The 126174-nt window shown below is 42.1% G+C and overlaps 4 protein-coding genes across 10 annotated transcripts; all 4 read right to left on the bottom strand.

Annotated features, from left to right (window-relative positions):
* Positions 1 to 8754: 8754 nt before the first annotated feature.
* LOC119164233 (uncharacterized) lies at positions 8755 to 39243 on the bottom strand. 4 transcript variants are annotated; one of them, XM_075871261.1, is made up of 10 exons: positions 39049 to 39243; positions 36390 to 36449; positions 34789 to 34857; positions 31034 to 31096; positions 21271 to 21333; positions 19629 to 19697; positions 17714 to 17776; positions 16121 to 16189; positions 10203 to 10249; positions 8755 to 8902 (listed from the first exon to the last, which is right to left on the bottom strand). In XM_075871261.1, the coding sequence occupies exons 1-9, from the start codon at positions 39110 to 39112 to the stop codon at positions 10230 to 10232; spliced, it is 540 nt and encodes a 179-aa protein (XP_075727376.1). In that variant the 5' UTR covers positions 39113 to 39243; the 3' UTR covers positions 8755 to 8902; positions 10203 to 10229. The 4 variants fall into 4 exon arrangements, with proteins under 4 accessions (XP_075727376.1, XP_075727377.1, XP_037272279.2 ...); XM_075871262.1 differs by lacking the exon at positions 19629 to 19697 and having other exon boundaries at positions 39049 to 39241; XM_037416382.2 differs by lacking the exon at positions 31034 to 31096 and having other exon boundaries at positions 39049 to 39238.
* A 6959-nt stretch (positions 39244 to 46202) lies between these two features.
* On the bottom strand, positions 46203 to 74609 carry LOC142768414 (uncharacterized). 3 transcript variants are annotated; one of them, XM_075870384.1, is made up of 11 exons: positions 74421 to 74609; positions 73449 to 73514; positions 72141 to 72236; positions 71383 to 71460; positions 67073 to 67159; positions 62201 to 62275; positions 61795 to 61866; positions 59845 to 59931; positions 59339 to 59416; positions 52598 to 52675; positions 46203 to 46331 (listed from the first exon to the last, which is right to left on the bottom strand). In XM_075870384.1, exons 1-11 carry the CDS (start codon positions 74485 to 74487, stop codon positions 46315 to 46317), a joined length of 801 nt encoding a protein of 266 aa, XP_075726499.1. In that variant the 5' UTR covers positions 74488 to 74609; the 3' UTR covers positions 46203 to 46314. The 3 variants fall into 3 exon arrangements, with proteins under 3 accessions (XP_075726499.1, XP_075726501.1, XP_075726500.1); XM_075870386.1 differs by having other exon boundaries at positions 62201 to 62260; XM_075870385.1 differs by having other exon boundaries at positions 71383 to 71454.
* A 2561-nt stretch (positions 74610 to 77170) lies between these two features.
* Positions 77171 to 87107, bottom strand: LOC142768412 (uncharacterized). Of its 2 annotated transcripts, XM_075870382.1 has the most exons (5): positions 86937 to 87107; positions 85404 to 85472; positions 83660 to 83746; positions 80899 to 80973; positions 77171 to 77328 (listed from the first exon to the last, which is right to left on the bottom strand). In XM_075870382.1, exons 1-5 carry the CDS (start codon positions 86998 to 87000, stop codon positions 77303 to 77305), a joined length of 321 nt encoding a protein of 106 aa, XP_075726497.1. In that variant the 5' UTR covers positions 87001 to 87107; the 3' UTR covers positions 77171 to 77302. The 2 variants fall into 2 exon arrangements, with proteins under 2 accessions (XP_075726497.1, XP_075726498.1); XM_075870383.1 differs by lacking the exon at positions 83660 to 83746.
* A 6200-nt stretch (positions 87108 to 93307) lies between these two features.
* Positions 93308 to 100508, bottom strand: LOC119165732 (uncharacterized). Its single transcript, XM_037417816.2, has 5 exons — positions 100309 to 100508; positions 99493 to 99561; positions 96152 to 96244; positions 95863 to 95949; positions 93308 to 93507 (listed from the first exon to the last, which is right to left on the bottom strand). The coding sequence occupies exons 1-5, from the start codon at positions 100373 to 100375 to the stop codon at positions 93407 to 93409; spliced, it is 417 nt and encodes a 138-aa protein (XP_037273713.2). The 5' UTR covers positions 100376 to 100508; the 3' UTR covers positions 93308 to 93406.
* Between the last annotated feature and the right edge of the window lie 25666 nt (positions 100509 to 126174).

Raw genomic sequence — 126174 nt, 5'->3', positions numbered from 1 at the left:
AGTGCCACAAATATGAGATGCTGAAACACAGGAAAATACATTGCACTGCTTACAGCATTAGCATTTGTAGTGATGCTCTTGTCTCTCTTATGAATCTCTGCTGCTCGTGGGAAAAACATACCACGATGTTGTTCTCACTAGCTCACATTGGCACACATACATCGCCTTGCAATTGATTTTGACATACAAAGCGTGCACTTCAAAGTTTTTTTTGTGACTGAGGTATTTACCGAAGCTTAAGAGGACCGGCAACCATTTTTTCTTCCAAAGAGTTTCTTGAGGCGTGAGAGAAAGATCTCCCTTCTTATTGTATGACCCCTAAGGTAGTCTCATAGTTAAGATGTTCGATGCTCGGCTCCTGACCTGCAGATCGCGCGATCAAATCTCAGCCGCACCAGCCGCATTTTTTGTGGAAGCGAAAATGCTTGAGGCCCATGTACTTTGATTCAGGTGGGTGCTAAAGAAGTCTAGGGATTTGAAATTTGGGAGCCTGCCATTACGACGTTTTTCATCATCATATTGATGCAAGGTAGGCTGGCAACTATAGTGGCGAGCCTCTGAGGAGGATAACGAAGTATTTCTGTGGGCGCATGCTCTGGTGTTCGCGCTTTTAGCCTTTGGTACCTAAAGTTAACGCCCTGTATTGCGACTGTGTCCCTGTGTCCTTGTGACCATTTCTGGTGGCAGTGCGGGGTATAGTAGATTATACGTTCACCAGACAGCACCCCTGACGCAAGCCCATCGAGTAGCTCAGCCGAGCTAACCCCTGTGCACGTACGTTCTAGTCGTCATCTCCAGGTACTCGAGCCACCGCATGGTTTGCTGTTTGAACATCAGAGGACTATGAACCAAACACCCCCTAACGTCACCACCCAGCACCAGCGCACCTGGTTGCCAACTAACCGAAGACGCCAAAGACAATTCACGGAGCCGCTCTTGAAGATGCCGACGACTGGCTCGAACATTTCGACCAGGTCACCGTCATCAACGATTGGACCCTAGAGCGTGAGCTACGCTATGTGTACTGCTTTCTCGGCGACTCCACGAAAACGTGGTTTAAGAACCACGAAGCGACGCTTAGGTCATGGCATGAGTTTCACCGGCAATTCTTCAAAGCCTTTGCCGAGAGGGCAGCCAAAAGACAGTGGATCATGCTAAAGAGGCAAGGGCTAAAGGTCCTGACGAAGGTTGACGACCTACATAGAGCACATAGATCAGCTTTTCAGGCGTGCAGAGCCCTCTCTGACTGAGTTAAAGAAAGTTAGCCACTTATTGTGGGGTGTTAAACAAGCGATTTCTGTCGGCCTAATTCGAAACTCGCCTGCAACACTTGCGGAGTTCCTTGAGGAAGCCACTGCAATGGAGAGGGTTCTTCAACAGCGTGTCAGGCACTCTAACCGTAGTGTACATCCAAGTGAGGTCACTTCTGTCACTCTCGGCATTGCCATCAGTGCGTTGTGCGAGCTCATTAGAGCTCTCATCAAAAAGGAGCTACAAAAGATGCAGGTGACTGCTTCGCCTGTAGAGCAGCTCTCCGCTGCAGATATCGTACGCGCCAAGCTACGGCAAGCCGTTCACGCTCCCCGATAGTCCCTGGTGCCAAAACAGCGGCAATGCGTCGAAATGAGCTACGCAGAAACAGTGTGACGTCCTTCATCGTGCAATTTACCCAGCATGTTTTACCCATGTGAGTGACACGCTCAGCAAATGGAGGTAGGCTTCCGTCCTCGCAGACTGCTGTTGATCGCCGAAGCACGACCAAGGAATAGTGACATCTGGCGTACACCCGATCACCGACCCCTTTGTTTCCACTGCGGGGAAGCCGGACACATCTACCGAACATGTCCATACCGCCGTGTGGGTCTCCACGGATTTTCGCCTAATGCTCATCGTCCATGACCTGGCGAGCGACCACTGGAAATAGAGCTTCATCTCGAATCCTCGCAATATAAAACACCGGTCGCACGAGGTCCGCACGTCGTCGCCTGCTCGCTACAGGTCACCGAGCCCTGCCTATTCACGTGGTGCTCCGAGGCGCCGCTCACCCAGTCCTGCAAGTCGGGCAAACTGAGTTCAGCGACGTCCGGAGGTGAGGCGTCTGACACTGACTCTACGAAAGATCCTCCGCTACGACGACAGCGACAGCAGAAAAAGATGTACAGACGCAGTCAAACGTGGTACGAAGAGTGTTAACATCAACGTTTGCGGTAACTGTGGATTACGAAGGAGTAAAGGCGCTAATTGGCACTTTCGCTTTGAACATGGGTCTTGCCTGCAGGCTGAAGAAGGTTTCTACCCAGTGGGCTGGCTCCCAGATACGTACGGCAGGAGGTCATATCGTCCCACTCCGGTGGGACGATTCACAGCGCGAGTCAATATTCATGGATTTACGTATCTCGGAGATATTGTAATACTGCCGAGTTGTTCGAGGGACCTGATTCTCGGACTGGACTTTCTGCACGATAATCGAGCTATGATTGACTTGCAAGAGTCGCAGGTGACCTTTTCCACGGCACACGTTTTAGCACGCAACTCTCACGACAGTTACGTCAATAATTTGAAAATTGTCGACGATGACGTCACGTTATCGCCGAAGAGTGGCGTGTTAACCTTGGTAACCTGCGACGTTTTTGATGAATTCAGCGACTATGGAAGTATAGCAGAGGCAAATATCCCGCCGCTGCTAAAACGAAACATCTTCATAGCTAGCCCGAGGCCTTGTTCTATTAGAGAATAAACACTCTAGAGTTCGGCTGACCAATTTCAGCAATGAGTTTCACCACAACCCGTAAAGCACTAATGTCATTTTCCTCAGCAAAATCGCCCACTTTTCCGATGTCGGCACATTAGATACGACTTCACCAGATGCAAAAGCTTGTGCTGACCTGGGAAGCCGCATTCACTTTAATCCAGACTTGCCAGATTCATGCAAAGAGCGGCTTCTAAGCCTTGTGACGGAATTCTTGGACTGCTTCTCCACAGTGATTCTCCACAGTGATTCCTCGTACTCTGCCTACTACCGCTGTTTTGTCCAAGAATTTCCGAAAATTGCGGGACCTCTCACAAGACTGACAAGGTCAAACGTGCCCTTCGTATGGACGGAAGAACAACACAAGAAAAAGTGTTCGTAAAACTACGCAATCGACAACAGACAGCTCCAGTGCTGGCACATTTTGACGACACTACCGACACTGAGATTCACATAGACGCCAGTAACGTTGGAATTGTAGCTATTCTAGTTAAATTGCAGGACGGCGCAGAGCATGTGATCGCTTACGCGAGCCACTGTCTCACAAAAGCAGAGCCTAACTACTCTACCACCGAAAAAGAGTGCCTAGCAGTCATTCGGGCCATTAGCAAGTTGCGACCCAACCTATACGGTCGGGCATTTCGAGCGGTCAGTGACCACCATTCGCTCTGTTGGCTTGCGATTTTACGGGATGCATCAGGCCGCCTCGCCCGCTACAGCCTCAGCCTTCAAGATTGTGACACAACGGTGGTATACCGATCAGGACATAAGCACACAGATGCCGACTGCCTGTCTCGTGCTCCTATTTTCCCGACGCCATCCGACACTGAACAAGATTTACCATTTCTTGGCAATGTCGATGTGGTGCGGATGGCTTAATTTCAAGGTGAGGACACTGAACTACTTCCTGTCATCCGGCATCTTCGAAGAGAAGACATTATGATACCACGCCCACTCTCACAAGTATTGACATCGTATTGCCTGCGGAACAATGTTCTCTGCAAGAGAAATCTTGAGAGCTGCAAGGAAACTTTTCTCCTCGCCATTCCAATGGCACTGCGTGGGGCTTTTGGCACCGAAAGTAAACGCCCTGTTTTGTGCCTGCGTGCCTGTGTCCTTGTGACAATATGGTGGTTGCGACACCTTTTTTACTTGTTTTTCACGTCTCAACGACAGGCGGACAGATTTCGTTCCGAAGACAGACTCTCGTGTTCACCTCAAACTTCTCAGCCAGAGCTCGTCGAAACAGACAGGAAAGGCAGTGTCAAGTGTTGAAGGTAAAATTTGTACGAACTCATGTGGCCGTACTCGGTAGAACTCCTGGCATAGATAGAGTCCAACCAGTTATACAACTGCTACAGTTTCTACACAGATTTCATTTGTAGTAAAGTCCCAGATATTGTTCGTTTAGTTTCTGTCAGGTGAATGGTATTTCATGTCTTCTTTACAACTGTGTGGTGAAATGAATGAAAAATTTTATATATATATATATATATATATATATATATATATATATATATATATATATATATATATATATATATATATATATATATATATATATATATATATATATATATGTCCTTTGGCGCAACCATGCTTGGGGGATGGAGAGGAAGGGCGGATGGCTTAAGTAGCTTTACATTGTGTATTTTTATGTTGTGATGTTGGGCACGTTGATGGCCATGTTGACAACTTGCCCTTATTACCATACTAGACGCCGCCAAGAGTCAAACGCCTGATGCTCATGAGGGGTAGCTGTGTAGCTATCAGGCATTGTTCGACTGTCTTCAGCACCGGCAGATGGTCTGGCTTTGTAGGGTAACTGTACCCATGCGTTACACTCCTTGCCAGAACATTTCAGCTACCAAAGTGTCCTAACACGTGGAGCATACGCGGTGCTCACTGCAGTCAGTCAGCGTGGTGCCGATGACATGGCACTCTCGTTGGAGCATTTTCGTAGCGTTGGCACGGGACTGGTTGTGGCGAATGGAGATGATGGTGATGAGGTTGTTGTCCAACCACAATTGGTCGTATACCTTACAGCTGTGGCTGAACGAGCAATCGGGGAGGTCGCGCTTGAAGCGCCCAGCCGCAGTGGTCTAGTGGCTAAAGTACACTGCTGCTGATCTTCAGGTCGCAAGATCAAATCCTGGCTGCGGCGGCTGCATTTTTCATGGAGGCGAAAATGCTCTTGGCCCATGAGTTCAAATTTGGGTGCACGTTAAGGAACCCAAGGTGGCCGAAATTTCTAAGACCCTCCACTACGGAGTCCCTCATAATCACATGGCGGTTTGGGACGTTAAACCTCACATATGAAACAATCAGTCTGTGCTCAAAGCGCACATCAGCGCCACCAACAACAGGTTGGTGGCGCCGACTCTTGACTACTGCTTCCCGCTCCGATTCTAGGTTCTCCTGCCACCACTTGCTTGCCGCCGCTCCTTCGCTCGCTCTCACTAGGGAATCCACTTGTCGACTAGCCCGCTTTTGCTTCGGCTCTGCGAGCCCTCGCCGCTACCGCCACCTCTGGATCAATGATTGTGCTGGCTTCGGATTGCTGCCGACGCTCGCGTATTTCATCAGTTTTGCGAATTCTCATTGCGGTGTCTTGGCGGTGGGCCCATATTGCAGTTGTGAGCTTTCCACACCGCTGTCTTCGCTACACTACCCACACGCAATACGTAAGGTTGGTGACTAGATGGGCCGGATGGTTCGTAGGGTAGTCATTATAAAAAAATGGGGGGGGGGGGAGCGGACTACGATGGAAAGACGCCTGGTGGTGGGCTAACGCATTTGCCATTAGTCTAATTTTATATTTGGTTCCCTATCTACGCTTACGCATACGCGATGAGCGTACCTTGAATTTACTTCTGTGCAAGGTCTACAAGAGAGAACTCGACCTCGCCATAACAACGTCGAACCAGCGTATACTTTATCTCGTGATGACCAACACGTTTATGGAGTTACGAGAAGCTCATCTTACTAGTACTTGTGCCTGAGAAAAACACCGGCGGGGAGCCGCCGTCTGGCCTGCTTACATGCATACCTCGTAACGCAGGCGGAAGAACTGGTCCGCATCCCAGAAGCTCCACGCTTTGCGCTCAGGGTGTGAGCCCTCCCGAACAACATAACGAGAGACATCCATGATGGTCACCGCACGGGAGGAGGCTATTCTAACCTATATGGTCATAAGCCAACTATCTTTTTTACGAATGTTGCCAGTCTGCACCAAGGGTACACGGCAGCCGCCATCCACCGAAACACTAATTGTTCAAGGCCTTACTTTCTGTGCCGAAACATCACATTTGTGGGGAGATTGCCATTTCACTGGCCGCAGCAGATCTAAAGTCCTGAGTAACTATCACTAACTCCAGGGGCGCCTGCTGAAATGTTGAGGAAGGGTATATTCTATACCATGCCTAAACAATTCTTCATTTTTGCGATTACACCACGTATTCGAACTTTGGTACCATCGCGTGGGCTCCGGCTCGTGAGGGTCCTGAGGGAAATGAGACACCCGATGCTGCCGCCCGCGTGATTATTCATTGGTCATCACCTTATCTGCAGCCAGCTTCAGAACCCGATTCCAATCCGGCGCTCACCTTTATAGAGATCACATCTCTTTATCAATCTTTCCATGGTCTCAATCTTCGCCTTTGTAAAGGCCTCCCAATGGTGAACGAGCGCTGGCTTCTTTGCCTGTTCACCAATACTGTACTGTGTCCAGCTTTACTGAAGTATTTAGGTTCGGCCTTCTCGGGCACGTGTCCGCGCTGTTCTGAGGAGTCCTGTGACACCTATCACAAGGTTCGGGCCTGCCCCTTAAATTATACTTACCCACCCCACCCCACTTTCACCCGAAAGGACTTGTAAGGTGTCCTGGCCAGCTGCTCCGACCTTCAAGCAGAACAGGCATCGGTGGCTAGATCCCAGGCCGTTGCTCTAGCTGCAAGGATACCGGAGTAGAAATACATACTATGGTTTGTGAAGGGCGGACTCTTCAGATTCACCCCATCCATATCTCTCACTGTTAATACCATATTAAATGCTTTCCACCACCAAGGTGTTCATGATGAGTAGCTGCGAAAAGATGTGCACTCACTGAGCACCCGGCGATGAGAAAGAAAGTGTGCCAAAAGCGTTCGTGCTTGCCTTGATAACTAGCGAATACGGTGTGTCGAGGCACTTCCCCAAGACAGAGGAGCTTCGCCAGTAAATAATAAAGGTGATGCTCACTTTCGCAGAGGTATGGAAGTAGCCGCTTAGGCTGTTATCAGACCCCGTGTGTAGCTTTAAGTGCACTTAGTGGTACGAAAGAAGAGAGTGCCTGCGTGGGTAGGTAGAAAATAAACATTATCGATGACCGCAAAAATTCATCACCACGCTATCATAGGAGGACCACTGGCCGCTCTCACATCGGGACGGGAAATCCGAGTCTCATCGACATGTCATGCAGTCACAGCTCATTTGATTTTCAGGCCCTCAAGGAACGCTTATAGCGTGTGAAAAAGCGCCGGAATTCTGCTGGTACTACCAAGGCGTGGATTCTGAAACTCTTTGCAGCATTGTTTCGTAAGGCGATAAGCTGAGATAGTGAGGACATTTCATTCGATGATTACCTGGAAGCATTTTACAGGGCCCCATTAAAAAAAATGGCAGCATATCCTCGGAGTGAAGGAAGGAGAGTGGGGCGAAGCATTCGTCCGTCCATTCGTTTTTGCTTCAGTCCGTCCATGCGTCCGTCTGTGTTACCGTACATGCGTCCATCCGTCCGTCCGTGCATACGTCTGTTCGTGCGTCTGTCCCTGCCTTCGTCTATGCATCCGCCCCTGCATCCATCCATGCATCCATCCATGAATCTGTCTGTGTGTCTGTTCGTCCATCTATTCAACACTCCAAGTACCACCATCTCGCATCTTTTCATCATATATTCCCCATATGGAAGCACCACCATCCAGCGGACATTCCAAGGACTAAACGAGAAGTGGCACACGCACACTTTCTTACGGCTTGCGCTTCGGGTCTACTTCCGACCTTTAACCACCTCGAGTTCATGGTATATACTAGTTCACTGTATTCATGGCACTGCGGCCCAACGCTCGCTAAACTTTTCTAAAACCAAGGAGGTTACGCCCAGCGAGTATACCGTAGCAACCTTTTCTTGTCAGATAGTGCTCAATGTACATGCCAATGGCTGCTAATGGGAAATGAGAGACAGGAGAATTCGGCCTTCACTTTCTTACTGCTTTCGCTTCGTATCTACTTCCCACCTTTAACCACCTCCAGTTCTTGGTATATACTAGTTCATTGTATTTATCGCACTACGGCTCAACGCTCACTAAACCTTTCTAAAACTAAGGAAGTTACACCCAGCGAGTGTAACGTAGCAACCCTTTCTTGTCAGACAGTGCTCAATGTACATGCCAATGGCTGCTAATAGGGAACTAAAAGCGGAATGCTCCTGTCTCTCATTCCCCCTTAGCAGCCGTTGGCATGTACATTAAGCATTATCTTTCATTGTTTAACAACGCACAGAAGAAATCCCACACCGGCACCGCCTTGGAGGTCAAAGTGTTATACTTTTTACACACTACAACGGCTACGAGGGACGAACGGTTGCGGATATAAGGAGTTTTGTCCCTAAAACACCTGCACACTTCATTATTTCAGTCATGTCTTGTGCCGCGGTAGGCCGAAGCCTTTGAGATGAGGATCTCGTGAATCAAACACGAGCGCATCTCGGGAAAGCGTGGGCAGGTGTGTTAGCAAAGTGGTTCAGAAGAGGCACTTGATCTCTATCTAGCCACTCCAGCGCTATCCCCCCGCCCCTCCTTCCGTGGTGGAACACTTCGTACCACCCATGAAGTCTGGCCTGCGGCCACACGTGCAAGAAATCCTGAATTGGATGTGCTATCATTCCTGCATTTGTTTATAAAGCCTTAGGAGCTGTTCAGAAACACAATACATTATTCAAATATAATGTCGGCGTCATTTCTGTCATATTCTTTTAAATATTGGCAATTTTATTATGGAACATCTTTTTTCATCACAAAGCTCAAACGTGTGGTGGACACACGCTTTATTGTTCCGAGATTAGCCGAGGGTGAAGCAGGTGACTGAGTTTTGAAGAGCCCTCTGGTATAGCAAAATCTGCAAAAGTAAAAATTACTGAGTTATTGTAACTATTGTAACATTTTGCACATAAATAACAAATTTCAAAATAATTTTGCTCAATTTTGTTTCATTTCCTTGAACTGGTGTAAGTCATGCTTGTATTTTTTCTCTCCATTTTATGGATAGAAAAAACAAATCATAATACTTAGGTAAATAAAAATTAATAAGGCTTATTCAACAAAAAATACTGAGATATCGTTTTCGTACACCTTCCCGATAGATATTATCAGGAAGGCCGAGTAATCTTTTGAAAATTGATCATTGATACTATATCTCATCTTCCATTGCGATGGCACTTCATCCAATTCAGTAGATCAATATAAATATGCCTGACCTAGAAAAAGGGTAAATGTTTGTTCTCTCTTGGCTATAAATTGCAATGAGCACATGGAGCCGCCATATTGACTGGCCCTGTAGAAAATAAGCTGTCTATCAACTGTTTCATTGACTGCCATAAATTTACAATCAAATATCACCTTGCCAGCCGCAAGTATATTGCCTTGAAAGAAAAGAACTGGCAAGCACGCGTTTCCATCAAGAAACCACAGGAAATCATATATGAATTTCTATGCGAGAAAGCTTCTAACTTGTCAAAAAGTTTCTCCTGGCCCGGGAATCAATACCGGATCAACAACTTTCTGGGTGCTCACAGTACCAGTCTAGGTAACTACAAAGTGTGCAATCAGCAGCGCGAGGGCGAAATTTTCGTCAACTCGAAACACATGGAAAGATCTTATTTCAACTCAGTTTTGCGGAATCCTTCAAGGTGGCCCAAAGGCATATACCTAGGGTACGATATTCATAATATGACTAATTTTTCAGCCACTAGTAAGCTTTTTTGAAACATTTGTATTTTCTTGTGGCTTCGAGCTGCAAATATTAATTATTCTTTTTGTAACCATTTGCCCATCTTGCAGGATTCTATAAAACTGACGTGCAATACGTCCATTTATTTATATAGCATTACTGATAACAGATCGGCCATTGTGTCATTAAAGCTTTACTTTGTGCTGCTAATGTTCAGACCTAATTGTATATATGTTTAACAAACAATGAGAGCGATTACTGCGTACAGTAAAACCAGTCCTAATTTGGAAAAACGAATATACCTTTTTCCTATAATAGGCTATAGTGCACATGGAGGAAAATGTAAGGTCGGGAATAATAAGGTCCAGGAGAACGCTAAGACAATCGAGGTAGCTTTCATGGAAGCCAGTGTAGGCGTTATATAAATCAAGAAAGTTTTTGTTATAAAAATATGCTAAAAAGTACGAACCTTTTTTCTCTTCTACTCATTCTTCTTCTACTCTTCTTCTTCTTCGTCTACACAAGTAATTCGGTTATCAAGCCATCGCCAGATGGGGGACATGTTAAAAAGACAATTTCAATTACTGGCAATCAAAAAATGATCCAGCTTCTAATAAAGACTTGGTAGCTAGCTTACTGCAAGTCGTTAAATGTTAGGTGAAGATCACTATGCTAGCCTACTAAATTAACGCACAATGAAAAAATGATTCGATATTGCAAGGCGTAATTAGCTAGGTTTATATAATGTGCAGAATAACTCGCCTTCGGTAATCACCCATAGTGGTAAATACATGATCACAAGTATCTTACTGTGGTTTGCACTGTGGAAAAGTGATGACTTGATCTGCATAAAATCCTGAGTAGATGGGAAGGTAATCATTCCTGAAGCTGGCATTGTACCAATTTTTTTTCTGGATTCCTATTGTATTTAACCTGAGGTACCTACTTCCTCATGTTCGTTAGGTCAGTGTATGAACACATTGCATTTAAAATGCGTGTGCGTATGCAAGTGCATACAAGAAAAACTTTCCATTCCGCTGCGACATCGCTAAAACAAGTTGGTCTCATGGTAAGAGTTTCAGAGAGAGTGATGGCCCTATTTTAGAAATATTATGAATGTAGGTGTAGGTGCAGAATTTTAAAATTATCTGGATCAATACTTTTACACTGTTTTAAATTTCGTGAGCAGTTCAGGAGCACTCGGCTTTTCTAAATTTAAATTATTTCTGGCTATTCTCATTGACTCAGCGATTGGAACGAAAGGTGGATTGGTACCCGAAATGCCTTAAATCGTGGAGGCAAACGTTCATCTTGGCGCTTTAAAAAGCATCACTTCTTCCGCAGTGGTGTTCCAGTGGTTAGGGTGCTCAGCTGCTGACTCAAGTTTCTGAGATATAATTCTGGCAGTGGCAGTCAGATGTCGATTGAGGTAAACAGCTAAAGGCCCACGTACGTAGATATAGGCGAACGTTAAAGAATTCAAGATTGTCAAAAATTATGGAGCCCTACACTACAGCGTTCAAAATCATATCATGATTTTGCGCCTATAACAAAGAAGCATCGCTGCGTTAGCTCGACAGTATTGCCCACACTAATTGTGCACTTCTTGTTGCTTTACACGCTGACGATCAGCAGTTTCATACACTCCTTAGTAACCAAAGCTGTGCGTCACCCCCGTTTCACCTCAATGCTGCGAGTTCAAAATGCAGATCTTGCGATGTCTTTATTTCTTCGTGACGCAGAGCTATAGAAAGCTTCACATGATGCATTATCATGCACTTTTTGATGTTCTAGCTACTTACAGAAACTGTTTTGCAGGCAATGTTTCGGTCTCCAAGTCATTGGGCGCGCTTTCAGTTCATTTAGCGAAGACCACTCTGTCTCGTATAGAGAGCAAATATTTCCTACACTACCACATAGAATCTTTCTGCTTTTATTGTAACTCGGACATTTCGCCACGCCTTCCATAGTGGCACCATTAAGGCAAATTTTGTTAATTTCAGTCACTGATTAAGGTTCACTCATATCTGCGACTAGGATTGATTGGGAGAGAATTTGCGACTGGTGACGGCAAAGAGATTCAAGACGAACAATGTTTACACTGCATTCGACCCGTCAACACATAGAATTCACGTCTACTCACAGTGATCATTCACCACAAAAAAAAAAAAAACGGGCGCTTTATTTTGCTCATATGATTGTTTCAAGAGTTTGCCACTGCATTCTTGCGACTCCAAAAGTGATTGAGCCAAAGCAGTTGGTTTGCGACCATTGGGGCTCTTTGCGACCTATCGTTTTGTGACCAAACTGGTCGCGTGACTGGTGCTAGTCGCAGGGGTTAAAAAGCCTTTAGACAACATTGAGCCACGCCATTGGCGTGAGGGGGAGTGAGAAAGCACGAAGCGAGAAAAGGAAATTCCACCTTCTCAATAAATGGCTGCACACAAAACCCGGAGCCTGGGTTGGGAGCTTCTATCTTACGGGTACCTAATTAAAGTGGGTACGCGGCGGCTATGGGAATCAAACCCATTAAGTTCCACAACAACCTTCTACAGCGACGCGCACTGGCAAGTTTCCCCATTGTCTCCCACACCAGAAATTCTCTATTGAAAAGTAGAAAGCATATGCATCAGGACAAATACTGTGGACTGGGCGAGTTGGTGCAGGATAAAATAATATTGTTTTGGGGCAGCTCAGTTTGAGCGTGAAGGAAAGATACTATGCAGTCAAGAAGGAAAAAAATAGACGACAGTGTGAGTGGGAGCGCTCACACTGCCGTCTGTTTTTTTTTTTTTCTTGACTCTATAATATCTTTCCTTCACGCTCAAACTGAGCTGCCCCAAAGCAATAGCATCAGGAGAAAAACGCTGGTTTTTCCCGGAGGGCTTAGTTACAGCTCCTGTATAGAGCACGATGTGCAGCGTGGTTCAGCTAACTTGCACCAAGTTACGATAGTTGTGGCGCGAAAACAGAACGACGACAAAGAGAAAAGAAGGACTTCTTGCCTCTTTGCGTCTTTCTTGTTTCTTCGTCGTCGTACTACTCTCGCGCTAGAACTACGGATAGATTTGTGGGGTTTGACGTCCCAAAACCACCATATGATTATGAGAGACGCCGTAGTGGAGGGCTCCGGAGATTTCGACCACCTGGGGTTCTTTAACGTGCACCCATATCTGAGCACACGGGCCTACAACAATTCCGCCTCCATCGGAAATGCAGCCGCCGCAGCCGGGATCCGAACCCGCGACCTGCGGGTCAGTAGCCGAGTACCTTAGCCACCAGACCACCGCGGCGTGGCGCACCAGAATGTCATACCGACTAGCCAAAACTGCCACACTTTTAAGTTGCACCTAGTATTTAAAAAAGAACACATTCGCTCTGCATGTCCAATTAGTGTAGTATTGTTCTGAAGGATACTGTGCATGCTACAACATATTCCACCTTATTAACCAGGCTAATCATAATGACACCTTCCTCAAATTGTACAAATTATTTAAGCGAAAATATTCAACGAAATAGGGGTCGAAGCAGTTCTCCTAAAATGTCGGAATATTATAATAATGCTAAGACAACAGTGAACACGGTAACATGGGTAATGAACAAGAGCAAATATATACCATTAAAAAATTCACGCAAACAACACATATTGCTCAAAAAAGTTGTAGCTTTTGTTCATAAAGGACAAAATATTTCATGTGTGTTAACATAGCTGTGTTGTTTATTTTTTATTATCTTTTTTAGAGTACGCTGAACCAAAAAGTAGCACGGTGCAAAATATTTTAAAACACACTGTATGGTCTGTTATTTGCAATTCTAAGTATTGATCATATAATAGAAATAATATATTCTTGTAATTCTGAAGCACAAGAGGTCTCGAAACTAGATTCGCAATTTCAAGGCACAAAGTCACACAAACGAAAGAATCTGAGCTCGCCTTGAGGCTCGGAAGCTGTTGAACTCTGCTTGCCAGCAACTCCTTCCATAGCACGTGTGATAAATCTGTCCATCGCTCGTCAACGCTTGTAAGTCCACGCTAAAAATGTTAAGCTCATATCCTGGGGTTGCTTTGGACAACAGACTACCAAGGCGGAAAACTCAGCATCATTTCTCAGGCACATTATTACAGTGACTCAAGACACTCAACCGAGTTGTCTCTGGTCATAATGCTGAGTGACCAAATGACCAGCCGGGTTCTTCACCAACTGCCACTAATTCGTTCATCGGAGACCCAGTATGCACGACTAGTGCTTCCAAACCCGAAGGGACTCCACTTGTATTTTGAAGTTTTAGGCAAGCTTCAAAAATGGAAATCGTAAATAAAGCCCGGTTCCTAACACTGTGTCTTCTGGCATCCGAAGTTTACAAGCCTAATTTCGACTATTAAGGGAGTCGTTCGCTGGAAAAGCCCTAACTACAAGACTGCATCAAGCACAGACCTAATCTCTCAAAGCACCATGGCTAAATACTCTGGATATTCTCGGTGTTAAAAGCTCGAAAGAAGGTAACCAAGAGATCCGGCTTTGCTGCTTCAAAGCCTTATTGGTGACTAGAGTATACCTGAGCTGCAATCCAAGCGCTGGATATCCTTACCAAAGCGCGCTGTCTGGTGCTCGAGGCATATTTGATTTCATATATAGGCACTACTCAACAATCAACCACATTCATACTATCACTCAGGTAATAGAGAAATGCTCAGAGTATAACCAACCACTATACATAGCCTTCATAGATTACGAGAAGGCGTTTGACTCAGTAAAAATATCAGCAGTCATGCAGACATTGCGGAATCAGAGTGTTGAAGAAGCATATATGAACATCCTGGAAGAAATATACAGGGGATCAACAGCTACATTAGTGCCTAATAAAGAGAGCAACAAAATACCAATCAAGAAGGGTGTAATGCAGGGGGAGACAATCTCCCCAATGCTATTTACCGCGTGCTTACAGGAGGCTTTCAGAGGCCTAGAACAGTAACACTTAGACATAACAGTTAATGGGGAGTACCTTAGTAACCTGCACTTCACCGATGACATTGCATTACTGTGTAACTCAGGAAACAATTGCAACTCATAATTACGAAGTTAGACAAGAAGAGCAGAAAATTAGGTCGTAAATTATTATGCTAAAATTGAAAGTAGTGTACAACAACCTCGGAAGAGAACAGCGTTTTGATATAGGTAATAGTGCACTTGAAGTTGTAAAAGACTATGTCTACTTAGGAAAGGTAATAACCGCGGAGCCGAACCACGTGACTGAAGTAACTAGAAGAATAAGAATGGGGTGGAGCACATTTGGCAAGCACTCTCAAATCATGACAGGTAGATATCCACTATCCCTCAAGAGGAAGGTATATAACAGCTCCATTTTGCCGGTATTTAGGTGCAAAGCAGAAACCTGGAGACTTACAGAAAGGATTCAGCTTAAATTGAGGATGACGCAGTGAGCGATGGAAAGCAAAATGGTAAGTGTAACCTTAAGAGACAAAAAGAGAGCAGAGTGGATTAAGGAACAAACCGGAGTTAAGGATATCATAGCTAAAATCGAGAAGAGGAAATAAACAATGGCCGGATATGTAGCACGTAGATAGGTTAACCACTGGTCATTAGGGGAACTAACTGGGTTTTTAGGGAAGGCGAGCGAGTTAGTGGGAAACCGAAGGTTAGGTGGGCAAACGAGATTAAGAAGTTTGCGGGTAAAAATTGGCACCAGTAAGCACAGGACCGAGTTTACTTGTGGAACACGGGAGAGATCTTTGTCTTGCAATGGACGTAGTCAGGCTGATGATGATGATTATGATGATGATGATGATGATGGCTGGATGGTCTGGCCGCTACGATTACCCTGCGTTCTCAATTTTAAAGACCGTGGCTATTCCTGCTGATCTGTCAAAGCTGAAGAATGAGCCCATAACAAGCTGCATTCTCGTGGTCTCTCAGTCGGCAGCAAAGATGTGCGCAGGGTTCGCTATCAAGAGAAGGAAGGCAATCGAAGGTTAATCGAAGTGCCCCCCTTGTTATTGCGTCAAATTATGGGGCCCTTTCTTTTTCATCTTTTGTTATAGCCTGATTCAGTTTCACATGCTAAACTCCCTTATCCAACGAATTTTACAATCTCTGGTTTTACAAGCTTCAAGCAAAAATTAACAAAAAGCCAAAAATCATTTTGAACCAACATGTTGCAAGCATTGGGCATTAAGGTAGCTAGTTTCAGACACTCCCTCTTTTAAGATAAAAAGAATTTCGAACGCACATGGCTTTGCCACGCAGGAAAGTACATAAAAAGCTTTTATGTATACTTTTAAGTGCTTTCTCATAGCAGATAGTAATCATGTATAAATACCCTTTCACTTAATATAAATGTTTTAAGCAGACGCAATGATGTTCAAACCTGAAAGAGCAGAATCTGGCCCAACGCCGGTCGCACCACGTTGGAAGAGCCTGCTGATGAGTCCATTATCTGGTAGTGAAGATTTGCAAATGCGAGCAAAATCACTTCAAATAACAAAACCACCCCTGCTCTGTTTCATTTCAATGAGCCAGTACTACTTTTGTTAAAGCTCCAGCTTAACCATCCAAATAAACTTTTCGCTTTGCGAGAACGTGATAATGGGCTTGAAGGGGGTTACAATCCGTGCGGGTTTTGTTGTGTGCTACAAGTTTCAACATGCATGAATTGGCAACTTCATTAACTTGAACGCGCTGTCACCATTTAATGCTAAATTTTGAGAGCACTTATATACAATTTTAATCTTACAAAACGTACCTAATCCTTGTCGTTTAAACTTTTTTCGGTGGGAACAAAACTTATGTGTAATAAACCTGAGACACCACTTCTATTTTTATGTTACATGTTATGACGCTGGTCAATTTCTTCGTGTAGCAACCTTATTACTATTGCAGTTGTTTTGAAGTGCGGCTTTCAGAATTAGTCTGAAATTCAACACATATTGTACAGCATCATCATGAATTGAGTTTTTTGTCATTCATTTTTCATTAACGGTTAAACAAGCCCTGGTAATCTAGTACTTGATGAATAGAGAGCACTGTGAGAAATTGCAGGCATCGATGTCTGACGCGTTGCGCGTGCTTCCTTCATATTATAAACTTTTCATATATGCAATATTAAGAATACGAAATACATGAGGTATATGAATTGATCTGGGTACATCTAAAAAGTAAGTATAATTTATATTATTGTTTACTGGAGTCATTCCTGAAGAAATCCGGACAAACATAATCAGTTTGCCTGCGCTAACCAACCAAAAAATAGGCTGTTAAAAGCAACTCAGGTGTGTTGCTGTTAATAGGTTGGTTCTCACACTAGAACAAATTATATGACATCCAAGCACAGTTGCAAGTGATATATTTAGGTACGTGAATATATATGTGCGATTTACCGCTTCTAAAGTTTCTCACACCATGGTAAATTAATTTAAAAATTCATGTTTCATCATTAAGGTGAAGCAGGGAATGCGATACCACAAATTACAATATTACACGATGTAAAACCAGCATCCTAAATTCTTTAGCGTTCGACTTGGTGCTACTCAACAATAAAAGCTGCCTTTATTAAATGTGGTCACTGCAATAATGGAAGCTGTCTTCATGATGGTTATTGTTTCCACGCAGACAGTGACGGTATTGCAGCCCGTTCAATAGTATGAGCCGTCTGCTAATGAATTTTAAGCCAAGGCGCGCGCGACCACGGGCATTCAATCAAAGTACGCACTCGCATCCGGAGCCCTCTATCTGTGCTTGCTCTCTTTCATGTGTCTATCGTGCAGTAATAGTTTCCTCCCCACCTGAGCCGCCATCATTGTGAACATTCACACGCTTTCACTCATACGCATACCAGAATACGCGTGGGGTGATGTTATCGCAACGTGGGCTTAAGGCAAACCCCATGGCAACGCCGACAACTACAGCAAACAAGAAATAAATTCACCCTATATTTGATATTAGAGTGAAAATCACTACTAACCAGCACCACCTCCTTGCTTCGATTCACCGAGGCGACTCACCAAAGCATTGATGAATGGCTCACCTAAAAATGAGCAATGACAAAACAAAAAAAAATGCACAAAGCTGCACGGAAAATCCACAGATAAGTTGCAGCGTTTGTTCTGGGTGGTCAAAATATTTCATTTTTGTTGACATAAATATGCTGTTTCATTTTCGACCAGCTTTTTCAGTGTACGTCGAATCAAAAAGTTATCTTTGTACAAGATATTTTAAACACCCTGGTAAAGTTCATGGAAGCGGCTACTTCTCTGTTAGGTCAACCTATGGGGCGGATTTTGTGCCCTTCCCTCGTATGTGACTAGGGCCTCTGCCCCCTCAAGTTTCGCCTGTGGTCGACAGTGCAAGAAATCGCTCCAGAGATTTCCACTACTCATTTGCCAGCGATCGCTTGCATGAATCAAATACGCTACCAAAGAGGAATCAAAATACCATTGCAGTAGATACTTTAACTTGTTAATGAGATTTATGTGAGAGAAAACGAACGTACAGCCAACGAAGCACGCCTAAAACAATCGACAACCTAAACAGCTTGTTAATCGTCACCATCATCAACCTGACAACTCCCACTGCAGGGCAAAGGCCTCTCTTATGATCTGCCAGTCAGCCTGGTATTGTACTTTCTGCTTCCACGTTATACATGCGAACGTTTTAATCTCATCCGCCTACCTAACTTTCTGTCTCTCTGGCATCTCTCATAATCATAAATGGTGGTTTTAGGGACGTTAGACCCCCCATATCAATCAACTTTCTATCTCCCCTTCGTGTGTTTATTTTCTCTGGGGATTTAGTCAGTCTCCGTTAATCACCAGTGGTTACCCTGTCGACGCTTTACGAGCTCGGCCCATGTCCTGTTAAAGAGTAACTGCCTAAAGATATAATTCCATACCGTGTTCTCTCTTCATGCAATTCGCCACACCACCCTTGTGTTAAAAGAAGACTCAATATTGTGGAGTCAACTGTGCTGTATAGATTAAAAACACGACCAACCTACATACCTGCATGGTTGTTAAAAGTAAAGGGTGCTTCTTTCCCGTGTGCGATGAAGTTGGGACAGGCATTACTGCATTTCATCGTGAAACACTTTTTTTGTCAAAGGGAGAGACTAATGGGTATATGAACAACCATGGTCTTCCCCAATGATCCTGTGAAGACATTTTGTTTTTGGCTGGTGTACCGATGATTCGCAAAGAAGTGGCTGCCATCATTTTATGTTTTTTAAGACCGAGATGTTAATGACCAATCATGAGAGATACTACATGCAGAGGGTCGCTCAGGTGGAGCAATAAACGGCCAAGTATGCCAGGCTAACCCTGCCCGTGACAACATCAGCAGCACCACCAACACTACTAATCAAGTACTCAGAATCTTGTTTTCATGACTGAAATATTGTACTGTAGCTAAAAGTTTATAGCATACAGTTGTTGACGAGGAGTTGATGCTTTCTTGAGTTAGACAATTAGGGTAACAGTCACTCCACATCTCCTTAAGAAAAACTGAATACAATGTTTGCCTAAAAGCCATCAATGAAAGCTACTTTACGTACTTCATAGCCTGATTTATTTTGGCAAACCAAGCTCCAATATTCAACCAACCTAACAATGTGTGGTTTTACACATTTCAGGCGGAAACTTACAAAAACGTAGAGAGCTTTTGAAACCAACATGTTTAAGCCACTTGGCAATAATGTAGCTAGTTTAAGTCACTCTCTTTTATAAGAGGAAAAATATCGAACACACGGGACTTTCTCAAGTAGGAAAGTGCACAAAAAACTTATATATATTTTTTCCAGCGCTGCCTTATAGCAGATAGTATTATTGTATAAATACCCTTTCACTTAATATAAATGTTTTGAGCATACGCAATGCTGTTCTTACCTGAAAGATCAGAATTGGGCCTATTCCCGTTCGCACCACGTCCCACTAGCTTGTTCAAAAGTTCACGACCTGGTAGTCAACGTTCACGAATGCAAGCAAAATCATGCTAAGCAATGAAACCAGCTCTGCTGTATTTCATTCCACTAAGCCAGTACTCATTTCCGGCAGCTCCAGTCTAACCATCGAGATAAACTGCATCACTTCGCAAAAATGTGATAATGATCTTGAAGCAGGTGATGCTCCGGTCGTGTTTTATTGTGCGCTACAAGTTCCAACATCTATCAATTCGCAACTTCTTTATATTGAACGCGCTGTCGCAAGTAACGTTTTTCAATTTTCATGAGCAGCTCTGTACTATTTCAATATTAAAAGACGTACCCAATGATTTTCGATTAAACTTTTTCCTTTAAAGAGAACAAAGTTTCTGTGTAGTAAACCTGAGACGCCGCTTCTATTTCAAATTACCTGTTATGACGCTGGTCAAGTTCTTGATGTGGGACCTAATAAATACTACCTCAAGTGCTTTGAAGTGCAGCATTCAGAATTAGTACAAACTCCGACACATATTGCGGAGTGTCATGAAGACTTGAGTTTTCTTTTCCTTAATTTCTTATGAACGGTTAAACAAGCGCTGGAAATCTAGGGCTTGATGAATGGAGAGCACTGCGAGAAATTTTCCGCATCGAATTCCGGCGTGCTTTGCATGCTTCCCTCGTAATATAAATTTTTGATACACGCAATATGTAGAATAAGAATTGTATTAGCCATATGAATTTATCTCAGTGCATTTAAAGAAGGAGCATAATTTGGTATTGTTATTCATAAGTCAATTTTGAAGAAATTCGGACAAACGCAGTCAGCCTGCCTGCACTAACAAACAGAAAAAAAAAGACAGTTAGAAGGGCCTGAAAGATGTTGCTGGTTCTGCGTAGGCTCTCGCACTAGATGAAACTATATACCATGTTAGCGTAGTCGCAAGTGATATATTTAGGTTTGCAAATCTACATGCGCAATTCACCGTACATCAAAAATGTTACAATGTGTGAAATAAACTTAAAATTACCTGTTTCGTCATTAGGGTGAAGCAGTGAGTGCGATACAACTAATTATAGTACTAAGGAATGTAAAACTAGCATCATCATTTCTTTAGCCTCCGACGTTGAGTGAATCAACAAAAAAGCTGCCCTAATTAAATGAGGTCACTGCAGCAATCGAAGATTTCTTTATGATGGTTATCGTTTCCATGCAAAAATGGGTGAGAACGCAGCTCGTTCAATAATATGAGCCATTTCTTAATGACTATCAAGACAAGGCGCGCGCGACCATGGCCTGGGAAGCAGACCGGCGAATCAACTCGTCCACGACGTCAGCTACAAACAGCTGGCTACGGTTGCTGATGTAGGCGATCGCAGTACGCACTCGCATCCGGAGCATAATACCAAGCTGTTTTCTTTCATTCGTCTTATCTGAAGTAGTAGTTTTCCCTTCATTTGAGTCGCTATCATTGTGGGCCATCGCACGCTTTCACTTGCACACCTTACAAATACCCAAGAGGTGATGTTATCGCAATTTCGGCTTTATAGCAAATGACAAGAAGAAAATTCACCATATACCTGCTATCACAATAAAAATCACTACTAACCAGCGCCTTCTCCTGGCTGAGATTCACTGAGTCGTCTCAGAAAGGCACTGACGAATGGCCCACCTAGAAATAAGCAATGACAAAAACACACAAAGCGTTTTTTTCTTGTCATAGTAACAATTAAATCAGAACCAGTATTTTCAAGAAATATCAACAAGACTTTACCTTTTTCATTAGGGTGTATTTGTTGGTTTTCTTAAAATATAGAGACAAGAATTCTTATTGTGATTCACTTTTCTCACCTTAAGAACGTCGATTGCCACCCAATTAAAAAAAACTGATCCATCAATTTAATATGATGGACCCTTAAGATTATAATTATCATGCCAGCCATTTGAAAAAGACAAAAATGCTTCATGTCATGCAAAGATTCTTGCTTGAAAAAAATTCACTGAAGACTGGCAGGTTCGAATAATTTTAGCGGACTGAATTCATAAGCAAGGCACTGTGTGTCAGTAGTGTAACTGCTTAATTACGTGTCATTTGCCTTCCTGGCGTCTTTCACGCAGTGAATGCCAAGTTTCATAGATGGAAAGTGAAACTATAAAAATGTCAAGAAGATCGAAGTGAAGCTTCAGCTCAAATCACGCACTATTGCAAGAGGTATCGCGTCATGTTTTAATATGGTCAATCTCCAAAACTCTAACCACGAGATTGTTGAACCTGTTTTCTGCAGGGCAATATTCATTAGGTTCATGCCTTATATTCTTCTCTGCAGAAGAATCAGCACTGTGCTCCATTTTTTTTTCTGTTGCTATCTTAGTGATGCGAATCTCTAGACATAAATCTACATGAAGTACACATGTTACTATTTTCCACAAGTACATTCGGCACTTTCAATCGAGCGAGCGGCGGGATGTGGCTTTGTTTGGTGTGGCAACGAGCAGTGTGAAAACTGTCTAGGCACAGCTTACAGAACTAATTTTCAGACGTGTTAGGAGTATCTTTGTGCAATCTTATTCAAAGAATATACAACCTCGGAGATTCATTGTCCAGCCACTTACCGATTGCACGCAATCAAATCGCACGGCGTCGTGTAACAATAGAAATAAACACCAAGCCTGCGCAAAAAGCGCAGCACAGTCACAGCAATAACTAGAAGAGTGGCCTTTCAGTGTCTGTTCTAAACACTTAATCATTAACCACTGCAAGCATACTTGCTGGGTACCCACTATAGCATTATTATAATATTTCAATAATATTCTAAATTTGCAGACAAATCCCAAGCTTCGGCGTAGCTTAGTGGTAGAATACAGGGCTGTCACGCAGCGGACACGGATTCGAGCCCCAAAGTGTCTTTGGTACAAGCTTTTCTTTCTTAATTCGTGCGAAGTGGTTACGGACACTGCTGGCGGCGAACAACTATGGTACCGCACGTGTCCCGAGTTGGAATAGCAGATTTCGCTGTAAAGAGAAAGATAGCAGTAAGAAGAGAGAGAGGGATAAAGATGCAAGGAAAGGCAGGAAGGTTAACCAGACGCACATCCGGTTTGCTACCCTGCACTGGGGAAGGGATAAAGGGGAGAAAAGAGGTTGCAGAAAGATGAGAAGGTACACACAATCACGAGCACACTCGGGGAGCACACACAGTCTACAGGCGGTCGCTCAGGTTTGTTGACTTGAGGTAAAGTAGCAGTGCTTTAGTTGCTTTCTGCGCAACTGAGGCAGATGCCCAAGGTCCTAGTATCTTCTGCACACAAAATGGTCCGGGGTCAAGTCGATTCAAAACCATCCGGAGCTGGCATCGCTGTGTGTCGTAGCAAGCGCAGCTGCACAGGACGTGTTCAATGGTCTCTTCAGCTCCGCAGTAGTCGCATGTAGGAGTGTCTGCCATACCAATGCGAAAGGAGTACACCTTTGTAAATGCAACACCCAACCAAAGGCGGCATAACAGTGTCGCATCGGAGCGGGAAAGTTGTGATGGTAGCTTTAGCTTGAGCGAAGGATCCAGTTCATAAAATTGACACCTTTAAAGCTGGTAGACGACCAGAACGTGCGTGTGAGATCTCGAGCCAGCAGGTAAAGTTGTCTTGCTGCATCATTCCTTGATAGAGGAATCAGGACTACACGGGTTTCTTCATGGGCTGAGCGGGCTGCATCGTCGGCTAATTGATTTCCGGTAATACCGATATGTCCAGGCAGCCATTGATATATAATATCATGCCCTCGTGCTAGAGCTTCATGATGGCAATGTCTTATTTCTTGTACCAGTTGATCATGACTCCTCCTACGCATAGCAGAATGCAAACCCTGAAGCGCTGCCTTCGAATCACAGAATATGACCTATTTTCCTGGACGTTCTTGAACGAGATATTGTAAAGCAGCCCTTATAGCAGCAAGCTCTGATGCCGTAGATGTAGTCATATGCGACAACTTAAACTTGATTGTCATTTCTGCAGCCGGAATTACAGCGGCACCTGATGAGCTGCTGGATGAGACGGACCAATCAGTGTATATCTGCGTTCGGTCTAAGTACAACTCATGTAATAATAGCAGTGTTGCTTGCTTCAATGCTACTCTGGAGTGACTGCTTTTCTTTTTGATTCCCGGAATTTCTAGACGTACTTGCGGCTGGTCGAGGCACCACAAAGGACAAGCCGTTCTCGCAGCTGGCGTATATCCTGATGGAATGCTGTTTAGGTGCTTGGCTATGACGTCTGAAAACGTAGCACGTGGTCTTCTGGAAGGTAGAAGGGCCAAGTGGTGGTCGGGGACACGGCTAGCATGTCGAATGTGCGCTCTGAGGCAATCCACAACTATATATGCACTGACCGGATGGTCTTTGGCAAGCATGATTGTGGCATGAGTAGAAGCGCATCGGGGCAGTCCTAGGCAGATACGTAGTGCCTGACCCTGCAAACTCTCCAATGAATGAGTATTCGATTTGCAAGTGTTAGTCAGTACCGGCAAGCTGTAGCGCAATAGACCCAGAAATAGGGCCCTGTACAGCTGTAGCATGGAGGCCACAGAAGTTCCCCATGCTTTACCGCACAAGAATTTCATGATATGCACAATAGATAGCAGTCTCTTCTTCAAGTACGCACAATGTGGGCTCCACGAAAGACTTCTGTCGATTATTGTACCCAGGAAACGATGCGTCCGTGCATATTTGACACTCTGCCCGTTGATGTAAACAGGGTATGGCGTCATTGGTTTGCGTGTAAACGCCATCAACGCGCACTTCACAGTTGATATATTTAGGCCTTGTTTCTGAAGGTAGGTTGTTGTGAGGGTTGTTGCCCGCTGTATTCGTGCACGCACCTGAGGGCGAGTAACTGCAGCACTCCAGAGGCAAATATCTTCGGCGTATGTGGATAGGCACACCGACTTTGGCAGAACCTTCACCAGACCAATGACGGCCACATTGAACAATTTGGGGCTTAAAACACCTCCCTGAGGTAGTCCGCAGTAGGTGTAATGTTGGGCAGTTGTACCCTCATATGTTTGTACAAAGAAACCCCTGCCAGTTATATAATCTTTTATTCATTGAAACATTCGTCCACCAATGCCCATTGCTGCGAGAGAAGTGAGGATGGCATCGTGAGGTACATTATCATATGCACCCTTCACGTCAAGAAAGAGTGCCAGTGATATGCGCTTGCGACTTTTTTCTTGTTGAACAAATGTCGATAAGTCAAGGACACAGTCAATGGAGGAGCGGCCCCGACGAAAGCCTGCCATGCAAGAAGGGTATTTGGTGTATCGTTCCAAGTACCACTCGAGACGAAATAAAACCATTCTTTCCATCACTTTTCCGAGGCAGCTTGCGAGGGCAATAGGGCGATACGCTGTCAAGTCCAATGGTGATTTTTCCGATTTCAAAAGTGGTATTAATCGACTTATTTTCCATTCTCAGGGAACACTGCCGCTGAGCCAGGAGTTGTTGAAGCATGTTAAAAGTTCTTTTCTGGCTTTTCGTCCAAGGTGTCCCAACGCACTATAAGTAATACCATCAGGACCTGGCGATGACACGCGCTTAGAAGCGACTAACGGACCTTCCAGTTCTTCCATGGTGAACGGAATGTCCATTTCTGGTAATCGCGTCTCAGGAACGATCATGGCGTCGATGCTCTCGTTCATAATATTCCCGGCAACTCTCGTGCAAAATTCTTCAGCCACCTCGAGTTCTGTTTTTCCATGATGGAGAGCCAAAGCTTTAAAGGGGTGCCGTTGTTGTAGAGAGGAACGAAGACCACGAACTGTTCTCCAGATATCTGACAGCGGTTTATGAGGGCCTAGAGATTCGCAGAATGTTTTCCAGCGTTCGCTCTCCAGTTCGTAAATGCGTCGTTGAATCTTTTTCTGAAGCCGCCTTGCTTCCCTCAGATCGTAAATTGATCTTGTGCGTCTGTATCGTCGTTCAGCACGCCTTCGTATAGCTCGTAATTTTTCCAGTTCGATGTCAAACTGTGTTTCTTTAGACGAAAATGGTAGTTTACATTTGGACGCTTGCATAGCTTCTACTATGGTATTTTCCAGGCTGCAGGCGAGGCCTTCTTGGCAAGCGTTCTCAACACGCGATGCAAACATTGACCAGTCAGTGCCAATTGCAACACCGGGAGAGAAATTTTTTATGATACCATCGATCGTCACGTAGGTGGGTATCTAATCACTCCCATGAGTCTCAATATCGCAAAACCACTTAACTTTGTGAGAGAAGCACCGTGACACCAATGTCAGGTCAAGGCAACTGCCATACGTGAGACCCCGCAGATATGTGGGGGTACCATCGTTCATGATGAAAAGGTCGTAATCGGAAGCGAATGTAACAATGTTCCGGCCCCTGGCATTCATCCTAGTGCTCCCCCAAAGCATGTTATGGGCGTTGAAGTCACCGGTGATGATCCAAGGCCCATAGGTTCTCATTAGGATGTCTTTTAATCTGTCGCAGTCAAATCGCGATGACGGAGATATATATCCACCAATAAGCGTGAACGAAACTGCATTCTTTTTCACACGAAGACACACGTACTGATTGTCGTCATTTGAACTTATTGGGTGCGAAAGATAAGTCAAGCCTGTGTGAATTTAAACAATTACTTTGCTTCGTTCTTCGCAAGCGGCTGAACAAAAAGCTTCATAACCGGACAATCTATAAGGCGTTGATACGTTTGGTTCACACATGACAAGTATAGGGAATTGATTGGCCCGAACAAATTGGCAAAAGTCCGAGATACGGGACTTCATGCCTCTGGCATTCCACTGAAAAATCGACGCACTTTTAACTTCAGTGCGGAAGATGAGATTTTGTTGAGCCATTGTGCTTATGCGAAGTTAGCAAGAACTGGATTCAGTGCATCCAGTATTTGAAGTGCACTCTTAGCAGACGGAGATTGTATGCTGCTCAGTAGTGTGCGAATCATGGCAATTAATGATTGCACGATTGCAGCTACTTGCCTGTCTTGGTTAGAAAGATCTCGAACCGGGACGATTGCAGTCACTTGCCTGTCTTGGTTGGAAAGATCTCGAACCGAGAGCGCGGACTGGCCGTCATGAAGCTCCTTCGGTTCGCTTGATGCTGCTTCCCTTTGAAGTGCAGGCCACTCTGTCGCAGTTAAGGTATGCTCACTGGCTTTGTCCTTTACAGCCTTTCCCACGGCACGTGGCCTCGGAGGCAAAGGAGGTGGTACTGATGAGGGATCACGCAAACGTGTCGAGGAGGTAGCGGGCGTCTTCGAAGACCGACGTCGACGTGAACGACGTCTTCTGACTTTAGCTGCGGCTTCTCGATGAGATGAGTGATCGCGCACCATCTCCTTCAAGATGGCAATTTCCTTCTGAATCCGCAGGCAGTCCTTCGATGTGGCTTCATGGGATCCATTGCAATTAGAGCATTTCTTGACAGTTGCGACGCACCTATCCGCTTCATGGTGCTCGGCGCAGTGGTGGCATACCACCGAATTCTCGCAGACGCTGCTCACATGTCCAAAGTTTCATGCATTTACGGCACTGAAGAGGCTTTGGAATGAAAGGCCGCACAGCATGTCTGAAGTACCCCACCTTCACATTAGAGGGAAGTGATGTGCTCTTAAACGCAATCTTCACACAGCGAGACTTGCCTAGCCGGGTAACATCAACAATTAGAGTATCAGTTGTTGACTTGACAAGAAGTTGTAAGTCCTTATTGGAAATAGCGACATCAATGTCGTAGATCACGCCGGTTACTACATCACATCATAAGGGAACATGAGAGCGCACCTGGTTGCCGTCCAAGTCAGTTACACTGCGCAGAACGCCCAACGCAGTTGCGTGCAAAACGTCCACAGCCAGTATATTCTTTCTGGCGTTCACTCTTATGTCCGTGATCTCATTTGGCACGAGCGTTTCCAGAGACCTCGACACAGACTGTCTGTTAAGGCGTTTCATGCTGACGGTAGGAAGTGCAGGCAGAAACAGGATGGTATAAGTGTTCGATTTTGGCGCTTCACTTACAGTTTGAATAGTTGAGGATGAGGATGTCCTCATGTTCCTTCTCTTCGCCTTGCGGCTCAGCACAGGTTGGAAACTGTCATCTGAGAAGTCCTCACTGCTGAGATAGTAAGCATGAGTATCTTCACTGTCGCTGTCGCTCGCTTGTCCCATCCGCTTCCTGGAGGCGGCCGCCGCTGACGCCGCTGGTGCCGGCAGGCGCCCGGGGTGGTCTACATCCATCCCCTCCAAGGGAGCAGCGAAAACTGATCAACAGACTTAAATTACAACTGAAATACGCCGGAGTTAGCAGAAGTAGCTCCTATTCAAAACCTAGCAGTAAGAAAGAGTGGCATTATTTCATTAGGGAGCATGGTAGGGTAAACCCTCCCAAAAATCAAATTTGCAATTGGGACACCAAGAAATCCACTGTACTCTGATGAACAAACCTGTGGAACGCCGACGTTGAGCGGCTGCTCCAATAGGTTTAAATGCCGTGCAAAAGAATGCAGTGCGCCCTCTGGTTTAAGCAGTATGCGCACGTAGAACTTCGTTATAAACTTCCTCGAAGTGGCTCCCGCGCTATTAGGCATAACTTATGGCGCGGATTTTGAGCCCTTCCCCTCGTAGGTGACTAGGGGTCGCCCCCCCCCCCTCTTCTGCCTCCCTCAAGCGCCCGCCTGCGGTCAGCAGTGCGAGATATTGCTCCAGAGACTCCCACTACTGATTTGCCAGCAGTCATTTGCATCACTGATATATACTACCAAAAAGGCATCAAGCTAGCATTGCAGTGGATGTTTAACACGTTGATGTGAAAGGAAACGAACTTAGAGCCAACAAAACACTTCTAAAACAACTGACAATCTACAATAACCTGTTAATTGTCATCATCATCATTATCAGTCTGACAACGCCCACTGCAGATCAAAGGCCTCTCCCAAGATCTGGCAATCAACCCGGTCTTGTGTTTCGTGCTGCCATGTTACACCTGCGAACTTTTCAATGTCATCTTCCCACCCACCTTTCTGCCTCAACTTCGTGCGCTTGCCTTTTCTGGGATTGCATTCAGCCACCCATAATCACCAGTCATTATCCTGCCTACGCTCTACGAGCCCGGTCCACGTCCTGTAAGTCAGCAGCTGTTAAAAGACAATACTGCATGCCATTTCCTCCCTTCATCAAATTCACCACATCACCCTTTTGTTGACGGAGGTCTCAGTCTCGCGGAGACAACGGTGCAGTATATTGTAAAAACACAATCAGCCTACATACCTTCATGGTTGTTTAAAGTAAAAAGAGAGTACCATTTCCCGTCGCACACTGAGTGCGATGAAGTTGGGGCACGTATCCCTACATTTATAGAGTAAGCACATTTGCTGTCAAAGAGAGAGGCTCATAGGTCATTATGAAACACTGGGCTTTCCCAATGATCCTGCGAAGACATGCTGTTTCCGACTGGAGCACCGATGATTCGCAAGAAAGTGACTCTCTTTATTCTGGGTTTTCTTAGACAGAGATGTTAAAGTGGCGAATCATGAGAGACTCTACATGCATAGTGCCACTCAGGTGGAGCAATACCCTGCCAAGTATGCCAGGCTAATCCTGCCTGTAACAACATTATCCCCACCACCGCAACTACTAATCAAGTACTCCGAATCTGATTTTAATAAATGAAATATTTTACTGTTGCTAAAATTTTAACAGAACATAAGGTTTTTGACAAGCTGCTGACTGTTTTATTGAGTTCGACAATTAGCATATTATTCCCTCCAAAGCTTACAAGGAACTGAATATTTTGTTGAGTTTCACGCAAATAATGAAAGCTACTTTGTGTACTTTATAGGCTAATTTAGTTTTGGAGGCTGAATTACATTATCCAGCTACTCTGACAATCTCTATTTTTATACGTTGCAAGCGAAAATTCACACAAACTTGCAGAGCTTTTGAAAACAACGCGTTTTAAGCACTGTTCAATAATGAAGCTAGTTCAATCACCCTCTTTTTATAATAGGAAGACTTTCGAACGCACAGAACTTTGCCATGCAAGAAGGCACGTAGAAAACTATTATAGATGTTTCCCTGTGTTGTCTCTTAGCATATAGTAATTAGGTATAAATACCCTATTACTCAATATAAATTTTTTGAGCAGACGCGATTCTGTTTTTACCTGGAAAACCAGAACTGGGCTCACCATCAGTCACACCACGTCCAAAGAGCCTGCTGAGAATTCTACCACCTAGTAGTCAACAATCACAAATACGAGCAAAATCACTCTAAGCAACGAAACTCCCCTTGCTCTGTATCATTTTAATGAACCATTACTTATGCCCTGCAGCTCCAGTCTATACATTCAGATAAACTGTATAGGTTTCAGAGAACTTCATGACGGGCTCGAAGGGGGTGACGCTCCATTCGTGTTTTATTGTACGCTACAAGCTTTAACATGTATCAATTTGCAACTAAAGTACTTTGAAAGTGATGTCACAAGTTTCAAATTCAATGAGCACCTATGTACAATTTCAATATTATAAAACGTGCTCAATAATTTTCACTCGCACTTTTTCCTTTTGGTGTGAACAAGCTTTCGTGTAATAAACCTGAAACACCTCTTCTATTTTCATGTTACCTGTTTTAACGTTGGCCACGTTCTTAGTGTAGACAAGCCTATTACTATTTGAGCTGTTCTGAAGCGCAGATGTCAGAATGAGCCCAAAATTTAACACATATTGCAGCGCGTAATATATTATATATTTAGGTTTGCGAATCTACATGCGCGAATTACTGTGACAAATTACTGTCTCATTGTGTGAAATAAATTTTAACGTTTTTGTTTTGTCATTAGGATGAAGCAGTTATTGCGATACAACAAATGAGAACATTACACGATGTAAACCAGCACCCTAAATCTTTTAGCGTCCGACTTGGTGTGATTCAACAAAAAGGCTGAATTAATTAAATGAGGTTATTGCAGCGATTGAAGATTTCTTGATGATGGTTACTGTGGCGGGGTGAGAACGCAGCCCGTTCAATAATATGAGCTGTCTGTTAATGACTACCAAGACAAGGCACGCGCAACCACGGCCATTTGATCGAAGTACGCACTCGCAAGCGGGGCCTCCTATATGAGCCTGTTTTCTTTCATTTGTCTATTGTGAAGCAATAGTTTCCTCTTCGTTTCAGCCGCTATCGTTGTGGGCCTTCGCATGCTTTCACTTGATCACATTACAAAATACGCGTGACGTGAGGTTATCGCAACTTCGGCTTGATGACAAATTTAAAAACAACGCCGACAACAACGGCACACAAGAAATAAGTTCACCACATATGTGCTATTCCGATAAAAATCACTACTAACCAGCGCCTCCTCCTGGCTGAGATTCACTGAGTTGACTCTGAAAAGCACTGAATAATCGCCCGCCTAGAAATAAGCAATTGCAGAAACAAAGAATTCATTTTTTCGTGTCGTGGTAACACCTAAATCAGCACCACTATTATCTAGAGATATCAACAAGACTTTTCATTTTTTATTGGTATTTAATTGTTGGTTTTCTTAAAATATTGGTATAGCGATGGTTCTAATTGTCTTTCGCACTTCTCGTTTTGAGAACTACGTCACTTGGCACCCGTTTAAAAAAACTGCATCCTCATTTCGTCATCGTGGGCAATGAATGTGATCAATATCACACCGTTTGAAAATGACAAAGGTGTTGCAGGTCAGGCAAAGATTCTTGCTTAAAAAAATACATTGAAGACTGACATGTTTCAAATAATTTTAACATACTGAATTCATAAGCAAGGCAGTATGCGTCAATAGTGTACCTACTTAATCACGTGTAATTAGTCTTTCTGGCGTCTTTCACGCCGTGAATGACAAATTTCATAGACAGAAAGTGAAACAACAAAAATCTCATGAAAAAGTAGAGCTTCAGATTTAGTCTCTACGCTATATTGCAAGAAGTATCGCGTTGTCTTTCATTCTGGTCAATCTTGAATACTCAGATGCCAAGATCGGGGAATCTGTGCTCTGCAGGCCAATATTTATTCGGTTCATGTTTCACATTCTTCTCTCGAGAAGAAATTGCATTCTGCTACATATTTTTCTCTTGCTACTACATAATGTGAATTTGTAGACGTAAATGAATATGAAGTACATGTTAATATTTACCACGAGTACCTTCGGCACTCTTAATTGTGCGTGCTACGGGATATTACTTTGGTTGCTCTTGCAACGCACAGTGCGAAGGCTATCTAGGCACTGCTTACAGAACCAGTTTTGAGACGCGTGCACAGTGTCGTTGTGTGATCTTATTGAAAGCACACTTAGTCTCGGAGATTCATTGTCCAGATTCTTACCGGTTTTACGTAATCAGGCTATACGGCGTCGTGTAGCAACTAAAAAAAACGCCAGGCCTGTGCGGAAGGCGCAGCACAGTCCGAGCGAAAGCTTGAAGAGCGACTTTTTAGAGCATTTGCTAAACACTCATTGGGTAACTGCTGCAAGCCCACTTGCTGAGTACCCATCATCATCATTATCATCATCATTATCATCATCATCACCAGTCTGACCACGTCCACTGCAAGCAAAGGCCTCTCCCATGTTCCGCCAGTCGACTCGATCCTGTGCTTGCTGCTGCCACTTTACACCCGCAAACTTCTTAATCACATCTACCCACCTAACTTTTTGTCTCCCCCTAAGCCACTTGCCTTCTTTGGGAATCCGGTCAGTTATCCTAATGGCTTCGTTCTCTCAGGCCTGCGAAAAACTAACTCATTTGGTGACTTACACAAAAATTCTACAGCACTACAGACTAGACCCTCTCCGCTATCCTACAGCTCACAAAAACCTCCCTCGACATGATGTTGTCCTGTGGTGCAAGCTTCAGACAGGTGTCTTTCCCAACCCCTGGCTTCATAGCAAGGTATACCCACAACTCGTGATACCAAACTGTAAATACTGTTTAAAATCGGCCACGCTAATAATACACGTGGCATGGCCGTGCCCACAGTACGCTGACGCTTCTTACACAGAAGATACTTTGGAGTCCCTTCTGCAGACCACTGACTCGACACAGCAACGCCGGGTAATCTCACGTGCATTGGAGGCCGCGCTGTTCCAAGGGATCCCCGCTGACTTCCTATAAGCAGCGTAACCAACCTCTCGGCCGGTCCCCTCTTTTGGGAGTAATAACGTTTTGATCATCATCATCATCCTGGCTACGTGCTACATGCCCGGCTTATATCAATTTCCTCTCCTTGATTTCAACTATGATATTCTTAGCTCCGGTTTGTTCCCTGATCCACTCTTCTCTCTGCTTGTCTCCTAATGTTACACCTATCATTTTCCTTTTTAGCGCTCGCTACGCGTCCTCAAATTAATCTGGACTCTCTTTAAAAGTCTCCATGTTTCAGCTCCATAGCATAGTACCGGCAAGATGCAGCTGTTATATACCTTTCTCTTGAGGAATAGTGGCAATCTACCAGTCATGATTTGATAGTGATGCCAAGTGTGCTACACCCCATTCTTAATTGCCTAGCTACTTCAATCTCGTGGTTCGGCACCGCGGGTATTGCCTGTCCTAAGTAGACATTGGCTTTTAACCCTTCTAATGCACTATTACCTATCTTGAAGGGCTGTTCTCTTCCGTAGTTGTTGTACGTTATTTTCGTTTTCTGTAGATTAACTTCAAGACCTACCTTTCTGTTCTTCTTCTCTAACTTCATAATCATGAGTTACAATTTGTCGAAAGACGCCAGGAAGACTAATTATACGTGATTAAGAAGGTGCACTACTGACACATTCTGCCTTACTTATGAATTTAGTATGCTCAAATTATTTGAAACATGTCAGTCTTCAATGTATTTTTTTTCAAGCAAGAATATTTGCGTGACTTGCAACGCCTTTGTCAATTTCAACTGCCATGGCGGAAAGCTCAGCATCACTTTTCAGACACATTATCACAGTGACTTCAGAAACTCGACCAAGTTTTCTATCCTTGTAATGCTGAGTGACTGAATGACCAGCCGGGTTCTGCGCCAACTGCCATTATTTCGTTCATCAGAGACCCAGTATGAACAATTAGTGCTTCCAAACCCGAAAGATCTCTACTTGTATTTGGGAGTTCCACGCAAGCTTGAAAAAGGGAAATCGATTATGAACCCGGTTTCTACCAATGCGAATTCTGGCGTCCAAAGTTTACAAGCCTTACTTCGACAATTAAGCGAGTCGTTCACTGGAAAAGCCCTATTTACAAGACTCTGCATCAATCACAGACCTAATCTATCAAGGTACTCTGGCTATGTACTTGAGCTCGAAAGAAGGTAACCAAGAGATCCAGCTTGGCTGCTTCAAAGCTTTATTTGCGACTAGAGTATACCTGAGCTGCAATCCAAGCACCGGGTATCCTTACCGAAGTGCGCTGTCTGGTGCTCGAAGACCTTCCCTATCTTCTTGTATATATATGGCAGTGCCGCATTAATCGACAATAAAGGTGTGTGGCGGCATCTTTGATTTCACATATAGGCACTGGATAGTCTGGCCGCTAGGATTACCCTGTGTTCTCAATTATAAAGACCGTGGCTATTCCTGCTGATCTCTCAAATCTGAAGAATGAGCCTATAACAAGCTGCATTTTCTTGGTATCTCAGTCAGCAGCAAAGATGTGCGCGGGGTACACCATCAAGGGGAGGGAGGCAGTCAAAGGTTTATCGAAGCGCCCCCGTCGCTATCACGCCAATTTATGAGGCGGATTTGAGGCCCTGTCTCTTTGATCTATTCTTATAGCCTGATTTAGTTTCGCATGCTAAACTCTACTATCCAACCAACCTTACAAAATCTGGTTTTACACATTTCAAGCAAAAATTCCCAAAAACCTGAAGAGCTTTTAAAACCAAGATATTTCAAGCAATGGACAATAGGTAGCTACTTTTAGTCACTTACTTTTTTAAGGTAAAAAGAATTTTAAACGCACGTGAGTTTGCCACGCAGGAAAGCACATAAACAGCTTTTATAGATCTTTTCCAGTGGTGTCTCATAGCAGATAGCAATTATGTATAGATAGATACATTTTCACTCAATATACATGTTATGAGCAGGCGCACTGATGTTCTTACCTGAAGGACCAGAACTTGGCCCAACACCGCTCGGACCACGTTTGATGAACCTGCTGATAGGTCCATCATCTGGTAGTCGACATTCAGAAATGAGAGCAAAATCACTGTTATAACCACCCCTGCTTTGTTTCATTTCAATAAACCAGTACTTACTTCCTGCAGCCCCAGTCTAAGCATTCAGATAAACTGTATCACTTTGCAAGAATGTGATAATGAGCTTGAAGAAGGTGACACTTTATCCGTGTTTTATTGTGCGCTACAAGTTTCAACAAGTACCAATTTGCAACTACATTATCTTGAACGTGCTTTCTCAAGTAAGTGCTAAATTTCATGAGCGTCTGTGTACCTACGTATCTAATGATGAGCACCTATGGAACATACCTAATGTTTGCCACTCACACTTTCTTTTTTGGTGTGAACAAAACTTCTGTGTCATAAACCAGGGAAATCGCTTTTAGCTTTATGTCACCTGTTGTGACGCTGGTCACGTTCTTGGTGTGGACACACTTATTACTAATCCAACTGTTTTAAAGTGCAGCTTTCAGAATTAGTACGCAGTTCGACGCATATTGCAAAGCGTAATCAAGAGTTGAGTTTTTTTTTGTCATTCATTTCTTATAAACAGTTCAACAAGCACTGTTAAGATAGCGCTTGATAAATAGAGAGGACTGCGAGAAATTTCATGCAATAATTTTCGACACGTTTCACGTGCTGCCGTCATAGTATTTTCTTTTTTTGCGTAGGCGATATGAACGAAATGAAGTAAGCCACATGAACTGATGTGAGTGCATTCGAATAGCAAGTATGATTAGATACCATTGTTTATTGCAGTCATTCATGATGCCATTCAGACAAGAACTATTAGTTTTCCTGCGCTAACCAACAGAAAAATAGGCTGTTAGAAGCACCTTATATGTTCTGCTTTTTCTACGGTGGTTCTCGCACAAGAAAAATCATATAACATCCTAGCCTAGTCACAAATGATAGTCAGAATACGAATATACGTGCGCAACTTACCAGACCTAAAACTTGTCACATTGTGTGAAATAAATTCAAAAGCCCTTGTTTCGTCATTAGAGCGAAGCAGTGAATGCGTTACAGCCCATTATAGCTTTACACGGTGTAAAACCAGCGTCCTAAATCACTTAGCGTTCGACTTGGTGTGACTCAATAGAAACCCTGCCTTAATTAAATGCGGTCACTGCCACGACCTAAGCTGCATTCATGATGGTTATAGTTTGAATGCAAAAAGTGATGAGAACGCAGCCGGTTCGATAATATGAGCCGTCTACTAATAATTTTCAAGACAAGGTGCGCGCAACAATGGCAGTTGAATCACAGTACGCACTCACATCTTGAGCCCCCTATCCGTGCCTGTTTTCTTTCATGTGTGTATCGTGCAGTAGTAGTTTCTCCTCCACTATAGCTGCTATCATTGTGGGCCTTCGCACGTCTTTTACTCGCACACATCACAAAATACGCTGGGTTGATGTTATCGTAACTTTGGCTTTCCGGCAAATCTCATGGCAACGCCGACAACAATGGAAAACAAGAAATAAATTCACCATATATCAGCCATTAAAATAAAAATCACTACTAACCAGTGTCGCCTTCTTGCTGAGATTCACCGAAGTAATTCATCAAAGCATCGAACGGCCCACCTAAAAATAAGCAATGGTAACACGAAAATCAGCACCAATTTTTTCTAGAAATATTAACAAGACTTTTTATTTTCTATAAGTGTCTAACTGTTGGTTTTTTTTAAATATATAGGTACAGGAATTGTCCTTATTGTGATTCACACTTCTCTCCTTGAGGATGTTGACTGGCGCCCTGTTAAAAAAACTAATCCCTTATTTTGTCATGATGCACACTGTAAATTAGGAATATCATGCCGGCTGTTTCATAAAGAACCGTACGCTTGAAGTTCAAATTCTTGCTTGGAAAAAACATTGAAGGCTGCCATATTTCCAATAATTTTAAAGTATTGATTTCATAAGCCAGGCAGTATGCCTCAGCGGCGTACCTACTTAACTACGTCTAATTTGCTTTCTTGGCTTCTTTCACGCAGTGAATGCCAAGTTTTATAGACAGGAAATGAAAGTACGTGTAATTTGCTTTTTTTGCTTCTTGCACGCAGTGAATGCCAAGTTTTAAAGACAGGAAGTGAAACAATAAAAATATAATTAATAAGTACAGCTTCAGCTTTAGTCTCCAAGCTATAGTGCAAGAGGTATCACGTCGTGTTTTACTGGTAGATATCCAATACTCTAATCCTGAGATTTGTGAATCTGTGTTCTGCCGGCCGATATTTAATAGGTTCATGCCTTATATTCTTCTCTTGAGAAGAAATTGCATTGTGTTTTTTTTTTCTTGCTACCACATCGGTGTAAATTTGTAGGCATAAATTAACAGGAAGTACATGTTATTCTTTTCAACGAGTACGTTCAGCCCTCTTGATTGTGCGAGCTACGCGATATTACTTTGGTTGTTCTTGCAACGCGCAGTGCGAAGGCTGTCTAGGCACAGCTCACAGAGCCAGTTTTCAGACGCGTGCTGAGTGTCTTTGCGCAATCTCATTGAAAGCATACTTAGCCTCTGAGATTCATTGTCCAGATGCTTACTGGTTTTACGTAATTCGGTCGCTCGGTGTTATTTGGCAAATAAAAAAAAGAATATAGCAGGAACATGGAAACGCGCATGTGAATACTACCGGAGAAGTCGCTGTAAAGAACTGTATCCCGTTGAAACTGTTAGCACAGTGAATGTAACTGGATGGTATAGCAAATGGCAGCTGGATAAACAGCTGCACACGATCGACACCCGCAACGTACATAACAATACATAACGTTCCAAATCGTTAAACGCCAATCACGTCACCACTACTTGTGGCAATGCGTTCTCGCAAGGGCAATGTGCTTGCGTACATTGTAATATTTCCGATGTATGCAATCATCACATCACTGTCGCATAGGGTACTGCAGTGCTTCTTTCAGCTAAAATAGTGAAAGCTTCATGAACTACTCTCAAGAGTGTGGCGTGCTTCTTAAAACTGCAAAGGAAGAAATTTCTATGCAAATACTTCTTACTTATAAGCTTTTTACGTTCTCAAGATTGAAGTGGTTGCAGCGTTATTTAGACACTTAACTCAAGATCATGAAGTAGAAATCGCCAGTAAATTATTGGAAGAAATAAATTGTAGGTATTTCACAGCATTCGCTAGCATAATTCAAGTCTCATTCTCTATAACATAAATACAATTTAGTGTATAATCTTTACTGGCAAACATCAACTACTATGTAGATGGAAATAATTTTTTTTGCGCAATAAACCCTATTTTCATATTTTGTCAATTCCTAGTCAACAGAACTGACCTTTTTGGAAACATAGGCGTATCTTTCACTAATTATATCACAGACGTCATCAATGTCTTCTATATTCACAAAAATGTGAAATTGTAAAGTGTCAGACACATTCTCCTAAATAATTAACATGTATTTTAACTAATTAAAAACTTCTGAGCATTCATTATGTGGGAAAAACCAGTAAAAAAGAGTCTTCAGAACTTTTTTGCCCTTCAAAGCATTTCCAGGTTCTTACAAAAAAGAAAGCAAGTCTTGTGACAACTCTTGCTTTGTATATATATATATATATATATATATATATATATATATATATATATATATATATATATATATATATATATATATATATATATATATATATATATATATATATATATATATATATTCTTCAACTTTTCAAATACTCGCCGTAGATTCTTATAATAGGTATAAGCATTGGAAATTTTTGTTTAGAGTTTCTCTTCTTTTTTCAGTAAATTATAGAAAGGCTTTCACAGCATTTCTGAACGAATGCCTTGTAACTCTTCAATACTTTCTCCCTCGGCTCTGCAGGCACAGCGTTCTTTTCCGTGGAATATATTGAGGGGCTAGTTTTTATGGATATATTGCGTGTATAGAAACGACCAAAATTGGACTGAAATAAAGCAATGTCAGTCTAGAGCACTTCAACACCCCTTTGTCTCTAATTAGCACTGTGATAACCAAGATACAGTTGTTTATTTATTATAAAATGTGAATAGTTTTGCTCGAGTACTAGCAGAGAAGCTTACTTTTTGCACACATCCACGCACAGTACAATCTGAGCTGAAGCCTCGCATTCTTCTAGTGCAGACAATGTTATAGAAAGGCGCTTGCAGTAGAAGAGGGAATGATAATTAATGTGTATGACACTTACCGTAGGCAACATTCATGAGCAGAAGGAAGGTTAGGCATAATTGTAACAGAACGATTGCCTTCATTGTTGCTGGTTCGTTTCTAAGCAGTTTAACGTGATGGCTAGTAGCTTTGACTCTCTCACAGAAAACTAATTCCCGGTACCAAGTCTGCGTACCTTCTTTAAGGTATTGAGTACCCGAAGCTTACGAATTTTATACGCAGGGTCTCCGGCTTTCTCATGGGAATCCTGTACGTGGTACACAACCGCAGGATGAAAACAATGCAGGCGTGTCATCTATAAGTGTCACATATGGCATCTCAATGCAACAAAGTTGTGTACGAAAACAAATGGTATATATTTGGATCTAAACAGAAACAAAGAAATGCCATACGATAATCTGCCAGTAGAAAAAACAAACATGTTTGCCTGTCACTCGTAGCGGTGCAATCCAGACTTCTTTTTTTAGGCTATGTTGCGATTTGAAAGCAAAACTACGGTGATAAAGGCTTCATGATCTTGGTCAGCAGATTACAGCTCGTCAAACGGTGGCGCAGTTTTTTTTTTATTTTCAAATAATGTGCCTATCGTTGGCTACAACCTGAGAATAAATACAACCTAAGTACGCAGCTGTCAATGACGAACCCGTAAAAATTTCCTCAGATGTCATATTCAATTGCATTTGAGACGTGCTTTAGACTCAGTTGGACTCAAACTGGCGAAAAATTTCCGGGGCCGAGCTCACTCGTACTCACACCCGCGAAAGCAATCTTCGACTAGACTGAGTTGGACGCAGACTCAAAAAATTATTACTCACCCGGACTCACTCATACTCACGACTTGATAAGAGTCTCAATGAGCCCGAGTGAGTACACTCATAAGTGTATTTGCCGACCTATGTTTTTATAACGATTACATATTATGATGTGTAAAAGATTATTACTAACCTCGAAATTGTTGACTTCCGGGCCCAGAACAGAGTCTTCCAAGCCTCTCCTTTCAAAAGGAAAGAGTCCTAAAAGAATACCGTGGCCGAGATACTGGCGTCATTGAAGCAACTACTCACAAAAAGTCAGTTTCAGAGCAGGAATGTGGCAATTAGTGCTAATATTACAGAGTACACTCTCAACAAAATACGGCTAGGTCTCCTTGCACTCGCACATGAACATGCGGTGGGCGACATGATGTTGCTGTCCTTTGACCATCCGTAATAATTGTTCCTGCAATCGCCAAAACATATGTGTTTGGCTCGAGCCCAGTGTTACACTGTTGTTCGAATGAAAGCTGATTCCCTTTGCAAACGTGGTAATTTACAATGTACAGTATATGTATAAATATTTGCACGAATATGATCCCCATCTCCTCACAATGACTTAAACACCTCTTATCTCCTGAGTTACAGACTTGTTGTCGTACAGTACTCGAATATCAACAATGATGAAAAGCTATTGAGTGGATCATGCACATTTCAAAAAGTGTGTCCTTCGTAATAAATATTTCAGTTTTACAATACAAAGCAATATTGGTCAGCTGTTACTCATACATAATCGATACAAACCTGGACGCTATCTGCTCGCCAAACCAGGATCAGAGAAACCAACGCCCGTAGTTATTCTTCGTCTCAGTGAATCGAGAAACCTTCCACCTAACAATGCATATTGAAACGATGTCTCAGAAAACAATGGACCGATTTTTCACGAAAAGTCCATTTCAAGGCAAAAATGTAGCACTGAAAGCACTGAGTGTGATAAGAAAAGATTAAAATTAAAAGGAAGTAAGGCTAGGCCTACTTTCACTCGCACATAAACATGCGGCGGGCGACATGATGTTGCTGTCCTTGGTTATCATACATCATGTCAAGGTGATCGCGATGGTGCGCTTTGAGCATCCGTATTAATTCTTCTTGCAATGCAAAGAGCATACATGTTTGCCTCAAGCCTTGTCTTACAGTGTTGGTAGAATGAAAGTTGATTCCCTTTGCAAACTACGTCGTCATTTGCAAAGTACGGTGAGTGATTTCGGGTGATCATATTTGTGCTAATTGCACGAATGTGATCCCCGTATCTTCACTAAGACTCAAAGACCTCTTATGTCCTGAAGCTACAGCATTATTGCCGTAAAGTAGTCCAGTATTACCAAATGCTGAAAAGCCATTTATTGTAGCATGCACCTGTACAAAGTGTGCGTCTTGCAAAATAAATGTTTCATTTTCTCTATAAAAAGTAATATTAGTTGACTGCCACTTGTACATAATTGATACAAACCTGGAAGTTGTCTGACTGCATAATCAAGATCATAGAGGCCAACGCTGGTATCCGTTCCTCGTCTCAGTGAATCCAGAAACCTTCCACCAAACAATATACATCAGAAAAGATTCGTTGAAAGACACATCGCTTGCAAGTTACGTAATGAGTCCTGCACATACTTGTTGACCGAAAAAAATTGAATGAGCAATCGATTCTATCACACAGTAAGAAAAGTTTATAAAATGCCAGGTACCTTCAATATCGATGTTATGTGACATCTGTGGAGGGAAGGTGATTGTGTGGTATCACACTTTCGTGTCATTAGAAAGCAGATATATGAGACTCAATATTTAAGGTTCCCAGAAAAATATTGACGCATGTCTTGCACAGAAATGACAGTTTGGAGAGAAAGTACACCTATATTTATTGTAACACTTCCCTAGGTTTGACTCGCCAAAGTCGCCCCTTAAAGGGGCCGTGATCATCGTCTCCGGGTCCAAATAAATTTCTGTAGTTATTCTGCTTGCCGCCCCGCCACGGTGGTCTAGTGGCTAATGTACTCCGCTGCTGACCCGCAGGTCGCGAGATTGAATCCCGACTGCGGCGGCTGCGTTTCCGATGTAGGCGAAAATGTTGTAGGCCAGTGTGCTCAGATTTGCGTGCACGTTAAAAACCCCAGGTGGTCGAAATTTCTGGAGCCCTCCACTACGGCGTCTTTCATAATCATATGGTGGTTTTGGGACGTTAAACTCCACATATTAAAACGTTACACTCCACATTTCACTGGGACGTTAAACTCCACATTTCAGCCTTTGACTAAGGAATTCCACCGCAATGTGCGCAAGTTTTTTTTGTACCAAAACCACGGATGCAAAGCGTATCTAATCTGCCGGTCACATATGTGCAACCTCTACCTCACCATATCAGATTTACGTGAGGTGGTTCTAGTAATACAGTCACGAGAGAAACATCCTTCATAAGCTCTGTTTGGTCTCATCCTAAAACCTTGCCTAGTGGAACCGTCCATGCTTTCCTCTTCATTGGACCAAGGTCCATCGATGAATCCACCTCCTATTTATTGGCCTGTTCAAATTGCTATTAACTTTGAAAACGTATGCTTATTTTCATTCAAGAGTGTGCAAATTGTTTATTGGAGGGAAGCAGGGCAGAGTGGTTCAAAAGTAATTATTTTTGATGTAGTGTATAAGAAAGCATCAGCCCCACTCAAAAATATGTGGCCTAACAGCGCCAACACTATTACTGGTAGTTTGCAGCCCCGTCATGGTGGTCTAGTGGCTAAGGTACTCGGCTGCTGATTCGCAAGTCGTGGGATAGAATCCCGGCTGTGGCGGCTACAACTCTAATGGCGGCGGAAATGTTGTAGGCCCGTGTGCCCAGATTTGAGTGCACGTTAAAGAACCCCGGGTGGACGAAATTTCCGGAGCCCTCCACTACGGCATTTAAATCATATGGGAGGTTTAAGACGTTAAAGCTCACATATCAATTAGTACTGGTAGTTTGCACGCAACAGTCTGAGACTTTATGCTCCCACATACCTTTTGAAAATATTATGACGATGTTTTCAATTGATTGTGAATATATTATTTTGTGAAAAGCGTGAACTAGGTGTTAGATATGTCACCACAACTTTTTTAAGTATTCGCTCGGACAGTTTGTTTTGATACTGGCTTAACAACTCTACGACCTGTGTCTACCTAGGAAAACGACCTCTACGTTGTACAAATGCTCGGCATCCTGAAAAATACGCCCCCTCTTCCCCGAAAGAAATCGTGAGGAAGTGCGAATCAATTGCGTAGCGTTTATAACGGTGGTTCGCACTTAAGAATTCAGAGTTAGAAGAATATTGTTTTCTTTTTTTTTACATCGTGCTTCCCATGACGCCATCCGCCGCACGTGGTATTTTCCTGTCGCGAAAAACACGATAATCTTTTCCAGCTGTTGTAGCTAGCATGCTCAGTCAAAAAATACTACGAAGTGAATAAAATGAACAGCGTTCTCGGCTCGGCGTCGGAGTTTCCCAGCGGCGTCTCGAGCACACACTTCCGGATGTTCTTCAGAGGCACCCAGCCAGCGAACGGTTGAGAGTGAGGCGCGAGCTGACGGGAGAGTGGGGCGCTAGGAGGAGAGAGGGTAAAGAGCGAGATAAAGAGCGGAAAAGCACTGTACCTACTCTCCTACACTCTCTCGCACCACATGCTTCGGTTTCTAGGGGCAGAGATAAGTGCTCACGCCCACACCTGTTGCTATGGGAGAGAGAGTGAGAGTGGAGAGATAACACCTGCCCGCGCGCGGACACCGCCGCGGACGCCGCAAAATAGCTTAAGAAATGCATTCGTATTAAGATCATGCTCGACTGCCACAATCGATCAGGAATATTTGTTTGCTACTAGCATTTCTCAATTACTTTCATGTCTGCGAGCCCTATTTTTTTGTTTTATAAGATCAATTGTTTGTGTAATAATCAAATTCAAGTGTTATTTTGAGATAGTGACCAGTAACTAGCAAACAATACACGAGAAAAATACATGCTTTGCAAAAGTTTACTAGCTTTTACAGCGAATACACTAATGCCTGAAATGTCGAAAAAAGAAGACTATGTTTTCGTTCGACCAATCAGGTTTAAGCTGTTCAGCCGCGCCAATTTTACTCTCCGTGCATGTCCATGTGAACCAACGCAACTCCTATTTATCAGATTTAAACCCTTTCACCAACGTTTGTGCGCCTGTTGTCTATGATCAAAAAAAGAGACGGAAAAGGCGGATTGTAGATTCTTGCTTTCAAGATGCATCACACGAGCAATTTCAGCTACGTTTTATTATCAGTGAATAAGCAGAGACCTGCTTTGACTATTAATTACTTAGCGTTTGATGAAGGTACAGAAGTTATGCTTCACACAATTTTTTATATTCATCGGTTAACAAGGAAATGAGCGAAATTATTGTTAGGCGACTTGCATAGGCATAAACCATAAGCAGTAAGTAGGTTACGTCAGGGAAGCACTTTTTATTGCTTATACCAGGAACTTGCCAAAAAATTACGATAATGATGTCGAACACAACAAGGCTCTTCACTTCTTTTTTTAACCTTCTGTTTCTACGAGCTCAGGTCGAGCAGTGTCAGGCAAACACGACAGTGTCTTTTCGAAAGCAAACCTATCCGCCTGTCTCCCAGATGTCAAAAGCATGTCCAGCCACCTGTATGAAGATGCTCTCGGTGGAGTGTTTGTATCACACGTAGAGGCCCTTCTTCAAGGTTTCTTGTCATCATGCCGTACAAGACTACCTACGAAAGACCAGACAATGTGGTCGTTGTTCAGTGCGGTCCGCACTCACGTCTTCTGAATAAGCAGAAGCCTTAAAGCTACAAAAAGGTGTAAAACAGAAAAAAAAGAGGTCAGGCAACAGATTGTGTATAAAGCAACGAAACAAAAACATGTTGAGTTCTCGAACTCAACGATTTCTTTGTTGACGAGCGGTTATGCTTTGCTGACAATTTCGCAAACTTACAAATTTTATATTTGGCATTGAGGGTCATTTGGTTTTGAGTTCTCTTCAAATTTGCCTCTCGCTGTCAAACAACGTAACGTGATGCTAACCTTAAATAATGGGATAAAAACTCTATAGAAGGCTTAGAAGTGTGGCGGTTTCGGCTAGTTGGTATGACATGACGATAGTTATAACACGAGAACAGAACGACGACAACAGGACAAGAAGGAGACGAGCGCATAGAAGACGTTGGTGACGAGCCTGGTGACGAGACCATGACAGTTTTTTCGCCAACAAGGAAGTTCTTTTCTGAGTTTTTCGTTCACCTTTCCAGCTTTGGGCAAGAAGCAGTGTATGAGAAGTTTTCATTCGTAGTTACTACTAACTGCCGTTGAAAATCGGCTCCAAAATGAGTGGCACCAAGATTGGATGAGAAAATGCAGGAACAAACATTGCACTGCTTCCAATACTACAGCATACCTACTGACGCAGCTCCTATTTATCTCATGGTTCTATGCTGCTCGCGGGGAAGACATACCATAATTTTTTTTTCACTAACTCACATTGGCACGCATGGAATTGCCTTGCAAGTAATTTTCACTTACAAAATGTGGGCCACACTTAACTACGTATATACCCGCTTTCTGAAATTCATCACGCTGTGAATGCAAAGCTTCAAACACAGGAAGCGAAAGAAAGAAAAATAATGTGAAAAAAGTACAGCGTCAGCCTCAATTTTTCACGCAATATTGCAACAGGTATCACGCCGTGTGTCATTCTCATCAATCTGCAATACTCTAACCCCAACATGGGTCAATCTATTTTTTGGAGGCCAACATTCAATACGTTCATGCTTTATATTCTTCTCTTCGGCAGAATTTGCATTGTGCAATATTTTTTTTTCTCATCAGACGCGGACATACCACAGCTTCGTAACCTATAGCCACTACTCCGACATTTTAGAACTTTATCCGGACTGCCACAATCGCAGTGATTTGAACCACATGCTCTTGAGGTACCCCTCTAAAAAAAGTTACAAGAGATGCCGTAGTGGAGGGCTCCGGAAATTTTGACCACGTGGGGTTCTTTGACATGCACCCATATCTAAGCACACGGGCCTATAGCATTTCCGCCTCTATCGAAAATGTAGCCACCCCGCCGAGATTCGATGCCACGACCTGCGGGTCAGCAGCCGAGTATCTTAGCCACTAGACCACCACGGTGGGGCGAATTGTGACTTTTTACTTCCTGGTAATTTTTTTGGCAGATGTTTCATTTCATAAAACTCTATACAACCAGACATTAGCTCAATGTAGCTAGTACTTCTGGAAGCACAAAAATTATTGTGAGGGTGTACAGTACTTCTGAATAAGACTGTGCATTGAGTGTTTTTCCAATGATGTTTCGTTTAAAAAACAGCATGTACAAATTCGCTTTTATTTAACGTTATCATCGGCTCTCTTTGAAGCTTGTGAGACCGTCGGTGATAGCGTAGTTGATCACACTCGAAGAAGCGAGCCGAGCTGTCTTGGTCTTCAGCGTATTTCAAAGCCTGGAAAATGAGAGTTCATTATTAGGCTTAAGCAATTGCTTCACCAGTTTGGTATGTTTTCAGGCAATACGCAGCAATTTTTTAGATCATTGTATTAGTTCGTATCCTAGTCTAGCTTTTATTTCACAAAAGTAACTCTGTAGTAATCTAATCATTTTTATTTTCAAGCGTAACCACTGCGCCCCTGGGACAACTATTTTAAAACGCACATTCCGCGCACAGTTCATCGGATATTTGAAAATCGATTCTTTATGTTGTACGAAAAAATACTTATAGGCTCATGGATATTCCTGACTCTTCAGGACTGTGAGACTCCCAGCCGCAGGTCTTAATTTGCGGAAATTTTAAGTCAAATTTCACCCGCTTGCATAATTTGAGAGCTAATGCCCATTGCCTACGCTGAGACACAAGAACTACTGAAATTTATTGATATGTTCATTGTTTGTACAGAGCGTCTTTGTTAAAAACTACAAATACAAAAACCGGTAATCCGTACTCCCACCTTGATCCCACGTATCAAGCCAGCAAGTATTTCTGCTCCTACATACATGCATCGAAAACAAAAGTCGTTGACAACCACCAACCAACCTTCAAGTAATGGGCCAATTCAGGCTTTGCTGTAATAGTGCTCATATGTGGATGTTTATTTTTGCGACTACGCTAAAGTGTGAAAATAAAGAAAATTTGTTTTCTGATTGCCGCTATGTAAGACTTCCTAAATAGTAACTATCATTTATGTAAATGTATGTAACTCATTTGTTGAGTAGATGACACTATATTAGAACCAATTTGCCAGCAAAAGCAGCGACAGCAACAAAATGCGCAGCTGAAACGTTACTAGTTTTTTTCAACAAAAAAGAAAGTGCATACCACCTAAATATCACAGCTAGGGTCTCCAGTGCAAATAAAGGATGACGTTAAGCTTTGCTCTCTGGTACTCTTAAGATGATCGTAAAAAGCTAATGTTCTACGCATCAAATTGACCTGACCTGGTCGTATCACGCTAATACGTTTTCAAATAATTACTAGTTGGGAATTTCGTATCATACGGTTTACAGATGCCCTAAGATACAAATGCTCATAAGCACATTACATATGCTCTAGGCATACACCGATGTCAATGTAACATGCCCGCTGGAAACCTCCAGACACTTTAAAAGGTTTGCTATTTTAGTCAGGTGGCAAATATTTTCCCACATAATTTTGCCAGCTTTCATGAAAGATTGAGCTGACATGCCATTTACTAGGCGCTGAAAATTCCTTGCGTCATAAGGCGTACAGACAGTGTGACTTCGCGTGACATCAAAATGGCACCATAAAACATGTAATGAAAGTCTTACCGACAAAAAAAATACACAAGCTTGCATTCGCAAAAACTACATAACAGCGGAGCTGGTCGATATAAGTACGAGGCTTTATCGCCTAAAGCTTGGTCATATCGCGAACACTACGCTTGAAACTTAGTTTAAAGTAGGTCGAAGTTTTCTGCTTTTTTTAGCTATTGTATCTGTGACTGCAACAGCCAAACAGCTATAGATGCAAAGCTGCACATAAATAGCAGGTACACCCGCTCTTTTTGTTCATGTCAGCGCCTTTTTTGTTCAAGTAGGGTGGATAGAGTTGCCGCCATTCATCTCATTACCGCTCTACACAGCACCAAGTCTCGCAATAGGCAGCGTCTTTTTACGGGTAAGATTCTCTCTTGAATGACTCATGGCTATAAGCTGCCTCAGAGAGAACGGGCATGGCTCTTTTGTAACAATATCAAGGGCATTCACATATTAAGCGTGTCTATATAAGGCATCTAGTGACCAATACAGTTCGCAATTTTTTTTATGTGTCAGTTGCTTCAACGTGGCTCCTGCGCAGCCGTTGTTATATGGCACATGCGCGGATTAGTATGATGTGACATTAGCTGTTGTGTAGATAAACTCGGCTGGTTCCGTTGCCCAGCATGATTTGGCAGCGCTTTCCTCGTTGTTACGGCTTCAGGGCTTGCAGGGCGTGGCATGTGGGCCCAGAAGCGAGCGCGGTAGCGAGGGGAAGAGAGGTCAGGTGGCGCCCAGCTGTGGCGCTGGGGGTTACTAGGTAACGGCACAGCTAAGTTTCTTGCGGGGAACAACCGCTTTTCTGTCGTAGTTAACAGAGATATCTCTCATACAAGCACCGGTGGCTTTTATTATTACTTTTCTAGGAAAGATCGATTATTGAGTGCAAACTTCGAAAAAAAGTTTAGTTCACCCGAAAACGGTTAATCACTAACTTACACACGAAACACGCCGCCGAAAGGGTGTTTAGGTCCGTCAGAATTGAGCATAAAAGAGTGGCGTTTGGCGTTTATTTAGTAACCGAGAGATGGGCTTCGAAGACATCCACTCACCACGTGGCATATTGAATTACGGTTATTTGGCTTCATTAGAGACGATTTTACGCAGTTGGTTTGTTTAATTAAAACTAGATGGCGTCACCGTGGTCATCCTTTACCATGGACGTCTCAATGCGGTGGCCTTTGGCAGTGCTGCTTGATATGACTTCATGCTAGACTCGTTGTCTGCTCAATACAGTTTATAAATACACACCACAGATAACTGTGGCGCAAGTGTCTGTGAGAGATGCAAGGCAGGGCGCTTCAGCAAGCATAAAAATAATGAGTAATACTCAGATTTGTTAAATCTTTCTTATTTCGGCTCCATTTGGCTGCGCGTTGCCTCAATACACTTTGCCACTTAACGATGTTCCGCAAAGATTCAGCAGTTACCCTCCACCATCTTTACCTTTTTAGGCTCACCAATTCAAATCAGCTGACGCAGTTCACAACGGCACATTTTTTTATTTGAAAACAAATCCAAAACACAACAATGAACAGTGCCACAGGTGCGTTCAAAGCGCACAAGCATGAATACTAGACAAATCAATGTACTACGTTCCCATGGTGGCTGAACGGTTGCAGCAGCTGAGTTTCCTACAGTTAATCAAAAAACTATATGCGTCCCGGTAGCGTCGACGCGCACTCGAGCGAAAACAAGCAGATGGCAGGGGCGTAAAAGTAAACAAGGCGGCACCTTGGGGTGAACTTTCCTTCTACTTCGAACTTATCACGTCGTCTTCCTGCACTGTGCTGGTTGTAAGTTGAAAACCTATGAATTTATTCACTTTACTTTTACGTCTTGAAGCTTCTAGAGCATTGTATTCATTGGTATTTGACAGTGTTCTCAATATTCCTCCTCAAGATCTCGAAGACAAGGCGAAGCAATATATCTAAATAGACTTACTTAGAGTAATAAAGAGAGAACGTACGTGATTCTTTGTAGCCTGCGTGATATCAGAAGAAGCGATAGTGGATTTCGCCATTACTTATTGCAGTGAAGACAGTGCACCAGTAGCAAGAGTCGGTTCATATTAAAGCGGGTGGTCACATCTGCGGGAGTCTTGCCATGATGCCTTTAAAGAGCCTAAATAATTGCTGTAGTGAAAAATAATGGCCGGGATTGGAGCAGTACCTACCGTACAATGGAGGCTGTGACTGTCATGTTACTAGGGGCATGATGAGCTATTAACACTAGGGAATACAAACAGCAAAGTCTATTGCACACTAGTTACAGCTCTTCAGGTGAGTACACCTGTCCAGTGTAACAAAATTACTTTAGTGGCACGTACAAACAATAAAACATGGACACGTTGTATCCTACAGCACTGCAATATTCTCACATATCGCGAATTAAATGAAAAAAAAACACGGAGAAAATTAAACCTAGAAAGTGTAAAGTATGGAAGTACGTAAAGTATGTAAAGTATTTAAAGTACGTTTCTGAAGAAACGCAAATTTTTTTTATCTTTCACAGTGACTTTTAAAATAGCCGTAGAAGAAATTCAGTATTTCCATTCCTGACCCCGCAAAACCATGTATGCCACCTTTTGATAAAGGCTTCTTCGCCCTGAGTTTCCTTCTGTTCAGCAAGATACCGAACCATGTTCAATCTAATCTTCTGAAACGCTGTGCAGACTGACAGTCGTTGTGGTCGTCGGTGTGCTTCGGTTAAACAACGCCGACACCACCAAACGAACGTCGTGACGTAGAGTACGAGTTGTTCAAATAAGCCCCTTTTGCGCTGTCTCCTCGAAATAACTGACACTCTGAATTCACGCCTCACGACGTGCCACACACCTTCGGTCGCTACATATTCAAGCACCGTACGAGAAATTGTGCCACTTTGCCACAGTTAAGGTTGTGATCATTGGGTACTACATCCCACTGTGTCAATCTCTGAGGAGTTGGCAACCTTTTGATAAAGGCTTCTTCGCCCTGAGTTTCCTTCTGTTCAGCAAGATACCGAACCATGTTCAATCTAATCTTCTGAAACGCTGTGCAGACTGACAGTCGTTGTGGTCGTCGGTGTGCTTCGGCTAAACAACGCCGACACCACCAAACGAACGTCGTGACGTAGAGTACGAGTTGTTCAAATAAGCCCCTTTTGCGCTGTCCCCTCGAAATAACTGACACTCTGAATTCACGCCTCACGACGTGCCACACACCTTCGGTCGCTACATATTCAAGCACCGTACGAGAAATTGTGCCACTTTGCCACAGTTAAGGTTGTGATCATTGGGTACTACATCCCACTGTGTCAATCTCTGAGGAGTTGGCAACCTTTTGATAAAGGCTTCTTCGCCCTGAGTTTCCTTCTGTTCAGCAAGATACCGAACCATGTTCAATCGAATCTTCTGAAACGCTGTGCAGACTGACAGTCGTTGTGGTCGTCGGTGTGCTTCGGCTAAACAACGCCGACACCACAAAACGAACGTCGTGACGTAGAGTACGAGTTGTTCAAATAAGCCCCTTTTGCGCTGTCCCCTCGAAATAACTGACACTCTGAATTCACGCCTCACGACGTGCCACACACCTTCGGTCGCTACATATTCAAGCACCGTACGAGAAATTGTGCCACTTTGCCACAGTTAAGGTTGTGATCATTGGGTACTACATCCCACTGTGTCAATCTCTGAGGAGTTGGCAACGAGCCCTACCGCCGCAATCGATGAATTTTGCGCGTTTAGATAAAATGCCTAATGATTGAGAGTACTTGGTACTCCACGACAGAAGAGAGCAGAAAGCCGTCCAATCAATTTGACCCACCGAGAAAGGTTTCCACGAGAAATCTTGAGTTGTTTGTTTCTTTTTAGAAACAGCGTTTTCTTCACACGCCCAACGAGTTTAACGTGAAAATTTTTTTGGGTCAGATAGTGCTCAGAGTGCGTCTTAGTGCAACTAGTTTTCTTTAGTAAGGCTTGAAATGAAGGCCAATTTATCTGGAGGTTACATCACCGATACTCATTTCTATGTGTTATTTTATGGTGAACAATGATTTTTTATATATAACGTAGCATTAAGACTAACAGATCAAAGTCACTATATCTCTAAGTGAACACCACTAAGAAAGAACACGTCTCCGAGATCTTTTATGGGCAAAACCTGGCTTTATTGCTGGCAAGCCATTGTGGGAGGTTCCACTCCAGCAATTTTTTAGCATTGTTAGTTGGCTTCAAACCCTAGGTGCAGGGGGTTCATAACACAACATTCAAAAGCATACTTCATAAATTCGGAGTAAAATAAAAATAGCGTGTATTGCTGAGACATAGTACATGCTAAAGAAATGGAATTGTCTTAACGTTATCAACTCTTACGTGATTACATGAACTATCTTTTGTGGCGCAAGCATGCGACTTGCTTACACCTTACTCCAACCACCAGGTGTAGTACGGCCACTGTCACTTCATTGACCCAACGCGTTGGCTGGAGCAAATGGCTCGGAGAAGGCCAGTTGCGATTACACGATCAAATATAGCAGCACCTCTGCTCCTCTGGGGAAAGTTGTCATTACTGTTGAATTATTTTATTGACTGCCTCTTGCTTCGCTGCCAACTGACCTAGGAACGCTGACTTCGTGTTGCAGATACAAGTATAACTGTGTACTGCAGGAGGGAATTTTATGCTTGATTTCAGATAAGAGCAAGGTAAAGATAGCAGTCACTCTCTGCACCGATACGTAGCCTGTGCACTATATATACTACTACCTCTATATATGTGAAGTTGAGCGAAGCGAGCGTTCGGAGAGAACACGGCTTAAGCATCGAATGTCACGAAGAGAATTCCGCACGCCCGGAAGCATGATATGGCTGTTTGAAATGTGGTCGTGCACATATATACTTGTGTGAATTAGTAGCAAACTGTAAGGCTAATGGTGAACACATACTAAACTGTTACTGACCTTCGTTATTGTTCCCAGTGCGACGATGATTCAGACCAGATGCCACCTTCTGCAACATATTGTTCACCAATCCGGCACCTAGTGGTCAGCAAATTAAAAAATATACAAGCAGACATTTGAAGTCACTTCCAAACAAATGCTTGTCTGGAATAGTTAGCGTCAAACGTACCGCTCAAAAGTATGTGAGCAAGTTCTGAGTAGTAAACTATATACGAGTCGCGTACTTCTCATAAGTTCAGCTTCATACCAGCGAAAGACGAAAATGTGGTTTTCAAAAACACTCGGGGGCATATAGTTCACTACATCATATAATTAGGTGTAACGTCCATTCAACGATGAAATTTCAAATGCCAGAAACAAAAAATTCTACAAAATGTGTGGGGTGAAGGTACACGTCATGTTTTGGCTTGCTTTTAAGTTCGTCTGTATGTTGCGGGTGTGTTTCGTGGTCGTATTGAATTGATGGCTGTATTTTTATTCGTGTAGGAATATTGCTAGGCTAAACGGTAATAATAGACAAGAGAAGAATCTTGACACTTCTAACAGCGTGGTATTAAAACTATATATATATATATATATATATATATATATATATATATATATATATATATATATATATATATATATATATATATATATATATATATATATATATATATATATAATATATATCATCAGCCTGACTACGTCCACTGCAGGACCAATGCCTCTCCCGTGTTCCGCCAGTCAACTCGGTCCTGTGCTTGCTGCTGCCAATTTATACCCCCAAACTTTTTGATCTCATCTAACCACCTAACCTTCTCTCTCCCCTTAACCCGCTTGCATTCTCTGGGAATCCAGTTAGTTACCCTTAATGACCAGCGGTTATACTGTCTACGCACTAGATGCCCGACCCATGTCCATTTCCTCTTGATTTCAACTCGGCTATTCTTAACCCCAGTTTGTTTCTTAATCCACTCTGTTCTCTTCTTGTCTTTTAAGGTTATACCTACAATTTTTCTTTCCATTGCTCGCTGCGTCCTCCTCAATTTAAGCTGAACCCTCTTTGTAAGTTTCCATGTTTCTGCTCCATAACAAAGTACCGGCAAGATACAGCTGTTATATATTTTCCTCTCAGGGATAGTGGCCATCTACCAGTCATGATTCGAGAGTGATTGCTAAGTGTGCTCCACCCTATTCTTATTCATTTTTTACTAAGATATTTATGCTTAATTTCTTATTGACTCGTTACTTTACACTGAGCACTGTGTTATTTTGGTGGGTTTTGGGTTTACAGGGGGCAGGCGCTTTGTCAGGCTTTTATGCCTTTTCGCCGGTCCCCTAGGCAAATTGTACCTTTCTTTTTTTTGCTTTTGCCTGAAATAAACTGCAACTTCAACTTCAACTTCATTTAGTTACTTCAATTTCGTGGTTCGGCACCACGGGTATTTCCTGTCCTAAATAGACGTAGTCATTCACAACTCCAAGTGCAAAATTACCTATCTCAAAACGCTGTTGTATTCCGAGTTTGTGGTACATTACTTTCGTTTTCTGCAGATTAAATTTAAGACCCACCTTCCCGCTCTCCTTGTCTAATTCCGTAATCATAAGTTGCAATTTGTCCCTTGAGTTACTCATCAATGCATTGTCATCGGTGAAGCGCGGGTTACTAAGGTACTCTCCATTAACTATTATGCCCAACAGTTCCAATTCTAGGCCTCTGAAAATCCTCCTGTAAGCAAGCGGTAAATAGCATTGGGGATATTGTATCCCCCTGCGTCACACCATTCTTGATTGGTATTCTGTTGCTTCCTTTATGAAGCAATATCGTAGCAGTTGATTCACTGTATATTTCTTCCAGGATGTTCATATATACTTCATTGACGCCCTGATTACGCAGTGTCTGCATGACGGCTGATATTTCTACTGAATCAAACGCCTTCTCGTAATCTATGAAGACTATCTGTAGTGGTTTGCTATATTCTAAGCATTTATCTATTGCCTGATCGATAGTATGAATGTGGTCGATTGTTGAGTAGCCTGTTCGAAATCCTGCTTGTTTCTTTGGTTGCTTGAATTCTTTATGTTTTTTTTTACTCTGTTAGCAATTACCTTTGTAAAGAGCTTGTATACTACGGAGAGCAAGCTGATCATCCTGTAATTCTTCAAGTCCTTGTCATCTCCTTACTTATGTATTAAGATGATGTTAGCATTCCTCCAATACTCTGGTACTCTTCCCGTCAGGAGGCACCTCGTACACAGGGTGGCTAGTTTTTGTAACACAATCTGTCCCCCATCTTTCAGCAGATCTGATGTCACCTGGTCCTCACCAGCAGCTTTACCTCTTTGCATGCTCTCCAAAGCTTTTATGACTTCTATCATTACTGGTGGGGTGTCATCTGGGATACTACTAGTTCTTATAGTATTAAGGTCCGTGTTGTTCCTGCTACTGTACAGGTCCCTGTAAAACTCCTCCACTATTTTAGCTATCCTATCCATAATGGTAGTTATTTTGCCTACTTTGTCACTTAGTGCATACATCCGATTTCTGCCTATCCCACGTTTCCTCTTCAGTGCTTTGACGCTGCCTCCATTTTTCCGAGTGTGTTCGATTCCCTTTATGTTATACCTTCTTACACCGAATATTTTACGCTTATTGTTCAACTTCGAAGGCTCTGCCAGTTCTATTTTGTCTTTTGTGCTTGATATTTTTATGCTTTCACGCTTTTTAATGAGGTTTCTTGTCTCTTGGGACAGCTTACCAGTGTTCCGTCTAAGTACCGTACCTCCAACTTTCACTGCACACACCGTAATGATACTCGTCAGATTATCATTCATTGCGTCGACGCTAAGGCTGGTTTCCTCGATAAAAGCCGAGTACCTGTTTTGAAGTAAGATTCTCAATGCCTCTACTTTCCCTCTCAGGGCTAGCTCATTGATTGGCTTCTTGCGTATCGGTTTCTGTCGCTCCTTTTTCAAGTCTAGGCGCATTCAAGACCGTAGCATTGTATGGTCACTCCATTGTACCTTGCCAAGCACTTTCATTCACATCCTGCATGATGCCTGGGTGACACTCATTATAAAGTCTATTTCGTTGTTATTTTCGCCATTAGGGCTCCTCCATGTCCACTCACGATTTCCTCGTTTTCGGTAGACGGTATTCAAAATCCATAAATTATTGCGTTCTGCGAATTCTACTAGTAGCTTTCTTCTGGCATTTCTAGTACCGATACCATAATTTCGCACTGCCTGGTCTCCAGCCTGCTTCTTCCCAACCTTCGCATTGCAGTCTCCCATGAGTACAGTACACAGTGTTTTTATCTTACTGATTGCCGATTCCACGTCTTCATGAAAACTTTCAATTGAAATGACATCATGGCTTGATGTAGGTGGGTAAGCCTGTACCACCTTCATCTTGTATCTCTGATTGAGTTTAATTGCGATACCTACCACCCTTTCATGAATCCTATAGTATTCTTCTATGTTGCCAGCTATGCTTCCGTGAATAAGGAACCCCACTCCCAGTTCTCTTCTGTCAGCCAGGCCCCGATGGCAAAGGACGTGCCTATTCTGTAGCACCGCTTAGGCCTCATCTGTCCTCCTACCCTCACTGAGCCCTATTATATCCCATTTAACACCCTCCAGCTAGTCGACAGCTAGACTTGCCTCACTGGATAATGTTCCAGCGGTAAACGTTGCCAAGTCCAGGTTCCAATGGCAGCCTGTCTGGATCCAGAGATTCTAAGCACCCACTGTGTCGTTGCAAATGTGACCGCCGCAATAGTTGGTTGCTTCGCAGCTGCTGCGCTGGGGACTGAGGGCCGTGATTTATTTGACGTATGCAACGAGAGGTAGTGGCCAGATGATGCACCAGGGTGGCCAATCCTTCTCTGGTGAGGGAGTGCGTTACCGGTGGTGGTTACCGGTGAGGCCACACCCCAGCCTCTTAATGCAGTTCCATAGCCACGCGGATTTTTTTTTTTTATTCCGGTTGGGAACTGCGCGATTTGAACCTTGGACCTCTTGCATGCGAGGTGGATGCTCCAACCACTACGCCATCGCCGCTATATATATATATATATATATATATATATATATATATATATATATATATATATATATATATATATATATATATATATATATATATATATATATATATATATATATATATATATATATATATATATATTGAGATCTAACAGACAGTAATACCAAGTAATGTACAGGGGAAGTTATAGAATGAAAACCAATGAGATGTAAAGATGTAAATAAGAAGAAAGAAAAGTGGATGAAAAAGTAATTAGCCATGAGTAGGAATCGAACCTACGACCTTCGAATAACGCGTTCGATGCTCTAACCACTGAGCTACCACAGCGGCCTTCCCTCCATCCACTTTTTTGCATTTATATGTGAATTTAGAAGTAGGAGGGACAGTCAGCGCCATCTATAAGCCAAGCGACGAGTGTGAAAACACTCTTTTATGCGCATGTTTGGCGTCACGTAGCACGTGAACTTATTATGAGCGGGCAGCTGATTAATAGTCCCTCGTATACAACCTAATGACACCAAGTCTGCCAGTACGAGACCCTCGTTTAATGAAATAAGGGAAAGAAGTGTATACCTAAGGGCTCGTTTTTCCGTGTTTTAACACTATATTAATGAGATCTAACAGACAGTAATGCCAAGTAATGCACAGGGGAAGTTATGGAATGAAAACCAATGGAATGTAAATAAGAAGGCTGGTTATTTTTTCATCCACTTTTCTTTCTTCTTTTTTACATTCCATTGGTTTTCATTCCATAACTTCCCCTGTACATTACTTGGCATTACTGTCTGTTAGATCTCATTAATATTGTGTTAAAACACGGAAAAACGAGCCCTTAGGCATACACTTCTTTCCCTTAATTTATATATATATATATATATATATATATATATATATATATATATATATATATATATATATATATATATATATATATATATATATGGACAAGTTTTTCCACTGGGCCAAACGTACTTGGGAAGAGAAGAAACACAACTTAGCGGTTGTCCTAATTTTATTACCAACGGTTTCGACCATTCGATTGGTCTTCGTCCAGGTTTGCGAACAAGTTCATCTGTTCGCAAACCCGGACGAAGACCGGTCCACTGGTCGAAACCGTTGGTAATAAAATTAGGACAACCACTATGTTGTGTTGCTTCTCTTTGTCTCTCTCGCTATATATATATTATATATATATATATATATATATATATATATATATATATATATATATATATATATATATATATATATATATATATATATATATATTCAATCGAACGCGTTATTCGAAGGTAGCAGGTTCGGTTCCTGCCCACGGCAAGTTATCTTTTCACCCACTTTTCTTTCTTCACATTTACTTTATAATTCGGTCTAACAACCTCCCCTATGCTTTTCTTGGCATTATTTTCTGTTAGACTTCATTATATTGTGTCAAAACACGGAAAAACGAGCCCTTAAGTATACACTTCTTTTCCTAATTCATTAACGAGAGTCTCGTACTGGCAGACTTGGTGCCTTAGGTTGTATACGAGCAACTATTGGTCAGTTGCCAGCTCGCAATAAGTTCACGTGCTACGTGACGCAACACAGGCTCATTAAGAGTGTGCCACACTCGCCGCCATGGCTACAGATCGCACTGACTGAAACTCTCACGTTTAAATTCACATATATACCCAATAAGGTGGCTGGGAGGATAGCCGCCGCGGTAGCTTAGTGGTAGAGCATCGAAAGCGTTATTCGAAGTTCGCAGGTTCGGTTCCTGCCCACGGGAAGTCATCTTTTCACCCACTTTTTTTTCTTCTCATTTACCTTACAGTTTGCTCTAATAACCTTCACTATACTTTTCTTGTCAATATTGTCTGTTAGATTTCATTAATATTTTGTCGAAACATGGAAAAACAAGCCCATAAGTATACACTTCTTTCCCTAATATATATATATATATATATATATATATATATATATATATATATATATATATATATATATATATATATATATATATATATATATATATATATATATATATATATATATATATATATAAATGTGTGTGTGTGCGTGTGTGTGCAATTTACGCACTTTTTATATAATGAGATACCTTTTTTACACCTTCACAACGTAAATTCATGAAATTTTCTATATTTGTATTAGATTACAGTGCACGAACAAGAATTATTCTTGCCGCGAGCTTTATGATAAACATAGCTCTCATTTCCTTTCATACGCAACGCAATACTTTCACTTGCTTTAATGTTGACGTAACATTGCTGCATTTAATTTTAAGCTGTATTGTCCCCTTTGCTATGGCTAAATTACTTTTTATTGTGGCTGAAATTTTTTAGGTTATTGTCAATGTAATGTTTGTGAGTTCTTTTTATAAACGTGCGTGGACACTTTGCATTTTTTATATAGCTGTTATAGTAAATGAATCAAAGTTATAGGTAAAAAAATTTAGGCCAGAAGGCGTTTCATTGTCGGAGCCCGCACTGTATCATGGCTATGTTTGATAAATTTTAGGAACATATTAACACTTCAGTATTCTCACGCACTTCTCAACCTCTTTTCGGCAGTAAAAATAGTCAAATGCCTTTTTTTCAAGAAAAAAAGCTAGTTGTCCTTACTTTGAATATACTAGCGCTAAATTTGACGTGCGCATAATAAAACACAGAATATACAAGTGCTCATCGCTTGAGTTGCAGCAATCTCACCTGAAGAATTAGTGTTAGAAGCACTGCTTGTTGTTCCTAAGCTGCGCAAAACATGGCCCAAGAATCCAGTTTCGTGACCTATAGATAGCCATTGCAACATCAAAATATTCAATCACTGATTATTCTTCATTGAAAAGAGGCTAAAATACAATTCTCACTGTTATTAGTTTTCCCAATAAAAGATTGTGATCCACAGAAGTAGCTCCGAAGAAGGTGTTTCATAGGTGAAATTAGGCTATTTCAAAGAAGTCTGACGCGCAGACAGTGTAGGTTTTGTAAATTTGTGGGGTGCATTTACAACTACTGTATGATTTATTACTGGTTGAGAGAATACCATAAAAATAAACATCAAACTATTTTACATCTTATTCCTCACGTCTACGTAAAGAATTGTTTTTTCAAATATGTTTAGCGTGTGTGTAACGTTCAGCCTAAAAAATTCAAAGTACTAGTGCAGTAGTGTTTTCATTGAAACAAAAACGTGCAGATCGAAACCTTTTACTAACCGCCGGTAGGTCCACCCGGAGTACCAGGAACTGATGAGCCGAAGCTTTGGCCGGCACTACTGAGGACACTGTTAAGGAAGCCTCCACCTTCCCGGTCCAACAGTGAAGAGCGAGAAAGAGAAGAAAGCTCAGTCATTCATGGCAGAATGAATATCAATCTTCTTAGACGAAGCTGTATGCATGCTTTAACTGAGATTCCTCATCTACTGACTGCCTACAATTGATACGAATTCCTAATAGTTTCACATCTGATTGGTGATAGCTGAAGCCTATGGTGTGGTTATATGGGCGGTCTGTTTACCACGAGCAAGCTCCAACTAATCTTCTTCGCAGTTGTGATACAGCACTGTGAAATTTATGTCTTTTGTTCGATTCACCAGCGCTGTTTAGAGTACACAAACACTAACGTTCATAATGTCCTCATCGCCAGTGTATTAGCTTTGGCAACCCTTTTTACCAGAAGAGTGCATTTGAGCAACAATAAAACTTTTCTTGGGCCTAGTTGGCGAAAGGCATCTATGGTGTAAACTTTAGCCATGAAGAATAGAAAAGACTAGCAGTGGTGGCTTCTGCGTCTTCTTACACTGTCTCTTCTATTCTATGAGGTCTGCCTAGTTTTGCGCATGTATTTACACTTTAGATGCACCCGACCAACGCAGCAGTGAAGTCGACATTCCTAACACTCCTGAACCACCGTGGTTCCTTAGCTGCTTGTTTGTGGCGCTGCTATAAACTTAAGGAGCCATGTTCGAATCTAGGACACAGGGATCGCATTTGCGCAGAAGCGAGTTTCATATAGCACATCAAAGTATACTTGTGGAGAAAACTAGACAAATCTAGAAAATAGGCCAAGCTAGCCATAACAAGCCTTAATTAGTTTGTTTATCTGTAGTACAGTCATTAGAATGTTACTTGAAAGCAACTTTTACGTTGCATGAGGAGATTCAACGCACAACTTTCGAAGTACGACATGTGTGAGCTAACACGGCCACGAATACACACCAAAATACCCCATGAAGTGTGGCATGAAGTGCTTGTTGCCGCAACTAAGCGGCAAGGCATCGGACACCTAATAAGAGACTCGTGGCTGAGCTACCACTTCCGCTTGTAATAAGCACACTTGGGCTTTTTCTTTCACTGAGTCACTTGTGAAATTTTCTAGTCGCTTTTCGCGTTTTTTGGTGCTTGTTGGCGTTTTACCATAAAATATGGTTATTGTAACGATCATCACGTTCATTAAAAGTACGTATGCGAGTAGTTGAATGAAGAAGTCAAACATATATGGAAGGAATAGACATGAAATGTTAATCATGCTCTGGCGAAAATGGATTATACCGGAGGGAGACCAGTTAATTTGCGCTTTGGTTCCTAGTTTAGCATATATATTGCTGTACAAAATGAACTCATTTTTCCAACTCTGCTTTGTATTTAAGAAGCACTTTCTATTATAATACTTCAAAATATTTTAGAATAAAAATATCAATAAATATCCGCTTCCTTCGCACCGCTTTCTGGGGCTTCTTTAATGTAAGCATTTGTGTGTTACATCGGTAGCATCTGACAGAACTGGTTTGTGGGTACAGACCCCATCAACAAAAAAGGTAATTTTTGACCACGTAGTTCATCCATGTTTAAGTTGTCAGTACTAAGCAACACTTGAAGTAAAAATAATTCTGCACTCGCTTCTTTTGGCTTAACTAAGCATGCGATGCGTTTATTTATGTGTAACGAAGAAATGCTCCTTCCATCACTTCTACGCGTATTAGTGCTTCAGGAATCCAAGATGTTCAAATAAAATATAGTGTCTACGGAAGGCGTCACTATCACCTCATACCTCGGCTCGTCTCACAGGGATCCCACATACTACACCTCTAGAAGAAATCGTGCAGTTAGCTTTATCTTCTATGTTTCAGAGCAAGAAGACCGTTTAAATAGGAGATGACTTCTCACCTCGACCACCAGGAGTAGGCGCCAGATTGTTTCCACCGAGTCCTTGCGTAAAAGCATTTATAAGTCCTCCACCTGGTTGGCAGGGCAAATAAATATGTAGTACAATAACATTCACCGCTTACAGAGCACCTTATGAGGTTAAATCTATTCCTCATGTTTTTTTTTTCAGGGACAGGACTCCTAAGTTTTAGGAACGCCGTTCTCACCAAGACCACTAGCAGTAAGCGCGACACTGTTTTCACTGACTCCTTGAGTCAAAGTGCTCATAAGTTCTCTAAGAGGTCAGTAGTGATTATATATGCACACAAATTGAAGACCCCGCGCTTCTAGAGACCCTTGTGCCTTTATGTATATCCAGTGCTTCCGAGGAAGAAGTTCCCCTAAATATGAAGAAAGTCTTTCTCACCTGAAGCACCAGCAGTAGGAGCACCGAATCTTTGCGTCAAGCTGTTCATTAGTCCTCCACCTGATGGGTAGAGACCTTCAAAGCGTCAAGAAATTACGTCAATGCATCCAGTTGAACAGTTCATTTCGCATTGACTAGGTAGTGAATAATGGAAACTAAACGCATTATCTCCTCCTGATCTAAAGTGTCGCAACAATGTATGATATGACTATTGATTACATGATCACGGATATCAGAAAAAGATCGGCAGACTCCACGTACTTTGGAAATCGACTATATGCGTAGCGTGTGGAGGGAAGGTGACCATGTTGTAATTCTTCCACTAAGCGACAGGTCATGAAATGACATTAAATATATGTAATACTGTTGCACACACAGACATATGTTGCAGAATGACAGATGTTTACATGACCAGTTTGCACTTACCCAACGATGCCAACAGGAAAATTAGTATTAGCAACACCAGAAGCGATAAGCTGATATGAAGCACTGGTGGTCCCGAGGATGGTAGGCCTGGACGCTGCTACATAAATGGGCTGCAGCGCTTGGCTCCCAAATAAAATTTACGCTAACCCGACGTGAAGACTGTATCAAAAAGGTACATATGTAAGCATTATGAAACAAGATAGCCAGCACTGTAACCCCAACTGATGTTTTACGAACATTACATTCTATATGAAAATTAGTTCCGATTCCTGTCGTGGCTTTGTAGTAGAGTGCTTTATAGCCTCACAGAATCCTTGGGGTTTGATTCCTGCTGGGACCCTAATAACCATTCTTTCCTAGTGTGTTCTCGTCGTTTTTGGGTAGATGCTAATTTTCTATCCCCTGTGGCACATACTCATATAGCAGAGGCAAATACCCACCCGCTGATACGTGCAACTGTCTGGCGGGCAGTGTTTTACAGTGTGTGCGGCACTAATGGGACATTAGTAATGTTCTGATCAGCGCGTCAAATTCGTCATACCATCTTACACTCCCATACTAATTTTGTTCAGGCCATCTTAAAGGGGTGATCCAGAGAGCACCAAGACGACCATTGATAGATAGATAGATAGATAGATAGATAGATAGATAGATAAATAGATAGATAGATAGATAGATAGATAGATAGATAGATAGATAGATAGATAGATAGATAGATAGATAGATAGATAGATAGATAGATAGATAGATAGATAGATAGATAGATAGATAGATAGATAGATAGATAGATAGATAGATAGATAGATAGATAGATAGATAGATAGATAGATAGATAGATAGATAGATAGATAGATAGATAGATAGATAGATAGATAGATAGATAGATAGATAGATAGATAGATAGATAGATAGATAGATAGATAGATAGATAGATAGATAGATAGATAGATAGATAGATAGATAGATAGATAGATAGATAGATAGATAGATAGATAGATAGATAGATAGATAGATAGATAGATAGATAGATAGATAGATAGATAGATAGATAGATAGATAGATAGATAGATAGATAGATAGATAGATAGATAGATAGATAGATAGATAGATAGATAGATAGATAGATAGATAGATAGATAGATAGATAGATAGATAGATATATAGATAGATAGATAGATAGATAGATAGATAGATAGATAGAATCGCTGGTAGATGCCGAAAACACTTACTGTACGCAAAAAAAAATGCCTCCCATTTAAAACACTTTTTCGATTCACGTACAACGTTGACCTTACAGCACACACAGAAAACACACATTCGGGCTCGGCAACATGACATAAAACAGGTCTGCTTTCCAATAAATACACTGGGAAGTCTTTTGTCGTTGCCTTCTTTTTTTTTCGAATGGGGTATTCAAGCTTATAAGTGTATTGCGCAAGTATAATAACAGTGACTCTTGCTTATAAAAAGCAACTTGATGACGAAAAAAAAATTGGCCACGTATCTGCATGTTTCACGGCAAAAGTCGTCGAGTGACGAAAGTCTTCTGTCTAAAAAGAGTGAATAAAACATTCATTTGATGATCTGTGCGAGAAAGACGGTGAATGGGATTTTGAAGGCACTGCGTTAAAATGCCTCGATGGGCGCAGCGGGTAGGTGCCACCTTCGTATCGTCTGAGCAAAGCGCAGGAAACAACCGACATTTCGCGCATAGCGTTGCATGGTGAGATTAGTGTAATAAACTCTACGTTCCTTAGAATTGCTTAGGTAACACTTTCATAGAAAAAAATCATGCCACATTATGTTGACGTGTTGCTGTTCTGCCTCAGATATGCGCAACATTTGCTTTCGAATCGATACGACGCACAAGTATGAACACATAAACCAGAGCAATATTGTTGGGCGCTGAAGATGTGGTTGAATTTCAAAATTCAAAGCAAACCACGGGGGCAAACAGTATATAAGGCAAAAGACAATCCCTTTTAAGGTGACAAACAGACAAATCAACGAGAGACGGATCAACAATAATTTTAACGTCGACGTATTCCAAGCAACACTATCGTCTTTAAAAGTGAAAAATCCTGAGGATTCGCCTTTGGTATAGTTGAACGAAATAGTGATATCCTATTCGTAGTGCGTACTTCAAGCGCTAATACCTGAACCTCTTTCAAACTTGCCAAGCACCCCCTACGTGGCCTTCACGGAACAGGCGTAGTAGCATGTGTGCCTTTTGTAGTGGGTGGCCGGCTTTAACGCACGAAGCTATTAGGATATATATATCATTTTCTGACGTCCTCTGGCAGTGGAAGCTTTTGCGATGCATTACTATTGCAATGTTTCTTGTTGCATTGTGAAGCATGTATAATGGACGCGTGTGTTTGTAAACCAAGAAAGCTACTTTCACTGTATTTGCAAGAAGAGGATGTTCTTTCCACCATGTTCACAAGCCGACATAAAGACATAAAAAAAGAACGTGTGGCTGTGTGGTAGAACAACCGTTTGCCACAGAAACGACCTGGATTCAATCCCCCTCTTGGAGCCAAACGACCCTGGTTCGGGCCCTACTCTGACATAGGATGTGCATAGTTTAATGACATAGATATCAATATTAGGACACAATGTTTGATTGTTATGCTAGCTGCAACAGTCATGAATCGTATACTGTGCTAGAGAAATTGGCCGCTAGGAAAGGATGCATTTTCCCCTGGCTCTAAAATTCCAGTCATACGAATAGTAGTTGTAATAGTTACGACTTTAACATCATTCATTCTTGTGGGCACAGCTACTGATTCGCAAACAAAACTTGGATCAATAAGACCAGTTGTGCAATTATCGATGTATCCACCTCGTAATGTGTCTTCTTCGGCCTCATCTCATTCACTGGAGCTCAACCAGTAGCGCACCCCTTAACCCCCAGGCAACGTCACGTTAACGTTACGAAGCGTTCACAACTCTCGTAAAAAATTGTAAGGTACGAATGGAATAAAAAATAGTGAGTGCTGTGACCAGAAAATCGCTTTTGGGCGCACATCTCGGATGTCACGCGTAAGCTCTGTTCACGTTAGCCTTTTAATCAGATTTCAGATGGCCACCCGCCTGACGCACCTGGAGGGTCAATACGTATCCTCTGCGTTGTTCTGAAACTGCACGTTCACACTCAAGTTCAGACTTGTCAAGTTCGTTTAAGTGTGCGACTACTGTACATTTAGTTGATTCTCTTTCTCTATACGCTGGGAATGTCATGATAATAAGGGTTGCAGCGCGAGCACGAATGTGCTAGAAGAAACAGACGAAAGTCGAGGTACGGAAGGCAAAGAGGACAACACGAGTGCTGCCTTCCGTACCTCGACTTTCGTCTGTTTCTTCTAGCACATTCGTGCTCGCGCTGCAACCCTTATTATTCTGAATTCAAACCAACTAGCCCAAATTGCCATTCTTCTTCAATGCATTGCTGGGAATGTGCTGGCGGGTTCTGTGCGTGGACGTGGTTTAGAGCGCCATGAAATCATGGCCCGCTGCGTTTTCGAGTAACTGAATGCACTCCGCCTTAGTGGACATTTACGGTTGGCGAAGGGACTCGAGAAAGCTCGTTTGTTGAACACCTCGATCGCCGAAGTGATTCCAGTAGCATTATTTTTTTATAATTTGTCATTTCAACTGCATTTACAAAGTCGTGCACTATATGAAATAGCAAAATTGCGATGATTGGACTCGGTGAGATTCGGTTATGTAAGCGAAAGCTTCTTTAGTTGGTTTGGTTTTTTGCCCTCATAGCCGAAGCACACTTTGCCAACCGAATGATATGGCTAGTGAAATGTTTAGTACTAAGCGCTAGCGTCGTTTAATGTGTTTCTGAAGCCGCCATTGACGTCGATGTGAAAAATTCCGTGCCCTAAACCACCAACAGACGCTCACGCTCTCGTACTCCTCTGCTAACAGAAGCGTGCGCTCCTTGCCTTTTCACCTCTTACACTGAGGAAAGGTATTCGGAGAGTTAAACTAGCAAGACAGATAACACAACGAATGCACTCGCTCGTGCACAGCTGCAACGCCACAATTAAAACTTCGGGCGGCTGGTCACGTTCTGTGCTTCAAGGCTACGTGCAGGTACACAGCGAAACTCGCTCGACTAAGCCAGTCAATCTTTCACTTGAAAACGTTAAAAATACGGGAGTATATAAGAACCGTTTGGATTGAATGAGCAGCCTGAATGGAATCGTTAGCACAATAAAGTGGTCAAACACATGTTTCTCTACCTCGTACCCGGTGAGCAGTTGCCTTCACAAGGCCCACAAAATACGTCTTTGTTCAGACTTCTACTTTGATTCGCAACTAATTGCCTCAGACTTGTGAATATTTTATGCATTACCGATAACAAACTATGCGTTCGAATTCATCGTAAAATCTTCGTGCTATCATCGAGAAATCAATGAAGTAAGTACTAACTTCCAGGTAGTCCAGTTGACGTACCGCCGAAGGAGGCAGTTAATCCGTTCTTCACGCCTTCTACTACTGCATTCAGCAGCGGGCTGCCTGGAAATAAGCAAGAAAAGCTTAAAAAGCTTAAACAAAATAATTATTCAATCGCAATGCGACATGAGTGACTACCCACCATTTCAGTTGAATTTGTGTGATTTATTCCCCGTAATTTCTCTTCATCTCTGTTTACACTGCCCAATTAAATGACACTGCAACACTTTTTGAGCATTGTCAGAAAACGCTGCCGACCGGTATAGAGGCTCGCGACAACACGCGAGTTCAATATTGATAATATATTGAATTTGATAATATAATAATTTCAAGCCGTAGCACGCGGCTTGAAATTCACAACTTATTGTCCACGTCCGCTCTAAATTCCTTTAGCTTCTATCAGCCATTGGCTGATTTGAACATGGCGCGCTCTGTCACTTATGGGATTGCCGTGGGAGGCCACAACTTTTTCCAAGCGTGTGTGCGTGATCTCACTTAAAGAGCCACGTATTTGAAGAAAAAATAGAAAAAGTGCTCATGGACACGAGGCGCGCATGACGTTTTTTTTTTTTTGCCCATGCCATACCTCCCTGATTAGCTTCCAGCGCTTTTGTCGTAACGAGAGAAGAGCTGGACAAGGAATGGGAGCCTGTGACAAGTCATTGTAACTCCGCTCGTAATGAACATATTCTTTAAACGTTTGTGGCGTTGAATTCGTGAGTTAATAAGCTCTTTTAGCGAATCCGTTCCATGGGTACTTGAAAAAGTGTTTCACGGCCGCTTTATTCTTTTTGGTGCTTTGAATTCGTGAGGCAGTAAGCACTTTCGGAGAATCCATTCTATAGTTACTTATAAAAGTGTCTTAGGGCCACTTTAGGTAGCACCAAGATTCACATTAGTACAATTCCTAAGAATGAAGATTAGAACTTATATTGCTAAATTAGTAAACATTAAAACATAAATTTTGTGAAGGGTAAAATCAATGACAAGTGACTGATTTTCACCTCAAGTATTCAAGAATTCGCGTAGAGCTTTGAAAATTGAAAAATATAAGAACAATGCACAAACATATATATTTATATAACGCTGCAGGCCCATGTGCCCAGATTTTGCAGATTAGGGTGCGCGTTAAAGAGCCCCCGGGGGGTCTAATTATTTTCCGGAGCCCTCTAGTACGGCGTCTCTCATAATCATGGTGATTTTTCGGCGTTAAACCCCAGATAATAAATATTCAATCATACCACACGCGGACTGCATGCGTGTTACGATGAGGGAGCTAGCGTAAATATATGTGAGAACCTTCATTTGCACCAAAACTTAAACGTTCCAACAATAACTTTCTAGATAAGCAATTTCCATCAATGAACTATCTAATATCATGGTGGTGCCAGAAATTGGTGCATTCAGTGGATCGGTGACTCGCGAAATTCGTGACACTTGAAAGATCACTTCAGCACATAAATTGTCATATTGGTGTTAGCTTGTTTATCTGAGTCGATGCAAATTTTACTTCTCCTTCATGACCTATACATTCTTCATCGTTCGTGCATAGAATCCTCTCCCGCGGATTGTGCCCTAACGCTAGATTCACACGCGAAAGCGAAATACTGCTGCTCCACCGAATAATCACGTCAATATTCACGTGACTCGCGTGAGGAGTCACGTGAGTCACGTGCATGCACACAGTTGTAGCTGCGCTATTGGAGTCTTCGTGCATACTCTCGACACCTATTCTTATGCAGTGCGCTTATGCGACCAAACACCACACGCCTCTTCCACTGTCACACAAAACACATTCAGCCATTGCCGCAAAACTAATACGCAATTCTTTTAGGCTGACAGCCTGCTTTCTAGCTATACCAATCCGACCAATGTTTACAGATTTGACGCTGAATCCTCTCGATCGAGCACAGATGACCGTGAAACGGACGGATCGAAATAGTGGCGACGCATTTCCATCAATTCCGCGAGCGGAGATGAGCGTATGAAGCGAGGACGGCAAGTTTCCATGATGAACATGTCACGTGATGCGCCTTCTGCAGCGAAAATTTCTCCTCCATTCTCTCGTGTGAATCCACCTTTATTAGCAGTATGCTCCTTTCAAGTGTTCATCTTCACTTCCAAAAAAAAGTACTTCTATCGCTATATATTTCCTTTCACTTGCTTATTCGCCATACGTCTCGCGCACACTAAAAAGACATACGTAAAGGTGTGAGGTGTAAATTTTGTTTGCTGCGAATTGCTGCAAATAACAAAAAACTGAACGATTGGGCACCACGAACGCTGAAAAAGTTTTTTTTATTTTACCGTAGCTACACAATTCCAACGCTTTCGAATATTAACGTGAACATGCTTTTCCTGACCCCTTCCCCTCTCCGAAAAAAAACACCGATCATATGGTCAGTTGTTGAGCTTGTTGGTTCAACATCTTGCTTCGGTAAGCTGGAATTTTGTTAAAAAAAAAGCGTCCTTTCGGTCATTTGTTCATCTGATAATAAAATCTGTGCTCCCTTAAAGGGCCGCTCACCAGGCCCTATACTGAATTTTAGTTAGACAGTGGAAGTTGTTGGGTGTCCGATGAGAAACATTTTGCCACAAAAGTTTTTCGAATCGGTTCATTACGAGCGGAGAAAACAGGTTTTTTGAAGCGGCGCGAAACAAGGATCAGGGGAGGCGAGCTCGAGACCCTTGCCGCTCCTTGGCGCAGCATTCGCAAGCGAAATATCTTCCCCACCCTCTCAGGCATCCGACCAGGAGGTGACGTGCGCATGACGTGCCCAAACAATTCCAACCTCCGAGCACGCTAGCAGCGTTATTTTGTTGACCAGCGTTATTTTGTGGTCATCTGCCTGTTTTTGCGAGATGGTTTCGAAACGCTGGCTTAGACGCGGTAGAGTAGATGAGCACAATGAGTGCGCGAACGCGTAGGAGCGTTCCACGGCGGTCGTCTGCTCCATGCGCTGACCGCGGGGACACGAATGCATGCGAAAGGCTGGAACATTAGCCCCGCATTTCGCAGCATTTCACCGAGAGAAAATTAAAGAAAAACGCGCACAATTTTTAATGGGTCTCATTATTTATTTCAAGTTTTATTAATCCTTTAAAGCAACAAATACATGAAGTGCGCATGTTTTGTTAAATATTTTTGCCATGTCACGTGGTATACCGTTGACAACGTCAGAGCAGAGTTGTCTACGTAGAGGACCAAAGTCATTGCGTTGCCGTGTACGTAGGGCCCTTCATACGCCCACGTCATACTCTCATTCTCTAGGCGTGCGCCGGCAAAGGGGAGGAGGAGCTGCGTTCATCTTGAAATTTGACCCATTTTCGCGGCGTGTAGCATTGCAAATTTTGGCAGACGTCATCATGAACGCCTCGTCTACGCATTGCGCTTGTCAGTTCAAAATTTTCAAACCTCGTGAGAAGCCCTTTAAGCAAGACACTAATTATAACGCGCTCTCGTTCTCGACAGGAAAAAAAAAAGTAGTCAACTGTGCGGCCGCTTCTAGCATGCATGCAACTCCCATGAACGAACATAATGTGCTAACATCTTTTTTATCTTCAGGTGGCCACAGGCCACTTGTTTGCCGCACTGCATTCGCTGTCGCTATCGGACAGCTGCTTATTGCTATCGGACCACAGCATCGTGTCTGCACTGCGATCACTGGCATAGAATTTCCGCAACGCAGAATGATAGCACGGCACCGATTCCATATCGATCCCGTGCTGTCATTTTACGTTGCTGTCATTCTGGTGCTGTCCTTCTGTAAGCAAACGTCATGTTGATGGGCAGCTATAGGACAGTTTTTGTTTGCATGCGAATGCAATGCGCACGTGATTTTAGGGCCAATTTTTTTCCGAAAAAAAAGGTTGCGTGTTGTAATTCGGCAAATACTATATTTAGAATGCTGAACGCTGTAGCCCTTGGTGTAACAAAAGTGTGTGCAAGGCTAAATGTACACAAAGTTAGTAACAACAAATCTTGCCAAACATACAAGAGCATACCCCAATTTTGTAGGCGTCTTGATAAAACACTATAGGGGCGTTTAAATACTTCATAACAAAATTAACAAATTATCAAGTATGATAAAACGAGGAACTCACTCAAACGCAGTACCGGTAGACCCGTCTAAAACGCTTGAGTGAAAGCAGGAGCTGCCTCCTTTGTGTGTAACTGAGAAGGCCTATTCATTTATAAAATTTTTTATATAAAGTTATTGCAACCGCACTGTCACAAATGCGTCACCTAAGATATAAAGGGTCAACAACATTCGTTGTTTACTTACCTCCCGTACGAGAGCTTGGGGGGCCAAAGTTGCTGCCAATATTTCCAGTCGGCACGCTGAGCATATCGCCCCCTGTAGCTTAGTGGCCATGGAAACAGGTTAAAGAGAACTGTAACCTACTTAGCCGTGAATTCCCGCTATAATAGCATCACAAGCAATGTTCTGTGAAAATGGTCCTTTCGTCTACGTAATGAGTGCTACCATGTCACTTGAAATATGCCCATCTGCTTTTGCTTAGATAGAACTTTGAACTGCCGCGTGCGAGCTACCGTGTACAAAGTCAATTTCAATAAAGAAATAAATGAATTGACTGATGTAATTACATCATCAGAATACACAGGTGCTATCTATACTTCACGATCATGTTAGGGACCAATGCATGTCTGCATAAGCTCGTGCGCTTTTACCGTTTTTTTTTTAATGTTAAGAAAATCAGAATTCCAGAACTGTTGTTTGTTAGACTAGTTGCTTGCACATAGTAAAAGATAAAAAGTGCGGGAATCGTAATCACCGTTATCTAATGGCACATCGTTACTAAGAGATCTATGTAAAGATGAAGTGCACGTATGCGAGTACTAAAGCGGTGCTTCATGTTTCTTGTCTATCCGCTTCACAAATACAAGACAGCTATGCTGCTTTTTTATTCGTTTTTTCACTCGTAAAACGCATTACGAAATGAGCCGCTGATAGTCATATTGTATACCTTATGCAAGAAATGGTAACTCGAGAAAGCGCATTCTTAGGGTCAAGCGTATTACCTCCATATCCACTTGTCGGTCCACCGGAGTTTACGCCAGAGTTCCTTCCAAATGTCCTGCCAAGTTTCCGCATGAATTTTCTGGTGAGATCGGCGCCTGACATTGGTGGTTACAGTACAAGAAAATACATTTACTCGGGCTGTTCGATGCCATTGTGACTATATGAGCCACAAGCCAAGATGCGAATCCTAAACGTATCTTTGGTTGCAAGAGTGAATAAAAAAAGCTTACCTTATGTAGGTATAGCTATGGTAACATTGGGAGATGTAGGCATTTCAGAACATAAGTACTAAAGCGTGTTCAGACCAAAGAATCTAGAAAATGCATGACCTTTTTTACACAAAAGCTCCAATCATTTAACAACGCGATTATAAGACATCATCCGTACGTCCAAAGCACAAAAAAGTTACAATACTATCTGTAGTTCTTTCCCTTTCATGTCCATGCCCAGCCACGGTGGTCTAGTGGCTAAGGCACTCGGCTGCTGACACGCAGGTCGTGGGCTCAAATCCCGGGTGTGCGGCTGCATTTCCGATTAAGGCGGAAATATCCTGGGCCCGTGTGCTCCGATTTGGGTGCAAATTTCCGGAGCCCTCCACTATGGCGTCTCTCATAAACGTATGGTGGTTTTGGGACGTTAACCCCCCCCCCCCCCCCCAAATCAATAAATCAATCAATCCCTTTCATGTCCATTGTGAGGAACGCAAATGATATCTGCGAATGCTCAAGAAGTGTGTGTGTGTGATATCTGAATATTGCCTTTAGTAGGTTTCCTGAAGCTTCATTATTCACTATCACTATCATTGATCATTCCGTAACTGTTAGTTATGAGCCATTTGGTCATCACTACAACATTTTTTTCCACTAAGCACCACATATCGTACTCATCTAAAGTTTTAATACGTATGTGGCTGGGGTTGGGAAGGTGGAGGGGGAGTGAGGGCGTAAAATGACGACCGGGCAGATGGGTGAAAGTTGTACAGTATACTTGTTGGTGTCGTAAATTGCACTTCGCAATGTGTAAGTTCTGTTACATTTGATATTGTTAGTTTTGATGTTTTCGATTCGAAACACTTTGCTTCTTTTACTACTCACATTTTCGCAAGTTCAATTGTGGTCTCTTTGTTGTTATTTACTTTGCATGTGGTGACTGCTTTTGAAAATTTCAACAGGAAAATAAATTAGGTAACCTAACAACAATAACTTTGGTGTATATCATGTTTTTGGATTAGGCCAACTGGTCGATAACTTCACTAGCTATAGTAAAATTAGTGCACTTTAAATTGTAAGCATTTCTATCACACTCACCCGCCTGGCGTAGCACCGCATTGCCGATTGTGTTTCTTATCTCGTCTTGCGTTGGAATGCGAAATGCTGCAAGCAGTGTGAAGTAACATAAAAAACACGCCACAAAAAACTGTAAAAAGGTAGGATCGCCGATCATGGCGCTAATACTTGTTTTCCGGGGCTTATTATAACAGGTATTTCGTCAACGACGCATACTATTTGACATGAGCACACATGATGACACAAACATGAAGTGGCGACAGAAGCGATAACTCTCATCCTACTATACTGGTTATGTTCTATGACAAAATTATAATGGTTGACGTAACTATAGGCACATTCGTAGAGAAGCGCACCGCGTCAACCCATCTTCTTTCCGTGTACAGGCTTCGAACATTTTGAGTTTGTTAGGGCGAAAGCATCGGACTTCGAAACAAGTCACAGTGTGAACACGAAGTTGTACGAAAAAGCTTAGCGTGACCTTACAAGTTTGGCTCCCATAACTAAATAACATAGGTTAAAAAGCAGCGTTTGCGTGATTCAGCCGCCTTTTGAATGGTATATTGTAACATGTAAATGGCTCCCGATGAAAGACGCTAATCCAGGACGTATAGTGGGATACATATGAGGCCTTGTGCCTCATATACAGGATACAAAATCATGCCTTGTGCATGACGGCCATGTATTCGACAACTGTGCGCGACTCTACTTGGAACTTCTAAGGAAAAATAACTTTGCACCACCTATAGTATCGTAGTCCTTCAGCTCATTCGCTTGTCTTATATGCACGATGTTTTTATGTTTCAGTACTTTGATGCAGAAGTACTTGACAGGTTCGCTGAATTGACGTCACAAGGGCGAAGACTTCTGAACACTATGACGCATCAGAACCTCTGCTGATGCGGGAATCGTTTTTTTTTTTCAAGTACGATGGGGTAATTTCTCGACAATTTCACTGAAAACAATAATAATGACCTGCTTGGAAGCACTCACCGTAGTTAGCAGTCATCAGCGCCAGAAATAATATCAAAACTTTTGTATTAACGATTTTCTTGATCATTTTCTTGCTAGCTGTAATCACAGTACGAGAAAAAATCCAGCCTAGAGGAACATTTACGAAAAAACACTTTTTCAAAAGCAAGCCTGTCCCTTTTTATTTTTTTGAAAAGCTCTGAAACTGAACTATCAGTCTTGCCTTAGGTAGATTATTGAAAAATGTGGACAATAGTGACACGTACTCTACAACGCACAAACGGCAGCCAGCTGCTACGTGGAAAGATGTGAAAACAAATGGTGTTCACGTAAATGCATGGTAAAACAAAAATGACGACGGTCTTCGCGCAATAAGGAGAGCATATAAACCTGTCAGTCTCTAATTCATTCAATCACACAGGTCCTTATAAGGCTAGCCTTCAGCCTGAAGACCGAATTGTTTTAAAAGCGTCGTGACCATGGTCAGCTGAAAGTAGCTGAGCTAAACCACTTTGGAAGGTTTGTTTGCAAAGTGCATATATATTTATTCGCGACAAATGTAGATTATTTCACACGAGAACTTCTGTGATAACTTCAACTTTCACGACCTTAACACTTTTTCATGTTTTCAAAAAGTCTATTGCACCTGCTTGAATAAAGTGCAATACATTTATACCAATTTCGCAACAATTCGTATTAGCACGTAGTCACGAACAACCAGAGTTCATAGAATGTCTGCTCACTTAAAATTTCTAACCGTCTTCGTGTTGGGAACCTCTCATGTTCTTATGTAACTTCCTATGCAATTTCTGCCAAGTCTGTTGTAATGGAACTACTTAGGTTAGCGTTACTGCCAAAATAATGAGATTTGGCTTATCATCACGCAACTTTTCTATGTGCGTTTAGCAAATTAAGGCATAAAGGGGTGCAAGAACAATCCTTGGAGTTTCTATTTGCGGAGACCACCTTGTGGTTCTTAAGCTGACTGAGGAAATAAATATTTTTTAACCAAGTGCACAGATGCAAATACGCGACTGTTTACGGCCTTCATGCCCTGAAAAATATTCGCAGCATCATCCAAACAATCTGTCAACTCCACGCACTTTAGCTCAACACTTCAAACATACTATCTGCTACTATGGTTTGATACTCTATTACAATCTGTATTAGGAAAATAATACTACACGAGCATTCTTCAGCTAGTACCAGAGCACTGGCCGCTTGGTCATTTTTTCGTGGACTAATGGTTTCATTTGTAAAATTGGCAAATCCAACACCTTCTGAGAATCGCTTTCATGCGCAGCAGCCGATAATTGTTTATGTTGGTATTTTTGCCTTTAAGGAAAGTGTTACTACATGGATTGACGTTGGGTACAGTGTTTGTGTGGACAACATGAACAACATTCCCTTACAAGTAAGGTCCACTACTGTGGCGTGTGCTAGTGACTACACTCAATAACTTATCGTCTGGCATATCATCATTCATCCCGTTAGAGCACGGTTGTCTGTATTACTATCAAAGGGTCGTGTGCTCTATGGTGTCACCATATGAATAACACGCGTAGGTTTCATTAGCGTATTCCTCTCTATGTGCTGTGATAAACACGTCCAACTTGCATAGCAGAACTCCAAGACACTCAGCATTTCATTCCAAGTAAGAACAAAAAGTGTTGTTTTGTTAGAGTTCCAGTATTTATAGTGAATGAGGGCGTATATACTTCTATAATGTTTCTTCCACCAGTCAGCTTCAGTACTTGCACAAAGAAATCAACTAGTGGGCCCGAAATGCATGCAGAGATTGTTTTATCTTGTTTCATCGTTCCTGACAAAGAAAAAAATACATCTCATGTTCCTGAAACACCGCACGCCGAACGATTGTAGAACATTGTAGTGCGTCTGGCAAAATGATCCTCCGATGACTTTGCTGGATCGCGCAGCACAATGAAATTCAATGATCAGGAATTGTCCTCTCAGGAAGCCTCCAGATATGTTTACACTAAATTTAAGGCTATTTAAAAGAGCACGCAGCGTGTGACACGCCTTCATAGTGCGCGTACACGATTGTGTACGCTGTGAATCAACGGAATATAGCTTACTCATTCATAGGAATACAAATGTAATGTTCCCAAGGCTGTAGTGTATTGGGGGGGGGGGGGGGTCATCATTAGAGCCACAGTGGACGTTAACGAGGCATGATGTCCATGACCTAGGTTTACATGCGTAATATTTATTGCCTAAATGTAGACTTAGCATTGCGAGAAAAATGTGCTTTCTGGACGGAATATTTAAGAGATGAAATGGCTGCAGGCACCGTATCGTGCAAAGGTGCCCACAAAAATCACACTACGAGAGTCCTTGCCTTCGCGGTAGCCCTACATGCCAGAACAGAACCTAAGCAGTGCATCGTCATCCAAAATCTGCCGGGCATGAATGAAGAAAAAGGGGGGACATGGGGATTCACAAGCTTGCTCGACGTTCAATCGTCTGTTTTCACGGTCAAAAGATCGACCTTAAAAAGAGCAAGACCTGCTAAGGACCATTATATAATATTTTTATATTGGTTTTAGAGCGTTAGGTTGTAACAATTAGCGTACCTTTTCTTAATTTCTTTATTGTTTTATAGAATAAACATTTAAATTTTCCTTTCAAAGTGCGTTTACTAAGTTGACTATACTAAATTACTACCATATCAGATCACATCTTAATCCTTCACGAAGAGGTGTCAATAATCACCTGTAAATGACACATCAAAAATGAACTCCGTGAGCGTGTTGAACTGATATCCCGTTTTATTTTTTTATTTTTTTTTTTCGCGTGCCTGTCAAGGTTTTCTGCCGTCCTGCACTGCCATCTTTTTTTACCTCTTGGTGGTCTTCATGCACGCTGGCAAACTCAGCCGATTCTCATGCTTGCTGCATTCGTGAAGCCTCTGCAACAAAAAAAAATGTAAGTGCAAAATACCTGTTGGCCAAAATCAACTATCAACAAGTAAAGAATCATTGTTGGTGGGACACTAAAAATAGCTAAGGATATTTGAGTGTACTCTCACTATTTCATGCATATTTTTCAGTACACCGAGCATGTTGCGATAGTCTACCATAGCAGGCTTTAAGGAATCGCCTTTGTCAACCAACGCAGAATATGGCAGTGTGATTCTGTTCGCGCAAACATAGCCTTGTTCACAAGCGTTGAATATTGGTAGTAAGAGATCGTCCAGGTTACAACAATTACCTAATGTAGGTTTCTACGAGTATATTTGTATTTCACAACTCAACAGGGAATTTGGGCATGATAATTTCAAGCGTTATTTCAATCTGTGATACGCAGCATTGATTCAAAAGATGCCTATTTAAGAAACAGCCTGCGGGATTGTGATTGCTGAGGAAGTTGAGGAATCTTCTCTTAATTGTATGCAAGGTGCTATAGTTATTTATCTATTACCATCTCATTCTGTTCTCATTCAACAAGCAAGATTGAAAAAAAGCGACATTTCATGGCCTAACTTTGCTTTGTTCAGAACATTATTGATTAGAATTAACAGGCAAGAAAGCAAAGAAAAGTATAGAGCACATCATTTGCAATGATTGTAATGTAAAATGGGGAGAAAGTGTAGTGGACTAATTGATAACTTGCTAGCGGCAAGTTGCGAACATGCGAGACGCATTTTGCGTCTCTGCTAGCGGCAGGTTATCTCTTCTTCCAGCTTACTTCCTTCACGTCTTACATTACAATTGCTAGAAATAACATCCTTGATACTTTTCTTAGATTTTTTGTCTGTTAGTTCTAATTAAGGAACCACAATGCATAATACAGAGTAGATCGTACGTGAGGTGAAAGCCTCAATTGAAATAACGTCTCTAGAATTAGAGCGTTTCAAATATGTTAAATGATATCTAGTCATGGCGCTGATGAACAGAAATATTTTTATTCATGTACTAAACGTTAGTTTCTTTCACCTCTTCATTACTAACGAGGTGTTCAGCTTAGATTTTTACGACTTTCTACCTTGTGCATTTCATTATTGGTAACCTCTTATGAAAGACTTGTAATGACAAGCGCTCTTGAGTAAAACCGGGAGCAGTGCCCCACAAGCGAAAACACACGCATACTCTTACCGCGGGCAGTGGTATGTGTTAGAGGCCTAACAATGTGTGTGAGGTCCACTTCAAGTCTAAGATGCTAAATTGAAACCACGCAGAATATGTAATGCGCAAAACAGATAGCTTTTAGTTTCTTTGCCAGTATATTCATTTCAGCGACTTTTCCAAATAATTTCAAACTTCAAAACTAATAGTAAATGTATAGAAACAAGGGTTTTCCAATTATCAGCTGTCAAAATGACCACGCCACCATCTTACCATCAGGCATGCTGGAGAAGTGGGGACTCCAGATTAGGTTCGAGCAGTCGGTTTTTATGTACCATTAATTTTATTTTATGAACACAAAATTCTTGTGCTTTGCCCTCATGAAAATAAAAAGACGCTAACCACTTGAAGATTCCTTCACTATACTACAATTCCTTAACTAGACTGTTTAAGGTAATTAGCCTAGTATAATAAATATGACTGGTCGTTACCGTCTAACGTGTTACGAGAGCTATAACGCTGGAGAGCTATTTTGATAGGGTCACTTACTTTAAGTATTTTAGTGACTTCAGCGAATATTTTTTTTTAGAAATTCAGGTTCAAAGTTTATCGGGCATATTTCAATGAAGTCACGATGTGAAAACGTTCGTTTGCTGCTTTTGCTGTACCCTAAAGAGCCATGAAGTTTATCGGGCATATTTCGATCAAGGCACGATGTAAAAACATTCGTTTTTTTTTTACTTTTGCTGTACCATAAAGAACCATGTTGAGTCAAAACTTCGGAAACTATCACAATGAAATTCATCTAGAACGACAAGTTTATCATTCTCTAAAACGCGAAATTCATTTTACAGAACTATTTTCTTGTTAACGCGAAATGTCTACATTAAAATTGCCGAAAACACTACGGAATAGGCTTACTTGCTCTGTTTCACACCTATCTTGATGTTTGAAGCCTCGAACAGCATTTTTCCAACGGTTTTTTAAGCAGATAAAAAAATCCACCATCGAATACGATGGTGCATAACGCTAGTTCTGAGCGCAATATCGCGTTAGATAAAGGCCAACCTTATTTTAAGTTTTAGCTATCTGCCAGACATCGACTACGCCATAAATAATAATTTTTCTACAGTAGGATAGCCCGAACTACGCCATTATTCGTCTTTCTGCGCATAAGCGAGGTACCAGCTGCATATTTGCAAGGTAGTATGTGCGCTATGTTGATCCTGCATCTGGCTGATGACAATGAAGACTTACGACTGAACCCCTTTAAGTGGGTGAGAATCATTGAACTACACACTACTTGCTGAAATTAGCACTGTGTGAGGATTACAGTTGTTGTCTTACTTATACGCCATGCTATATTTATGAGATCACAACTTGGGTCACGCGCAGTTGTCCACCGCCGCCGCCCCTGCTGGTGTCCGTAATCAGATAACGTGAAATGAGAAAAGCAAACTTTGCACCAATCACACAGTGGGGCTTGAACGTGGGTCCTCTGGGTACCAGCCCAGTATTCGACCGCTAAGTTTCGCCGGTGCTTGTAAGTTGTTGTCAAACTTGCTTTAGAGATGCTTGACGTCGGGAAAGCAATCGCGTTAATACGACTTATAAAGCGTTTCAAAACAGCGAAAGAACAACCAGTCATCGCACAATGCTTATAGCACAACGAGTGGGCCATCCAATGCTCCAACCCATCACAAAAGCTTGTTCTTGTTCCCCCATTAACTGTGGTGCATACCCACTATCAGGAATTCCACATCGTCGTAAGCCACTGCATGAACACTTGGCACAAAATTCCTTGCAAATGTTTAGTTCATACCACGCTTCTCAGAAGACTGACGAAAAATAGCATAGCGAATGCCAGCCTACTGCCCAAATAAATTAGTTAATAATTACCTAGTGGGTATCAAGCAAGTGTGCTTGGAGTAGTTACCCAATGAGTGTTTCAAAAAGGCTCTGAAAGGCCGCCATTCAAGCTTTAGCTGTGACTGTTCCTGTCCTTTTTTGTGGCTTTCTGTGATTCCTTGCCTGATATGATGCCTGTATAGGATATTTTTTCTAATCCACTTACAAAAGAAAAAAACATATCGTGCATATCTGGTAAAACACTCGAGTGCCACGAAAGGGTCCGGGTTCAAATCTCACTTCAATCCTAAGGATTTTTTTTTCATGTCTACCTGTCACGCCACCAACGGGTTACGCCAACGGTTACCTGTTACGCCACCAACGTTAGCGGCGATGGTGACGCCGCTAACGCAGGAAATGTGCCTTTTAGACCTGCACCATAAAAACTGCTTACATGTAGTTTCTTCTTTTTTGCAATAAATGGTGGATTGGTTTTCATGACCTGCACATTGTGCTTGAAATCTTGAAGTATACCACCAAAAGCATGAAACGCTCAAATTACCAACCTGAATGAACGGTGCCTGCCACACCATTCATTGACGTCTCATACACAGATGTCTCCCCTGTCCTTTCTTCAACAGCTGCGGCACAATGGTGGGAAGCGTCAGTAAAAGTGTCCTAAATACCACCTAATGCTGCTATTTTAAAGCACTTTTCAACATAAGGTTCACTGGCGTCAGTCGAACTTGTTTTAAGATATGTGGGACCTATGATCTATTCGAAGTCCTTTTCACGCGGCCTTAGGTTTTACTCTCTGCACACGGCGACAGGGCCTTCTGGCTTGCCAAGTCGGAACAACCGAGCAGGGCAGCCTCCCAGTCCTCCCTGGTGGTGTTTGGTTCGAATAAAAGGTTCAGGGCTGATTGCACAAGTCCGCGCTATGTGGAGAACGTCCGAAGACGTCCCCGCCCAGTGTTTGCACTTACCTGTATAAAGGCAGGATTCAAATGGGTCAGGACTGCCGGGCACAACAGGGCTTTGGTGTGAAGGTGGAGGGGTGTGCGTTATTCCGCTTTCGTAAGGACCTTGCCGAGCTTAACATAAATGGCGGGGTCAAACTGCTCTATTTCAGTAATTTCTGGAATCGTGAAGACCAGATTTCGTTCGGCACTGATCTCGGAAGCGCCGAAAGGCGTTGCCCGGAGAGTAAGCATGTGGGTAGCCCGTTGCCCGCGAACTCACTTTCAGAGCGACGGCGTCAGCCATTTTGTTGCCTTCGAGATCGGTATGAGCGGGACTACCCGGGAGGCGGGGACCCTTAGACAATTACTGTTTCAAAAGATGTGGCACGCAAGGTAAGGAATGCACTCCTGTTCAATAATTGTGCACGTCCCTCTCGAGTCGGTGATGATCACGCTCGAGTCCAGTTCTGCGGCGCCTAGCGCTATGGTTACTTTCACAGCATGTAAAATGTTTTGAGCTCCTTATAATAGGTCATTGACCACGACGTTTGGTGCACGACTGTGGCCGTCTACTCCTTCCAACAGAGAGGGCTGGAGGTATCCATCGAAACATTCTTTGTTCAAGTAGTGGCGGGCCAGTGCCTCCACCCGCTCAAGGCGTCTGCCATGTGGTCGTCACGTGTCTTGTCGGTACGAAGAGGGTGCACGTGTAGGGCTTCGGCAATACGTACGCGCTTCATCTGTCATTATTGGAATATTTGTAGCCAGACTAATAGGCGACGTCTCTGCGTCTTTGTGAAAGTCTTCTGTTTCATTGTGGCGTTTTAGCACCACGCGGCTTGTGGCGAGCATGCCAGAAAAAAAGAAAGAAAAGCATCCCGTTGCTCTCGTGCTATGAGCTAGTGAAAACGCTTTGGCTCTTGTGGGCTTTTGACACAGGAGGAAAGGGACAAGATGGCTGAACCATCATTTCTCTATATGCCACTAAATTGGAACTGATCACTAGAAGAAAACTGCGTTTGGGTCAAGCTGGTACATATTCTAAAGGATAAAATTACAGCGCAAACACCCTTTATTTTTTGTTATATCTTTTTTCCTAATTTTTTCCTGCACCCATCTCAATATAATTTCCGTTAATGTTCCTTTAAAGGGAGCGAGATCTGATTTTTTTCGACCCAATTATTTTTCTGGTGCGACAAGAAGTTTAGCCTGCGTAGTGTTCACAGCTGCCATAGTTCGTCCCAAAAGCACTAAACTCATTTTATAAGCAGTATTTTTCTTTCTCAAAGGCTCTGAACACAGATGTGCCCTTTTGTCTAGCAACGCTGAGAATTGACAGCAATGCCAGCAGCTCTCCTCACGACCTGTGTACGCTGTCGTTGTTCTGCTTTCACAGGAGTTCCTGTAACTATGCTTAAACACATTTATTCTGAGCTTTCCAACTGTTTTTGAAAATAAAAAGTCGTTTTAATGAGACAATGTTGCTTCATACATATTCCCTGTATTTTTACCACGTTGCGTGCGCATGCGCCTAAGGTTGTCACGCCTGTGTCGTGGATGGCTTGTCCCGGTGTCGTTACTCTCTCGATACACGAGCCAAGCCAGGTCACCGAAAACGGCCCTGCGCCTATGAGCGGCCGCGCCCGCAGTATACGCCATTTCTGTGACAAAAAACTAAGTAGAAAAACCACGTCGCTCAAAATTGTTAGCAACCCGGAAACTGCATGCAAGCTTTCATGAGCGCGCACGTGTGTTGCTCAAGGCAAACTGACGAGCACGGAATGATTACGTCATGTGAAGGCAGCGCAACTTTCATACGTACTTCTAATTGAAGCTTATATGTATATTTTGTGAAGTAATACTTTTTACAATAAAGAAGCAAGCAAAATTTCTACACCAACAGAAAAATTGTTGAATGCGTAAACTAGTTTACCGTCACATGACAGGGCTCACCAAATAATTGAAATTTCTGGCAACAAATGGCGCCACAGGTTTTTTAGCGATTTTATATCGAAGAATATTATTTTAACTCCACTTTTCACGGGAAAAACAGGGTTGGTTTGATTCACTGTTAGAGGCAATTTTACCATCCATGCAGTCGTCTCATTTCATGTTCTTGGCAGTGGTCGGTCTCTTCAAGCTAAACACTTGCCATCAATCGGCGTAAAATAAGAAAACTTGCTGAACTCTTGGTTTAAAAAAGTAACAAAAGCTTCAGCTTTTTCCCAAATGCCGCATAATAATAACTGAGTTTTACCAAAGTTAGTTTTACTGCATATTAAGAACCTAAAACATATTACTAACGTAATACTTTGCGCCGAGGCAGTATTTCCAATTAATAGTAAAATCAAAATCTGACACCTACCTTTAGTGTACTTCCTTGGTTTTTTCTTTTTTGATTTATTTTTCTGTTTTTGCGCACCCTTCAGGAATGCATTGAAGAGACTTTTCGCTTTTTGTTGAAATCAGAAAAACCGTGAAAAAAAAAACAAATCTATTTATGCATGTATCTACATTGTTATGTCTTTCCAAAATGCTGTACTCTTCTAAACTGATGCTTCAGTGAATAAAAATGAGCTGCAAAATGTGTCATCATGTCACCAAGTTACCATTCAACTGAATAAACTTGTACGTTCTATTCACAAAACGACCAAATCTGTCCTTTGTCGACAACATTACAACTGTGGTATAAAGCAATGGTCATGAATGAAAAGTTTAGTAATGGAAACATGCTTCGGAAGTGCCTCGTTAGCTATATATTTTTAAGAATAAAAATTTAGCCTGTCCCATTGAGATTTCAGGTTGATAATTTGGGAATATATATTTTTGTTGATTCTCCATAAGAAGGTGTCTCTCCTCCTAAACACTAAATTTCAAATTCTAAGACCTCTTCTGGTAAACAGCGTCCAAACATTATTCGATATGACAAAACCAGCTTTTTTATCTTGGTTCAATCATAATTCAAGCAATCATGCTTTTTACTTTTCGACAATGCAAAACATTGTATTCCAACTTATGCTCAGCATTTAAGTCTTTTTATCATCCAGAGCAGCCGTCACCATGCGGAGGAATCAAACGGTACATGACACCCTCTTATAAGAGCAATGTTTTACACCCACAGCCTCATTACGATTGGCACTGGCTCACGCTCACAGAGATGTTGGGCCAGTGAAAAGGGCTAAAACATAAAATTGCTATAATGAAAACCTAGATACGCAAAACTTTCTATTCTCCTGACATGCTACGGGCCACATGCTACGGGCCTAAATACACAATAAAGAGTGACGGGGAAACACCTGCTGTTCGAGCATGAGATGCCCTTATTGAATATTGTGTCATCGGTCCATACCATGGGTAAAGGTGTTCTTTCGTGTATTCTAGTTCGATTCCGCTAATGATACGTTAGTGCACTCACGTAAAAATAACAAATAAAGCCCACCCCCCACCACGCCACTTTTTTTTTTTTCATTGCCTTGGTTGTCGGTTAGACTCCATAGTTTTTTACGCAAGAAAATACTGGTTATTTCATTCATCAAGTATTATAAACGGGGTGTCATGTTACATTATTTATACAAAAGGTGTATTTTAACAAACAAACAGCGTTCTACGCGTGATGTTACGCTGTTTAGAATTAGAATGTTCTTTTCGTTTTTTACTCATGCCTTTCTGATTGCAAAAAACTAGGCAATCCGTATAATTGTTACTACTGAGCTCCAAGCCACCTACACTGTGTTTGCTTGATCACCTTTGTGCTGTCAGACATCTTACACATCAAATTCAACGCACAAGGAACAATTATTCACGGAATATCAAGCCAGTAGTGTCCTTAATTGCTTAAAACTACGCTTTTTTGATTTTGTGGGTAATCTCTGAACCGAATTGTAGCAAACGAGCGTGTTGTTCTGCCAATACCACCATTACTTTCAATTCTTATAACAATCTCATTTATGATCTTGCGGACGTAACGATTCCTGTATGGTCGCTTGCAGATGAACCGGTGTTCAGCCCACTCTCAAAACATGCAGAATTTTGAGACAATATCTTACAGTCATTTCAGAAGCTATTATTATAGTACATATTCACTCTTTTGCAGTCAAGGCAGTCTTTACCTTTCTGTCCGGTAACTACAGCCACCTTTCCTAGTTTTTCCATTGCTCTCTCCGCCATACTTTCGGTTGCTGAAATAATGTTCATAACAGAAAACTTAGCCCCAAGACATGCTAAACTCACAATTTTTTTTTATTTCGAAGCTTGCTTCACATTGCTGCATGTACATCGGTTGACTAGTAGATCATAATTTTGTTTTATTCTGGCTGCATTTTGCACTGCCCAATAGTACACATCCGTCAATTTTCAGTAAACGCCAATAAGTATGCCTTAAAACAATCATAAAATGCATGCACGTGGAGCATGAAGTAACACTTTCACTACAACGGCAAAGCACTCAAAGCAATAGCTACAAATATAATGTTACACGATGAATGGGAAGAAACTCAATACGAGCAGATTGTCGCTCAAGCGCAAAGAACGCATGGAATGGACACGCACATGACTGTCGCGAACTATCAACTGTCACTGCTTGAGACTCGCACAACGCTGCTCGAACACATAGAAAGGTCCTCAAAAAAAACACGGCATACACAGGACGAATGCAAAGTAACAACATTCGCAGGTCGTACTCTATGTTTGATCAGCATGCTGGAAGTGTCGACTATACCAGCACCTCTTTTTTGAGCACTGTGCTCCTGGGAGTAGCACTGTGCTGGAAGCACTGTGCTACTGCGCCTCCTTGGCCATGTAGTCATCGAATCATTTGTTGCCCACCATTCCGCTTCGCAAATCGGCACAGAAATAGACGACTTGAAATATTGCATCTAATTAGATGTACAAAAATTGCACTGGTTGCGTAAAATCATATGAAGTTTGAATATCATTTCCAACGTGTATTAGGTTTGAAGTGCGGAAAGTTATGAGCCGGCCATATGATTATAAATACGCGCAAGACCAACGCCAAATATATGTCGTGTGAGCTTTCTGGCAGAGTCGGGATGGCTATGATTAAAATAAAATGATCAATCTGTTCAAAGCTATGTCAGCGGCCCTCAAGTCATACCTGTACCCTAGGCGCAAAGAACTGATTTTGAATTTTGTTTCATTTGATAGTTACGTTCTATAGTAACCTGAAAACTAGAGACTCTTTCGATCGACACGTGTCATTTCACTAAAGTCCTTTGTAGTTGTCTGAGTGCCAGCGTCAAAACATTATGCGTCAAAGGGCGTTTATATGTACTTTTTATAGAATTCCTTTTGTGCACAGCGCTAATAAACAAACATATAATTAACGAAGTATTGATGGCAGTAATTCAAATGCCTAAAGAACGCCAAAATATAGAGTGCTAAAATTTTGCATTCTATAATGCTTGAGAGCTAGTGTTTCATAGTGAGTGTTTCATAGTACTCAAAGGACCTGCAATACTTGTGTTATTTAGCTAAGTACTTTCTATGCACTTGTGGAAGTTTGTTATTAAACGTAATCACGCCTCTGATGTCATCCTATTTGGTGCACTCAGCAGTAAAAAAACAGTGCTGTTGGCTATCAAACATACGTTATGCTACGCTTGGCAATAGCGATGGACACTTACCATCATTGACTTTCACTATCACAATCAAAATCACAAGTATGTTCAGCAGAGCCAGCCCCTTCATTCTTTGTAGTTTGCTTCCTAACGCTTTCAAATGCTTAAAATGCTAGCGCAAGAAAAACATTATACCAGCGAAAAAACTTTCCTCGGAAGCAGTCATGCCCACCTGACTTCTCCACGTAAACTACGGAAATAGAAACAGCTGCTGAATAAAAATAGTGGTAGACTATGACGGTATAATACAATTGCGTTCGGGCATGCGTTTTGTTTCATGATCGATGTTGAAAAGAGACGAAAAACAATACTTTTATGTTTGAATTCTGTAGTTTCATTCCACATAGAACATGATTGTATAAAAAGAAAACCCCAGTTTCATAGCAAAGACGAAACAATGAATGGGAGAGCAACAAATTCGAAAGGTATATGAAGTATGGCTAACAATCGAGTCCCTTACCTCACCTGGCCTGACTCAACAAAAAGCTGGCACAAAAGTAGCTGGCCACTGCAGTGAGCGAAGTGAGCATCTTTCTGTCTGTCGCGCCACCGTAAACTGAGTGACGCGAATAGAGAGCATGTAGAAAGGCGAACTGTTTGCGGATTTCTATCAAGAAAGAACTCGTGTGATCTCTTTTAACGGCTCAAATTAGGAAGCTTTACTTGAAAGAAGCAACCGAGAACCCCCCTTTTTCATTACTTGAGTACCTTCTATGAAATTGAACGATATATGTTCGCCTGAATGTTTCATCTTCTCTTTAGCCACAATACACCGCAGTCTATGCATGTTTTCACTCCCGCATATAATATACGACGCACAGGCACTGTCGTTGTCCTTAGACGTTTTACCGACTTTCTCGGCAATGAAGGCGGGGACGGCGAAAATGATCCTGCGTGGTTTCTATAACTGCTGCGAAAATACTGCATCACATGTCTCCTTAAAATCTGCAGAGATGCCAAGAGCAAGCTATATCTGTCACAGAAAGGCAATGCTATGACCCGTTAAAGTAGATGCAGTAGCGTTTACACAGCTCCAGAATCTTGCTGCAGCTTACATGTTTTCCAGTCTCTCGACAAATAAGTTTTAATGACATGTGCTACCCAACTGTCTTCTAGCTGATTCACATTGCCTCTGTAAGTTTCATTATTGCTAGATGCAGGGTGACAGAAACATATTATTGTTGCGCACGTGGACGAAGACAGCAAAGACTACGGTCTACACGCTTTCCGCTCTGAGTTGGAAAGGAAGAGGAGAATCAGGAAGATCTCTAACTAGTTGGCCGCTTGTGAGCTCACTCTCACGACCTAATAAGTTGCCTTTTCTGTCTTTGGCGGTCTACTGTAGGCGTAATAGTATGACTATGTTGAGGCCTCTAGATAATTTCGCTAACACTGCTTCCTAAGCATACGCTAGCAAGAAAAAGGTACAGAATTTCTCGACGTTGTTGCCATCAAAATGCGACCGAGGTCGATCCCGCCTGAGTAGGCGCAGCTGTCAGCACCCCTGAACAAAAGAGTACCATGCATGGTGAAGTCCATATAAGTTACTCCCACAGTAGCTCGCTGGTATGAAATAGGCATTGTAACGTGCCCTTTGCGTCTATGAAATGGATGTCCGAGTTTTAACGTGACGTCAAGTCACACCACGAGCTACCCTTCACACGCCAGGGTACTCAGCGCGCACTGTGTCCACGCAACTACTCAATTCATACGGAGAAGTCGAACCAGCACGTCGCACTCGGCTCAGCACTTGGTGAAAAAATTTCGGCAAATGCTAGTTCTGCCTGACTACTCCGGATGAAATGCATTGTCATAGTTCAAACAGTAAATCTCGCAAAGCAGATACAGGAAAAGTGTTTCTATCACGGTATATATTTTAGCTAGCCGAAAAGTATTTAAAGTATGCAGGTATTGATTTAATCGATAGCTTTAACAGAATATGACGGCACATCTCCGAAGTGAATTATGATCTGTAAGCAAAGCAGTGGGATGATTCGGTATTACTGTAAATTCCTCGTGACATTCACCACTCACGCATGTAAATGAATGCGAAGTGATGTACAGTTTTCTGCAATGTTTATTTGTCGTACCTGGGATGCTGTGTTAAGTTGTGACTTTTGTTTTGCCTTCAATATTACTGCTTTGCAGTACCGAATCCAGCCTGAGGTTGGCAAATACGATGTTTGTCTATGTTCCCCTGGTTGTTATTGGTTGTATTCAGTCATACGAAATGCATCGTAGAGCATACCGAGACATCACATACCCCACAAACCAGTCTTTGTCCGTGATCATCATCGTCATCAGCGTTATCATGGTTGTGATGGCTTATACACTCTAAGAACTTAAACTGTGCGGGGAAATTTCTTTTGGGAGAGTATTTTCTTGTCCCATATTTCGATCTCTTCACAAGTGTAAATAACCTCTGTTTCAACAGAGTATAGTGATTCCCCAAGAAAAGGTCAAAGTATTCCAAATGAACAGAGTAACATAACACTGCTTGAAGTAGAGTATCACCTCACCCAAAGGAGTGTTAGTAAGCATCAAGAAAACAAGGCAGAACTTGGCTTATAACTGGGCTTTATGATTGTTTTTGACAGCATTCCTCGCGCGCAGATCGTAATGGTAGCTAAATATGAGCACTACGCCAAAAAAACTTGAAAAAAAATCGCCCTTGCGACTCGAACCCACGACCTCTAGACACACATTAGTTTGCGAGCCCGACACGTTATCGCTACACAACGCTGGAATTTTTTTCTTGTTATTTAGTAAAGTATATGCGTAATAAAGACAAAAAAGGAGCAAATAAAAGTACAATCACTTGGCGGTAATGAGTGATGAGGGTCGCTAAGGAAAAATCATAGCATATCCACGGAGTGAATGATGATGAGTGTGGCGAAGCCTTCATCAACCCGTCCATGCTACCGTCTGCCCATTCGTTCTTGCTTCCGTTCATCCATGCGTCCGTCCGTCTGTCTGTCCGTTCGTGCGTCAATCTGTCCATCCGTCCATCCATGCGTTCATCTAAGAAATACTCCAAGTACAGCCATCTCGCATCTTGCATCCCCTGTGGCACATATCCGCTCCGCGCGTCCGTTCATGCGTCTGCTACTCTGTCTGTCCGTCCATCCATGCGTCCATCTAGTGAACACTCCAAGTACTGCCATCTCCAATCTCGTATCTCCTGTGGCACATACCCGCTCTAAATTGGATATATGCCACTGGTGGCACGTACAACATCGGGGGATGTACAGACCCACGCCTTGAGGAGCTTCGTCCCCAAAACTCAGTCGCTAACACGGCTTGAGTTCTTCACATCGGGAGTTCTACACATTGTGCTATGCAAGAACTGGGGGGAGTCCAGACACCACGCCTAAGGGGAGTACTAGTCCGGTATAATGTCTACGTCGTCATAAATGTCCTTGAGGTGAATAGTAATATGAATGAAGGTTGTGCTTGAAGAGGTGGTGGATTCTGCTGGTCTTGCATACGTGTCTTCCATAAGCTGGAAGATGAAACTTGAATGTTTATTTCTTCATGTAATAAGTAACATTGGTGATCTTTCGGCGTTTTCTTCTTTAAAAGGGCAAATATTTGTTTCCGCGCTTGTGAGAACCAAACGTACGGTAGCTCACGTATTTCTGTGCTTCGCAAGATCAGGACATCTATCCGAAATGTTTTGCAGTAAAAAGGCTTGCGCAACCAATTATACCAATGGCAGTCACACTGACCCGCTAAACAGTTAATCACTTCTGAACTGCCCTCTGAACAATTCAGTTTTCGTCCCCTACCTCGATATTTTTTCTGTCATTCTTGTTCACGTCCTGCTACTGCAGCCATAGTACTTCACTTGCTGTATCATGCATTAGGCTTACGGCAGCGTCCTCCATGCTCGACGTTCGTACCGCGAATCATAAATATTAACATAAGAAGAAATCAATAACCATGTCAATTTACTTTCAATCGCGACCAATTCAAGGAGGTTACTTCGCGTGCTTTTCTATGCAAATAAGTAGTAAATTTAATGATTTCCATATCCACATAGCGAATGGTGCTAATCATGCTAAATGATTCCGTGCTAAATCATCCGTGAAACGTTGACATGCCTGGTAGTGATGATTGCTTTGATACAGAGAACGAGCAGGGAAATCTTACGTGAGGCGATGTGTTTATTACGTATAATTTAGGCAAAAGCTTCCTGTTCGTGGTTTAAATGTCTAACTTTGTCATGTATTCTTATAAGTCACGCGTTAATGTCTGTATGTTATCAAAGGTCATACAAACCCGCACAAAAATAAATGATAACTCGTTCCCAGCTGGGAGAAATAAACAGTTATCACTTGGCTTTTGGCCCGTTGTGCTTGAAGAAAAAAAAGGATGGCATATTGCTCCGACGCTTCATTTAAAATGCGAAATTTGAAATGCAACAGACAATCTCAATGACGTTCCTCGTGTGCACTCAGCGTATTATAAGAGCTGAACGTACGAAGTTATCACGCAGCCGTTTCAAGGGCGCATATTCTGAACGGAAAATGGCCCCTAAACCAGCCCACATATAAGAGCAAGAGCGTTTTCTGTACCGGTGTTTCCCCTTTTTTCGGCCCTATTCGGGACGCCTGCTGCTTAACCAAGTGACATCGTGGTGAAGTAAGCTCTTGATTAATCGATATACGAGGGGTATCTGCTGTGAACTTTCATCTACCCGGCTTTGCCGCATAGCCTCGCGCCCGGTTTGCCTTGACTGGCGTAACTATGTCCGGAATAAACTGATTTCACTTGGTTTTCTGCGTTTGCGACAGCGCAAGCGGACACAGCAACGCGTATTCGAAAAGATCAGTATCTTTACTCGTCCAATGTTTATTTTTGCATTCAACATGTTCTCTGAAAGAACAAGGGGCATGGAGTAGTGGAAAATTAACGCTTGTAGGAATGGTAGTAAAGGTCAAAAAGAAATTGCTGTCTCGCCTATGAACTTTATGTGTTTTAGCGGCGCTTTGATAGAAGCTCTTCCAGGCTTCAACTTTACAAGTTTAACGACATTGGCTTCAGACCACAGACTTTCGAACTCCTCCCTGAGAAAAGGAAGATAGACGAAAACAAGGTCGAGCAGATGATAGGCATCGACGTCTTGGACGACCCAAACCAACGCCTCCTTTAACATGTCAATGCCAATCATATGTGCACGATTGAGCTGTTCACCACCATTTCATCGAGCCTTTTCCTGTTCTCTCCCATCACCTAGTATTCACGTGTGCTTTGCGGTCCTGAAGGAGAGTAACCCCTCATGCAGTGCCTCAAGATGGAAATCATATGGAGCAATTTTTTGTTCAGTTATGTACACATCCGTGGGGCAGCGTCTTGCATTCCTGCTGTTCACAATATTGGCAGTCACGCTGGCTCTTTCAAAGATATGGTGTTTTGGTATATCGTGTCGCTAGTTCGTGGCATTATGCAGGCAACTAATGGGGAAGCGTCTTTGCAACGCTTCTGCATGCTACGCTCTGTGCCGCGGTGGTGGCATTGTCTCAAGCCACAAAGAAGCAGCACGAAGGAACAAATCTGACAGACGTATGAGTTCGAAGTAGGAAACACGTCTATTTCGTCTTCATGGCAAAGTACCCAGAAGCATGTGTGGCGTGAGCGGCACGACCCATCATGTAGCGACACATCGCGACCACTCCCTGAACTAAAGTGGACCGACGGCTCCCGTTTGCACTGGCATATAATTAAATAAAGGAGGTGTTGTCCAAAGCAACCCGTCCTGCCTATAAACACGTGGAGTCAGATGATTTTGTACCATGAAACATGCGTGGTTGGTCCGCAAAAGCAGACGCATTTGGCCATCGCTTTCGGTGAAGATCAGACACCTATCTCGCTTCTGCAAGATTCGAATGCGGACAATCATTCAAGAGACGTCACTATGGGCAACCGGTCTTGATATCGTCCACAGCTTCGCTATCCAACCACTTTTGCTGCGTTATTTCAGGTGTAATTTTTCTTTACCACAGTTCACCTAGTCGAATGCGCTGACCACCGCAAAGGGTAAGAGCCGCGTAAGCTGGTCTACTATGCAGATAGCACGGCACAAAACAGTGGGGCCACCTTCTTGTAGGTGCTCTTTAAAATAAAATTTTTCATCTCATTTTGAATAAAAGCCTATCTATTCTCCCCTAGACCACTTCATGGCAGAATACACTTAAGTGTTCTGAAAGTTCTGTCAAGAATTTATCGTTGCGGTTACTAATGAACTGCATGCGCTGTAGTTACCTTAAATTATATAATACAATATTATTCCTCAATTTAATTCACGTGCAAAAATGATATCTGTAACTTTTTAATATAGCCGGTAAATCTCACACCGATATATTATAAATATAGAGTGAAGCACAACGCCTTGTAAAACTTTATTCCTTGGTGCGGCTGGTGATCGTAGTATTCTGCACAGAACTGCTTTTGATTGCTGAAAATACAACCAATGTTCATAGTAGTTTTGGCAGCAAAGGCAAAGTTTTTTGCAGCTGTTGCGGCTCTTGTGGCAGTTGCAACTCTTGTGGCTCTTGCGGATCTTGCTGCGAGGATGCTGTGGCAAAAATTAATTATAAATGCAGGACTTTCCAAGAATGAAACAAGTGACACAATATACGAAATTTAATTTCAGTAAGTTGCTTACGTATACTGACTCCTGTTTTTAATGTACACACCTTCAACGACCATGTTGCTTAACGACGTTTGCTAAAAACAGCATTTTAGCTTCTGTCGGTGTAGCGTACTGTCGTATGCTATTCCGACATTCTCGCATATATAATTTCCCAAGTACTAGACATTCGAATATGAGCAATGAGCAGTACAATGAGAGCCTTACAACCTACCGATAGCTTATAATTCAGTCACGAGTACATGCTAAAGCAAAGAAAACCTGAGTTTTCATTAATAGCTGAAACCCCACTCAGGATAGGGCTCTACGAAGTCATATAAACAAGAAGACGTCCAATACAGGCCTAGTGAAATTGCGATAGGCGACTTGTCTTTATCAAAGGCGTCTTGTCATCAGTAATAGGTTAGTGTGAGAAAAATCAGTCATTGACTTGTGGTCTAGAGATGTCACTGTCGGTGTATGTTATCTACATGAAAAAGAAACTGTAAAGATAATGATCGCGATTTTTACAGTCCCAGAACGCCGGCGATTGCCCAGTGAACGACAAGGTTTTAAAATAGATGTGGAGGGTGTTAAAATAGATGTAATATGGGAGCTCATAAGTGGTATGAAAAACAGTAATGTTGCTTTATGTTTTTCATGTGTTCTTCACAGCGAATGGAACCAACGCAGTAATATGCTAAGGAAAGCCTAGCGGACTTTATTCCTCGGTTTTTAGCTGTAGCTTAACGGTTTTGACCCATTGAGAAGAACTAAATTGGACTAAAAGGGGCACTCTTCACTGGTGGCATCTGTGCATTGCGTAGTCTTTCAGTTGGTAAGGCGTCGGATGCGTACTTTGATTGTTATCGGCTCTGATCCCACCAGCGGTAAACGTTATTTCATTTTCGTTTGCTATCACTATACAACTTTTCGAGAACAACAACTAATGATTCTAATGCTTTCCTTGGCTAAACTGACAGTTGGCTTCATTTGTTATGTCCAACAACAAAACTAGCCCCTTCAACAATTCGCCTTCTTTTGTACATGCTTTATTCAGGACCTCGTATCGGGTATTGCGTGGCCCAATCCTTTACCACGCCCATGGCTATACAATACGTGGAGTGGCTCACATGTTTGCGGTTTCTTCACTGAAGTATATATATTTGTATTATTTCCCTTGCCTAATGACATCGAGATTTTGACAAGTGCCACGCTTTTCCAGAACCTCTAGAAAGCTGCAACTCCTAACACCTTTCATCGAAATCAAGTAGTGGCGCGTTTCAAGGACTCTGCGTGTGCTGCCTTTATGGAGTTCTTGAAGGTTACGTGACATGGACAGTCTACATCACCCTTCTTTGCGAATTCTTTGCGCAATCACCAATATGGTGACGCAAGCCATGGTGCACTGTATTACGTGGGCCACATTCTGCGTGTCTGAACATTCATCTGAATTGCTCGACAAGCACAATAATTGGATATTAGCAAGCCCATTGCAGAATATGAACAGTTTTAAGGAGTTTGAGAACAATGTTAGGTGCAGCACGTAAATTACAAAACGTGCTGCATATGAACACCTCTCTAATGCCACCAATCAAGAGCAACCGTGCTGTACGCACAGTGAAAGTACTCTCGCATAAGCACCCCGTGCTTCAATGTGGAAGCATTAGGCAAGTCATTGCAAAGTGCCGCTGTTTCCTTTTTTCAACTCTTGTTCACTTGTCATATATAATGTTTTTATATACTATAAGTAATGCAATGTGCTGGCAGTTGTGTTCACTCTATTTTTTACAGATTATTAGGTGTGTTTTACATACAGTTAGTCACCGTGAACTTCAAAGAAAGATATATTTTGATCAAGTAAAATATTTCCGGGGTGACTGAGAGTTTGCAGTGGTTTTGTTTGGGAACGTATAACTCATCAAAGCACATGTTCACTTAAATATCAATGTTTCAAAGTACAGGTTATTTAGCACTTTGCCTAATTGCAAAATAGAAATAATATGGCAGCCAAAGCACTACATAATCAACTCATTTAGTTACCGCTGAACACAGTCATCAATAATCTAAAAGCTGAAATCTGGTCTCGATGCTTGGGCTTCTCTGTGCACTTCTCTCTCTGCTTGAACACTCAGTCTCGCATAGGCTCTACAGCTTAGAGTCAGGAATCAAATAAATGTGACCAACAAACTTCTAAGTGGAATATACAACCAAGTTTCTAACTGAAGGGTGTTATCTCGGATTGCTAACTCTGCTGCAAAAACCATTTATTGGTGTACAAAAGTAACAGAAAGTACCAACTTGAGTTTTGGCTTCCTTCTTGGTTACTATCGGAGCTGTTAGAGGGTGTTTGCTCCTCTCCTTTGCTGGAGGGGGTGGATCCCGCACCTGGTGGCCAGTGACAAAATAGTTTTTCAGATAATAAGTAAACGGTCAATTATTTCTTGTGATTTCGTGCAATTATGCTGTTAGTTCACGTGTTAATTACTATTCCTGTATGTTTTGTTCAATTAAGATCTGAACGATGTAAGTCTTCGAGCATATAAAATTTTTCTCTTTCCAAGTAAAAAATAATCCCAAGGTTACAAACCTTTAGAAGTATCTCCTTCTTCATTATGTTTGCGCCGGCGCTCAGCAAGCTCCTTCTCTATTCCTCGTACAAATGCACTGAAGAATCTGTGAACTAAAGAGATCATCCATGACAGCCCAAGAAAAAAAAATTTGTCAGTCTTTACTTATGTAAACAACCGCACACTTTTTACTGTTGATGCAACCGTAACGTGAGGATCATTTTCCTAATTTATTGTTTATTCATGAACACCCACTCTCTTCCTAGATATTTTACAGCAAAGCGTTCAAATTTTAACCCCGTTTAATTTTATCCATGCACTTCTTCAGATGTCAGACTACTCCAATGGTTCATAGTACTAACAAAAAGGAATTTGTGAGCAGGTGTCCTGGCCTGGTATGTGATTATTTAGACCTGTGCGGTTAGTTATCTAATCTGGGTGAACTACAGAAAACAGAGATTTCCAGTTTAACTCATTTTTCATTTCGGTACAGCAGCGACATTTTCCATAGCTAGCCTAGAAAAACACTGCTGCTCTGTTTTGAATTTTTCTAGTTCAATAATGAATTGTGCTTGTAATGAATTCAAAATTGCCAGTTCTGATAATAATAAACAAGTTAGAGCTTCGTTTTGGTTACCGAGTCACTTTAGAAATTTTGTAGTTGCTCGTTGCGATTTGGGGGTTCATTACATTTTTAGAAAAAGATATTTCATGATCTGACGTTCAGCAATAGCGCTTTTTCTGATTACTGTGTATGGTTGGCTGCTGAAGACCGAAATCGTTGGGGTAAATAAGAATTAACGTCAATAACGTGCACTGTAAGACATGCATTCAACCGAATAGAATCTACACTGAATATAATGTTAGAAATTATGTGACCCTAAAGCTTCTCCTTTAGGAATTGAACGTGATAGCAACATCTTGTTCGTAGTGTGTACTTCGAACACTTAGCATATGAAGCCTGTTCCAATTTGCTATGCACCCACTACGCTGCCTTAAGGGAATAGGCGCAGTAACGTGTGCCTTTTAATAGAGAGTTACCGGCTTTCAACCACGGAGCCTACATGATAATCACATATTCTGACGCGTGCTGGCTGTGGATGCTTCACTACGCGTGATTACTCCAAAAGTTCGTGTTCCATTGTGATATATACAGGACGTGTGTGAGTTGAACTCCCAAATATTTCGATGCAAATCTATTATTAAAGTATTTTTCATTGAATAGCAATTCTTATCAATTATTTTTGTCCTTATCTACTACACATTGGTGCTCGTACCCGTGTTTGAATTCATTTGCCAGTGATGACTGCAATGATGAATACGTTCAAGATCAACCTGTAAATCAAGGCCATTCTGTTCATTCTGAATTATCAATAGATAACGCAATCATCAACGGAAAAGCGTATAGTGAACCTGATGTCTACATAATGTCCTTATTAAATATTACAAGTAACAGTCGATCCAACACATATTTTTGGGGGGACGTCTGAGATGACCTCAAGAAAATGCCACTTAATTTCATGGTGTAGTTTTCGTTCCACTTGAGAGTTGTGGCATCTATAATAAACATTCGCGATTTTTCAATGAGCGGAGGACTAAAAAAAGTTTGAAAGCTTTCAAAATGTTCAGAAAATTACATTTCAGTTGCCCACCTAATCAAATTGTAGACACTGTGTCAATTTGAAACTCTAGAAGTCATGTCGTACCTGAAAAAGTCTTTACTAAAACGATGTTGAGACTTCGTTAATTGTTCGTAGTTTAATAAATGCTTCATTACAATCTTCTGCCCTGAATAATTATACACGATATCGATATCAGTGAAATATGTCTGTAATTAATAACGCCTCTCTTCAAACCTAGGTTGTGCATCGGGGCTGCATTTGGTAATTTCCAATCTTCAGGCAACGGACCCGTGCGTAACGATTATTGAAATATTTGATGGAGATCAAGTAAAGTGGGATACGCATACTACTTCAGAAATCTTTCAGAAATATAATCAGAACCAGTAGCTGTACTTTTCTCACGGTTCCCGAGCAAAGCTTCAATGTCGCTAAAACTAAGTTCGAGTAGTTGCACAAAAGAAACGCTATTAGTTGACGGTGCAAACTCAGGAAGAAAAAACTAATTGGAAATATTTAACCCTCTGGTTTTTTTATGTCATGAAAACAGTGTACCGATCGAAAATAACCTAATTTATGCTAACGGTATCCAACTCATAGTCCTCCAAATACTTCGAGAAAGATTCAAAGCTTATTCTCATACTTGAATTTGTTGTTTCAAGAACTGCTACATTGTATTTTGTGACAATTTATATTAGAATGGTATTTTTCATAGTTTTTATGTAAAATATTTATAGTTTTTTGTTTCGTATCTTTTCAACACAAGTCCTCGTTTTTAATTAGTTTCAAAATACTTTAAATATATTACGGTGGTTTTCGCGTTTGTTAAGCCTAGCAGAATCAATACACAGTCTGAACGGCCTCGAAAGTTGAAGTTACTCATTTTAAAATGTATATTGGCATTATGCCTTCACCACTCACAATAAGCACTTGCAATTCAATTATTGAGGTTTTGTTCCTGAGTGACATTTTACATCTTGGCTTACTCAGTTTCAACAATATAATTTTGTTCTAGGAATGTGGCTCCATCAACACAGCCTTTTTAAAATCCTCGTGTGGTACAGCTTTACTCTCTTTTAAACATAAACAGTGCAATACACGGCTACTACTCACGCAAAATTTAGGTCTTCGACCCCCTTGTCTATCCAATGCTCGTCAACTGATTGCCATGTGGTGTAATAGGGTACCTATTACTTATATAGTTAGCTCGCAAGTACAGCAAAATGCGACATTTACCCTCAACTCACGCATTATTCGTGAGTTGAGAGTATATATATATATATATATATATATATATATATATATATATATATATATATATATATATATATATATATATATATATATATATATATCAACGCAGTGTGATAAAGAACGCGAAAAAAGGAGAGATCAGGAGTCTTGTAACCTCGTTTTGTGCATTTTCTCCACTGCTTGGTCATGGCGTGTTATAGCCAAGTTTCAATCAACTCGCCTAAAGAATTGTTCTCCGAGAGCTCATTCTCGAGCTTTCTAAACACATTCAGATTTTTTTTTTTTTTTTGGCGTCCGTGTTTTGTGATGTCTGCCTATAATAGAGTACTAGGCTTGAAAATGAAGACTAAGGCCTTTTAAGAAAAATTCCACTGTTTTCGTAGGATGAACAATATTACGCTCAGAAAGGAGACATTCTTTAGGTATCCTAAAAACTGCAAAAAAAGTTCTCAAATGTGCGCTTCACCGGATCTTAAAGAAATAAATACCATGATGTCCGAGGGTTGCTGCGGCGCTTCCAATTGCCTCCAATATGTCTTCTTCCGATTCATTGTTTCCTGCAAAGTCGTAAGGAATGAGAAACTGGTGCAAAAGATAAACAAAAGCGGAAAAAAATCAGCAAACATATCTTTCTTTTGCGCAGCTTGAAGTTTCTTCTCGATTTCTGTCTGTAAGTTTTCCGAAATTTCCAAACTGATAAATGAAGGACAACACAGCAATCACACTTTTTTGACGTTGGAGCGTTTGCAAAGCGTGTATCTATGACAATTTTAATATAGATTCATTAGTGACAACGTTCAAGCATTCATACAGTCTCACATCACATCTGTCTAGAGAGCTTGAGCACATGGTTCAGGATGCTTGCGCTGTCTTCACCTGTTTACGCACGTTCGCGGCAAGTTTCTGTCATTGTCTGAATTAGAGCATGAAGGCTAACCAAGTGATGCGACTATGTTCTGTATCATTAAGGCATCACTCTCTTCTTATATTTGCATTGAAAGGTACAAGCGGCGCATGGCTTGAAACAGCTGAACTTGACAATTCTGATGAGACATCTGGTTCGTAGTTAGACGCAAATGGTAGCAAACTGTTTATAATCGACTGGTCAACCTCCCTGCCTTTCCTTCTCTACCATTGCTTCTCTCCCCCTCTCTTTCTTGGTTACCTCTAGGTCGTTCTTAGATTTTAGCTAGGTGATACTTTAAGTGCTTGCCCTCAACCCCCCCCCCTTTGAAAAGCAGAAAGGTTATACTTAATTTGCCTAATTGTAGAATGTATCACAAAAGTACATAAGCAACACCTACCTTCATTTTCTTTCGCGGCCACCAATAGAATAAGAAGCGTAATCAACGGCACCAGTCGTTTAACCATTTCCTTGCGACTTCCTTCAACCACTTCCCGAAGACAGGTCAGATAGTCAAATTTAGTGGTCCCTTTCACGAACAATCATGTTATTCACTGGACACTTGTGTTGAAACCTTAGCTGTCTGGGCACAATACTCGAAGAGCATCAAGTAATATTTCTTATCGCCTTTCTGCCATTGCATGACCGATGCAACTTATCCAAGTAACACAATGCGGGTGTGCTGTAGAATGCTGTGTTTCCTGCCTATTGCCTGAGAATGCCTAAACTTGAACACAATGGACATAAAACGTACAAGACATTGTTTTTCATTGTGTGGAAGCTTCATATTACAAAAAATTCTGGAAAATGGGCAGGTGGTAGGTATTCATAGGAAAATGGAAATAAAATCAATTTTCCGCTGAACGCTGCCGAGTGCAACTGTGAAGGCGCATGTTGTGGACGGGTCATATCCTTACAAAAAAGAAGGTAATATCTTAGCGTCAGTGTTCACTTTATCATTTCTTTCCGGTTGCGCAAGTGACATTTCCGTAGTATTCCTGTAATAACTCTACTTTCCGCATCAGTGTTTGCCGTCATTGCCATTTTTCCCCAATAATAGGTGTAGGTAGGTTCTGGTTTCCCTAGAAAAGCTAAACCAGTGCTGGGATAGAGGGAGCGGTTGTCAGTTTTGCTACGAGAGCAAGAGCTGTCACTCCTCTGTCGTGTAGCGGGCTCTAGTGTTAGCTTCAGCTAACAAAGTCGCCCATTGCAACCACACACTCATGCCAAGCGCGACAGCTTAAACAATATTCGTAAAAAAATACTTTTTTCCCGTTTTAGGTGACGTGTCTCCAAAGAACGTTTCATTTATAACCCGAAATACGATTATTAACTTACAAATCCACGATCATGCCCCAACTTGCACAAGATGCAAGAAAGGGCCCATGCTCCCTCATCATCAACATCACCATCGTAATCAGCCTAACTACGCCCATCGCAGGGCAAAGGACCCTCCTATGGTACGCCAATTAAACCGTTCTTGTGCTTTCTGGTTCCACGTTATAACTGCGAACTCTTTGATCTCATCGACCCATCAAACCTTCTGTCTCCCCTTAAGCCGTGTGCATTCACTGCAAATCCAGTGTGTTACCCTAACGACCAGTGGTTTTTCTGCTTACGTGCTACGTTACCGGCCCATGTCCATTTCCTCTTCTTGATTTCAACTATGATATCCTTAACCTCCGTTTTTTCCCTGATCTACTCTGCTCTCTTGTTGTCACCCCGCTGCGGTGGTCTAGGGGCTGAGGTACTCGGCTGCTGACCAGCAGGTCACGGGATTGAATTCCGGCTTCGGCGGCTGCACTTTCAATGAAGGCGAAAATGCTGTAGGCCCGTGTTCTCAAAATTGGGTGCACGTTAAAGAACCCCAGGTGGTCAAAATTTCCCGAGCCCTCTACTACGGTGTCCCTCATAATCTTATGGTGGTTTTGCGACGTCAAACCTTGAATATAAATCTCTATTCTTGTGTCTTAAAATTACAGCTATCATTCTCCTTTCCATAGCTCGACCTCAATTTAAGTTGAGCTCTCTTTGTAAGCCTCCAGGTTTCTACTTCGTAGGTAAGTACCAGCAGAATGCAGCTGTTACGCACATTTCGTTTGAGGGTTAGTGGTAGATTGCCATTCATGATTTGCGAAGCTTGCCGATGGTAATCACTAGAAGAATAAGTATGGAAGGCATACTTATTTTTCTGGTTAAGTTATTCGCTTGGTTTGGCTCCACGGTTACTACCTGTCCTAAGTAAACATATGAGGCTACTTTTTTTCTAAAATAATCCATTTCACTTTAACAGAAACTGTTACAAACGAACTTTTTTTTCTTTTGACAATAAGTAAGGTTGCTCCAACAAGTATGTACCAGTGTGGTCATCTCCTCTTACTACCAAAAATCTATGTTGTGGCTAAGATATCCATAGCTGAATATCATCAGTATATAAAAGTGAACGTTCTATTGGACACATATAAATTGAAACACTTTATTTGGGCATGAATTAGCTTGTAAAATAAGTGTAAAATTATTTGAATGTGCGCTGTAGCAATATTTCGCGATAGAATTAACGTCATCTTGGTGCCGTCCTTCGTCGTATGCTTGTATTGGCGATTACTCGATTTGAAGAGCGAGTGTTTTTTTTTTTCTGAAAAAAGCGCACTATTCTGGGCTGCCAATAGTGTTTTCTTGTTCTTGGCATCTACTGAAGGCCACGAAAAGTGTTTCGCTTTTTTTTTTTCATGTCATGCAGTTTCAGACCAGTTCTTCTTTTGGGAACAGATGGATTCCCATTATCTACATGTGTATTTCACTTGATGTGCCTAGAGACAGACTGTAAACAGCGTCGTGGATTGTCTGATGACCTTCTCTCGCCTTTTTTTACAACGTCTCTTTTCTCTCATCCTTTATTTCCCTTACCCCCTTCTCCAGTACAGGGTAGCCAGCCAGTCTAAGAACTGGCTAACCTCCCTGTACTTCCTCATTTATTCCTCCTCCTCCTCCTCACTTGATATGTATACAAGTCAGCCTCTCATTCTTTATAAGCGAGTTTTGTCACTGAACATCATGTGCTTCAGTATAGTGCCAGCTAACTATACAAATATATAATTGTGGAACATAAACACAATAAAAAACAACTAGGTCAGAAATCAAACATTTTTGATGAGTCTCTGTTGGTTGTGTTGGTCATTATTGTTGACGCAGTGCTGATTTAATTATTGTGACTCGGTTTCATTGAAACAGTTGGACGTTTGGCTAAATTTTCATTAGAAACTGCCTTTCTGAGTCCTTGCTACAATAAGGTATTACCCGATTGTGATTAGAACTGTCATAAAAGATACTCAGGCATGCTTTACGCCCCTTTGAAACTTAGACTAGTTTCCGTTTCTGCATCTGGCTCTTTAAAAAAATGCCTCATATTCCTTTACAACTTCCAGCATCTCTCCATCTATCACAAATCGCTGTTTTCTGCAGAGACTGTTGCACATTATCTTAGTAATATGCGTAATAATTTTCAGACCGATATACTATTCTGCTTTCAGTGTCTAGTTGCAGTATTCGTGAGCTGATTTGTCCTCTGAGTTACTCAACAAGGCAATGTCAAGAACGAATCACCGGTTACTAAGACACTCCCCATTAACTATGTCCCTAACTCTACCCTATCTAAGGCCCTGAAAACATCCTGTAAATACGCGTTGAATAACATTGGAGAGATCATGTCCTCCTGCACTACACTCTTATTTATTGGGATTCTATCACTTTCTTTACGGAGAACTTCGTGGTTGTGGATCTACTGTAGATTTCTTTGAGTATGTTTAGGTAGGGTTCGTTGATGCCCTGATATTACAGTGCTTGCATTACTGCTCATGTCTCGACAAAGTCAACCGGCATCTCGTAATCAATGAAAGCTATGTGTAGGTCTTGGTTGCATTCCGCACATTTCTCTATTACCTGATTGATAGTATGAATATCGTCTACACTCTAAGCCAAAAATGGCCAAAATGGGAGCAACGGCTGTTTTTACTCCTTCAGACCGACTGTTACTCTCCGAAAAGACCAAGCGGAACAAGATGGCCGACTTATTCGAGAATGGAGGAGCAACTGTATTCATCTTAAGTTTGTAAGGGAGCAACGGAAGGAGGAACCACTGTAAATGCTCTCGTCACGCAACGGTTACTCCCCGGCAAGACACCGCACAAAAATATGCATGCCGCCCACATTGATATTCATGGGCCAGATTATTGTTTGTTCTGTGTGCCAAACTTCACCAAACCAAAACAGTGATTTATTTTAGCATCCGTAGATAACAAGATAGCAGCGCTGGCTGAACACAGAAGGCCTGAGAATACAGTACGGCAAATACCTAACACACGCTAGCAGCAGAATGGAGAGTTGGCACGTCAAAGCGGACCGAACGCCGAAACACGTGCAAAACAACGATAAAAAAAGCCTAGACACGCCGTTCGTCCACGAACGCCCAGATATATCGGAGAAGAAAAAAAAAAAAATCGGACCCAGACGCGCTTCTCATCAGCCATACACTTAGTAGCACGCTTCACCGTGTAGTTTGAGGGCAGAATGACAAATCTGCGCCTTCTGCGCCCGCACGACAAGTGTGGCGCTAGTGTAGCAAGCGATGTAAGTTACAAAGTAATTTTTATTCAGTGTTTATGTTGACTAGCACTAAATAAAAATTACACTCAACTTTTTATATTTATTTATGAGTTTCAGTGTACCTCAGTTTTTTATATAATTTTATTAGGAGAACACACTGAAATTATTGCGCTGACGCCTGTGCTGCCACTGCTCGACGTTTTTTTTTTTTCGGCGCAACTAGGTTCGCGTTCGCACTACTTACTCATTTTCATATGGTCTGTGGTTGGCGAGCACATGGACGTGCGGGCTTGTGAGCTATGTTTTGATCGTGTGTGTGTGTCGCAGATTTGCGTTTCTACTTATTCGTGATGAAGGTTAGTGTATATTTATCTTTATGGAGCGCGAAGTAGTTGTGGATTTTGCTGCTGGGTGGAACAAACACATCGTAAACACGTCTTCAGCTATCTGCAAGACTGTTCGCTCGTCGGACAAAGGACTGTGCATGCATCAGCGTGCAGGTGAGTGGCATTTCCAGCAACATTTAATGCTCTTACAATACATTGTTGAGTGGTTGCGCTATTGAAAGAGAAATGATTTGCTCTTATTCTCCGTATCCATTGCTAGCCGTATCGGACTAAATTACCTCTATTACCGCCTGCATACCCTCTTGCTTCCCCTGTCACCACTGCAGTGCCAGTGTACTTTTGCAGTTAAAAGTTCATTTCCGCAACACTACCTCGCTTGAAAAAACATTGGGGTGGGGTTGTGGCTGCATTGATACTGGCACTTTTCTACCATTGGCTTTATGTAATGTTAACGGCTGAGTGTTGGGGCCTTGGGCCGCATTTTTTAGAGATGCAAAGTGTATGTAAATCAGTAAGTGAACAAATCATTGTCGCATCACTTCACTGGCATAGCCAGGCGGTTGCGCACAGAATTTTTTTTTAGGCCGGGTGTAGGGAGCCCAAATTGACGACCATATTCGCTTGCCCGGCTTATTCAGATAAGCGGACCCCCCCCCCCTCCCCGCACGCCTAAAAAAACAAAAAAATCTGCCCGCATCACTGCGTCACTTGCTTCACCTCTGCGCTGAACGTACTATTTTATAAGCGCGCCATCAAGCGAGCAGTTTACATATTGACAGAACAATTGGAGGAGGAATGACCCAAATCTTTCAGATTTCTTAAGTGATGCAAAACCTTAGCAAAACTGAATATTGTAAAAGACAATCATAAATGCTGTATGTTCTCGTTACCGCTGTCATTATTCTGCATCATGAAATCTTTATGCGCTGTGAAAACTTGGCATGCCGTTGAAGTCGCATATCGACGTTAATACCAATCGACGAAAATTTCGACAACCTCAATAATGCCGTTTGGGATTTGCCGCATGCACATAATTAGGCTGATTCCCACTTGGCTGTTCTTAACCTGACTTCACTGCTACCAAATGAAACAATATTTGATGCATGTCTTTTACTTTTTTTTTCAGGGATATGACACAAATTTGGTTATACTGCAGATAAAGATGCTCCCAACGATGCTAAAGTACAGAAAGCAAGTGAATTTTGGTAAGTGCAGACTTTTTGTACTACGTATATGAAAGCATCGCTTTTTAGGGGCAAACTGTGCATGTGTTGGCCAGAGAATAGTTCATTATGCCACATGGTTACACTGGCACTGACAATTCGACATGGCTCCGCTGGCCCGTGTGTGTGCTCACACTGTTACCGTTAAGATATAATGTTTATGTTTTCATTGCAGGGATTGCTGTTTGTACTAAAAAGCCAACTGCCAAGATTTCTTTACGCTGGTACTCCTAAAAGTATGCTTTCCCTATTTACATGGATTTTGGCTTGCACAAAGCATAACACTTGGGCCTAGATTCACAAAGCTGTCCATGCGCAGGCCTTCATAACAGTGTTTCTTGACTTGCCTTTACCCTGTTTTCTGCAGATGTTTCGTGGGTTTAAAAGTGCCACAGCATGTTGACCTCCCCCACTCTGAAATATTCGCGTTCTATGTTCCGCAAGAGTGGGCTTAACTTTCTTGTGCACCTCTTTGCTAGTCCAAGATACTGAAGTGTTATGCTCTTACTAGAGGTGGCAGTGTTTCTAATGTTTGTATTTCCATCACATTGACCAAGTATGCGATCTTGGCTTGACTGGTAGCACATCCTCAACAAATGTCTTTGTGGCACATGTAGAAGGCAGTACAAAATAAATAGGCAGACATTCACACCGGGAGCTAATTTCTAATAATGTTTTTTTTTTTGGAAACCATGGTGTGCTTATTCCAATTTGTCTAACAAGCAGTAACCTGTTTGGCTGTGAACCAACAAGACGTTGAACTAATAAAAGCTTCACATCTTGTTGCTCTCAAATATATATGTATTGGCAAGCTATCTGTGACACTGTCAAACAAAGAATCAGAATATCTGTGCATGCCTTAAGATATATTGCTTCGTTTACATATCTCGTGGCTGTGACTCGTCAACCGAGTGAACAAACGCACCCTAGTTTTCTAAATTTAAAGCATTTTTTGAAGGTAGCACGGTCTACATTTATTTGTCTATAGTTTTGTCCAGCCGTTTGCGTCAGGTACAAAGAAATATACTGAAGATTATCATGTAGCCTCTGCAAATGGTTGCTTTCAAGCAGGCTTTGCATGCTTGGCTTGTGCCTACAGGTATTGCACAATTCAAGACGCAGCAGCGTATGATAGAACAGTAGAATCGAGAGCAACTATGTGCACGAGCTAAATAAGTATTTTAACATGAGCGGACAGGACGTGTTATTTGCCCCACACATGACCTCATTTAAAATGCCCATTGGTGAATGGGCTCTTAGAAATGTCACTCAGCTGTGTATAGGAAACAAGTTAACTGAACCTAAGGGTATCTTTAGCTACTACAAATATGCCTTGTTGAGGTGCTGCACATTTTCTTCCAGAATATTGCTGTCTGAGACATCATGTGAAGAGAGTCTACCACATCAGCATTTATATGGCTTGCCAAGTAACGTTTGGCCGAACCTTCCTTTTTTTCACATTTTGTTTTGCAGTAGACATCCTAGAATGTAAGCGCTGCTGCAGTGTGTGTGACTCATTGTTATGAATTGATTCTGGCATGTTTAACCTCACACTTCTATTTTTTTTCTTGCAGCAATGAGATGCTTCACATATGCCTGCGGTGACGTTCTGCTGCGCTAGCCTGATGGAAACACCAGCTGCGAAACTTGATTCTTCAGAATTGGAGAAGTTGCCCTTCTCTCGCCAATGATGACACAGACTGCCCTATGCTAGAAATTCAAGATTGTTTTTCCACGGATGACGCAGAAAACCTTTGATGTATTATGGTGTTTGTTTAGTGCTGGCTGTGGTGTGGCGAAGTCTACCTTTACGTGTGGTCACACGTCGCCTCATAAAAAGAACAATAAAGCATTTATTTTCCTTTCAATATTGTCCACTTTTTGTGTTAGAAGCACCCAAGCAGTGCTTTTCCAAGGAGCTCTCGCCATGTGTTAAGCGTGTGACAAGCATACTCGAGATAAATACTCACTTCCCCAAGGAGTAACTGGAAGCATGTGCAGTTGGTTTTCAGAGAGTAACTGCGAACACGTGGGAGGAACGGTAAAGAGTAACTGTTGCTCTTAGAAGAGCAACTGGTGGGAGTAATGGTTGGTCGGCAGGGAGCAACTGGTGGGAGTAACTGTTGGTCTGCAGGGAGGAACTGGAGGGAGTAACTGTTCATCCCCCGAAGGAGGAACTGAAAGGAGAGCAACGGTTCCTCCCTCTGCAGTTACTCCTTTTAGGAGAGTAATGGGAGTGGCAATGCAATTGCTCCCTGAAAGGAGCAACCCCTATACCCCTGTTGCTCCGTTTTGGCTTAGAGTGTATCGTGGAGTATTCTGTACAAATTCCAGCTTTGTCCTTTGGCTGATTGAACTTTGATGTCATCTTAAATCTTTTAGCTAGTATGTTTGTGAATAATTTGCAGAAAATATACAGTAAGGTGATTCGCCTGTAATTTTTTAAGTCCTTGACGTCCTCTGTCGCATGGATTTAGATGATGTTGGCGTTCTTCCAAGATTCTGGTAGCCTTCCCGTCAAGGGACATTTTATATAGAAGGTAGTCACTTTTTCTAACACAATTTCTCCTCCATCTTTCAGCAGGTTCGTTGTTACCTTATCCTCACAAGTGGCTTTGCCTATTTGCATTCGTTTGAGTGCTTTCATTACTTCTTCTGTCGTTACTGGTAGGATCTTACGTTCCTCGTAGCTAATATTACTTGTTACGATATCATCATGGTTGTTTTGGCTTCTGTATTGTTCTTTGTGAAACTCCTCCGTCACCACAACTATCATATCCCTATTTCTTATGACATTACCTTGAAGCTTGCCTTCCTTGAAAAAAAAATTTATGTTAGAGAAATTAAGATGTGAGAAAATGGTGCTGGGTATAATAAACTTTTAGAAGGTTTTCGACCTTGCTAACCACAGCATTTTGTTGAAAAAGTTGGGAACTAATGGCATTAGAGGCATAGCACAATCAACATTTTCAATCAAACATAGAAGTCAATTTGTAATTGTTGCGGGAAGAAAATCAGATGAAAAACCGGTCATATGTGGTGTTCCCCATTATAAATGCGAACGCATTTCTTAGTAGGGCTATGTGAGGCATCCGGCGTTGTCTGCGGCGCCGCTCTTTTTCCGCTCTCCCCCCCCCCCCTTCCATAGCAAGAGCTTCGGGTGCGCGCGCATATCCTCACCCTCGTAAGCCAGAGCATGTACTGTAAGAGAGTGTAGGAACGGGTAGATGCAGTGTTTCGCTGCTCCTTCTTTCGCCGTTTGCTCTCTTTCTTCTCTATGCCCCACTTTCTCACCCGCTCGCGCCCCTCTCTCGACCCTTCGCTAGCTGAGCGCCTCTCAAGAAGATACGAAAATTTGTGCTCGAGATGCCACTGTGAAACGTCAACGCCGAGCCAAGAGCACTGTTTCTCTTATTTAATATTTTTTTATTATACGTTTGGTTTTGTTATTGTATGTTTTATTTACTAGTACTTTTTAACCGTTCACACTAACTACTAGAGCTGGAAATGCATACCGTGTTTTTCGCGACAGACAAATGCCATGTGCGGCGAACGGCGATAATGGCTGCACAGTGTGAGAAAAAGGAGAAAACAATATTCTTGCAACACTGGGTTATCACGTGGGAAACGCCGTTATGCACGCTACGCAAATCATTCGCCTTTTGTCACGATTCCCTTCGGGTAGGTGGGGGCATTTTTTTGTTTACTTTATACTAACGAACTTCCGACGATTTATGATACGGGCAAGTAGGCAGATCACACCAAATTTTTTTTTCAGAGATTTCTAGAAAAGTAACTAAATACACGAGGCAACGAAGCGCTATCGAAAATAATTTACTGGACTACTCAAAACCACCTAAAAATTAACATTAGCAAAACTAAGGCAATATTGTTTCGACCATGGAACAAGACCGTACAACTAGCATCAATAACGTTAAATAATGCAGAAATTGAGTTTGTAATCAATAAAAACTATAGGCGTCTTTTTCAATGAACATATGTCATGGGATGACCACATATATTACATAATAAGCAGACTATCTAGTACAATTGATGTGATGCACCAGTTCCCTTTCGAATGTCATATAAGCATCAACTTGTTCTTTCAAAATGCTCTGTTCATATCAATACCTAAGTATAGATTGCTAGTTTGGGGTACTACTACAAGAAAAAAAACATTAACATTCTAGCAGTTTTACAGAAACACGTAATTCAATTAGCATGTGAGGTTTCATACCTCTCACACACAAGTAACCTTTTTATAAGACGCAGCGTTGTGCCGGTAAAGTCCACACTTAACTATATTCTATGTCATCAGTATAACACCAGCCTAATGAAAAAATCTAGGGCTCTTCAAACACTAGCAAGATTATAGGCCATCCTAATAAAGTACAATATACGCAAACCTGAAATATGGCAAATTAATAAATGACGCACTAATTACAGCAAACATATACTTCTGTTCATGCTACCATTATTGCTACATAAAATCAGTTAAAAGCAGCTTTTCAACATTCCAACCACCTCAATACAAATCTACGGAAACTTTTCAGCTAAATATTTTTATCATGAACTTGCTTCTTAAACAACAACGTCGATTTCTTTTTCGTATTCGTTGTTTTCTCAAGGAAAATATTTTTTTAATGTTGCTTCGAGTCTATGCAAGCGCGTTTTCTTTTTTGAATTGGGACATTCTCATGCAGTACATTTCAGTGCATTTCATGTGCATTTCATTTTTTTTTTGTTCGTTATCACCACTGAAGCTGTAACACGTGTAGTGTGACCACGACACCATCAAGCGGATTATAATTGCTTTTTCTCTTGGTCTTCCCGAACAATTTCGCTGTTCTGAACAAAATAATAATATGAAAAATAAGTCTTCCTTATGACTCGACAGTGGCGGCACATAATATTCACGATACACGGCAGCACACGCTGGGATCAGAGACACACACGGAAACACAAAAAGGACGGCACAATCACTGAACTTCAACATTTTAAACATAAATACTCTATGCACAGGCTTGATCACCTCGGTGCCTCTGTTTCCTCGGTGCCTCTGAACCAGCTTGTTACGTTAGGCATGTGATGTGTGCTGCTGACCGCGCTGTCAACCAAGCTCATCAGTCACAACAGGATGAAGCCCGAACCCACATTTTCGGCGAATGAGGAGAAAGAGAGGTTGCAGAAAGCAAAAGACGAAATTTTTCCAGCCCTAGGTTGGGAACACAGCTTTGTGGGTGTCTTGTCTCAGTCGTGAGTGAGTGAGCAAACTTTATTTAACCAGCGGATTGAGGCGTGGGTCTAAGGCGCACCAGGGGTGGTGGAGAGACCCTGTCTCTCAGCCACCTCCCGTGCTCGCTGGATGGCCCATATTTGTCTCAGTCGTGCCACAAAAAGTTTCTTTCTACACTATCTAGTAATGGCCTCAGTGTTATGAAAGATCTTTTGGAAAATGCTGTCATTGTCATTCTCCCAGAGGACCAACAGAATGCCATGCTAGTTCTGGGCACTTTCGTATTTAAAAGAAAATGCTGGATTCGCTTGAATACCACGACACTTACTAGCTGCTTAATCGTGATCCTGGGTTAAAGATGCAGAAGGAACCACAGAAGCTGTATTCGCACGTGTTTTACTTTATTCCGCCTTATTTTCTAATGGTACGCACAACATTATGAAAACTTACAATCAAGGGAAAGAAAGCACACGAGATATTACTTCTGTAATTACGATATATAAATATGAAAAAATAGGGAATGATGCGGGAATTTCCCGCTGGCAGGGATCGAACCTGCAAACTTGGAACAACGCGTCTGCTGCTCTATTAAGTGTGTTGCGGTGGCGGTTGCCTTTTCTGACCGCCGTCGTATATATATCCGGTAGAGTATCGAACTTTCTATATGAAGGGTGCGGGTTATTCTCTGCCCGCGTCTAACAGCTTTCTCGTCCACTGTAGTTTCTTTATTGACTTGATAGTTTCTCAGTTATCATTATTTCTGCTTCTAACAAAAAAAAAACAAGTCTTTGAAATTCTATCTCTTTCTTTCTTTTGTCATGTGTTAAGCTCTAACGACAGCACGTAAGCAGCACTGTAAATAAATTCATTCCCTGGAAGAGGGTCTCACCTAAAACGAAAGTGCGTATTTCATGTCTATATGAATGTATTCTCAATGCTGCTGAGAAGGAAGGTGCATGGTATGTCTATCATTCAACGCAGCTCGTATGTGCGGTGTTATCGAATGTATATCCTCAGGTTAATATACCAGAATCTGCATTGTACTTAAAGTACCTTGCATCCGTCCGGCCAGGTTATTAGTCCGAAAAACGATTCAATACTTACTGGTTATGTACAGCATTTTAGCGTAGTCGTCTATATCACTAGTTCATGATATGTGGCATACGCCCATGGCACTAAAAATTTCAAAAAAAAACTAGCCTTGAGTGTTGTGTAATTTCCGTGAATTATTCTATTCATTTTGGCACCAGTAAGCAAACACATACTTTCTAAAGTATATCTGCTGTGAGCGCTGACTATGTACTTCATCTTCATCTGTATGACAAAAACCGTTGTAGTGACATCAGCGTATGTCACGCGGGCTGGGTCTCTTTGGCTCGTGCATCTTGATCGAAAATATAACCTCTGTCCATCATCCGCTTATGGGAGTGCTGCTCGATTCCGCAGACGTATGTTTATGCAAGTCTTTAAAGGTTCAGCACTAACAAACTCTACAGAATATCGCCATTTATTATATCCCTGGCGAAGAGACTTTTGCCGCACTTGAAAACGAGAAGTAGCTATCACAAGGCTGCGTTGCCGGGTACCAAATCTAAATCTCTATAAACACAGGTCTGCTCAGACACCTTCGCCCCTGTGTGCATTCTGTGATGAACTGGAAACAATTGACCATTTCTTTTTTACCTGCAGGCGGGTTAACACATTGCGAAAAACTCTATTAGAAATAACTTTACGTGGTATTGGTATGGACTTATCTCTGCCTGTCATTTTGTCTTTTGGAGCTTCCATTTCTGGTTTCTCTAATGCGACAGTATGCGCGGCCGTCCGGGACTATATTGGTAAAACTAATAGGTTGACTAATTAACCAGTTTCATTATCCTAACAGGTCTACATAAATATATACGTATAAAATCAGATGATTGCTCTATTCTAAGAATAAATTCGTTTATGTAAATATTTGTATGCAATGCATTAAGCACCACACTTTCCTAGGCTATCGGTAATCTTTCTGTTAAACCTCCATCATTCCAAATCTGAACAGTAAATTTTGAAACCACTCAATTCTTGGCCTATCCCCCACAGTGGGTATGCGCCACTAACAATAGGAAAACAACAACAACAACAACCTGGTTACTGCCGTACCGGACGTGGTCTCATACTGCGATAATCTTGCATGGCTGGTAAGTATTTCGGTCGTACAACTGGAAGCAAGATGCATTCGCTCTGAGCATTTTTTATTGAGTGCAGCGGAATGTGCTACGAGTAACTTGCGTGCGACTTCACTAAACTGGTGGTAGCACAAAATGCAGACAATCTTCACCCTGTTTTTGCAAAGCCAACGACTTCTTGCGAAACATCCGGTGGTGTTCCTACGAAAAAAAAATACGTAAACACAAAAACCATGAAATCTAACATTGTCATATCTATATTTCGTAAATCTGTCCATTGTCGGGTTTTTTTTACTACACAGATGAAGCTAAAATGACTTCTCTTGTTGCGCATATCATCGAAATCATTGTAATGTTTTTGTTGGGGATTGTGGAGATATTTGGCTTTTGAAGATCTGGAAAATTTTCGTGTTAGGCAGTTGAAACTTTCAAAGGAAGTAATACAAAAGCACTCGAAGAGTACATCTCTGTACCTTTGGTATTTTTGACACTGTAATTAACCACTGCAATCAATTGCGTTTTTTAAAGCATGTAAGTGCAATTGCAACCGGTTACTTATTCTCTTCAACGTGTAAAATACGTTGGCGATGAGCTTGCAGAGTCTGGAATGCACTTGTATGAAAAAAGCAACAAATATTGGTTGTTTTTCACCAGCCGTACTATAATAATTTATTTAGTTAGTTATTTACGGATACTTTCAGCACTTACATAGGGCTATAACAGGAGTAGAAAAAGAAGTACATGAAAACATAGCAATTCTTCTAAGAACAGGACAAATGTAATCAAAAGTAAGAAATTATAGGACAAGAATGAAGGCATCAAAAATAAAACGCAACCAAAAACACAACGATAGATTTAATTATTGAATGCACTATAGTATGCAGAGACAAATAAAGCATCATTAATTACAAACGAGGATATGTGCTAGGTGTTTTGAAAAATATCTATGGATGAGCTTGAAACGGCTTTATCACTCAACGAATTTCATTCATTGATTGTCCTTGGGAAAAAGCTATACTTAAAGCAATCGGTGGAAACAGCGGGTGCAGGAATAAAAATAAATGACGATGTCTAGAAGTTACAGTATGAAAAATCTCGAAATGTAATATTCTTTTCTTATAGGCGTGTCAACTCAATAACATTCGCAGTTCGCTGGATTTCAGCCGTAAGGCATGCACTTTGATGAGTTCACTTGCAATAAATTGAGATATGTACACCCACCTTTAGAGGCTTGTTTCTTATATTCGTGGCTTAATCTAGCTCTTTCATTTCGTAAACCACGCACGAATGCATCCAACCATCTGCTAGCTGTAAAGAGAGGGTTAATAGTACACTTGAGAGATGTTCATCTACACCGTTGTGGTCTCAAGATAATTTCACCTCTCACTAAACTATTACTTCCTGTCAGAAATATTACCACAAAAAACGTAGTCTCGCATTCTACTTACCACTCTTTGCACACTTTTGGTGTATTTGCTTCACTTCAAAAAATACACTCTCCTATTTCCAGCAAAAAATAATAGTGATTACAATAAATTAAAATTTGTATTGATGCGAGGTATCCGTATATTCACCTAAAAACATCACCGGGCTAAAAGATAACCCTTAGAAGACGCAGGACGATGATACAAGAAACAGATCCTCTTTCTTGAGAAAAAAATTGAGTGACACCTGAGAGCACGTGCACAATGAGTCTATTCTTTGTTTTTACTTTCAAAAGGCTGGCCACTGTGATATTCAATCTACCTTGCGCCAATAAAAAAAATCAGAAGCCTGGACCCTGTGGGAAAAATGGTGGCTAGGTTTGTTCGTGCCTGACCTAATATTTTTATTTTATCTTTGGTTTGTTATTTTTTATCGCATTGCACAATGCAATCACTGAACGTTTTTTTCCTCCATGCCGGTAATAAAACAGAACCATCATTCATGGGTTCAGGAGCGCACGGCTAACGTTGCTGCTACAAGCAACAACGAAGGTAACTCGCGGTTCCTTTTGAGGCAATGGAAGACGAAGACGATGCTACAGCAGCATCTGCACAGAGAGTGGCCCATCATTCAATTGTCACCACACGTCAGAAAGTTTTTGTCTCTCAGAGGCGAATCGAGGGCAGCGGCATAGCAGATGGTTGGCGTCTTTTTCGGTGACGCAGACGTCTCATTCCGTACTGTCACTCACTATAATGAGTGTTGTATATGCTTACGTGAAGGCAGGCCCGAACCGAAGCCGACATCAAGTCAACGAATTCTGGATTGAGGTAGAAGTTACAGATGAGGGTTTATTTGATGGAGTCTTGTATGTCTTACGCTTGGAGTGTTGCACCCAGCAGACACAGACTACATGCCAGGTGACAAAGTTGCCTTGCAGCGCCTCTCCTTTACCGAGGAATCGGAAGGGTGTGCTCTTAGTGGGCTATGCGAGCCGCGTTGCCTGGGGAATCATTGCCACTTATCCCACAATGACCAGGTAGGCACTGAAAATTGACCACGTGGCCTGTTTCTGTGACGTGGTGAAGAAACTTGACAATCTCTTACATTGGCTGTTTGTGTCAACCTCAATTAAGAACTGACTGCCTGGTCTGTAAGGCCAATTTCGAGTCAAAAACACAACCCATTTACTACGTCTCTGGAATGTGGTGTACTCTAGGGCACCACGCAGAGCCGTAAATAGTCGTAAATTGCCCAGGTTTCAAGCATGTCAAATACAAGGTCAGCGGTAAAGCATCATCACGTGAAACACAAATTCGATGAGCGCTTGCAACTTTTTATTGTTTGGAATATCTTTATCCGCAAGCTGGCCATCCTGTGTCTAGCTCAATGCAAAATTTGATGCAACTTAGCCCCTTTCCTACCCCCTACTCCTTTGACGTAATGGGTAATACGCTTTGCATCTGCGTGCGATCAGCTACTATGAACGAGATTAGAAAAAAAATCAGCAGTTGAGAACAACAGCCGCACGTGGTAAGTGCCCCGTAAAGGTCACTTTAGGCTTTGTTGTTCATTTTACTTGACATATAAGCTGAAAATAGGTATTACTTTGCTGTTAGAACGGGAAAGAAGCAAGGGTCGTTTATATTACAAGCAGACTTGAATATTTTCAGGTAACTGTAGTGGAGTTTGTATGTTCGTCATACGCGGTTGTATGCTGGTTTTCGCACGAAAACAATTGCACGAATAAGTAATATTGCATGGATACATGCATTGACCTCAACTATTATCAAATTATGGGGCATATGTTGCAGTTATCAGCCAGTAGCCTTACGTTTACGAGGACCTCTTGACTGACATGACGACAATTAAAAAGCAAGTAGCATAACCAATGACTAATTCTCGTAAATGTTAGGCTGCCGATGTTGCAATCGAGAAACGAGAGTACCTACAGCAACATGTAGCCATGAAGCATGAATGGTTTATGCAACAAAAAGCAGTTACAATAGTTGTTACCTTTGTATCCTGCCGTTGCCGCCACCTTTCCCATGCTCTCCATTATTTTTTCTAAGGTATCAGTGCCTGGTGAAAAAAAAATGTATGAAAATAACGAAAGGTTCTTTAGAGCAGCTAAAGCATTTTTCTGCCATCGTCCGGAACAAAGCGCGCCTTTTATCTGCATTTAAATTTGCTTTTATGCACATGAGAATCCTGTATTATCACTGTACTCCTACGTTTATGCCCACTGGTTGATTTCGGCTTATATTACAACTAGAGGGAACACAGCGCGAAATAAGAGGTGTAAATATTCCTAATTTCCCTGTACTGAACAAACTATTGTAAGTGAGCACTGCGCTTGCGTCAGCCTTGCTAGTCCCTGTACTGTTTTGCGCTGTGTTCCCTCCAATGTTCAATCGACACGTCTAAGCTTCGACGCTAAGGAGTATGAAAATTGTTGAGGAAAGGTCATTGTTACTATGACGCAGACAAGTCTTCCTGTCAAAACTTCGAATCATAGACATTTTTTCTGTGTTTCATACTACGTTAAGCCTTCATCCCCTGACTACATATCTTTACTTGGCCTCTTCGTAAAAGTTATATATAACGGTGACGCGTGTTGCTAAGAGGATACTTATAAAGCAGGCATGGTGGTAGATAACTTCAGCCTGTTTATTCCACCAAATGTTTTTGGATGAATTATTTTTCTGAGTTTTCAACCTTGAGAACCCTCACAAGAAGAACTATGGATACAAATTAAAAGAAACTTTCCTCAACCACCTTCCAAATCAATAATTTGCTGCTAGTATTTCAATTTATAAATGCCGGAAAACACTATTAAAAGTAATGTTACGTTCAGGCATCACTTATGGTATCGTTACAGCTATTAATAAATGTTCCACTTCAATGGCAAATCAATATATGGGACAGCAAGAGAAGCAACGCTGTGGCAATGAATGCCATACCAAAACGATGCAATGGTGAAACAAAAGGGTGAAGTAATGAATGCGATAGCAAACAAAAGGCTTGAGAAGGGGAAGTAGGATAAATGAATGCGATAGTAAGAGAAATAATGTTGACCTAATGAATGCGATAGACGAGCAAGGCCAGGAGCGCAATATTTCAATGGCACCTGTAGACTACAAGCAAATGAAAACTTACTGGGTGTCACCCCTGAAGCGCAAAGAAGGAGGATCGTTAAGAACACACAGCCATACACAGGACAAGTGCGCACTAAAAAATATCACAGTTGTTACGTCTTTGCACTTGAGCAGACGCTGCAAGTGTCGACTATGCCGAACCCTACGCTCACAGATATTTCTTCTTTTTTTTTGTTTAACTGCAACGCCCAGCCGCCGTGGTGGACTAGTGGTTTTGTGCTCGACTGTGGAACTGCAGGTCACGGGATTGAATCCCAGCTGCGGTGGCCGTGTTTTTGATTGAGGCGCCAATGTTTGAGGCCAGTGTATTTAAAATAGGAAGCACACGTTTTAGCATTAACTTTTTAAGCATTTGTATGGGGTGCTTTGGTGGTAATTTATCTTTGCCATTACATACCCAAATGTGTAAAATATTGCTAAAACAATAAAATGTTTACGCTCTTACTAACTACTGTCTTTACCGTAGAGTTGTTCAGCATGCCCTGCCGTGGTGGTCCAGTGGCTAACGTACTCTGTTGCAAATACGCAGGTCGCGGGATCAAATCCCGGCTGCGGCAGTTGCATTTCAGATGGAGGCGAAAACGCTGTTGGGCCGTGTGCCGATTTGGGCGCACGCTAAAAACCCCAAGTGGTGAAAATTTCTGGAGCCCTCCACTGCGGGGTCTCTCAATATCATACGGTGGTTTTGTGAGGATTGTTATAGCGCGGGAACAGAACGACGAGAAAGGGACAAGAAGAAGACGAACGCTAGTACGAGTCATTATCTCCTTCTTGTCCCTTTGTTGTCGTTCTGATCTTGCGCTGTAACAATCGCCATGTTATACCAACTAGCACAAACTGTCATGCATGTAAGGTTTTGGCATGTTAAATCCTTCATATAAATCAATCAAGACATGCTTAGAGTATGCATGCCCGAAGCTGAAGCTAAATAATCACTGGGTAAATTCTGATAGCGACATACGAAGGAAACGAGGCAGCAGCACTGTGCACTTACCATTAACGTTTGCAATCACCAGCAATATCACAAGCGTATTCAGCAAGGCCAGTCCCTTCATTGTTTGAATTGCTTCTTAATTTCTAACTCCTTTAGATTGCAGCGGAGCAATAGTTTCGTGAGGCAATAGAATTTTTTTCTGCAGTAGCCATATCAACTGTTAAACGGTAACGACAAAAGTGTACGCAGTGGCTGGCTCAACAATGGCCACAGAGCAAGTGCTTGCATCGTACAATACCTTTCGTGTCTTTGCACATGCGCCTAAATTGACGTAGAAGCGAAATAAACAATGCTTGAATCTCTACAAAAGTGCACTTGGGTGCTAGGTATCCCATTACTAAAGCACAAAAACTATCGAAGACTTCTTTAAAAAACGTCTAAAGAAGCAAAGAACCCGTCGTATATGTTCAAACAAAGAGACAATGCTTGCAGGTAGCCGTATTTGCACTAGCGCACGCACTGGCTTTGTGCCACAGGCGAATGGTCTTAGCTGCCTTTGTACAACATACAACTTCAAATAGCAGCTATTCTAAACAATATACAGGAGTGTTATAGGTGTCTCTCTTAGCTTCTCCCATAGTATATAACCAGTAAGGAGTTCAGTATGTCCTTACAGTGCAATCAAAGCCCAAACGAAGACATCTTGCTCTCAAGCACGAGTGCCCACCGACCACAGAGTTTCCTAATACACACTAGAAGGAACTGTGGCGCTGGTGTCTATGGGAGCTGCAACGCATGGCACTTCAGTGAGCATGGGAATGATGGGTAGTACACACATTTGTCTAAACTTCGTACTTCTGGCCTGCTTTTGGCTCCGTGTGTGTTCGTGAGGCTTGAACCTGTTTTCTCACGAAACAAAATCAGCAAATGTTCAGCGATTGCGCTTCACCGCCCTATTTTTTTTCTACTTACCTTTCCAAATTGGGTCACGAAGTTCAAAAGGGTTGAATTTTTCTTTCAAAACACAACCGAAACACAGCAATAAACGAAGCCTCAAGTACGATTCGCCGCCCGCAAGTACGAAGACTAGGCAAATGTGTGTACTACCCATCATTCCCATGGTCGCTGAACGATCGCAGCGCCGGAGTCCCTACTAGTTTTTTAGGAAACTCTATGCCCCCCGACGGCATCGCGAGCGTAGACTGAGGACAAAGAGAGGGCAACGCAATTTAAGGAAATAATGCATCAGAATAAAGAGGCAGAAAAGGTTTTTTTTCTTTCCTACACCCGATATTTTTGATTGCGTGAATTGTCCAATAAATGATCTTCAAGACGGAATGAGGTCTATGACACACATTATATGTGCGTATTGGTTCCTGTAGCCCATTCAATGTTTCTGCAGGTGTTTTCCTCTTTCTGTCCCCCTCTCTCTATTTTTTTGTCGTTTTAGAAGTTTAGCTGCAGCAGAACTTCATAGCAAACGCTTCTGTTTAAAACCAACACGCCATATTGCTAGTGCAGCCCCGATGTTTCTCGAAGGTCTTCTTTTCTTCTGTTCTCTCGCAGCACTTGTAAAAAATTCCGCAGCTGTAGCTCGGGTGGGGGTCTACAGAGCCAAGACAGTTTTGTAGCCACTCAGCACCACATGCTGATAACTTTTGTCATGTTGTTCGCGGGGTATCAAATACCTGAAGAAAGCAGATATTCAGTGAACAGCGACACTTTGGACGTACGGAGGGGGCACCGTCAAGTATCTGATGGCTAAATTTCATCCAATTTTCGCTCCACTAAGGCATATAGACTCACATCTAGACTCCAACGATCGGCAAGTTAGCAATGCCATTGCTTGGATCGTACTAATTTTTGGTTGATGAGGGACCGTATGCGTGCTTTTATAAAATGCCTTTTAGAACATGGGTCGGGATCATGTGGTCCGCGGGCCGCATGAAGCTTGCAGCGCTGTATTATGTGGCCCTCGGCACGACATCAATGCCCCTTCTCTCCCTCCTTTGTCATCTCCTATTTTAGGCTAACATCACAGTTTTCCCCAAAATGAAATTTTCACGTGCAACCGTCGTTTCCATTTCATTTGAATTTGTATAGGCCCCTGGCTACGCCACTGAGCCGTATTACCCGAATCACTAACGAAGACTAGTGAACTCAGTAAAGCATACACTTTATTATTTTGCGCAGAAGACCGGCGTTGCTGAAAAGGTTGTTCCACTAACTGCACTCAGGACCAGCAGCTTCTTCGTCTGCCTTTTATACAGCGTTGGTTTGGCTTCAAAAGAACAGTCGCAAACTTGCCATCTGGTTCACTTCCAAAAAAAAATGGTGCGCTGCACCAGCCTTGAGAGATAGCGACTTTGTTGGCCAAGCTCCGTGATTATGCCATCAGCTGCGTCGGGTGATTTACCACATGGGTCATTCTGGACGTACAGAGATGCCTCCTTCATCCCCTTTCTCACAAACAGGAGTGCCTTCTTTGCTTTGCTTAAGACAAATGTGCACTTTTTTGCTTTTGCGAGCACGTGTGATGATGTGCCACACAAAATTAGGTGCGTATTTGCGCCCTTTGCTGCGAATGTCGCCGAAAAACGATAGTCTTACCGTACTCTTTACGTGCATCACACCGCATTTTCAGCGCAGCCTAAAAATACAATGGTTGTTACTATTACGTATCTATGTATTTCCACCTATAGGAACACACAACCTAATACTTACGTATTCGTGTTGTGCCTCAAGTATGCGTAATATTTTATTTTTCATCGACAAAGTTCACAAAGCCACCAGTTCAAGACGGCTAGACGTTCAGCAAGTGCTTAAACTTTCGCCGAGTGGATGATCCGTGTGACAGGCAGGCAGGCGAACAGACACACAGAGAGACGGACAAAGAGAGAGAGAGAGAGAGACAGAAATTCCTGCACTCAATTATCCCCAAAAAGCACGCCATCTTCAAAAAAAAAGGGGGGGGGGGGGACATGGTCTCGTCAAGCACTGTATTGTGATATCTTAGATACACTGAAAAGGTATTTCTCTACTGAGATACAAATGCATTCTTCAAGTTATCTCGATACAGATACTCGGTAGTATATCCGAGGTACTAACATTCTTGTATTGTGATATTGCTTAGCCCTGCATGAAAACACCTCTTGGTCCTGCCTCTACTGGTGCTTTTTGAAAGGGAAACTGTAACTGGGTGCTATGAAATGGGTCACCTTCTCCGGAGGTGCACCGAGTCACATCGACGGAGCCCCATTACTGTATTTTTTTTCTCATGCCAATTCTCTTTCTCCTTTTTTTTCACGTGGAGTGGCTGCATGTTTCTGAAATCGATATCGTTTATTTTTTTTAGAAGGCTGTCATTGATTGCCTTGGATTTTCGGCTGCTTTGGCGCAGGCACAACAAGTTTTTTTTTTTTTCGACCAAGTAATACTGTAGTCAATTAACTTTCTTAAGTCCGTATTTCTGCAGCCTGGTTCCGTTCATGAACACGCAGCGCCTACTACTATTCATGATGTCGGGGAGAAGATAGCACTGTGTTATCTGTTATCTACCGCGCTACAATTCGCACGTTACGTTACGCGTAACTGAAATTTATCGGAGCATAACATACACCGTAGTTCAAGTAGTGTCCTTACACTTTCAACAGCGGAGTTTTTCTAGCTCAGGGTAAAGTGTGTGACATCGCCCGAAAACTATCATCATCATGAACGCGTATAGGCCACTCAATTTGGGCAAACCTCACTACTAACTACTGATTGGTTAGAGGACGAGTAAATGCTAAGAGAAAGAAAGAAACAAGCAGGGAGATGGAAAAAAGATACAAAGAGATAGAGGGAGATAAAGCTTGGTGAAAAAAATCCACGAGGTGGGATTCGAGCTTGCGTACTCTAGAACTAAAACCAAGCGCCCTAACACTGGGCTATCCTAGCAAGCTAGCCGAGCATAGCCTGGTGTGGTATAGTGTAGCGATGGGCTGAGAAAGGAAAGTGAGCATGAAGGAAAGGTACGTGATGGTGAGAGGGAGAGCAAGCAGAGGAGATAAATAAAGCCTAACACGGAAACAATGAAAAAAAAAATAAAAATAAGCATAAATAATTTTAAAAAATGCAGAGGAAACATCAATGGGAAAGAGTGAAAGAACTAGAGAGAGAAAAAAAGACAGAATATATAGAAGAAGGAGGTATCGTGTCGTCTAGCGACCAGGCAACTCACCACAGGGCCCCGCCGTGCATGGGCAGTAGCTAAGCGGTGCTCAAAGATGCATACATCCACGCAACTTCCGTTCTACAGTGTATAACCTGGCCGTGCCAGATCATGTCCACGGAATCACGAGTGTCCTAGTAAAGTGCCTTCTCTTGAGGAGGCAGCCACGCATCTCGGAGCTCTAGGCGTTTCGATCGTCAAGGAGAGTACAAGTGGGGACGGGCTTCACTGTGCCAAAATTTGCGTGACGTGTTGGAAACTCTCACTATCTTTTTGTGCTCATTACAGCGATTCACGCACAATGTGTGCAGCGGTATGAAATTGCATTATTGTGACCATTGCATAAAACTAAAATGTCATATTTGAGTAAAAGTGAGAAGGTTCCCCTAGTCCAGGAACCTTCTGGCTTTGACTGCCTTCTTGGTCCTGGCGACGAATTGTCACTGGTCTTTCAGGTCCTCGTGGACGAGCTGGGCCTCATTTTTATTGTAAAAGATTAAGCACACGAGTCTCAACTTTAAGGAACTTGCATATGTGCACGCTAGACAACTAAGAAGTGTTTTAAAAACTTGAGAGCAACGCTGCTGCTTTTCTTTTAATGCGCGTGTGTGAGATGACGCAAACATTGAATAAAGTTCCAAGAGTAAGTTTCCTAGTAAAGTCAAACCTGGTTAAAGCGACAATACACTTGAACGCCACCGTCTAGTCATGAATCAACATTAGTTTAGTTGGCGCTAACTTCAAGCTCACTCGTCCAGAAATCACCAGCTTCGCTGAATTATCGCGTGCCATTGAGAATCAAGGCAATAGGAAAACCATTTTTAGATCAAAGTTGAAGCTAGCACAAAACGGTAGCACTAGAAATGGTGACTCCTAATGGCCGGACATTGCGTCACACTTGCTTTGTTCCTCCAGAAGTGTTCCCTCCTTACACAGTAGTCGCTAAGCCCCGAGAGAAGGTGATGAGCTGCCATTTTTTGTATGTAAAGGCTTCAATGCAAGCTCCCCTGCCAGTTACATCAATCTTGGTGCATGCGTCACAAGCTTTTTATACAGCTACGTGAACCATGGTTTTCTGCTCCTGTATTCTGAGGATTTACCATTGCTTATACCGCTGTCCCAGGTTTTTGTGAAAAAAAATCAAGCTTCACATTTCTGTTGTCCTGGTGTGTCATACGAATCGATCTCACGGCATTGAAATCATCGCATTTTATCCTAAAACAATGAAGGACCCGTAGTTATGATGATATGTGGGGTTTAACGTCCCAAAACCACCATATGATTAAGGACCCGTAGTTACCTTTTTGTTTTTGTCTTTTTGTTTTCATTTTCCTCGAATCGAGTGGCGTAATGTAATAGACAGTTTTCTTTTTCATGTCATCGTACCTAAAACAACTTACCCGGATTCATCAAGAAACTTTGCAATGGAACTCAGGAACACAGAATTGAAGCTGTTAAGTTTTTGCATCTATGAAGAACCACCACATGGCACTAAAGCTACATATGATGTCTTCCGGAAATTACAGGTTGATCCTTACTAAGATCACATAGTGTAATAAAACCAGCCATCCAGCAGATCTATAGTTTCATCGCATTACCAGCTGGCTGCGCAATATGGCCCCTTCGCCAAGATATAATTGAATAACAAATTTCAATGTGGCTAGAAGGTAATCCTTCAATGAGTGAGAAATCTATGACGTGGAAACTACCATCATTTGGTGACTAAACTCAATAAAATTAGTTGTCGCACAACTAATCAATGACTTGAAAAGCAGGGACTGCTGGGTGAGTTGGTAGTTCATCTTAACTGAGTTGCGAAAAAAAAACTTTGCGCTGTGTCCACGTGTGCGCTGTGTCGAGGCGTCTTTCTTTTGTATTTGATTTTTTTTGCGAGACCTTGTTAAGATAAAATAATCAATGACATGAAATAATCTGTCAATTTCTGCCGGGTAACTGCAGTATCAGTGGTAACCACCTCACTGACAACGCTGGACGATGTGCCCACTACTGGGCTTCCCCACTGCATACACCTTCGTCAACAGTAACCACCGCGAGAAAACTTCGTCACATTGCACGTAATGCCACGCTTACGTATTAGAGATGTTAACTAAACTCCACTCGTCACGTGGAAAACATCGATTCATTATTAAAAGCACACCTGCCAGCAAGAACTTCTTAACGTGACGTTACAGCGCTGTGTTAGTTGTGGGTCGGCGTGTCCTTTACCAACCCACTCAGCTATCGCATTGGCATGACTGACTCATTCAAGCCGGATAACGGCAGCTTTGTAAAACTCTTGACCCCGTGTTGTACCACAGTCCCCAACAATGAACAAGATCACTGGACTCTCCCGTGGGCCTTGAGAAGGCGGAATGATATTGCATAGTCAGCAACTACATCAGCCCAGAAAGCCACACGAAACTTTCTACAAAGCTTGAAGGCAACATCACTGAGCAACCACCTGTTATACCCTGCACTGTGTGTGTGGGGTTCAATTTGCGGCTTCATCGCTTTCCTACTCTCTTATATCCCTCTCCCAACGTGTAGGGTAGCAATCTGGACGTAGTCTAGTTAACCTTCCTACACTTTCTATGTGTCTTCTCTTTCTTTCTCTTTCCATCTGGCTGTAAATGGTAAGCACCCAATGTGAAGCTTCAATGCTTACACCTATTAGGAATGATTGCTCCACTTTTTCTGTTTAAGCTTACTTTGAAGAAATTTCATCTCAATTCAAAAGTTCGTGTAAGAAACTACGAGGGCCCCTTGAAAACGTTTTCGCAATTAGACGTGCAACAATGCAAATTATGGTTATTCGTACAATGTTTCACACTATTAGATGCAGTAATGGTGTTTTTGTATAATACTTTCATGTCATACATAGAACTTCTTTTCTAATCTTTCATACTCCCATGTTTCTCCACGTCTGGGTTAACAGGCCAGCACTCACAATGCTGAAAGCACCA

Source organism: Rhipicephalus microplus, chromosome 8 (assembly GCF_043290135.1).
Source record: "Rhipicephalus microplus isolate Deutch F79 chromosome 8, USDA_Rmic, whole genome shotgun sequence".
In the NCBI taxonomy this organism is placed as follows: domain Eukaryota; kingdom Metazoa; phylum Arthropoda; class Arachnida; order Ixodida; family Ixodidae; genus Rhipicephalus; species Rhipicephalus microplus.
Note: the sequence above shows the minus strand (reverse complement) of the source record. Positions and strands in the feature narration are given on the sequence as shown.

What these genes read in the sequence shown, in the direction of transcription:
- LOC142768414 (XM_075870384.1), bottom strand. Translation starts at nt 74,487, where the DNA reads ATGATCAAGAAAATCGTTAATACAAAAGTTTTGATATTATTTCTGGCG. An exon ending in CCCAAGCTCTCGTACGGGAG is followed by an intron (nt 67,160 to 71,382) that starts GTAAGTAAACAA and finishes GCTTATTTCCAG; the next exon opens with GCAGCCCGCTGCTGAATGCA. An exon ending in GTCAACTGGACTACCTGGAA is followed by an intron (nt 62,276 to 67,072) that starts GTTAGTACTTAC and finishes GACGCTTTGAAG; the next exon opens with GTCTCTACCCATCAGGTGGA.
- LOC142768412 (XM_075870382.1), bottom strand. Translation starts at nt 87,000, where the DNA reads ATGAAGGGGCTGGCTCTGCTGAACATACTTGTGATTTTGATTGTGATA. An exon ending in GATAGTGAAAGTCAATGATG is followed by an intron (nt 85,473 to 86,936) that starts GTAAGTGTCCAT and finishes ACATTATTTCAG; the next exon opens with CAACCGAAAGTATGGCGGAG. An exon ending in ACCAAGGAAGTACACTAAAG is followed by an intron (nt 80,974 to 83,659) that starts GTAGGTGTCAGA and finishes ATTGTGCCGCAG; the next exon opens with CTGTTGAAGAAAGGACAGGG.
- LOC119165732 (XM_037417816.2), bottom strand. Translation starts at nt 100,375, where the DNA reads ATGGTTAAACGACTGGTGCCGTTGATTACGCTTCTTATTCTATTGGTG. An exon ending in AGCAACCCTCGGACATCATG is followed by an intron (nt 96,245 to 99,492) that starts GTATTTATTTCT and finishes TGATCTCTTTAG; the next exon opens with TTCACAGATTCTTCAGTGCA. An exon ending in AGAAGGAGATACTTCTAAAG is followed by an intron (nt 95,950 to 96,151) that starts GTTTGTAACCTT and finishes ACTGGCCACCAG; the next exon opens with GTGCGGGATCCACCCCCTCC.
- LOC119164233 (XM_075871261.1), bottom strand. Translation starts at nt 39,112, where the DNA reads ATGAAGGCAATCGTTCTGTTACAATTATGCCTAACCTTCCTTCTGCTC. An exon ending in GCTCATGAATGTTGCCTACG is followed by an intron (nt 36,450 to 39,048) that starts GTAAGTGTCATA and finishes GCTTATTTTTAG; the next exon opens with GTGGGCCGTTCGATGCTTTG. An exon ending in TCAGCCAGGAGAAGGCGCTG is followed by an intron (nt 19,698 to 21,270) that starts GTTAGTAGTGAT and finishes GTTGACTACCAG; the next exon opens with GTCGTGAACTTTTGAACAAG.